This window comes from Ixodes scapularis, unplaced genomic scaffold (assembly GCF_016920785.2).
Source record: "Ixodes scapularis isolate PalLabHiFi unplaced genomic scaffold, ASM1692078v2 PGA_scaffold0__279_contigs__length_252992795, whole genome shotgun sequence".
Taxonomy (NCBI): Eukaryota; Metazoa; Arthropoda; class Arachnida; order Ixodida; family Ixodidae; genus Ixodes; species Ixodes scapularis.
In genome coordinates, this window is record NW_024609835.1 from 175,612,794 (window position 1) to 175,756,972 (window position 144,179).

Genomic DNA, 144,179 nt, shown 5'->3' on the forward strand with positions numbered 1-144,179 from the left:
TTTAGTACCACTTAGACGAGTTTTTAATTTTCTTAACAAAACTGGTTATCTACACAAGTTATAAAAATCTTCTCTAGTCTAGCATCTGTTTTGCTGAGTTTTAATAAACATTTTGTTTGGCGCATTATGGCCTCAGTTGCTGCTGCGCCATTAAAACCTTAATCTTACCTTCGACTGCTGGGCTGTGGGACGCCTTGTGAGCATGCGCTCTTGATCTGCTGTGCGGTATATCGGACGCTGAGCATTCATCCACAGCTCAGTGACTCAGCATTTTTCGCCCAGGTGAGAAGCGATGCAAAGGTCTATAAGTTCGTGTTTAGGGTTCTGTGTTTCGGAGTTTATTTTTGACCAAAATTGAGAGTGTTTTTTTTTTTTAATTAGTCGCTTATCTCAAATTCCGAGTTTTTAGAAGCTCATCTTTTCTTTTTAGTTTCATTTGCCGAGAACAGCAGTCAGCAAATTTATTGAAACGTAATTTGCGCAGACTACGCAATAATAGCGCAGTCTTATTCCACGATGTTAATGCCGAAAAGCGCACACAGTCAATACAATTCGCTCAGCTGCTTATAGAGACGAGTTCTTTTCAGCTGAATCTGCCCATTGGAATTCTGGTACCCAGGAAAGCGGACAGCGCTTTTTCTTTCTTTTAATATAGTCGCTGGCAGAGTGAGAACGGCAGGGCGCGCCTTTCGAACGCCCGTCCTTTGTCACGCGCATCATGCCTTCCGCCGTGCCTTGGCTGCGCGTGCACGCTCGAGGTGCACGCGACGCCTAAGCGTTGTCGAAGGTATAGGAACAAACCCTGGCAGTTGGACGACTGAGCCACAGAGTGCCCGGTCGCAGATTTGGAACGCGAAGATCTGGTAGCACAGAGCATTAAAGAGCCATTTGTCGGGGAACCGGGACGTCAGAGCACAGCGTTTGCAGCGGCGAGGACCCGAAACACACTTGTTCGCTCGGGAGAAGGGTATTTCGGGGTCTCGCCGCAGCGGGGCGCCAGTCACGTGGCTCTCCTTAAATGGTAAAACAAAATGGCTCGGTGGCGTAAGCTACCGCCCGATCCAAAGGGCTCAGCCGGATTCATCCATCCATCCTCTCATCCGTTGTCTGCCGCTCCACCTTTTCCATTTCGGCGGCCGCTTCTCGTGGCGATCTGCCAGGCCTTGTCAGTATATAGAAGGCTATGCTAGGAAGCACGCGCTAGAGGTCCGGGACCAGGGGCGGATTTAGAGGAGGGGGTCCGGATGTCCTGACCCCCCTTTTGATCTCTGCTTGTGTGAATTTTAGGGTGTAAAACGAAGGAGAGGGGGCGGGGGTTCCTAAACATGTGGTATGTTGACCAACACCTGACCCCCCCCTCTAAAGAGCTGTTTTTCGACAATCCTTTAATGTCTCAAAATTACGATTACATTTAAATGTTAGTTAATAATTGATCTTTTAATAGACCGCAGTCTCTAATGTTGAAAAAATTATTTCTCGAGTTATAACGTCCCATTGTCCACGATAATTTACGTGAGAGTTTGGTTGCATGTAATAAATTAAAAAAGTAAGCAACGAGTTGTACAGATAGTGTATATTTTAAAATAAAAAATAAAGTTTAAAATGGCATCATTTTAAGGCGCTATAAAAACGGAATCACGCTAACTAATCAAAATAACGAGACACTAAATTATGAAGCATCCTTCAATATTACATTTTCCAGAACTTCCATATTGACATATTGCACGTTAAAATGTTATAAGACTCCAAACCTTTCCTATTCAGTTACGGCAAATTGTAGTTTCTTAATATAAAGTACAGATGGCGACACGTGTTCAAGAACAGCTTGATGTGCATCTTCCGTCGTGTGCCGCTTGGAACGCCACGTGAAAGACAGAAAAATCGCCAGATGTCACGGTGTCAGATGCCTGGATGCCCGCAGTGAGCGAGCCAGAGATGTCAGAAACACAAGCGCGAGGCTGCGGGTGCACCACAGCTACTTTTGCGCGCGTTCTATTGTGCGTCGGTACGCATTCCCGACGCGATCCAAATGAAATGGGAGCCATGAAATGCATTCTGCCATTTCAGATTCCGCCACGTATGCAAAAATATTTTAATGTTTTTATCACATGGAAACACCATTTTCGCAATCAAACTATGCTTGTCGGAGTGGTTTGACTATATTTTGTTTCAAAAACCACCTCGGTGGCTCTTAAGTGGCAATGATATTAAAACAACACACAAAACATTAAATCGTCTCAGTGTCTCTGAGCCAACGCACTGGCCCATAAATCTATATTTGTTGGGTTTAAATATCGGCCGAGGTTACCGCAATCCGACGGAGGACAATTTGAGATTTCGGTTGCACGTAAAAAAATCTCCAATTAGTCAAAATAAACCCGCATTTTTTTTTTTTTGTTTATTGGGGTGTGTTAAGTGATTTTTGTCGGTTTGTCTTGTGAAACCCTAAGATCTGAATATTTGCTTTGCTTTACCTTAGTTCGGAACGCAGCCAACGCTATGGGCTGATAAAGCCACTGAAGCAGCGCCAAGAGCGCAAGGTCAAGCTGTTTGTTCTCTTTCTATGCCTATGCGGTCGGGCTAAGCTAGAACAACTAATTAAGTTACGCTTCATAGACATCTTGGTGCTTAAAATAATGGTTGCCAGTTATCTGAAGCTTTTGAAATCGCAGGAAACGCCTTTCCGTTCTCCACAAATGCTTAAACAGTTCGTGACAAAGCAAGCATTATTACGCGAGCTGCCTGACACCGAAACTTTTGAATCATGACGATCGTCAGTTGCGTTTGATTGGTTACTAACCACCAAGATGGCGGCACCCACAATAATTTTGGGGGAAAAAGTGCCGATACTCTAACCGCTCATTCACATTGGAAGCGGATCCGCGTTCGCAACCGCTTTGCGAACGCGGTTGCATAGACGCTTTACACACGCGCCAGAATACGGCCGCCATTGCTGACCTTTTTTTATTTTACCGAGATACCGAGGCACTGAAATTGGTGCGGACGAGCCTCCACAAAGGCCAATGCTGGGGAGAAAGACAGAATAATATCTAAGATGGCAATAACCTAGCCTGCTATGGTAATAATGAAGTGAAGTAAACGTAATAAGGGGAAACAAAAACTGAAGGTCAGTTATGGCGGTGCCCATGCACAGCTGCTGCAAAGCGTCTATAAAGACCCAGTGCAATTGCACGCGCACTCGATGACATCAAGTGCGCGTGCAATTGTACTGGATCTTTATACAACCGCGTTCGCAACCGCTTTGCGAACGCGGATCCGCTTCCAATGTGAATGAGCGGTAAGTATTAGCGGCGAGATGTTTTGGTGGCGCCCTCCTATGGTTCCCCCTTGTAACGTCAATACCTTGCGAACAACAAGTTCGATGGTGTTTGTAAATAGCATGGTGAAAGCCTGAAATCATTGCGCTCTCAAAGCAACACTGCCAACACCGTCAAAATTAAAGTTCTTTCATTCCTCTTATTTCCATCGATGGCATACCCTTTCCGACGTCATAGTCAGCTTTTGGGCCAATCGTGGAAGGCCGACCACAGCGACGCTTTCGGTCGCGCACGGGGCTAATAGCTCATTTGGTTTAGCTCACAGGCTAAACCAAGTGCGGCGGGGGACCGTTGGCCAAGTGTGGTGTGGCACCGCAGATCAGAGCACGTGGAGAAATGCTCGAGCGCGAGCTCCGTTCAAAGCACGGAGCTCACGCTTCGGAACCCAACGTTGGCGGAACGTGTAGGGACTAAATCTCCTCGATGTGTTTGCGTTGGCCTTTCAAATAACCTCAAAAGTGCCAGTGCACGAGGCCCCTGTCTCGAGCGGCCCTTGGAGGCAGATGGCGGCGCAGCACTAAAATGACTGGCCCTTGAAAGCGAATGGCGGCGGAGCACCGGTTCGTGGCACGTGTCTTGCGCGTTTCCCCAACAATGGTTGTCGGTACTTGTAAAAAACGCCTTTATCAAGGGGCCTTAGCATGAACCCTGGGTTCAGTCGCCCATCTGCATCCTACCTTCGTGCGATCGTGTACCACATATACTGCGTAATGCACGTTAAAGACCCCGAGCTAACAGTTGTACTGGATTTTTTATAACCTTCAACGGGTAACAATGTCGCCCTACGAAACTGCTGCTCTCTAAAAAACAAAAGACCAGTTTTGAATGTGCCGTTGCATTGCATTTTTAATGTGTGTTCGCTTGTTCGCGTTCTTTTTTTTTTTTTTTTTTTTTTGTCTACATCTTTGATTATTCGGCTCTTACTTATGATGAACCAGACTATAGGTGTCGGACTTCTGGAAAAATATTATATATCTAAAAAATGGCACGTAAACGCAACAGACAAAAAAAAACACACATAGGCGCATTTAATAAAAATAATTAAAATAATAGAATTGATTATAATTGTGTTTTTAAAGGTTTCAGCGTACCAAGAGCTATAAAAACGAACTCGATGCTTTGGATGGTGCGTTTGTTCACTGGAAGTATAGTTCAGGGCAGTATGCGCGCACTTGTATGTTCCGCTTCGCTCGCAAGTTAAAACCAAATAATTTACTGGTAATGTATTTAGTGAAACAAAGCTTATCTTGTTTATCATCATTTATTTTCGTTTCCCACTGCAATTCAGTTCGTGTTCTTTTGTGTGCTACATGCATTAGAGACCAAGGTAACCCAGGAGCATTCTATTTCGCGGATTGTAAAAAAGCCTATGCAACTTGCCACGTGTGCCACAATCAATACAAAATATTAAAAGCTTCACATATGCCCGCTTGCCTGAGTAAACATTGTTGTTTGTCAAGAACAATTGTGATTGTATGAAATCACGTGGGAAAAAACTCGTTCTAAGCACGCGACCATCGGCATGCAGTGAATACTCATAATAGGCGCCGAGATGACTGGTAGCTGTCAGCAGGTGGAGTTTTTCTATCAACCCAAGCTTAGAATGTTTCCTTTTTTTCTTGTAAGCAATGAGGAGAGGACTTACACCAAATCTGAGGGTAATAAAGTGCTATGAGCTTTCAAACATAATGGCCTGAGCCAGTGGCGTACGCAGGATTTCATTTCGCGGGGGGCCGGACCAACGAGTGTGAAAGGGGGCAAGATAAAAAGAAAAGAAAGTCCAAGAGAAAATAAAAGCATGTTCATTTTTTTTCTAATATCTATGCATTCTTCTATTAAGTAATTAAAATAAAGTTGTAATATTGGTTTTGGGATGATTATGATACATAAAATGATGCCCCGGAAATTCCCCACCAGGAAGGCATTTGCATTTTACTTTTTTTATTTTCAAGTCACGTCAAAAGAAGGCACCAGAGTAAGCAGAAAACAAGAATCATAAAAATAAATATTTTATGAAGCAGGACTCCAATGCACAAAGCCTCCAGTCATCGGGGCTGATAAAACAATGATGCATAAGTAGAAACGCGGAACATCTTGATGGATAGACGATAAGCACTGGAAAGCTGCTCCACCATAAAGTACTCCCTATCTTAACCTGATCTAACCAACAAAAATCTCTTGTAATTTGTTCGTTGGTGTCGATTTCTGAGGTTTCCGAAGTCCGCTCACAAAAGAAAGTCAAGGAAGTCACACAGCGCAACAAAGGGACGATGTAAAATGGTTTACACACTCACATATTGCACTTGGCTCTCGTCCTGAGGCAGCAGGTCGCACACTCGTGCCCCTATCTCGTGCGGTTCTCAAACTGCCGATGACAACTTCCGTACTCGAACCTTGAACCGCAAATCCCGCGCCTTTAGGCGCCTATATTCACTTTTCTAAGACTTTTCCCGCTATCCGAGGAGCCAATCAGATATCGCTCTTCTTAGACCAATGGGAGTCACCGGTACACAACAAACACATACAATACAAAATCCAATTAAGAAAGGACACGTGCATAGACCCCCGAAAACTCCTAAAAACCTTCGCCCTAACTGTCGACCGTCAGCCGGACACCGCTTCAAGGAAAAACCTCTCGTCAGGGTGCAAGAGCAGTACCAACGTTTCTTCTCAAAATAAAAAAAGGCTACAAAACATCGAGGGGCCCCGCTGTGCTCGAGCGAGGTACAGCGCATGGTACGGCCGCTCCGTGGCGACGACAAACCAGCCCTGGAGGCTCCGCGAGAGGGACATGGGGCACTCGCGAAACAATAAAAGTAGAAGTAAAGAAGGATATTCGTTAATTGATTATTTTCCTGTCATATTAGATAAAAGACGTTAAAACTACACGTTTCTTTAATTATTTTTACTATGTCATAAATGGCATATTGTATTCCCTTCCTTTTTTATTTCCTTTTTTTTACAACTTCTCCACGAAGTTTGATTTTGATAAACCCGAGAGTCACTAACCACACCGACTCCCCCCCCCCCCCCCCCCTCGGAAATTTCGGGGGGGGGGGAAGGGGGGGGGGGCGCGGTCCTTTCGGCCCCCCCCCCCCCCCCCTGTGTACGCCACTGGCCTGAGCAGTATATGTGTACAAGATTTAGCCTTTGATGCACCCTTAACTTTCGATACACTCAACGATAGTGCAAAATGTAGGGCTGTTTCATTCTTAAGTATCATGTGAGTGCTTACACTATATTTTATACAATGTCAAACTGTACCCGTTTGCATCTTTTTTTCATTTTTGCACACCACTACTTGCGCGCATAAATCACCAAATCACCAAATTAAGACTGGTACAGGATGCCACAAAACAAAATACAGTTTTTTTTTTACCTCAAAAATAAACTACGCATCGTTTAACGCTCATTTTCCGCCAAAAGATAGCGCTAGGTTACAACCAGATGCCAAAGTTTCATCCCGAACGGACACCTTATTCAAAAGTTAGTGATTTTCTGAAAATTTCAATGGGAAAATGAAGCCCATTTTTGCCCGTTTTCGGTTTTTGGTGCCATAGAGCCGCATGTATTCGAAAGCTCCGTCGGCCGCCATTTTCCCAATGAACATTTCAGAAAATAACTTAAATTTTGAATAAAGTATCGCATCGGGCTGAACTTTGACATCTGGGCGTGACCTCTAGCGCTGCCTTCGGGTGGAAAATGTGCGTTCGGCGATGCCTAGTTTATTCTTGCGGTAAAAAAAACAGACCCTGTAATTTTTTTTGCAACATCCTGTACTATGCTTAAACTGTGGAAAAGCTATCCACAGACCAAGAATCTTTGCCTGGCCAGTCATTGCATTTATCACTGAATTCGTTAATTATTATAATAACGAATTATTGATAATTACTTGTTATCATTTATTGCTGTGAGTTAATTTTTAACCTCAGCATTTTTTTTATTATGACTCCCGCACCAGCCCTACATTGGGTTTACCAAACTCAACATCTAAACCTGAGTGTCATTCTTTTGTGTTTTCCAGTCTCGTGGTTTTGGTCAAAATTAACACCCAACTACCTAAATGAGGCACTTAACCACCCAAAAATAGTTTTTTATTTTTTTTTTATTTTTTAGGCGGTTAATTCCTTAGGCTAGAATTTTGGACACCCAAGTCTATTCCGTCAGCTCGTTTTCCTGGAAATCCACAAAGAGCCAAACTCATGCACGACAAAAGCGCCAACCCGTCATATTGCCGCCCGCCAAGCCGAGAAAGCAACGCTCAGCCACGGACTTCTAGAAGATTTGCGTTCATTCTTTCACCAGGCGTACCTTTCGCACTGTTTTCTTGTTCTCGAAAGTGCCAGTTCATCCTCGTCCCGAGCGCGCGACGCTGGAACCTTCTTTGCCAAACTTTCGAGATGGTGACGCACTGTAGATAAGCAGCTGCCGGCGACCTCGTCGAGCCACTCTCGCTCTCGCTCTCTGTCACGCTGCCGAATCGCCGCCTGCCTTTCTGCTACCTCGACGCTCTTTCCTTACTTTTTCTTTTTTTCTTTTTGGCACAAGTTCGCCGATTAAGCCTTTATTTTTCAGTTCACTATTCGTCCTCTTGTCACCTTCATTCGTGTCAGCATAAATCTGATCATATTGAAATATGTGTAATTGGCATCTGAAATCTCCGGTAACGGCGCACATGCAATTTTATATATTTCAACGCGTCGGCGGTTTTGTCGCGCATGTGTCTCGCCATTTGGCTCAGGACGATTTTCGCGTTTTGTTCTGCCCACATTTGCTAGAGACGTGAGCTGCGTGAGCTAGGAGCGTAGGCAACTGGCCCCCTTGCACGAGAACTGGCGCAGCTGTGCGCGTTCCAGAGAAAGCTCGTGCAGAGAAAAACAAGCAAGGGACCAGGGATGTCAAGTTCAGGATATAGAAAAATACCCCACTGTATCGAAACCCCACCACACACGATTTCTCGGATTGATGAACAGGCTTGGAAGGCGAACCCACCGCCATCTGTTGGCTCAGAATCACACTAACCAAGGGTGGGGTTGCACCTTAAGGGGTTTCACCCCTAAAATTCAGAAAGAGACAAAAAAAAACGAGTTGTTTTACGACCAGCAGTGAGCAGAGGTCGGCATTTTAGGTCGCCTTCACTCACCCTCACCCTCACAGCCACACTCACCTAAGCCCCCCACTCACCCTCACCCTCACAGCTACACTCACCTTCAGCCCCTCACTCACCTTCACCCTCACCCTCAAAGTCACACTCACCTTCAGCCCTTCACTCACCCTCACTGAACCTCACGGCCCTCACGCACTCACCGCCCTCACGGCCCTCTCGCCCCTCACGGCCCTCACACCCTCACCGCCCTCACGGCCCTCACGCCCCTCACTCACTCATGGCCCTCACGACACTCACCGCCCTCACGCCACTCACCGCCCTCATGGCCCTCACCGCCCTCACCGCCCTCACGGCCCTCACGGCCCTCACGCACTCATAGCCCTCACGCCACTCACCGCCCTCACGGCCCTCACCGCCCTCACGGCCCTTACGGCCCTCACCGCCCTCACCGCCCTCACGGCCCTCACGCACTTAAAGCCCTCACGCCACTCACCGCCCTCACGCCACTCACCGACCTCACGGCCCTCACCGCCCTCACCGCACTTCACGGCCCTCACGGCCCTCACCGCCCTCACGGCCCTCATCGCCCTCACGGCCCTCACGGCCCTCACGCCACTCACCGCCCTCACGCCACTCACCGCCCTCACGCCACTCACCGCCCTCACGCCCCTCACCGCCCATGCGGCCCTCGCACCCCTCACGCCCCTCACGCACTCATGGCCCTCACGCCACTCAGGCCAGCTTCAGATGGGGCAATTTCGCCCAGAAACTTTACGTCGCAACACCAGCAACACGGGCCGCCCGCGATCACACGCAGCAACCAATTGCTGCAATTTGTCATCGTCATCATAACATTTTATTTTTCTTGCACTATTTAGACACAATTACGCGTTATAAACGTGTTTTTATGCATTTAAACCTCGTTAAGAATACTAATGCACCTTTCTGAAACAGTTTATTTCCAAAAAACGATCGATTTCAAACCAGAACCATGCAAGTCATTCGGTGTCATCATCACCGGCACGAGGTATCACGTGAAAATTTTGCGTCCCTGATTGGATGCAGCCGCTTGAAACGTATTCGAATTGCTCCGAGTTGCTTGCTTATTTCGAGCCGGACCCGATCTCAGCAATTCGTGTCGATCTAGGGAAAGCTAGAGAACAACCCGCCATTAACACCAAAATTGCTGAGTAAGATGCTCGATCTGAAGGGGGCCTCACGCACTCACCGCCCTCTCGGAATCATGGCCCTCACACACCTCATGCACTCACCGCCCTCACGGCCCTCACGGCCCTCACGCCTCTCATGCCACTCACGCACTCATGGCCCTCACACCCCTCACGCATTCACCGCCCTCACACCGCTCACGCACTCATGGCCCTCACGCCACTCACCACCCTCACGCCCCTCACGCACTCATGGCCCTCACCGCCCTCACGGCCCTCACGGCCCTCACGGCCCTCACCGCCCTCACGGCCCTTACCGCCCTCACAGCCCTCACTCACCCTCACACTCATGAATTTTCCTGGTTCAGAAACTCACTCACCCTCACCTCACCTGTGAAGATGAGGGTGAGTGAGGGTGAGTGAGGGCCTTCATGAGTGAGGTTTGCCGAGGTATGGCAGTGAGTAAACTCTGATCTCTTCAGATAAGTCCGAATTGGCAATATTTTTTACTAGTGTTTTTTTTTTTATTGCAGTTTCTCGAAAAAGCAGAATTGTTCTATTGAACCAGCAACGGTCAAAGAAGGACGGAACGAAATGCATTTCAGTGAGAAAAATGCTGGTATTAACATCATCAAAGTCGGGAGCTCTCAAGGCAATTTAATTTCGAATAAATTGCTTTACTTTCTGAAAGTAATGCGTAAATCTAACTAGTTATTTTTTTGCACTAATAATTCTGTTCTAACTGCTCTATAACTAATAACTGTTCTAACTGTGCACTAACTAAGTATCTTAAAGGCCGACGACCAGTTCGCGCTTTCCACTTTTCCCTCTCTTCCCCCTCTCCCCCTTCTACCCTGTCCACAGTTGCCTGTTTCCTCCTCCCCCATGGAGAGGAGGATCTTCTGCCTTGCAGAATCTCGAGTCTGGTCGTCGGCCTTTAAGTTAAATTAGATTTCCGAAGTAATTTACCCAAGATGATGCATTACACGCGCAGCACAGATAGTAATGTCTACATCAAAACAAACGTCGTGTTTCTTGAAATCATAAAAGCTTTACATATTAATTATTTTCAATAAGCTTCGATTTCTCATTTATTTGTAAAGCCATATCAACTGCAGAGTACCACATAAAATATTTACGCACCGCCATTTTCAAAATGCTGCCGAACTTTTTTCAAGAGGGAGTCATATTTTAACGGGACACGTGGTCATTGCCGGGGACAAAAAGAATAGTCCAGACTCCCTCTGGTCGCAAAGTGTAGGCTGACTCATTTCCGCCTTCTCGTCCGTCTGTCTCTAGGAAATTAGACGCCTTGTTGCGGTCGGCGCTGCCAGGGAATGAGCGCGTGAATGACAGACGAACAGCCGACCGCACTCTTGTCGACTACGAAACGGCAGGTGGCGTACAGTGGTGAGGCAGCACAGAGCCTCATATATATATAGGGGCGAGTGTTGTCAGCTGGTGTGGCCTCGTTGACCGCTCGTCAACTGCATCACTGACACGCCACGCGAACACCATGGTAACGCCCATTTTGCCCTCTTCGAGCTTAACCGACGCCACTGGGACCTATGTCCATATGCTTGGCTCTCGGTTTCCTCCAACATGGGTTCACTCCAACGTATAACTGTTTTATTGCGTTTTAAGCCATCCACTAGCAGTATCTGGTTGTGTCGTGTTTATTCAAGAGCCATATCAAGTTAGCTCCCGGTTACCTTGTCCATCCTCCCTCCAGCCCTTTCATACGTTTCGCGGACGTTTGGCACGTCGCACAAATTACGCTCGAGTAAATTTCGTAATTTTCAGCTCTAGTTGACGCGCCTCTTGTTATTTTAGCAGTGCGCAATGATAACAAATTTCAACTCGCAGCTGAGAGGCTCTTCGTAGAGTGTTGTGACAAGCGAGCGTATACGAGAATGCCATCGTTGGCCACGCTTTCGAAGAAAATTATCTGTTAGATTGTAAAGTGAGCTAAAGTCCTTCGCCCGAGAGTTTACCAGAGTTTCGTTTCTTCCTAACTGCATCTCCTCTTGACTATGCGTCAGCGCGTCAAACGAGATGGCTCGATTGAAGCGATCGCTACTCCTGATATGAGATGGCCACGCCGTGCATGCTTACCGCGTGCCTCCACCAAACTCTCAGCAATGAAACAGCGATCTTGTTCGCCGAACATCTAGAAAGCGGGAAGGTTACAAGGAAAGGAATACAATAAATGAAGGTTGTGCAAGTTTGCTGGCATTAAAAACGGCGCCGGCACTAACGTTTGCCGTAACGTTAGAGACATTTATTTCACACGCAAGGTTGTGAAATAAACACTGGGCGACTCAGCTTTAGGCGGCTCTTCGCGAATAATAAGCTTTATCGTTTTTAACTCAACTGATTGGCCGTTCCCGACAGCGCTGAGGTCCCAGCATCCATCCTTTTGTCACTACATGAAAATTATAGGAATATAAGCGAGACAACAAACTAGCTCTTTCATACAAAAAAAAAAACAAAAACATATATTAGAATGCATTAAATATTAAATTCACTCATTTCGCGGTTTACAGAAGGCAGGGGGAATCGCTTCACAGATTGGACGTCTGTTTCTCAGGCTGCAATTATTCACACTACACATTACATGCGAGCTTTGTGTAGCAATAGTTCGCTAGTTTTCGTCGCTACTGCGACGAAAATTCCATGTTATAAAAAGTTTCAAGATGAAACAAGCACTCTTACCTCATTAATAAAGCTTGGACTTGGGTTTGGGCTAGTTGGTTGTACATTGATAGACGTGCTGCGCTGCGAAGTTCTACAGAACAAACGCGTGACTAAAAATTGAAAGGAAAATGATGAGTTTACATTGAGATTTTTAGTCACGCGTTTGTTCTGTAGAACTTCGCAGCGCAGCACGTCTACCAATCTATCAACTCTTACCTCACAAAGAAGGAGCCTCCCGTGGCCGTCCACGATTGTCGTGCTTTATTTTATTCAACCATATTTTGCGACCTTTTCTTTCTCACTCTTTCTCTCTCTTTTACAATCATAAAGAAAAAAAAAAAAACGAAAACCGTTACGGCTACGAAAATGAAAGTGGTAAGCAAATTTTGCGAAGCGAAGAAATAATACTTTTGGTTCTAAATTTCTAGGCTAGGTGGCGCAATCTACCGCCCGTTATAAAGGGTACAGCCGTTAGCATTTTTTCCATTTAACCATTCATACTGCCGTGATGGGAACATCCAACAGCACAACAACCGACCATTTTCTCACCAGAAAAAGTGAAAGCCGTTTACAACTCCCTGTAACGCCGAAGTAGAGCGCAGCTCTTGAGGAGGAGGGGGGAAGGGTAGTGAGGGTCAAGTGTTCTTGGGGGGGAAGGGGGGGGGGGGGGGGTCGCGTGACCTGGGCGCCCGTTTCAGGCTTGAGCGGCGTCGCCGTCGGCGTAACCGCGCGGTGCATTATGGGTAAATTTCCCCGCTAAATTTAGCGGAAAAATAACGGGGAAATTTTTCCGCCAGATTAAGCGGGAAAAATTTTTCCGCTAGATTTAGTGGGTAATTTTTTCCGTTAAATTTAGCGGGGAAATTTTTCTGCTAAATTTATCGGGGAAATTTACCCATAATGCACCGCGCGGTTACGCCAACGGCGACGCCGCTCAAGCCGGAAACGGGCGCCTAAGAGCTGCGCTCTAAAACTAAAAATAAATTTCCGTACGCAGGATACCATGCGGCCCTGCACGCGCGGCGAGTTGGCCTGGGATCTGTAATGGTGCACAGGCCCGTCCGTTCCCCCGGCGTTTTCCGTTGCTAGGTCTGACGTCAGTTCTATGGGAAAAGTCTGGGAAGAGCGAAGGTACGGCGAGAGGTCACCGAGGACAATAAATGTCCAGGCTCTTCCCCTGTATATGGCTCTGAGTGGGTAGTGTCCTGGTACAAGTGTATCGCGACAATATTTTAGATATATATTGGCATTTATATTTCTATATCCCAATACAAATTTTCAATCAGTATCTGTATTTCAATACCGTAATATATTTCCCGTGTATTCCTCGTATCTCGATACAATCACGAGCAAATGTATCTCGTTACAATTTTCAAAGAATCAAGAAATTTCTGCAAGAAATCAAGCGAATGATCTCTTCTTTTTTTTTGTGCTTTAGCGAGGTGAAGGGTATAGTGAACGGTATCTTGTGGCTTTGCTGCCAGGCAGACCATGGTTTGTTTCGTGCATTGTGTACCTGAGGCGGGTGAGCCCCTTCCTTATTGTGCAAAGATATCATATGGTTTCTTGGGTGAATCAGTTGGTAGACTATTCCATAGATCCAAAACGTCAAAGGCTCTGTAAGCACGATCTTCACAAGAGTAATTGCACTTACTGTCCAATTTACTTTGATGAGGGTGAAAATCCTGCCATTCGGTCATCAGATAAAAGACAACAGCAGTTTATTCCAAGGCGACGTCCTACAATGACTGGGGAAGAATGCGCCGGGATTGCGAGGATGCTGACTTGTTGGCGTACATGATTTGGCTAGAACTAAAACATATTAGACGTTCATGTGATTTTGCTTCAAAGGTGTGCAAGATGTCTAAAGAAGAACTGCGCTCCGTTGTTGACAGAAAGTCCAATTTATAGTGAAGACCTGCTTGGTTCCCAATTCTAAGAGCAAAATGCCAATTCTATGCCCAAAATTATTTCGGCCTCGCGCCGTGGCCATCACCAGCTCGTTCGCACCCTAACCTTCTGTTCACTACAATCGCATGTTCATTTTTTTTTTATTGCTGCCATATAAAAATTTAAAATTAGAAGCAGAAGGGCACTTCATTGGTGTTTTATAAGGAATAGCTTCATCCGGTACACTTTAAAAAAAGGGGACATCACCTTACACCCTTTTGTCCCATATAATACACCCCAAAACTTCATTTCGACGTACAGCACCCTATAGTCGAACAGACGGCCCCAAATTTTACGAGGGGCTTGATAGCCGTGTGGTACAACTTATTAAAATAGCTAATGCACCTATCAACGACCACATAAAGAAATCACTGAGCTTTTACAGTAGGACCAAGAAAACCCCGATAATTTTTTTTGTAGTAAGAAACACGTACATTAACTATTTTAATAAGTTGTACCACACGGCTATCAAGCCCCTCGTAAAATTTGGGGCCGTCTGTTCGACTATAGGGCACTGTACGTCGAATCGAAGTTTTGGGGTGTATTATATGGGACAAAGGGTGTAACAATACACCCTTTTTTTTTTTAGAGTGTAATACGAGAGTTATACTCTCAGCTTTTAAAACATTGTTTCTGCACCGGCAAAATGTACTGCTGCATTTAAGTTTTGGCGTTTTTAGAGGGACGAAAGGAGCCGATTGAACAAAGTTTTGGCGTTTTTTAAAGGGACGAAAGGAGCCGATTGAACAAATCGTTGACGGTGACATAGTTATTACAGACAATATAGAAATGGCAGGGCACTTTAATCGTTTTTTCCAGTCAGTTTTTTCAGCGCATGAGTCACATGTCCTGCGTGAAGCCTTAAGCGACGATATTGAAATAAGCACACCGGGCGTGGTGATAGCCCAATCAGGAATATTCGCGAAGTTGTTATCTCTTGATACGAAGAAATCAACGGGACCGGATAAAATACCGAATGAATTTCTCAAAAGATATGCTGAGGGGCTATCCCATTATCTTAAAATTATTTTCGACACATCATTACACACGCACACTCTTCCACAAGACTGGTTATCTGCCTGTGTTGTACCAGTATTTGAGGACGGAAGCCGTCTTAGGGTAGATAATTACAGGCCCATTTCTTTGAGAAGTGTTTGTTGTAAAGTAATGGAACATATTATTTCAAAACACATATTCACTTTCCTAGAGGACCGAGGCATGTTCTATCCCCACCAGCACGGTTTTAGATGTGGCCTGTCAACGGTAACCCAACTTGTAGAAACGTTTCATGATTTTTCTTTTGCCGTTAATAATAAGCACCAGGTAGATGCTATTTGCGTCGATTCTTTAAAGGCGTTTGACCGTATACCACATGAAAAACTGATATGGAAATTAAAAGAACTAGGTCTAGGTTCTATTATTATTAATTGGATTGAAGCCTATCTATCAAATCGAAGTCAAAGAGTTGAAATTAATGGAAGTCTATCTGCGCCATTACCTGTGTCCTCAGGAGTCCCTCAGGGCTCAGTCCTGGGTCCATTGTTGTTTTTGATCTATATAAATGATATCGCTACTTATATTCAAGCTCCAACTAAACTGAAGCTCTTTGCAGATGACTGCTTACTTTATGCTCCCGCAAAAATTCCGTCGATCAATTGAACTTAAACAGGAATTTGGAAATATTAAGGCAGTGGTGTAATGATTGGAAAATGCAGATAAATTTTCGTAAGTCGGCATACATGCACATAACAAACAAGAGGAACGTTTTAAAATTTTCCTACAATATGGGGGATGTGAATTTGAATAATGTTGACAGTTTCAAGTATCTTGGTGTCACGATCTCAAATGACCTACAGTGGCGGGCCCATATTGAAAATGTTTGCTCTTCGCCTATCGGAGCCTTGGTTTTATACGACGGAAATTAAAAGATGCTACTAGAGACGCAAAGTTGACTGCCTATAAAACGATGGTACGTCCTATTTTGGAGTATGCCAGTGTGGTATGGAGTCCCAACAAAAAAGTTGACAAAGAAAAATTAGAAAAGATTCAAAGGTTTGCTGTACGTTTTATTCTATCTAGGTGTAAAAGAACAGACTCCGTAACTAGAATGTTGCATGAGTGCGGCTTGACGGAAGACCGCAAGGTTGAAGTTGTTTTTTCCCTCTATAACGGACAATTAAAAATTGACCCAGCATTGTATCTGAAAGAAGTGCATAAGCGATCGAGAAGACTAAATCATACGAAAACGGTCCAACTTTATTGCAGTAGAATAGACGTCTTTAAATACTCTTTTTTCGCGCAAACAATTGAAGAATGGAATAGTCTCCCGGAGTGTGTCATAGATTTAACAGACGCGTCTCATTTTGAGTCTTCCTTGGAAGAGCTGTTTTCAAGTTAAAAGAGTATGTGGTTGATTGTTGTTATCTGAAAAGGTAATAGTATTTTGTGTGTCCTTATTGCTGTTAAACGTTAATATTATATGTTTTTCCCTTTTATCTCTCCCTCTCTTGTAATAGCCTTCGAGAGAAGGCTGACAGTATTGATAAATAAATAAAAATAAATAAAATAAAATACTTTCCTATTTTTCACATGTATTTCTGGTGCATATCGCGTGTACATTTACAAATGTATTTCAGTATCAGCATTTTAGCAGTTTTATGCCATGTATCCCAATATTTGGATTCGCGGATACATTTTAGAGTATCTCTGCCCAACCCTGCTGCAAGCAGGGTTGGGCGTCTTTCGGGGGTGGGGGGTCTTAGTCTTATCAACTCCCCCCCCCCGCCCCCCGCCTACGGCGCCATCATTGCTTCCCTTCAGCACCACTCCTCTCGAAGCGGCATCGCGTGGTGCCGCTTTTGAATTTTGAGCAAGAGCCCCGCGGGTGCGGAAGCCTCCCAGATGAACCAGACACTTCCTCCAGGTTTGGGCTACCTGACCACGACCGTGGATCCTTCTCATTCGGCCTCGGTGAGCCTGGAGAGGACGCTGTCGGTGCCCGAGAACGACAGCGTGTACAACGCGTGCTGCCTGCGGTTCCGCTTCCGCAAGGGCCCGTACCTGGACGGCGCCGGCGGGTCATCGACGCTGCACGTGCGTCTCACGGTGCTCAACACCAACACCGTAAAGACGAGCAGCCTCACCAGGCACTACGCGCACTGGACGCCATACAGCATCACGCTGACACGACCAACCTCCGTCCAGGTATACTCATACGATCGCCAAAAGAGGCAACTTTACCACGAGAGTGGCATTATGCGCGTCTAATTTGTGTTGGATAGTCTGCTTACAGTACGACATTATACCCTAGTGGTGGGCTTCCGAGACATTGTGCCACCCCATGGGCTGCAGAGCGATGAAAAGATGTTTCAAACTAGCCACGACCTGCGTTTCTAAAGTTGTCGGTGACTATAGGGGAATACTGGACACGTTCCTCGTTTGCGGAAGACGACTAGAGTAGAGAGACGCCAAACCGAGATAGCTTCAGCAACGAAAATCTGGCGCGTGAAAAGACCTTCTTTTCGGCCGATGTTTGCGGCAATGTCAACGGTCTGCCCCGTACTTGGCATCAGAGGACATGAAACATTGAATAGAGGATACTTTTCTGAAACATAAAAGCTCCCTACTCTGTTGCAGGTTAAAAAATCTCGTATTTTTCGCCCACAATGTGCGAAAAAAAGAAAGCCATAGCTGTAACACAATCGCGCAATGCGGGTGGAATGGTGTCGTCAAGTACCTGAGGACGGAGGTGCGACGTGTTTAATTCTCATAGCCGTCGTGGTAGACGCCGTGGGCGTCACTGAAGGCCGCTACCAGTGCTCGGCGATCAGTGAAGTCGGTAAGCGCGGTGGAAGTTTCTAAAATTATCCAACATTACGCGTAGCAACTGGATACTGCCAAAGTGGGATTTTAACGCGAGTTATGCTCGAAAACAAGTCTTTCAAGCAGACGACACGGAAAACTCTCTTTTTTTGTCGCGCCGTTACTGGCGGGATGCTGGGGTTCCCCATCTCCGTGCTGCGCGGCCGACGTGTGAACACGGCTGATTTCCCTGGCCTCGCGCCACGAACGCAGAGAAGAGTTCTTCCGTAGCGACGACAACGGACCAGATCAAAATCTCTGAAGTGTGCAGGAGTGGAGGGCTTTGCGGGAGGGCATTGTGCTGCATTTCTCAAAGGCAGGGCCGTACCCAGAAAAACATTTCGGGGGGGGGGGGGGGGGGGGGTTCGGGGATAACGGCGGCCATTTTGAAAATGTCTATTGTCTTATTTTCGCCAATGAATCATGTGCATCGGTGGCATATAACGGAGAGTTATAGCAAACCAGAGAACCGGTCCCGGTTTGGTACCCGGTAGCCGACCGGCGCTACTGCGCGTGCGCAGAGGTGGAGATTAAAATCGGCTGGCTGCAAGTGCACCAACCAGGGCCGTACGCAGAAAAAAATTTCGGGGGGGGGGGGGGGGGGGGGTCAGAATCCCCTAACCCCCCCCCCCCCCCCTGGTTACGGCCCTGCTCAAAGGCCGACGTAAACTTCGCCCTTTCCACTTTTTCCCACCTCCTCCTTTCCTCTATCCTCTCCACTTTTTACCTTGCCTCAACCATGGCTCCCTTCACAGCTTAGGATAGGGGAGCGCTAAGGGGGCTATCTTCCCTGAAAAATATCGAGGTTGTACGTCGGCCTTGAACCTGCAACAAGTAAAGTATTGGGTTTGAGGAAGTGAGCTCGGTGTACGACACTCCGCCCTTGCAGCTGCTTCATCCGGAGCAGACAACGTATCGGTTGTGATTTCTTCGTTCGTTGGAACGCGTCTCGTACTTGCTAGAAGGCAAAAACACCCCCCTTCGAGGTATTTTTTCTCACATTTCTACTGGGTGTATCAAGGAGTGGCCAGGCTCTTTAAATCGACCGCAAAATTCGGTTTCTTCACCTATCGCGCTACTACTCTGTACCGCGTTGCCCATAGATGGTGCTTTTTTTTGTGTGTGTAAAATTTGCAAAGAGCGAATTTACTTAAGGAAGAAGTAAAGAAAGAAAAAGGCTTAGCTCCTATGGAAATGCGGCGAAGCCAGAGGCCTTCAAACAATACGGCGCCGTTTTGCACGGGAGACAAAAGATGGCGCAAGCGGTCGCGATGCCAACTGCGCCAACGAACGAGCATACGGCGCCGAGAGCCGGCGTCTTTAGCAGACAATCTTTTCAACTCAAAAGCGGCGCGAGCTTTCTGATATCAGTTGCTAATGCATTATTTTATCATGCTTACTGATAAAACATATTGAATGGACACATAATCGATTGGAAAAATGGTTTGTCGGGATATTTTGACTTTTATTTTTTCGGGGTACCGATGTCTTCTGTTTTGCAGCGAAGTTGTCGCACGTGCAGAAAGACCAAAGTTCCCTCGATGCTTTGCGGCACCGGTGGCGTAGTCAAACTGGCTGGTGAGATCGGTCTATTTGCCTCCCACAAGTCGCATAGACAACAGCACCAGTTGATCCTCTACCATGCATTATAACTACTCTATGAACATACCTTGAGAAAACAGTCGTCAGAGGGGTGGGGACACAAACCTTAAATCTTTATTTTTAAATAAAGGTGTTATTTATACGTATACTACATACTAAACAAACACACCAAATTCCACACTAAAAGTGTCATGGTTATTAAGAAAATACTTATTTACAGTTTCGGTATGTTTCATCTCCAGGCACAGAAAAGCCAAACAGAATTGACATACCCTCCAACAACCCACCACGCACATTCTGCTCGCCTTCTTTTTTTTTTTTTTTTGCTTTAAAAAGGCTAATCTGATTTTAGTTTGTTATTGCTTGGCAAACAAACTTTCTTCCACTTCTCACTTCCTTGTGCGGATGAAGTGAGGAGGCGCAAAATTCAACAGAACGTTAAAATAAGTGAAGGGGACGAGAGGGGAAGGAGAAAAGTAACTTGATTTTTGTTACGCTTAGAAGTACCAACTCATTTTGTACAAAAGATTCTAAACCTCCTAGTTGCCGTAAAAAATGAACGAAATACAAAAGCCCTTTTCGTATCTTTCATATTGAATAGAATACTTCAATTTGTTAAACTTTACTCGTTGATGCCACACATATGACTTTATTCAAGTTACATTTTTGTCCAATGCTTTTTTTACTTCATCTGACGTTCAGTCCGGCATTGCATGTTTACGTCCTCGTCACTAAAATCCTCTGGAAGATAACCGCTTCACTGTTACACGCTCTTCATGAGTTCGTGTGTTCTTGGGTCAGAATGTGTTCTCCTCCGTCTGGTACTTCTCCATGACAAAACATCTGCAATCTTCAGACGTTGAAGACTCACATCTTGTTGCCTGCAAACGTTTGCTTAAGTCTTGCTGCGGTCGTCGCCCCTTCCAATGCATCTTCCTCTGTCTTGAAACGTACACGTAAACGTCGGTTAAAAGCAGGGAGTCGAACTGGTCATTCAATTTTCGTTTGGTTCGGGTTCAGTAGCATCGAGTTTTGTTCCAGTTCAGTTCTGGTTCAGTGATGTGTTGGAAATAACGCTTCGGTTACCGATTCCATCAAGAGCAAACCAGTTTAAAAAGCAAAACCCAAAAACTTTGTCATTAAAAAGAAAAGATTACTTAATGTCCTTTGCATTAAAAAAAATGGTCATCAGAACTTGTTTTGCGAAAACGAGGACAGCAAAGCAAATACATGCTTAATATCGTTCTGTGATCTTAAATTTTTAATGCGAACACCGTTCAATAAAAATCATGTGGTTATACAGGCACTTGGAAACAGTAACAAAGTACAGTCGTCACATGTGAAGTCTGTCAGTCAGCACGCATAGTGACAGCATGACGGTAGCACGCCATCGCACTTGCAAACTGCCCACAAAAAACGAATTAGTCCTTAGTTGTTTAGACAGCAGGAGTTTAGTCTGCAAGGGAGTGGTGACATCGTTACCAACTATAGATGAGAAATTTATGCAGTGCAGTACAACTGCTAGCGTGGAGTCTTTAACAGTTTTCACGCAGTACTCAAACACAACTGCACGCCGGTACAATGCTCATCCAGATCGAAATGGCAAACTACCCACACCGCAGGCCCGAATAACTTGCTCGAACGACGGGGTTGAAGAGTGTAGGATTCGCCGTTTCCTACGTGATCCGTCAACAACCCGAGTCCAGCCTGGTTCTTTCACGGGAGCGGGATTCCGCTCCCAGTTTAATGGTACAACAAAACAACGCTACAAAACACTCAATCTAACCTACAAATACAAGCTACATTACACAAATATTTACAAGAGCACGTTAAGCCAAAAGCTAAACACAAAGAAGGCCCCCAGGCCTCGTGTCCCGCGATGTCCTAGATCCGGACGCCACCCACCTGCCTGCGTCTCGGTCTCCACCGAAGTTCTAAGGGGCCTCTCGCCCCCTGCCCCACCGAGTATATATCAATCGATGGGCGAGGAGGTTTCTCCTCGCCCGCCACGGGGGCGCCTGCAGCGCCCTCCAATGGCTAGGAGAGAAAGCGGCGCATCGGGAGCCGAGTTCAAGATCCCGATCGACCCCGCGGCGACACGACCATGTGATCGTGTCTGAGGCGAGACAGCTACGTAGCTGCCTGGCGGCCAAGATTGGCAGAATGGTTTGATGGGCGCCCTCGTGAATGCACGGCGCGCCAGAAGAGGACAGCGAAGGCCCATCGAAAGACAATTAAAACAAGAAAAGGACAAAAATACAACGGGCGATTTGCTGTCTCTAGAAAACGGACGCACGCACACACACACACACACAGACAAAATTACATAGAGCAGCGTCCAGGGCTCCGGGCGACTGGCGTCAGTGTCGCTCTCGTCGCGGCTTCGCATCCTTTGTGCCTACAGATTTCGCCACCCACCGGGAAACAAACGCGCCGACAGCCGTCAACGTTCTTAGAGCGCAGCTCTTAGGGGCCCGTTCCCGGCTTGAGCGGCGTCAGTGTCGGCGTAACCAAGGTCATCCCAAGGTCACGTGACCCCTCCCCAAGGGTCACGTGACTCCCCAAGGTCACCCCAAAGTCACGTGGCTCCCCAAGTCACGTGACCCCCGGGGTCACGTGACCCCCGACGACGTCATCAGTGACGTCACTGATGACGTCACCAGCATCCGCATCGTCATCATCACTGATGACGTCATCAGTGACGTCACTGATGATGTCACCGGCATCCGCATCGTCATCATCACTGATGACGTCACCGGCATCCGCATCGTCATCATGACGTCACTGATGACGTCACCGGCATCCGCATCGTCATCATCGCTGATGATGTCATCAGTGACGTCACTGATGACGTCACCGGCATCGGCATCATCATTGTCATCATCACTGATGACGTCATCGGCATCGTCACGTGGCCCCCACCCAAGGTCACTTGACCCCCCCCAGTACCCTTCCCTCCTCCTCCTCAAGAGCTGCGCTCTAATTCGGCGTTACAGGGAGTTGTAAACGGCTTTCACTTTTTTTAATGCAAAAGTATTAACTGTCTCATGGATCAAACCGGAGTTATCAGGTCTTGAAGCCGCGCCGAACGGCACATAAACTCCCCTGTCCCAATGGAGCCAAGTCTGTCGTCCATAGTAGCACTCTGATGGATAGGCTCCCATTGGCTGGAGCACGTCATAGTTCCAAGGAACGAGGCTCCCATTTGCTACCGCACGGCGTAGTTCCAAGCACCGCCACCAGAGAAGCCATCACCATGGCGGCGTGGCGGCACGGCTGTTGGTAAGAGGAAGCCGCTGGCCGCGGAGCCAGCAGAGCCTGCCCGGGCAAACTCCGGAAAGGCTGCACACAGTGTTGCCAACTCAAAAATTGAAAACCCGCAGTCAAAATCCTGAAAACTGCTAAATCGAAAACACAGCAGAAAATGACTTTTTAAACATTTTTGTTGCTTTGTTTCTTGCCCAAAGGTGCAATAACAGTATAGATCACATCAGTGTCATCTGAAACCTTTTGCTTTGACTAGAAATCTGTCACGCCACGCCACAGTTCACCCAGGTGATCCGAAGCCAAAATTGCAGAGTGAGCGCATACGAACATGGCAAGGGACCCTTCAGCAGTGGGTGACTGGTCAGACTTCCGTTAGCGGCCGAAACATGCCTCTTCGTTGCAGCGTGCGTGACCAAATCCACGTGCTTCGCAGATAGTTCCATTCTACAATAGTGGCATCTGGCTCGTCTGCTATCACAAAGAGCCTCCTTGCAAAAGCAAAGACGACTGTGGCTGATTATGAATATGACAGGTGCATAGTCCACAGTAAATCGATATAAAACTTCTATATCTCTAAAAAAAAAACCACCAAGATAACAATGACGAAAATAATCCCTGGAGAAGGGGAACAAGAGCAGCATGGCCGCCCGATGGTAACTTTCGGCTTGAGGCTTGAATTGGGATCTGCGGCTTTTCTATTTGTTACTAAATCTGGTAGCTCTAACTGGATCTAGCCTAATGTCGCGCCCTTAACCCAGTCCAATCCAAGGCTTGGACTGGATTTGTAAGGCGTTCCCTTTGCATCGGGTAGCACACTCTAGATTGGGTGAACAAAGCCCGTGCTCCGCTCTAAGCAGAATTTATTGCCCACTTTTCTGCCCCCAAGTCTGCAAATCTTTGCTCAGGGCACTCGATGGCGTTTCTGGGTCCTTTTCCCTGACTGGGCTTGCTTTTTGACAATATCCCCAATTTTTTCCGCCAATTAACATTTCCCTAATGATTCTCCGTTTCCGCAGTCGCTAGACACCCTGCTCTGAAGACAAAACTAATTGGTCTGCATGACTCTTATTTACAGCTAACACTGGTCTTCAAAGTTCCTGCCAACAGTGCCCAGCAGTACTTGGATTTAACAGACTTCTTGCTGACAAGAGGGTACTGCTGAGGAACTGCTTCCATGCTGCTGTCTCCCACTGCTACAAACCCACAACAAATAATTCCTTATCATAAACTTGGTTCTCTCCAACTGTTTGTAGTCTCCACACCACACTTAGTTTCCTGTGCTGCAAGCGAAGGCAGTAACGGCAATGACACACAAGGCAGAAAAAAAAAAAAGCTGCTTTATTTTCAACATTGCAGTTGTGTTACAAGGTCACTCATGGTGACCCTCTTCACTTCGCAGTACCAAGTGTATTCCAGGAGTGACTCAACAGGCAACAAAATAATGCCTCTGCAAATTGACAGCCAAGATCATTACTGCTCTTGCATAGTCAATTATGCATTACTTCTGTACACTGTGTATTAATGTTCAACTACTGTTGCCGGTCAAGCAGTACTATTTCCACACGTGAAAAACCCATCAACACAATTGAGATGCTTTCACCGGTTGCACTCTGGCTGGTACTGCGTTCCAGCGGGTCGCAGGTCGTCTTAACGCACGTCAGGACCTAAGCTAGTACTAACTTTTTTTTTTCTTTATTGCTTTTTATGAACAAATTGCTGTGACCTTTCAGGCAAGGTTGTTGTACAATTAGTTAAGGGCTATACACTATTCGGTAGAAATTATTAGGCTCCATAAGACACTTGAAGTGGGTATATATGTATAAAAAGAATTGGGAAAGAGTTCATCACAGCTACAATGCCTGGTTTCACCTGCATCCATGGTAGCAATCAATAACTAAAACATACAAACATACAGCATGACGATTCCTCAATCTTCCGACGGCTGAGGATCAGTTAGTTTTGCCATTGAGGGTCAAAAGTGCAACTGGCGCATTAGTTGTCTTCCACTGCTATATTACAATGTGTCACACGAATTCTTACTTCTCAGCCGTGCTTGCTGCTAAATTAGCAATTCTCCAGTGCCCAACCTCTACACCAGCAACAGTGCCACTAGGAGGATGCTGCTCTTATCATCAATGAGCCACCTCCAAAAACTACACCTTTGAAAAACAAAACAAGAAGAAATCCCAGGCATTGCCATTGCATTGCACCCGATAAACACCAAAAACATAGGGCTCCCCCCCATTTCTTTTTTCTCCTGGTCTCAAGCCAGCTGGACTGGAAGGAAAACAACACGCAAGCAATTGCAGCAACAATCTAAAAGCCACGAAGAGGCAGCAGCAACAAAGAAGAAAAGGCCGGGGGCACAGCACGCTGGGCAGCTATCCTGATCTCGCCTCTGGGCTTGCTGCAGTGACCGTGGAGGTGCGTGGGTGACGTCGGACTCGTTGGAAGCTTGGGAAGCGGAGTCGACGGTTGTCCGGGGAGACACTGGGTCCTGGCCCCCTTCAGGTCTGCTTGCTCAGGGGATCCAGCGTCTCGACGGAAAAGTCATCCTTGCCGAAGGACAGGCCTCGACTGAAGCCATCCTGAAAGGGACGATAGAGATGATAAGCCATTTGGGAACTGCAATGGACCCCGGGCTCCACAAGTGCTGGCAGACATTGGGTAGGTCTAGAGAGGAAAGGCAAATGACATTTATTCATTTAATAATACTTTGAAGGCACTGAAGGCCATAGAACATTACACGAGAGATGGATGGCTGACAACTTCAATAGTACCATATTTACACAGATGTAGGTAGACCTATTTTAAAATGCTTAAAAACCTTAACTGGCGGGTGATTGAAACCAAAGCGTCCAACCGTTGACAAAGACTAAACAATCACGATATTGGGAGCATCTCTGCTTGTTATGAGTTCGGCCGGCTGTACCTGTAGCGTATCGCCATTCTGTGCACTCGTTTTAAAAGTTCTATTCTTTTTTTTTTATCTGCGCAAACAAGTGAGTATTATGTTAACTGTGATCACGATTTGCAAAATCAGCCCGAATGCACGGCAGCGGGGCGTGCCAGAGTTCCGGGAGTGGGTGCACTCGATGCGAGAGCCATGCCAGAACAACCGCTGGAACAGCCTCACTCTCCGCTGCTTGTGTTTGCGTAATGCACAGTCGCACATAGTTCGATTGAGCATTGAGATTGTGCGACTATGCTGGAGTACCGACTATGTTTCTTTTAATTGACAAGCGTGGTCTAGGCAGTTCAAGTTTGCAACACTCGCTAACAACCACTGTTCATTTGAAAGCAACCAACAACTGCGCTCCTGGTGGCAAGTTTGACCTGTCGGAGAAAGTGGTGAGCCAGTGGCATCTGCAAAGGCACAGAATCTTTTAAGCATGACGGAAAACGAAGAGGCTTCTGCGGGCTGCCAAACTTTGGATATGACCAAATGCTTTTCAGAGTTAGAGGTCCAGCTTGCAATCTATGATGCAGGAGTGCACGATCAACCCATACCCATGACGCGCGACGCGATCACCGAGCAAGCGCATAAGACGTGGTCATTTGTGAAGTGCAAGATTTTGTTGGGAAACGCCGACAATGTGTTTCTTGGGATGTAACAGTGATGAAGACGTGAATGACAACACCAGTATAGACGAAAGACAGTGAGAATGACGGGGAGGAGCTCGAGCTGTCACACCTCCAGTACGAGCTTTCTAACTTGGATAACGCTTCGGCATCTCGTGCACCTCTCATTTGGAACAAAAGTATGCGAGAACGTGTAGAGCGCATGCTGGAAGACAGGCGTTCGAAAGAGGTACCCTGCCGTTCTTCCATGTTTGCCGTACAATGCTCCCCTAAAGTACAATTTCTTTTTCGTCTTGCTGACATTTGTGAGGGGGTCGACATACAATCGAGCCTACTTACAATCGTGTAGAAAAAGTAATAAATACATTAAGGTTAATGGGTTCCATTAATGCTTTATATCTATCAGCTTATCCTTTCAATGTTTAAGGGTGGGGCAGTATGTGCGTAAATCAAGTCTTGCTCAACACTTGAGCCTTCCTGGTCATGATCGGCATTATAAAATCTGGGCTTGCATGTTATGTTCTGGGAGACTCTAGCCCAGCACCCAAAAGTCTCTCCAATGATCAGTGCATGTCCTCTGTGATGTATTGTGGAAGGTATAGGCTGTTAAGCTCCAGCCCATCCTTAATGTAAGTAAACTCATCAATCACTGTCCTCCACTGATAATAATAATTACCTGATAATTAATTGGAAAAGACTCAATAACGTTGCATTCTGTTTTAAGGCATAAAAGGCTTTTTAATGAAACCCCCCAACCTCAAAGTTTTGTCTGTGCATTTTTCGCTAAATTTGGCGGAGATATTGATGTCACATGACCTAACATCATATAGCCTACAATCAGTGGGGAAATTGAATTCATGAGACCTATACGTCCATTCAATTTCCCGACTAAAGTTAACGGCAAACCTCAAATCTTGTGACCTAAACAATCCAGTTTCCCCACTAAATTTAGCGGGAAAATTGACGTGACGTGACCTATACACCAATTTAGTTTCCCCGCTAAACATGGCAGTGAAATTGACGTCACATGACATAACAGCAATTCAGTTACCCTGCTAAATTTAGCAAAAAATAGACCTCATGCGACACCAATTTCCCTCTCCCCATTGCTTCCCCACTTTCTCTCCACATCCCCCCCCCCTCAAGGTGCTGTTTCCCATCTGCCTCCTTTAACCCTTGCTCCCAATCTCTCTCCTTCATTCCCATCTAGCCCAAACTCCCTCCCTGCTGCCTCCCTCTCTCTCCATCCTCCCCATCTGCCTCCCTTCCCCTCATTCCAACCTCCTTGGTCCTGTGACATACGAAATCAGTTTCCTTGACAAATTTAGCGGCGAAATATACGTAGGGTGACCAGACGCACCGTTTTGGCAGGGACAGTCACATTTTACAAATTCATTTCTGCTGTCCTTTTTTTGTCCAAAGGAGCTTAATGTCCAGTTTTTGTGTAAAGATGAATAGTAGTTGCAAAATCAGTACTAAGCAAATGGAAGAAAACTGAAAGAATGTTTGCTGGTCACGGACTTAATGTTACTATAATAAACATATTATGTGGCAACTGCTAATACTACATTTTGTTCACATAAACCTGGATGCGAGAGACTCTTCTACATTACTGAATTTGACGTGCTTTGGTTGGCAACATTTCTTCAGTGCTTGTGTTCTCAAGAAGGGACTTTGGGAAAATGTTTGTGTTTATGCACCCAATCTCCTGTATTCGGTCGGAGAGATGGCTTTCTCCCGACCTGCGTGCCTCGCGGCCGAGCTCGATTACGAACATAATGTAAAATGTGTTTTAAAGCATGTAATGTAGAAAAAAAAAAAACATTTGTGCAAACATGGTACTCCCTTTCACCTTGCAATGAATTGCAGCAGGTGCTACGAGCCATGCAGCCGATCCCGTGCCGTGAACGTACCACGTGACCACACACGGCATTGGATTGGCTTCGATAACTCGTAGTGTCGTCTGTGGTCAATGGTGAAGTGAAACGGAGCATAGGGAATGCAACGTGCATAGGACACCCCATTCCCAGACGGATCCTAGACTTTTCTTCCCCGTTTGTTCTCCCAAAAAGAAAAGGACGACAAGCACTCCCTTTGGAAGGTTGGGCTCACCCGCATTTCGTTGAGTTTCCGGTCAATGATGCCAATGGCGTTCTCCAACTCTTGGGCCCCCAGACTGTCCGAGGCAAATTCGCCCATGCCGAACGGGTCGGCCGTCTCCTTGCTCGGCGAGAACGGCTCCGCTCCAAACAGGTCCTTGGCGTAGGGCAGCTCGGAATTTCCTGAAGTAAGCCGAAATCTCAACTTGTACCACAATACTGAAGGGATCCGAGAAGGCATTTACTAGGGGGCGTGCGAATACTGGCAAAAATCATGCACAGTGCGAGAAAAAGCTACAATTTACCGGCTCCCTTTGCTAGTCATGGCACTGTGCCATTCGATTTGAATCCTTATTGGCAGACCCTGTAATACTGTATTTGCTCATGTATAATAGTCATCAAAATTTGTATAAAATCAGAGGAGGAAAAGTAGGCGGCGCGTTATACACAAATTATGGCGGGCAATGTGACTTTGCAGCGATGCATGCAAAGTCCTAGAAATTGATTCCCCAGAGAACCTCTTCTGTGATCTCTCCTAGGGATTTTTTTCTCCCCACCTTCTTTCGTCGTGCCCGAGGGTGACCAAAACAGCTGTTGGAGCCAAGTCAGCTCTCCTTTTCGTCTAATAGTGTCTCTTGGTTTTAGTTATTGTGGGAGTGTGTCCCTCCCTACTTGTGGCTTCATCTCTGGTGGCTTCATGTCACCTCCAGAAGCTTCCGGCGTGACTGCACTCTTTCCTGACAAGACGGTGCGGAACAGTTTCAAAAACTGCTGCATCAGCAATCGCTTTGACGGCACAGATTACGACGCTACCTGCGACAATGACGGCACCTCGGATAGCTACAGTGACTGCAGTGACCGGTGTATTCAAAATAAAGGTAAGAGTTTTAACAATATCTTTACATTGGTTTGCGCGGTTAGTGTGGGCAATATGAGAGGTATTTAAAATATTTTTTTCCTCCGAGAGGAGTAAGTTAGGGCTACGGGTTATACGTGCAAAAATACGGTATTTATTTACGCTTGCCGAGATGCTTACCAACACAATCTGTGGCAGGTCAATTACTCGGAAAACATATTTGCATCTGAAAACCCGTTTTCTCTTTTTCTCCACAAAAATTACTGCTAGAGAATCAGGTCTTCAAAACTCCCCTTGCTCCGTTCCCTGGTCAGATACGGTGACGATCTGGAACGCAAAACATTTTCAAAACACCCTTCACTATCTAACGCACATATTCAAAATTAAAAGTAATGCAATCCAAGATAACGTCACTTTGATGACTGTTGGAGCACCAAGACGTGTGTTGATTTATGAAGCTGAGAGCACAGCTAAGGGGAATCAGTTCCAGCGAATTTGCGAGGGGTGACTCTATATAAACCCCGTGCACCCTTATGTCACAGCCCCTGTGCTCCTTCTCTGGTTTCAGTTTGACTTTGTTTTTCGCAAATGCACAACTTTGAAATGCACAAAATTATTGGTAGTTTCTTCGTACCATAATCTACAGCTTCCTGCAAAAAAAAACATTATAGGGGTGTCAGCTTCCTGTTGAAAAAAGATGCTCCTCGGGACAATATTTTTTTTTTTTAAATATTGAACCTAGAACCTTTTAAATATTGGATCTAATTTGCACAGTTAGTGCACAGTCGTGCTGCACTGGCAACATTGCTCATCTACAATGTAAACCAGTGTCGCCCCTACTGGCAGACCAACCTTACGCTGTATAAATCATTAAAACGTCCAATATGACTTAACTTTGCACATTGAGGTCCTCTTGCCATATTTGCAATCGGTTTTCTGATAACTACCTTGGTGAAATAGCTATGCCTTTATCATGCACATAAAATGCCGAAAATGAACCTGGAGAAGGGGAACAAAGGGACAAAGGACAGACATAAATCTCCAAACACAGCTAGGTGTCTGTCCTTTGTCCCTTTGTTCCCCTTCTCCAGGGTTCATTTTCGTCATTCTTGTCCAGCTCGCTTGCCCCTTTGCATTTAATTGCATTATAATTATAACATAAAATGCCTTTTTTTTGTGCACACAATTTCTTCTAAAACTTATACAAGACTGCAACTTACAACAGCCACGTTGGTTCCTTATAAACTGTAGAACGTACAAATCTAATTCGAAAAAAAAAAAAGCTTGCGTTTTAAAAAAGAAAAACAATTATAAATGTTTGAGTAATTGTATTTCATGTTTCATTTTATATCTTTTATAAAAATTCAAAGATACCAATTGCACAACTCGCAAGATTTGCCCACTATGACCCATCAGGAGCATCTGTGCAAAATTTTGTTGTAATACAGTAACTCCAAGCGGCAAAAATTGTGCACAAACTATGAAAACAAACGAAAATACCAATTAGAAAAAACTGATTAGAAAGTTTATTTTTATGTGATATACGTAAATTCTCACTCAGATAACAAAACTTTGTTGCAATGTAGTTCCAAATGTCACTGTCTGAACCTCCAAACTAGAATTCCCCAGCTATGTAGGTTGCACCTTTGCGGCTGGAGTCCTCGGCACGGGCACGCTTCGCCTGGCTGCGTTTGTGTGACCTAACCTCAGCTGTTGGCTTACTGGTCGCCTTTCCGACCCTCCTCTGGTCGCGCACGTTGCTCAGCCTGACTAGCTGCTTTGAAGGGAGGACACCCAACTCCTACAGCACTTGCTCGAAGCTGGAGTGGCACCAGCTGTACAACAGCACAACGATGGCGGTGGCTGCCTTCACTGCAGTCCGTGATGCAAACAGAGTCTTTGAGCAGAGCATCTACATCTTACTGTTCAAAGACTCTGCAGCGTTTTGGGTCTTTCCCCGCAGGCAGCGAGCAAGGAGCTTGGCATCTGTAAGGCGTTTGTAGATAGCCAGCACTGCTTTCCCTTGAGCCTTAGTCACGAGTGGGGTGTAGTCCGGTGTTGGCTCTTGCAAAGCCTGGGCTTTCCTGTGTTTACACCATGACTCTTCCCCGTCGGGGCAGAACTTGTGACTGTTAGCATCGTTGGTTGAGCATCAATGCAAGTAAGAACCCCATATCACTCGGTACATTCCATGGATGCTTTCTCTGTTGCTGGTAATGGCCACCTGATAATAGTTCTGCAGCTTCTGAATGACCTTGTCACCCAGCTTTTCCCAACGTGGTAGTGGCACCTTGAGCTTCCACAGCGCAGTACCAAGACGCTTTGTGATACGATTGGTGCAATTCTCCTTCGTCACCATGGTGGATCCACACACCTCTGCTTCAGAAAGTGCAGTGTATGCTTTACTGTTGCCGTCACTAAGAGATGTGGTGTAGTGCAGCTGCCTGTCACAATTGCGTCCTTTTCCAGATCCGTAGTGCTGCCTCAGTTTCCAAGGCATGGGACGAGCAGTTCACATTCTTTTCTGAACCGAGGAATGCTTGCCACACTTCCTCATCTTGTTCGTCGAGAATTCGATATCTGCTACAACCGTGACAGTAGTTGGACGGCACCTTAAAGGGATTGTCCGGTCGAAACCGGAAGTACTTAAGTTCTTGCGCTCGTTACGCCGAGGGAGCCTTCATATAGACAAAGGTCATTTTTATTTTGATATATGATCTCCCGTTATTAATTAAACCTTTCATGATCCTATGTACGAAACTGCACCCCGAATTTCGCCAGTGTCAATGGCTGACATCCGTAGGTGCTGCGTGACGTCACAAAACGCAAAGGTTTGTCGGATGGTCGGGATGACAAGCGTTGGTCGATGGATGTCTTGTATTTTGTTTCGAATTATATAGTCTCCTAGGCTGTACCCTACTGAAATACGGTTCTTTTAATGCAGTTCCCAAGCACGTGCAAAAAAAAGTCACACCTTTTAGCGGGATATTACTTGCAGACAGCCAGAAAGCTTCGAGCAAATGCATGCTGTTTCGCGCAAACACAACCGCGACCAAACCGCGACGGACGCCGATCGAACTAGGGGCGCTTGCAAAGCAAAGGATGCAGATTTCGCCTCTGAAGCGGCACTTAGGTACACGAAGCGGCATCTGGGTACACATTTTGGTGGATCCACTGGATCGGTGATGAGGCTGCGGGTCATTCCCTCAGAGGTGACGTCCGCGGGTCAAAGGCAAACGGCGAACCGTTCAAATGCATGCCGTCACTTGACTTGTACGAGCTTGGTGAATCGTAGCTACGCTCCATTTTCACACGCGGGCCAAACAGATATCGGGCTGCACGCGTGCTAAATACAAATTCGAGATGGCCAAGCTGTTGGTTTCGGTTTCGCTTTATAATCAAGGTCTGTTCGATTCGGCCAGGAAGTTCTGAACTATAGTTGGTTACAAGTCAAGAAGGTAGCGGCAAATGCCCCTCATAGGAAATCTTTGCATTTCGACGATAGGTTTGCGGCATCAGGATGATTTTGCGTCGGGAGTCACTGGCGGCAGTGCGCGGTCGGTATACCGGTCACCTCGAAGACGAAAGTCTGACGATAGCGTCTTGGACAAGACAGTTATCGACCCTAACTTTGGCGTCAAGTTGAAGCGAGGATCGGCAAAAAATGACGATTCTCGGCGTTTTTCCCAAGCCCGTTAGTGGGCGTCTATAGATACCAGCGGGGACATGCGAGTGCCAACGCACTAAATCCCAGACCTCCGCAATGTATCGGAGTCGTCAATATGCATCCAAGAGTAACTGAAGGCGGGGACTATCAAGAGGGCAATACCTTTCCCGTGCCTAGGCACGGGAAAGGTATTGCCCTCTTGATAGTCCCCGCCTTCATGTAAATTGTTTCTTTTTGATGCTATGTGGGGGGTCCACAGTGTTGATATTCTTACTTACAGCTGTAAGTAAGAATATCAACACTGTGGACCCCCCACATAGCATCAAAAAGAAACAATTTACATGAGCCAATATTTCAACACTCACCACAGGGAGCCACACCTACGCGAGCAGGTGCCTAAAACGCTTTTAGAATATCATAATCAAGCAAATTCCTACCCTCGGTTATGATCTCAATTCCGCGTCCACCGCGGGTACGTTATTATCATAAATGAAAGGAAATGCAACCTCCGTATCGGTGTTATTGTAAACATCGACGACATTTGAGCAAGCGCTGCGAAAAATGGCACCGCGAGACGGACGAGGAGTTTGCTATCGCCGTCTGCTTCTGCACGGACGCTGAACCGAGTCCGGAGCCGGTGCAAGATTTTGAGTAACTGGGTCTGAACTCTTTCAGAACTGGGATGAATCGAACGCGCCAGTGCAGCGGTCGTGCAACTTCCGGTTGAATCGAATGCACCAGTTCCTGCACTGCCGAACTAGCCGAGCCAGTTCAGGCGAATCGAACAGACCTACATTGACTCATCCGATTTGGGCGAGGAGTGGGTGGACGTAGTTTAATATCCTTGGCACAGCATCGGACCTCAGCTTACAAGCCTTCTGTCCGCTTAGAGCTCAGCTCGTAGCTCTCTTCTGTGAGATGATTGCTGCATAAGCGGGATCTCAATCTTGACGGGAACCCAGTCCCTACGCACGGCGACGATCCACTTTGCTCGTCACTGCACGTCTCGCGGAAAAGTGCGGAACGTCATGTCTTGGCTCGCATGTGCTGCCCGGTGGTTCTGGCGCCCAACCGCGCAACAAAAATCTCACCCATCCACGAAACAAGTCGAGCACAACAACAAAAACGAAGCACGCTGAGGCGTTCACTTGCAGGCAAACGACGAGACAAAAATGCTCGCTTTGTGTTTTGTGACGTCAGAGCTTCGATGTTGCCAACGAAAGCAGCGTTTCCGCCAGAATGCGATTGGAGCAGTATAAATTCAATTACCCACGCAGAGGGGCATATAAAATTCAGATATTGCATGTACGATGTGTCTCGAGGCAATAACGATGATATTCAATTGTTTTCTCGAGTACAAAATTTGACCGGACAATCCCTTTAAAGTCCCTGTGTCGATAGAAATGGCAGTGCCCACTCTGTTGTGAGTCTTGTGTCCATGCTTTTGCCAAGTGCCATTGAACAGCAGTGACGTTGGTTTGACCCTTGCAGTTTCTACAAGGTTGTCCGAAAGTGCTTCAGTAGTGGCAGCGACATGCACTTTCTTTAATATGCCGTGGAAGGTCTTGTGATGAAGTGCTTTGGGCAACCCAAGAACGGCACAGAACCTTAAGGGGGGACATGGGCCTAAATTTTAAATTTCTTTGAAAAAATTCATTTTTTAATTTTGAGGTTTTCAGTTTTAGAAACTAATTATACACCCTTACACCAAATTTGATAACCATACGCCAAATAGTTACGTTGATATAAAATATTTTCAACACATTGTGAGGCAGTAACAAAGTAAAGGTGTTCAATGTTAGAATGCATTTTTCTCAGTTCCACTTTTTGCTGCAAATTTCATACGAAGGAATCTTTTGTTCGAAGGTGAAAGTATTCTGATACCACAATCAAGATGTTTCTGAACTGAAATTTACTCAGGAATCGGGCTATCTACTTTATTTTGTTTTAGGTTGAAGTCCTCAGTGATAAAAAAACTAAGTTTTCAAAAATTGACGGAGGACAGATATGCATCTCATAGTTTCAGGTAATAACTCTTCCTGAAATATTTACATTTAAGTTATTAAAACTAGATAGCCCGAGGTCCCATATCCCCCACTTTATATTCAAGCAGTCAAAATGATGCTTAATAGCTTAATTTGCATATCATAGATTTCTTAGTGAAAAGTGACACATCGTCTTATGCAGGTATGTAAATTTGTCTTAGAGGGCTGAAAGCTTGCACAGTGCACCTACATCTGAAGCTAAATCTCCCCTGCAAATTTCATTCCGATCACTTGAGTAGTTCGAAAGTTTGACCTCTAGCCAGTGTCCCCCCTTAAGAGTTGGTCATGTTCGACGCCAATCGTGTGAGCAGAAAGCACAACTATGATGTTAATAGCGAAACTGTCGCGGGCACTTCTCGTGTTGACAAGGGCCACAATATTTGCGGCTGGCGGCGGCAGTGGCACAATGTGATGAATATGCAGCAGAAACAACGTCGGCGGGACATCCATCGTTCATGTACTTCAGCTCAAGAAGGAAAGCGAGACCCTTGCGCTTGTCCACAGCCTCCACAACAGCGAGTTCGCAAGTCCCACACACCCCGTACACCGCGCCGCTCATGAGTTGCGTAAGAATTCCAACTTCGCAGATTACAGCGCTTGTGCCGCGCCCACTCCTCGCTGTAACATCACCTTGAAATGTTAGCAGCTTCTTTTCCGATGCATTCACAAAGTTAGAAGCATCAACGACGAAATCAGACAAGTTTGACAGGCCGGTGCTTGCGATGCTCAAAAGCGCATCGCCATTCTGTTGGCGCAATGGGGCGGCAGTGCTTTTTGTGCTCTTTCGCTTCTGTTTATGTTTCCCCTTGAATGTGCGTATAGTCTCACTCTTGCAGCAACGAAAGTCGCGCTTTTCAACATCACTCATAATGGAAACCCTTGAACAGCGAACAGAAGAGATGGTTCTTGTTCGAGACAATGACAATGCGACGCGACACCAAACGATACGCGGGCTTTACTGCACGACAGGTACGGGCGGCAGTGAACGGCGGCTCCGCATTTGCATCACGGGGCTTTTTGAAAGCCAACTAGAAACGTCATGAGCATGTAGGAATAATCTTTTTTTTCATTGTTTCTAGCTTGATTACAAAACTAAAGGAGGAGTCACCAGAAAGAAGAAGACTTGATTAGGTATTTTTATCAAAGCGACTGCAAAGGCGGCCACTGCCAATGTTTGGAGGGGTCGGTGGCCGAGTGGTCTAGCACACACCAACTCGGAGCACGTGGAGCAAAAGCTCGCGCTGCAGAACCCAGGGATCATGGGTTCGAGCCCCACCCCTGCCCGTTTCGATCTGGATGAGCATCGTACCGGCGTGCGGTCGTGTATCACTACTGCGTGATGCACGTTAAAGACCCCAGGCTAGCGGCTGTACCGCACTGGCTAAATTTCTCATCTACACCTGGGAGACTCGTCGCCCCTGTGAGGCAGACCAAGTTCTAGGCTGTATAAACAAACACACACACAACCCAAATTTTTTTTTTTGGAGGGGCGCTGGTTTGAAAATTACTAGCATGTGCCAACATGTGTGATTTGTTTTGACGTGGCAGGGCGTTCAAATAGATTTTTTTGTAACTTTTAGATCGAATTTCTGAATAATTTTTTTTTGTATATGAAACTAAAAGGTATGCGGAACTAATAAAATCGAAAAATTAAAATTTCAGCACAAACAAAATTTTTTTGACCCGCATCTCCCCTTAACAGGAGTACCCCGCCACAATTAACACTTCGAAAAATATGAATAGTGCAGTCCTTCTCGAAGCAAACATCGAATAGTGTATTATCCGAAAATACTATTTGAAATTTCCAATATTCACAGAACCCTACTCACTTTGTCTCCGATGTATGTTGGAGCCAAACTTGCAATCCCATGGCATTGAATTATGAGGTCATAAACTATAGTGCAGTGCTTCTCAAATGGGGGTCTGCGAAGGCATTCTAGCAATCCGCGAAGCCCAGCCTCATCAGTCAAGCCCGGCATAAATTTTCTTTTCTCAGATTGAGAAGAAACGTTCCAATTTTTGGCCGCATTTCTAGCGTATATGTCAATAAGAGAAGCCTACTTCACTTTAGTCTTTAGTTATTACCATTTATTAAATCACTATCATAATTAACCTATACCTTTCCCTTCCTTTGACCACGAATGGGGTCCTCCATCATTTCCGCCGATCCACAAGGGGTCTGCGAAACATCAACGGTTGAGAACCACTGCTACAGCAAATACATAACAATTTTTGTGTTACCAAGATATATAATTACGACCACAAATCACCCCAAAAATGTCGATCGAGGGAAAGATTCAATGTTGGAAAAGTAAGATTTACATGAATGTTTTTATAATGCAGACAGTGGCCCGTACGTACCGTTGGTGCAGTACCCGTTGGACTTTGGTGGTGCTTCCAGCTCAGCGCGGGGATTGAAGTCTTCTAGATCATCCACTGCCAGGTTCTCCAATTTGGTACCCACTGTGGGCAGCGTCAGGCCCAGCAAATCCTGGCGGAGATAAAGTGCATCATCTTACATCAGAAAGCGGCACACCAAAATATCAATTGGGCCTGCTTCAGACACATCAATTTTCTCCAGCATCTTGACACCGCAACATCACCCACATGGGGCTCTTGTAATCATGCACAGCAACCGCTAAAACTCGAGATGCTACATTTTGTCACCGTCACCACTCAAATTGTATTTTTCCTGTCCTATCTAGGCACGAGTTATGTATTAATACAGTGTAGACCACTTACAACGTAACCGCTTATACTGCAGGACCGGTTATAACACGGCTTTTTTTTAAACCACTGGATTGCCTCCCGTAGAACTCCATGTAATTAAATACCGCTTAAAATGCAGCATGCAAAGGGAAATACCGGTTATAGTGCGGTTTCTGGAACAGCCCGCCGACTGCGCCGACTGACCGGCGCAGCGAGCACGCTTCCCTGTGCGACACAAGATAACGGCGCGAGCCACAAGCGGCCCTCGCGGGGCAAGGAGGTTGCTCAAAGAAGCAGGGAGAAGCGAAGAGAGAGGCTTCAGTTGGCCATAGCGACGGAGGGACACACGCACGTGTCGTTCACGTGCGTGCGTTCCTCCGCTGCGTTGGAAACAACCGCAACGACAGACCAATCGCAGGTCGAGGAGAAGTGTTCGCGTGCGTTGCATGCCGGTCGCGGGCCGGCTGCTTCTATCCGCAAACATGGCGTTGGTTGTGATCGTCGACGTAGACGGCGTGGTGGAAGCTCATCGTTCCGCGTAAAAGCGCTATCCTTGACTGCAAATTTTCGTTGTGTGTCGCTATGATAATCCAGCACGTACTAGAAGGGAAGATCCACCTACTTGTGCAGCGATGTTGTGGCGGCACTCTCAAGACGGCAGAAACGCCCGTGTCGTCGTGTTTGTTTACTTCGTCTACAGTGGCGCTTTCTAAGCATTTGTGTTTTCGAACATCGCCCGGATTTCTTATTTGGAGCACTTCATGCCTGTGCTCAAGTTGAAGGTATTACTGGCGCGTACCGTAGAAGGGATGCGAATTTTCACGCGTTTTCATCGCTGGAGAAAAGTTATTAGGGTTAGCAATCCTGAACGCTCGCAACATCCGTCCGCAACCCCCGATGCCGTTAAAAGGCTGTGCCAGGCAAAAGTCTCTCATTTCTTTCAAAATGTGTGACACACTTCAGAGAGAAGTGTACTAGCAGTACTAGTCTGGTGAAATAAAGACTTTCCTCAAACTAAGCTTTATTTTTTATCTAACATAAAATAAATTCTTTTACAAAGGTAAGTTGTATGATGGCATGTATTTTGGCCTGAAAAATTGATGTTTCGGTTATAGCACGGTACCACTTACAGTGCGGATTTCCGCAACTCCCGCAACATACATTATATGCGGTCTACACGTAGCACACTTTTATGCTACCTTTAAATGGTTTTTGTGAATACTAGCTGATCTCCTTGAAACAACTTAGTTGCAAGAACTATCCATTGCAAATTAATTTACACGCACAATGAACACACTTTTTTCCCAGAAAAATTTACACATATTTGGCATTACTAGGGGTAAAATTTTGGCATTTACACACTTCGCGCAAATGTCATTTTAGGTGCCAATATGAAACGACAGGGACAGCACATCCGTCCCCACCGACGAATGCGCACCCAGGGCTGGTTGTGGGCACACCACAGTAACCATGCTCTTTAAATAGCAAACCTTTCTAAGGGCACTTTCAGCGTGCCTTGTGCAGAAAGAAAAGCACCCTACGAAGCTCATACAGCACGGAGAGGAACCAGACCGTTCTTAGGCCTAACCACTTCCACGATTTCTGTCTGAAAGCGGACCACAAACGAAGACATGTTTTTTGACATCAATGTATCTGATGGACAAAGCATGTCCAGCGCTGGGAAATTCCTCGCTCTCTGCTTAGTTAGGCGTGCGTGCCGCTCCGTTCCACGGTTCACGACTTCCATGACTACGCACTTGCAACCATTACGAGACCGGATCGGCTTGACTTGACTTGGCCTGGCCGCTTCGCAGCAAATGAAAATTGGCTTTGTGGGCTTGGTGGCTACCTAAAATGCAGCAGTTCGAGACTCCTGGAGCCAAAAACGGGAGGTGCATTCATTACACGAGGGAAAACAAAAGTCAAAAGATTGATGCCCATTGTGGGGGGTGCATTTATTATGCGAGTAAATATGGTAGGACAAAGTTAAACCCCCATATTCCGTTATCCACAGGAATCACGTTGGCTGCAGCCGCTTAAAACGTCTCAGTTGCTGGAGTGGCTCGCCCATTTCAAGCAGAACCCAATCGCAGGAGATTGTGTCGAAGCACAAGGATCTAAATAAAAAATCGCCAGCAACCCGAAATTACTAAAAAAAAACCGCAGTGTTTGAAGCAGGTTCTGGGCATGCTGCAGAGCAGGTCAAATTCGTTACAACACTGGGTTTGGGCAAGCTGTAGGGATTGTGAATGCCATGGTACGAACTACCGTAAAATACTGAGCATGAGCATGCTCTATTGACCCCCAAAACTTGAATTCTAATTAGGCACGTTTCTGTTGCCTCACGAGAAGGCAAATTTGGGAGTTCCTTTTGTTTGTTTCGTAAAATGTTTGTAATTACACTATATTCTGTTGCCACGAAAAAATTTACATTTCGGTGAAAATTTGTTATTGAAAATAAGATGCATATCGTAATTTAGCTTTCTTACAAACTCTCTGGCTCCAGCGGTGTAGAGACAGTGCAACTTCAAATTCAAACAAAGGTGCATAAAGGCGGTACATGTGCCCGCATCATGGAAACCAGAAAACCGTTGCGACAAGACATTCATTGCCGAGGTTTAGGCCGCTATCCCAGAAGGAAACTATGGAAAACGCTCTTTCCAGGGACACCCTAGGAAAAAAACCTTGGCCAAGGGTAGAGGCATAGCAAATGCATTCGACGGGTTCGACGTCGTCACCTTTGTCTCCAAAGACAACGATAAGACGCCAATCGAACGCCTGGAACTTGTTTTCAGGTTGTATTCCGAGGATTTGCTCTGTGCCTTTGACCACAATTAAGAAATGTTAGCTAGAACAGCGCTCACCAGACTGCATATTTGCCTTGGCCACCATTTCTTTTGTGGCTGCCATTTTGAATTTCGGCCCCTACCCAATGAAGTGCCCCCTCCCCCCCATATTTTGAGTGACCTATCTCACATTTTGGAGGGGCAAATGCTCAGTATTTTATGAAAGCACCTTACCGAAAGGTATACATTGCAGATGAATGTCGAAATGTGTTCGGTTGGGTTGGTTATCTCTGTGGTCAGACAAAGATTCTATTCAGTGCAATCCAGCGGTAAGACAGAATGCATTGTGTCTTACCGCTGCTTTGTGGCGGTGTTGCACAGATGAACTTGGTATCCATCTTGTGCCTCAACGGCATGAACATTGTCGTGCATGCTGTCTCAGAAACAACGCCCTGCCAGAGCACTCCAGTAGGAGTGGAATGCAAAATTAGTATCTTCTGTGGTCGCACACTCCATCTGTGACCCTGTTACTTCCGAAACACCTGGTTTCCTTCGAAGAACGTGCTATCTCCCGTCACATGTGTGAGCTCGCTCAGTCGCTACCAGATAACAAAGGGCTTAGAGCTGGATTTTCTATAGCGTCTCAGCATTGGACAGAGGACTGGACAGAGGACAGAGTGCTGAGTCTGCGTTCGGTTGGGCCTTGTCTTCTATCAGTGAGAACACAAGCTTCATTGCAGCACACGTGTGACACTCTTCGCTATGGGAGAGCGTTACTGGGGAGTGGCGAGCAGCAAGCCATATCACACGTCCTCTGTTAAAGAAAAGGGGGTTGTGTGTCTGTGGTGCTTCGCCTGCAGACTCTTCTCTGTTCTTTAAAAAGAAAAGGCCATATTCTGCCGATTAAATTGAGCCGAACCCAATAGCATAACTGAGCATCAGATGTCCCCACACCTCAATTCAATAGATACACTTTGTTTCTTTAATTGCTGGAGATGCAGTGCAGTCATGGCGACGGCGTGCGCCATGCCTCGTTTGAAGGCCAAGTGCTGCTCTATTTTCTTTCGTCTCGGCGGCACGACGAACGCCCTGTGTAGCCACTAAGGACGAGAGGAGGCTTGATAGAGGAGGGCAGGACAAGTAGAGCAAAGCAGGCCAAATCGTTTCGTGCAACAAACAATTTTCCGGTGGGGGTGATGCCCAAAGAAGAAATGTTGTTGCATTTAAAATTTCACGTGCACCAATATTACGGTTCATAACCCAAAATACGGTGTGCAGGGATGCCTGCATTTCAAAACGTGAAATGGGCAGTCACCTGCGAATGCAGCGCGTGCTCTGCCCCACGGGGCGGGACTGGAGGTGGCAGGGGCTCCGGGAGCTTGGTCGTAGACGGGGCTGTGCCGCTGCCGTTACTGGACACCACAATGGGACCTGGACTCTGCACGCAGAAAAAGAAAGGGCACTTGGAACATCTGCTTCGCTCATAAACTGGGCAGCGAATATTACCCTCTAATTTACAATTCCCTCTGTTTTGGTTTAAAATTTGATAAAGCAACTGTCAACCTCAAGCGATTATTCATTTAAACTCTGAATTACGCCGACATGTAATGGACACTCGAATGAAGCCCTTTATTGTAATTAGGTACCTCTTGGTAAACCAAGTTTAGTGTTCTAAACCAGTTCAAACAATGCCACCAGTGACAACTGTATTTCCACAAACTCAACATTTCACAAATTTCGAGAAAGGTGAATGTCGGGAATGCTCTGCAGGCTCAAAATTTTGCGATTGGATGTGATATGCTATGTATTTGTTACCATGGGTAATATATTTGCACAATCCATTTTTTTGCAATCATTTTCAAGTCGCAAAGTTTGCGAAAATTAGGTCATCACCATTAAGTCATCGACAGTATTTGAAACTAGAGGTAAGAGAAGAAAAATGTTGCTTGGCTTAGGTACAGTAAAACCTCTATGATACATTCTGGAAAAACTGCGAGAAAGAAAACATTACCCGGGAAAACGTATGATCCGAACTTTCCATTTTTAAGCACACACACACACACACACACACACACAAAAAAAAAAAAGCAATACCCAGTCCAAGAACAGGCAAAAACAAGCAGTTCTCCAATGGCGTCGCGAAAGCGATGCCATCGCAGAATGAAACGAGCTTACAGGGCACAGGAACAATGCTGAAATGGTGGCGAAACAAAGAAATGCCAGATTCTTTCACTTACTACTACCGCTAGTACTCCCTTGTGTGTCCTAGTCTGGAGTTACCCTTCTGCACTCTAGCAATTGGTTCTTTCAACCCTCCGTACAATGCCTCAGAGTGCTTGCTGGAGTTACCGAGAGTGACCCATAATCCTGTGTCTACTTTGGAAATGCATAAAAAGTCATAAGCAAACATACTGCTCTGGTGTTGACAACTGAAGTGAACATGTGTCCGCACGGGCGAAGCTCAATCGGTAGACAGCCATATTTGGGTTTCGATTTTTGTGCTGCTGCTTCCGTTACTCGTCATGACAGCATTTGCGCCACTTTCGCCAGCAGTAGCACTTGACGAGAAGAAAACGAATGGCAGCATCAGATGGAGTACGCCGACTAAGGGGTGCGGACGCTAACTGCCAACGGCCGAGAACGCCGCCGGTGAAGAGTGTAGAGGTTCTCGCCCAAGCCGCCGGAGTTGCAATAGAGATGCGCAAAGTATGTACTCTGAATCCTTTGTTATTATTTCACGAGAAGGATCTTTTGACTAATCGAATAATGAGCTAAGACAGTAAAACCACTCTGTGTGTTCTGCAATTCCAATCAAAACGTCTTCATGCACCTGGACGGCTCTCGGAAGTTGCGGAGAAAAATAGACGCAGCGGCAGCGTTATCAGCGGGCAGACTGCTCTGCATGCACGCGCCGTGTCGTATACCCCTGAAAACGTCTGCTCAGCACTCGTTCGTTGAGACCGGCTGTTCGGAGCTCTGAATACGCTAGTGCAGTGTTCATTGCGAAGAAACGTATAATCCGATCGACATTTGGCAAAATGTTGAGCATACTTTCCGGGAAATCGTGTTGTCTAGGAACGTATGAACCGGAAAAGAAACAGAGCAACTCTGTAGGACGCTTCTTGTGCCCTCACTTGTGAATGTGTGAACCAGAAAATCGTATGAACTGGGAATGTATCAACAAGGCTCTACTGCATTTTGCCAACTGAAATGAAGGTTCAATAGCACCCGATAGGGTTGGTCCACTTGTGTTGGTTGCACCATAGGAGGAAGGGGGAGTGTAAATGGTGTACAAACACTCATCTCTACCACCCTCCCTTCCATCACCTTTCCTTTCTATTGTGCAACAAACACGAGCAAGCAAGGTCCACGGATGGTTCCCATTTAAAGCTATCATTATGGAAGGGACAGCACCCAACATGACATGTTGTGTATTGTCCCCTTTTTTCGTCTGTCATTCCCGGTTTCAAACATCTGACCAGCCTGCCCGCTTGCTTGCTTGCTTGCTTGCTTACTTACTTTGTCTTTGACAGTCTACTGTGTTGCGACCGGCCCTTTTAATGGAAAGGGTTAAAATCAAGTAGAATGGATTCCCCTAGCATGTCTATATAAAATAACCACCAATGTTTCTTTTCTTTTTTTTAAATTTTAATATTCTATTTTTAATTTACCCAACCTTTTTTTTTTTTTTTTTAAATACTGTTGAAAGATATTTTTCTCAGCCATACTTTTATGTTTACATTACCCAATCCTGTGGTATTAAAGCCAGACATCAGGTGCTAAGTACAAAACAAAGCAACATCTTTCATAAGTTAGTAATTAGTAAACAAAAAAGTAGTAATACACAAGCAACAAGCTTTTTTTGCTCCCACTGCACACTAGTTCCTCTACAGTAAAGTTGGCTTACAAAAATATATATCTTAATCACTGTATTAGTTTCCAATATTTGTGCCACATTCTTTGCCATAACTTAAGGTAGCCAGAAGAGACAAAAGTCCCCTACTCTTTTGGCTTGGTCACAAGTTTGTTGCTTCAAGTTGATTCAAAATTTTAAGTGAGAAACATTATCCTCTAGTGACAAGTCCATTGTAAGACAGACATACAGCAGAGAAAGGGGCATCCACTCAGGAACCCCCCCCCCCCCCCCCCCCCCCAATGAGGTTCTGTTATATCAAAATGACTGTTCTAAAAAAGAGCCCTATATAAAAACCATACCTAAAGATTTCCCATTTTAATTCACCATCTACTGCCATCTAGTGCCATACTAGTTTAGCCTAGTACTACAACCTGCAAGGTCTGCAGTATTTCTTAAACTGAATAACTGGGCAAATAAAACAGCTAACCATCACCTTGGTCTTGGTCCTGTGGTTGTGTGTCTGAGGTCCCCCCACGATGTAATCTAAGTCCTTTAGGCGCTTGCGCAGCTGCATGTTTTCTTCTTCCAGGTCTTGAACCTGAGAGGTCAATGGTACAACACAAATCTCTCTGAGAAAAACGAAAAGGACGGTCTCCAGACTGGTGGAATGTCGCTGACTTGGTACATGCACAGAACGGGCTGTTGCAAGAAAAAGTATAGAAAGTGACCTTACCCGCTTCTGCATCATCATGAACTGCTTCCTCATCTCCATGTCTCTGCCTGATGTTTCGAGAAACTTGCGATACGCCAAGTCAAAAGCTTGACCAATGGTCAGTGTAATCTCCTCAGCCTGCAAGAAACAGGAACCATTAGTACATGCAGTAGATTTACATTTTCCATAATACTCATGGTGGTCAGTATAGCGGCTTTCCTCTGATGACATGACTACAAATGCATGTGAGAGGTTGTTCAAACTATAAATTCTGTTAATGCTACTACACATCGACATATTAGAGACAGTAAAGTGAACTATAAATTCACCCAAAACATAAATACATAGTCCTCTTTAGACATTTCATAGAAACCTGTAATATGGGTAGAGCGATTTTAGTATCGAGACAAGAGGGGGCAAAACCAAAACAAAATAATTAGCTAACCATGTTTTAAAATATATATGCACATACTGAATAAACTCTTAAAATTCATGCCTTCTTTTTTGTTCATGACACTTAAACTGAATCATGCTACGATAAAATAGAAGTTACAACTGTATACAATGATTTGATCCAGTGTTGTGGCAAATCAATACAGAGTGATTGAAACTGGTGGGACCTTCTCACACTCTTAAAAATATGTGCATCCCCCATTTAAACCAACAAACCTTACTTCAATATATGAAAGGCACAGGTGCCTTTAGTTAAAAGCAGTTTATTACCACCGCAACTATTCGAGTGTAGATATGTGAATGACTGTACAACACTCAAGTGCTAAGCTCTGACAATCCATGAATGCCCAGTGGGAATAAGTGAAAAGCCACAAATTGAATCAATTCAAAACAGTCCCACATCTTCCAGACCCTATAAGCATGTCACGCACACACAATTGTAAAGGGTTAGAGCAATATTAAAACACAAACCCTCAATTCAAAGGAAGTTTTTGATGACCATAGTTAGTCTCACTTTACACGCGAGCGTAGCCGAAGATATGAGCATGAATATGTTGCCCTAACGATGCTTACACAAAACAAGTGCACATGCTCGGCAAGGATGATGAAAGCCTGGGGCTCACTCTTTTAGCTTCTGCTATGCTTGCACTTAAAGAGGAGCATAGTAACATTACAGTGGCAGTTTTGAAAAAATAAACCCACAAAGTGTCTAGCTCAGACACCAGCTGTCCCATGTGATCTACAATGGTTGCAATGCAGCATGTACACATGCCAGAGCCGGTGCGAAGAGAGACACTGACCAACTTTTCACTGGAAAACACGAAGCAGGAGTGCCTCTCCCCGTCAGATTCCTTGGCAATGAAGCTGAAGGACTTCTTGTCAGACTTGTCGTCCGCACAGTATGAAATTCGATGGAGGGGATGCTGATGAAATATCCTCTGCACAGAGCACAAATAGACCACCGGGAAAGCATTAAAAACTAGTCTATACTCAGTTTCACCCAACAATAAATTGCAGCAGATGCTACACACCATCGGAGCCAACAATGACAATATCCATGAACGCCATCACGGTAGTTCATGAAAAGCCTTAAATTATGCTATTACAGTGACTAAACAGAAAATAAAGACAATTTCAAAAATTATATGAAAATGCCTTTTTTACATTCTGGAGGCTTCGTACTCAATTTCAGGATTTTCAAATATTTTTCCAGAAAATTTAACATGCAAAGACTTGTGGAAACTATCAAAAATTCTACTGAGAATAAAGATGACGACACCCCAAATCTTGAATGCTAAACCTGACAAATGACTCATTCAGGTGTTTGCCTTCTTTTTCATTACTAAATGGGGCAGCACCAGCCATGCCACTGTATTCCTGCACCATGAATCACCCATACTACCGTATTTGCATGAATATGCGACCACAAATACAATGCGAGAGCAAGTTTTGATGTCCTCAAAAAGTTTAAAAAAAATATTACTGTTATAACGTGAGCAGAGGCATTATAAATTTACCGCATTTCACAAGGCAGCATAAATTTACCGCATCTCATTCAGGGACATAGCAGAAGTGAAAAGGCAATGAAAATTGAAGAAATATCAGTTTATGTTTTGACTGCACTCATCCTCACTGCTCAGGTTCTTCCTTTTGCAACCCACTTGGCGACTTTGCAAATATGCACCAGCAAGGGGTTGCTTGCCTGGTAGTTTCTTTTTCTTCAGTGTGAGCCCCTCAGTAGCCCACAAGGAAAGCAAGGCAGGAAGCGGAAACACAAAAAACCAGACCACTCTGGAGAAGGAACTAAAAATGCCCAAGTAGAAAAAAAGACTGCTGACCCGATACAGGGTCACACTTATTCTTCTGATCTTAGTTCAATTTGAGCGCGTTGGTGAAGTTAAACAAAAACAGAAAGAATGAACATAGGGACAGACAGAACAGCACCTCTTTCGTAAGAGACCCTATGTTTACTCTCAGTTTTTATTCTTCCGGTCTCTCCGCATAAACAAACACCTCGTGTTGCACCATTGCATAAACACGGTAGGTGGTCTTGGCTTGTGTTGACTTGACTAAGCCTGACTTGACTTGAATTGGCCAGTGTCCGCATTCCTGCGTGGCGCGCTGCACTTCTGCTTTTCCTCGGAATGCTTGTACAAACACAAAAGCAATAAAAATGCTTTTGATTAGGGCTGGGTGTGGATTAATATTTTTAACCCAATTAATTGCCACTCTTTAATCGATTAATTAATCGGTCCCATTGATTTACACGCAAAATATGTTAAAAAAGTAAAAATTACTTTTTGTTTCTTTTGCTGAATTGTGATAAATGGCACAATACAGAATTTTGATCTATCAGCCTCGACGTATAGTTGAGAACAGTTCAAAGGTATTCACAGTCGCAGATTATTACTTCAATTGAGGAGGCAAAGAGGTTTGTTGATATTCTCCGGCAAGAGCAACCTCCTTTGATTGATCGCAACAGTCACTGCTGAACTAAACGAACACTCGCACAGCATTGGTGTGGCTGGGACACATGTAACCATGTAACCTTCTGCACTAATCTGAAGTTCTGAATCTAGCCCTTACAGTTTATTTTAGGTTGAAATTCATACAGATGTACTCCTCCATGTCTGCGTGGCGAAAGCATTTAATTTTTACCGTCTTTTGGTTCATAAAAATTTTACCGATTAACCGGTTAAAATAATTAATTGTGATTAAAACCATAAATTGATTAATTGGGAAGTTCATTGATCGGTTGCCCAGCCCTACTTTTTATGTTTTTTATTCCCTCCTTCACGTGGCCCAATAGCTAATAAATTCCCTTCCATCCCATCCCATTCCCCCCTTCTTTTCCTACCCGATCTCCTGTATTGAGCCAAAAGAATGGCTTTCTCCAGACTTGCGTGCCTCGTGGCTGAACTCAATTCTGAATATAAGGCAAAGTGCGTTTTGGAGCTCGCAATTTTGAGGAAGAAAAAAAAAGTGTTATAATTGTGCAAATACGGTAATTAATGGTGCAGCAATACAACAAGTAGACTGAGTATAAACTGATTCATGAAGTATCTAATTGATTTGTGGGGCGAGGAATCGCCTTCTTGAAGGTATCCCAAGCAGTCTGCACAGCCTGGCATACCACCTTTACCATAGCCCATTACAACATGAAAACTGCGGGAAAAGCTCTGCAACCCAGAATTCCCGGAGGAAAATTAACATAGCCCTAATGCCCCATTTTTCCGATGTCGAAGGGAGAACCACCCCAGTGTTACTACAACCCAGAAAAACAAAGTACTGCCTAATGTCCATGTGCCTCAGAACATGGGGTATTGAGCAGATTGTTTTTTGTAGGCAGAGCCTCTCACGCAGTTCTTATTTTGCAACAGACAATCGTGGCAATCACGGCAATGCAAAATAGCATATACAGTTGCCAGCCACATGAGCTCCCCCAGTCGAACGCCAACCCGATCAGCGAAAATCCCGCACGCGGCGCATCGAGCGTTGCCACGTTTTGGGAGCCGGCTATTGGGACTAAACCATTCCGTTATCAAAGAGGTGGACGCATAGCTTTTATCGGGATTCCAGCTTTTAGAAGAGTGAATCACAAAAACATGACCGATTAGAATTGCCGTCTTCGCGTCTTCGCCCCAAGTGTTCGGAGATGATGCGATAACTGCCGATAACCTAGAGCTTGCTTTAGGCGTAGATAAAACAGCAGTGTTCGATCAATGCTTGCAAATGTAAAAACCCCATGTTTGGTAGGATATTAGGCATGACAACAATGATCCCTCGGCAAGCGAGAAGTGGCCGACCAGGATGCAGACTTGGGAAGTAATCAGTTACTTTTTTAAGTAATTTTGTAATTGCCATGTTACTTTTTTTTGAAGTTATTTGTAATGTAATTGTGTTACAAATTATTGGTAATGGATTACTTCAATTACTCGTTACTTCTTTTTTTTAAATATGAGCATAATGCAGTAATTGGAGCAATACGAGCAGAACATTCAACAGCATAAAGAGAGCAAGTTCAACAAAATAGAAAACTACTGGAAGGGGAGAATAGCCGAAAAGAAAACACAATATTTTGTATGACCGGTTACAACCACTAGAAAAACGGGCAAGGCATGAAGAAATATACGAATGGCAAAGACCAAGTAAGACAACGCCGAGTAGGTTCTCTGTCGCCTTCGATCATGTTTTTCATCTTTTCCCAGGAAAAAGAAAGCTCTTGGCATTTATGTGTTTCTGTCTTTTACACCGTTTCACCCTTTCCAACTTCTTCGACGTCTCACGCCACCTGCACAGACATCAAACGTGGGTCCGTACCCCTTCGATTCGCGGGTTCACAACTCGCGTAACAGACAATCTAGCCTCGCGAAAACGGGTCGAATTCTCTTTAGCGAGTTTTAGAATAGGGTGCCCCACAGCTTTGGCTGCTCCAAACAGCTTGTTCAGCTTGGCCCACTAGCAAGTTTTGCTCCTCTTGCGCCAATACGAGATGGTGGCCATGTCCCCACCAGCCACTACGTCAGTAAGATGCTCAGAGTAGATCTCTCAAACTGGTAGAGACAACCTTTCAGCAGCTAGGATGAAAACCAACTGTCAATTGAAGGGCCCACAAATATGGGTCACACCCTGCCACTTTCGAACTGTCAGTGACAAGAGCAATCGCACCATTAAGAAAAAGCGTGCGTTACGCGAGAGGAATTAGGCGAGGGTCAAGAACAAGGGTGCAGTTGCCCAGGGCGTACCTTGGACTTGGGATCCTGTACCGCCACACCGTCTACCGATATGGTCAGTTCCACCTTGGGCACTTTGGTGCCTTCCGATCGTTTCAGCTGCTGGTTGAACTGCAAAGTCAACAGAGGGAGAAGTGCTTGCGTTTGTCTCACAGGTAATGACAAATGCATCAATGCACGAGGCCTCTGCTTCGTACGGTTCTTGGAAGCAAATGGCGGTGCAGTATGGAAACGAGCGGCCCTTGGCAGCAAATGGCAATGAAGTACCCACTGATGGCACGCGCATTGTGCATTCACACAAGGGCTGTTGGGACTTGTAAGAACACTAAGCGCGAACTTTATCAAGGTGCTTTATCCCTGTTGAACTCTCTTGTTCACGTTTTGGACCACTCCCACACCAAACATTAAGTGGTGTCATCTGTTAGTATTTTATTTCTAGTTGCTGCAATTTCTGAAGGAAGGATAAAGGTTGTGCATGAAACCCCATGAAAATAAAAAAAAGTGCAACAGCCTGAAGTACAAAATAAAAGCAAACGTCATCCTATGCCTTCTGCCCCCCTGCCTGCCCTTGCCCCTGCCCCCCTGCCTGCCCTTGCCCCAGCCCCCCTGCCTGCCCTTGCCCCTGCCCCCCTGCCCCCGCCCGCCCGCCCGCCCGGGTATGCCTTACAAGCTGTCACGTCCCAAGCTGTTAAGCTGCTAATCCAGCCAGCTACAGAAAGCGATTGATTTGCTAAAACACTAACATCAGAACTAGAAGAGCAGAATGCCTTTTTTTGGGGTAGCATATTTATGCTTGGAGATGCAAGTGCTAACTTTGAATGTAATCAATGGTATGCATGCATAATTAATGTGCCCATGCAGATCGTGCCCCCTTAAAGTGAAAATATGCCCTGCACTCCTGCTCGCCCTATCAGACAATGGCGATGCAGCCATACACACCTTAAGCTTCCGGATGCCTTCCCGAACTACTTCAATGCCTTTTGGTTGGTCCACTTCTGTGAAGCCCAAAAACTAAAAGAAAAAAAAAAAGCTTCATTCTATGACCCATGGTGAGCAACTTCTTCAGCACTGCTAGAAACCTGCCTGCTTGATTAAAATGTGCATAAAACATAACTTGAAATTATATATCAGTTCAGGTGCAACAAGGGAATTTAAGAGCTTAATCATACGAGTAAGGAAATGAGAAAGTAATAAATTAGTATGTATATGTAATGCCAAAAGTAGTGGAGCAAAAACAGCAGCTGCAACAACTGGAAGATTTTCTTTGTACTGCTTTTGAATTATTAAGAAGTGTTGCAAGACTAGATTATAAAAACATATTTCCAAGTCAAAGGGTTTTATAAAGTACTTTGCACAAAAACTACCGTAAGCCCCTGCCAATATTTCCTTGTAAAACTTTCTTAATTTTCAACACAGCAACTACTGTTTCCATACTTGTACTTTCATTTTAAAAATATTGGCACAAAAAAAAAGTCATCTATCTAAGGTAAAATACTTGTGGCAAATAACTGAGACATTGCAATACTGATTTCAATAATTACAGAAAGCACCTGTTTAGCCCTTATAGATTTAAAAAAAAAATCAATGAAAGCTACATTTATGTGGTTTGTGCTGATCAGTGATACGGCCAAAGGGACACAAAAGAGGAGGACACAGTAAGTAGGTTAATTAGCTAAAATTTGTGAATTAACTTATTAATTGGTGAAAATAAACAAGGTTTATCACTGTGAAAAATATGGGCAAGTTCAGAAGTTGCCTACGTGACAGACCACCAATGCATGACATCTATCCTTATGGGCATGGATAGCTCAGAGATATTGGTCAGCCATTATGGCAAGTCAATGAAATCGTCTTATATAGTGTGTAAAATAAAAGACAGCTAGAAGACATCTCCATATAAAAGATAGTCTTTATAAGTCTTAAAATTTTTTTTATATAAACTTCATTTGCCTGCACAGATTTAATAAAGTATGCACAGATTTAATAAATAGCAATGCAAAGGCCTCATTCGTAGAACGTGCACAAATTCTGCTTTCTTGAGCCATAGGAATCTACACGATAATCTAATACCCAGACTGAATTATCATAACACATCAACATCTTTAGAGACATTATATGGAAGTTCACAAAGATGATGCCAAGACAACAGCAGTAGTAATTTAGCTTACCTTGACCAGGTATGCTACATGACCTTTCTGTAAAGCATCTGCTGGGTGGATCCATTTTCGGCCACCTGGAGAAAAAGAAGCTGTTAGGGTACACTGGCAAAAGTATGCCACACTGGTGAAGGACAAATTGTCCATGTGGAGTTGTGAATTATCCAAAATTGTGGACAATTTGAAGAACTCAAATGCTCACATGGACAAATTGTAACTGTGAACCTTTGAAAAGAACCTGCAGACATAACTTAGGAGGCGTGTAATAGGCGGGTTGGGGGGGAGGGGGGGGGGGGGGGGGGCATATTACAAAGCATAGAAGAAAGCTGAAGAATACACACCATCTGCAGTTATCAGCTGCACAATTAAAAGAGCAAACCACATGTGATAACCCTGGTAAAGGAGATGACTGACATTAGAGAGTTTAATAATAGCGTATGCAAAGGCTTTGAGTTCTGAATTTAGTGTGCATTTAACTTGTAGAAAATAAATAAACATAAAGTTGAAACTTCAAAACTTCCAACGCATTTGTCCTAGTTTCCCTTTTTGGCAGGAAATGTATGAGAAAATGTATCATCTGAGGTTTTGAACGTGTAAAGATTCAGGGGTATCATAGACAGAAATTTTTCAAAGAAACATATTAAAATACTCATAATCTAAAAAAAAAACTCACTTTTTTATAATGAAAGCTAAATATTTCAGAACACAAACATCTGAAAATTTTTGTTGTTTTTTGGTGTTATTGTATTTTTTAAAAATTTACATTTAAAAACACAGTTCGTAGACTGCATTTTATTTTTAAATACATTTTCTATTGAATCTTCTATTGCATTTTTTTCTGGAGCTTAATAGCATAGCTTGTTCTAGAATTGACCTATCAGGCTGAAACTCGTCATTCCTAATAGGCACTTTCCACCCTGAAAAATTGAATAAACTTGAGTGAAAGGTTCAAAAGTTGATCCTCCCAGGCCATTTCCCCCCTTTAGTCAATCTATTTTCGGAGAACCAACATTAATAAAACAAAACAAATTTGTGTTCTTAGAATGGAAGCTTGGGCAAGTTGGATATTCATATTGCAGGATATAGCGCAAAAGTAAACTTACTCACACTGAAAATACACGCACACCAGAAAAACAGTCACTCAAGTCACTTACAACTCAGTTTGTATTTTCGTCTTCTTTCTTTTTCTTTATCCCTATTAAAATTGTCATATCTCACTTCGTTGTCTTCTGTACAAAACAAATAGCGATATCCATCACACATTACCTTCAAAAGTCAAGATATAGCACTTCTTTTTCAGTAAGAGTTATGGATAGACTACTAACACAAGGGTCACTCCTTTTCATGATGTTAGCTGCCTCAATCATCTCGCGTGTCAATTGGTGATAGTTCTTTCCAACTACGGTGCTATTTCTGAAGTCCGCAGTGCACCCAGTCACGGCAGTGAATGCCCAAAAGTCCAGAGTTCGCTATTCGGGTGTTGTTTTGTTCCCTTAATCTCATTTATACATCTTCCAGTTTGTCCTAGGTACTGTTTGCCACATGAAAGGGGAAAGGAATAAATCACTCCTTCTGAGCAAGGTATGTATGGGGTTCTATGCTTTTTAGTGCAGCCAGTATTAGTTTCTGGTGTGGCATTAACTTTTTTTACATAGGCCTGAGAGTTTGACGGGGGCCGAAAAGACTACATCAATATTTGCACGATTCCCTATCTTCTTAAGGTTATGAGAAATGTTATGAATGTAGGGGATGACTACCGGTCTTTGGTTACTGTATCTGTCGCGCGACCTGCAGGATGTGATTTCACCTTTTTTGACCAGACTCGAGGTTCTGCAAGGCAGAATACCCTCCTCGCCATGGGGGGGGGGGGGGGAGGAAACCGGCAACGGTGAGCAGCGTAGAAGGGGGGAGAGGAGGAAGGGAGTGAATAGTGGAAAGCGCGAACTGGTCGTCGGTCTTTAAGGAGACTTTTGGCGACTGAAGTTAATAGATGCAAAGGATATCTCGCACTTAGTATTCTAGATATTTGTCCTGTGAAGCTTGTTAGACCTGAATGCGAGCACGACTTGAAAACAGTTTTTTAAGCACTGATTGACTCTTTACCGATTTAGAATGTGCCAAATTATCATTGAGGAGCGGTTTTTTCCTTCTCGGCTCATACGACCAAAAGACACGACGGGCTTAAGAGACAATCTTAGGTTCAGAATGTTTCCTTTTAAAATGCTCTGGCCATTTTTTTTTTTAACCTGTCATAAAAAGCCCATAAGACTATGATGAGGCATAAACAGAATGTCAAGCTGAACTTCATTTAAAACCTTTTTTCACTTTCACCATATTACTATCTCCAACTAATTATTGAAGGACAATCAAGCTATTCAATTTAATTACCTCCCTCACTACCTACTATGAAGAAAATTTATTATATATTTTAATTTGACTACATTCATAAACCTGCACTGCACACAATTTACCATGACTCGATAGCATCACAATCATGCCATGCAGTTTAGGTTACTACATTGCAGTATTATGATTACAATTGTCACATTGCTACAAAACACAATCTTTGATAAATGGCATAAGCAATCTATTTTTCTAAATATAAAAATGTTTGCTATATTAAGCACTCTACAAGTACCACTGTAATGAATATAATTTCACCATTAGCGACAACACAAAGCCTCCATCTTTAAAGCCAAAATCATACACAAATACTTTAACTGGGATTACTTGCAAGAAATGACTATCAACTTAATATATAAAAAAAAAGGGTTTGCATTGCTATCTGTGTGAGGGAGATTACGAGCAAGCAAAGCCATACCCATAAGGTCAGCATCTACCCTTCCATTCAAAAGCCAGGCAGTGTAACAGCCACGCAACCCAACGACGTGAGTGCAGCTGTCCTTGGCCCCAAATGCCAGACAGCATGCGCTCTAGCCAGAGACAATTGCCAGTCCCCCCCAGCCTCCTCCCCTACCGCGACAGCGGCAACACAATGCAGGTCCCAGGAGAGTTCCCACACCAGTGTTTTTGTTGTTAGGAGGGGGCGGACAAAAGAACCGCCCTTAATGCTGTTTGGAACGGCCAGAGGCGGCAGGATGCACGCCGCGGTCTCTTCCTGTCCCGCCGGAGCGGTCGCCGCTTCTCCAGAGCCGTTCCCCGCACCTTCTCCCGCAGACCGTTCTGGAAGGTCCTACAAAATGTCTCCCCTTTGAAGAGGAGCTCCTAAGGTCCCACCATTGTTGCTTAACTGCCCTAGTTTCTTCTTCGTGTATGCATAAAATATTTGGGAGAAAATGTGTCCGCATTGCCTGCCCCCTTCTCTGCCTTGTATGAATGTCAGTTTACGGGTAATGCAGATATGGGGTAAAAAAAATTTGGGTGAAAGAAGGTAAAAAAATGGCCTTGCTTAGATGTCCCATTGAAAGCCACAAAGGTGTGAGAGCACTTGATCAGGTTTTTAATGAGCAGCACTGTGAAATGACTTTGTCCCTACTAGATCATTCTACTTGTATGGGACTCCTACCCTCCTATGCAGCCCCATTCCTATGCAGCTGAGGGAGGAGGGAAGGCGAGTGCTAGTGCAACTTTACCCTCCCTCCCACTCCACATGGTGCAATGCCACTGGTAGCATGCACTACGTCATGAATGGATGGATGGATGAATAGATAGTAATAGCTATACCCTTTGTGATGGGTGGCAGCTTGCGCCACCTAGCCAAAAACTTTCATTATCCCTTTTTTAAAATTTGTATAAATTTTGTTCTAACACAACCCTCCCCCCCTTTAAAAGAGTTTTCATTGCCTATTTTTATCTGTATTTTCACCCCTCCCTATATCTTTTCCACCAATCTTCCAATCTCCTCTTAGTTACCCCAATTCTTTCCCTATCCATTCATCCATCCATGTCTGCAAATCTCAGTGCCCCTTCCAAATCCGTAGTCATCCCCCCCCCCCCCCCCCCCCCCTGCACCTTAAAATTACATGTTCTATAGTTTCCCTTTCGCGGTTGCATACATCGCATAGAGTGTCTATTTCCTGGAATTTAGCCCTATATGTTTTTGTTCTTAGAACCCCGCTCTAGCTTCAAAAAGCAATGAGCTCCCCAATGAATTATCATACAACCGGTCCTTCTTTATTAAGGCGAAAGCCTGCATGTCTCATCGTTCAGTCGACCTACGAAGTCCTTGAGCGAAAACATGTCTGCGACCCGAAAAGTATGAAAACACGTCGGCAACATGAAAGTTACCAAAACGAAAGGTACCACTGAAATGGCACCAAAAGTGCATCGTCAGAAAGCACACTGTCTTTGGAGGTTCGCTATCACCGGGACCACAGCCAACGTCACGATACGACTGAGCCAATAAAACTGTGCCAAAAATGCGTCGTCAGAGACAGCGCTGTCTTCGAAGGTTCGCTATCACCGGGACCACAGCCGATGCCACAATTTGAGTGAGCCAATGAAATGGCTCCAAAAATGTGTCAGATCAGCGCCTGGGCTCTCGCCTTCAACTTGTCTTAGGGATAACATAAGAGATCCTGTGAATTTTTCATTTTTTGTGCCCTGTATATTGTTAAAGCTACTTTCCCCTGCTCCCTTACCAGAATTTCCTCTCAGCTTCCTTTACTCCCTTTTCTACTCATATGGTCTGATCGGCCCCATCTCGTTGGATGCATTTCAATCTCAGCTTGCGGGTTCGGTTTGTCCACTTAGTGTTTAGACATTTTATACATAGATACTTGTACACGTTCCTTGCCTACCGTGTATCCTAAATATCAGCTAGTCTTTGTTCAAAGTTTACTTTACTGATCATTTTTCTACTCTCAAAAGATGCCCAACTCATACCCCCTATTTGGTGTATTCCCTGTGTCCCCCATGCCAACCTACCCACACTCCTTTGCTGCACTCTGTTGCCGACACTCTCTACAGCGGTCTTTGCAGGGTGCGATCAACATGAGCAGGCAACGTCTGTGCAAGGCTCTCATATAAAGTCACTGCATTAAAGGCCACACATTTATGTGAAAGTAGCTCAATTTCGAGTTGGGAAGAACTGATTGAAAGACCTAATCGAATTTCTTAATGCTGCGGCTACAGGAAACTGGCATGCTGTGCTTGCAGCGCGAGCCAGGGGTACTTACTGCTCTTGACGGTGTTCTTGTTGTTCTGGGCCCACTTGAGAAAGGAAGACTGCTTGATCATGGTGAACAGTGAAATATTTACATGGGTTAAAGATAGATGGAACGACAGATCCCTCGAGCGGCCCGGGCTGACCTGCGACAAGCAACAGTCGCACATATTTTTAGTGAAGCCGAACCAAGTGTTTGTTACACTTGTGCGAGGAACCGGTTTCGTCCCTCTGCACAGAGCAATCTGAAAGAAAACATGTTGTACAAACAATGCCTGAAGGCAAACTGGAAAAACCCTCGTAAATAGTAGCATGGGAGCAAGCAATTCTGGGAAAAGCAAAGGGGTAAACTAATGGGGATGTCCAGCCTAAACAAACGAGGAAGGAAAGGAGCTGGCGGCTATTAATTGTATCCGAGTATATGTTTCAAAACTAGCCGAGATGATTGCATTCTGAACAGACACCATTAGTGATAGTAGCCGTATAGTTAATGCGCTCCACAAGAGACCGAGTTCTTCATTCATACTCACCATAGTTTATAAAGCTTGCATATGAAAAATGAAAAGCTACATTTAAACAGACCTTTAAAAAATATGTGGACTTTTGAAACTCAGCTTAGAAAAACTTTTTGTTAATGATGTCTCACTTTGAAGAAAAATTATATATTTCATAAACAGCAAAATTTTATTTACACGGTAAACAAATTATTTCAAAGGGGCCAAATGTTTTGATAAGTGCACATATAAGATTGCATTGGGTGCACTGCCCTTGTTCTTTCCAGAAAAATGCATATGTACATGTTTAAAAAATTGTTTGAAATAGAAAATGCACTGCATAAAATTGAATCTGACCAGTGCACAAGAAATTATGCTCTAGGATAAAATTTTACCAATGAGAAAAGTGGTACTAAAAAAAGAGTAAACGTGGTGCTTTTGACATTCTCAAACTTTTTATATATTTGGAAAGGTTTTATATTTCATTGTTCCCTTTATAAGCTCCAACAAACCCACAGGTGCACAGCGGAACATTTAAAGTTGGTTTTTGCTCATTCATGTGGACAGGTGGAGGAAATGTTTTGTTCTTGCCTCCTTGCTACACGACACCACCATTAGAAGCCCTACGCGGGAAACTGCAATTTTTCGCCGATTTGTTTCACTTTTGCAGTCGGGACACCCTTGTTCTAAATAAAACCAAGGAAGGCTAAAATAAAACCAGCTCTAAAAAAAAAAAAAATAAATAAATAAGAAGGAACATGCATAGAAGTGATTTAAAATAAATCTAACCTATGGAATATGAAACACTAAAAGCAGAGTGACTTAAGTGCCAAGCAAACTTTGGAAAAGATACTTGGTCAGCTATTGTCATAACAAAATGTCAAATATATCACAACTTGTAGATGTGCACTTTTTTTATAACTTGTGCAATACCAAAGTTCTCACTAAACTGGAAAGAAAGGCTTATTCATGAAGCACGATGAGGAATTTTACAGTGAAAAATTAATCCAAAACCTAAGATTTCTGGTCCCTCCCACTTTATAGTCTGTTTTAAATAAAATTTTGCAATTCTTACTTTGGTGTGGATAAGAAAACTATTTTCACTGGTCCTAGTTTATTCTACAACAACCTAAAAATGTGCAAACTGTGACGGTTTGGTTAAACAATTGAATAATAAGCAAATATATATATTTTTAAACCTATTTTAGTTTTGTGCAGTAGGAATGCCAGCAAATATTCATCAAAAATGGAAGAAACAAAATTAGATAAAAATTGGAGTGGAATGTTGATTTGCTCAAGAGCTTTGCACAGATGAACTGAGCACAGCAAAAGTGCCTCCAGAAACCCACACGCACACAAAAAGACGATAGACCACACAAACCTCATTATGTTTTGCAATTATAGCTGCTCTTCATTAGTATATCTTTCTTGAATAATTATTTTCATAATGCATTGAATTGATATACTGTGAAAAACTTTTCTGAGCAAATTTACGTAAAGTCAAATACATACCAGACAAGACTAGGACATAGGATTTAAAAACAAACATATCTTTAGAACATTTTAATCACAAGTGTGATTCAACTTAAAGCACAGAAAAGGCGTAGTCTAGGTAATTGAATAATAGAGACATTAATTAAAGCAATGCCTAAAGAAATGTTTTACAATAGTGTTGCATTATATAGTCATTCAGTCTCAGAAAATTAGCAAAGGACAAGACACTAAATCCACGTCTTTGGCATGCGGCAAGTGCATCCAGAATTTCTCCATTGTCCAACATACAGTAATCTACCTTGATAAATAAGGGCAATACTAGGAGCCTATCCTAGATGCATGTTGCACCATAATTCACAGAATGACATCATTTGTCCCCAAAATCCATTCATGCATTTGTCACGCATAGAGACACTAATCTGAGTGAAGTGAGCCACATCAAGATAAGGTTGCTGCACACAGTTGGCGATTTTCCTAACTCAAACAAAAGGAAGATTTAAATGCAACAATTTACTATAGTGGAGATCAGTGATTTACTACAATACGCAACCATAAAGGTATTGCATTATCTATGGAATCCAGTTTATTGACTCTAAGGCAAAGCTGCACTCTGAAGCTCGTCAACAAAAAGGCATTGCTATCCATTCGTATTTATAAAGAAAAGTTAAATAAGCACCACTGCACACTTGCTCCTCCCCTGGAAAAACAAATGTGGAGGCAAGATGGTGGTACTGCAAGAACTGAGACTCAAGAATGAAGAAGAGTATGTTGTTGGGCTAGTTGGTTCATCTTAGTAAAACATAAAATAGCGCAACAGAAGGACAAGGACAAGAAGTATATAGGACAGGCGCTACCCTGTCCTGTATACTTCTTGTCCTTGTCTTTCTAGGCTAGGCACTAGGTTTCAAACCTTGTTTATGCTCCCTCACTAGCCTTGAGATAACTCAATCCTCTACATTCACTAGAAAAGGGTACTGTTCAGTTAGGATGGCAGACAAACTATAATCTGCATGGAGTTTGTGACATGACCCTAGGGTACTGTAGCCGATTTTTGGGACTGTGCTCTCCTTCCCTGGCCAATTTCTTTGCCCGACAATTTCCAAGAACCAAAAGATTATGGCAAACTGCCAGCGGGAAACCGCACTTGCGTCGTTCCTTGGCAAACCAACAAAACTATCCGTGCACGTCCTCATGAACAAATTTGAAACTGGAAGGATATCGTTCGACAACAAGCTACACGATACTCGTCGATGTTGGGCAACACGAAAGGAACAACGCAGCAGCCAAAGGATTCGGTATCGCTCGCCGTACTTACAGCTGCAGCGCAGGAGCAAATTAATGAAGTACCCGCGCTTGCCAAGTCTCGGTGCGATACCGCCCTCACACAATAACGACATACCTCGGCTCGGCTCCAAGTGAAAGATGAACGAAACGGTCCCGCTACCAGAACTGGGACTGTCGAAGGCCGTGCCAGCCTTCCATCAAAGATTGCCAAAGCACGACAGGTTTTTTTTTTTTTTTTTTTTTTTTTTCGTGTCGCAGGGAGAACGCGAGAAAGCGACAACACGAGAAAGCACGCGAGAAATCGACTTGCCAGTCAACTCAGACGAAGCCCCAAAATATGTTTCTTTTATTCGCTCTCTTCTCTTTCAAGGAGAAAAACAGCAGGTGAACTGATCGCAACCGTGTGGTTTGTGACGCAAATGGTCAGTTCAACTTCCGTGGTTGCTGCACACGCGCGCGCGCGCGGGCCATTGCCGAGCCGACTGGTGACACACTAGGACAGGCGGGGCTGGTACCGATAGGTACGGCGGAGGACAAACGCGGACAACTGCGCTCATGCGCGATCTATTCTCCACCCGACGACGGGCTGGGTCAAAGACATTCGCAGTCCTATTTCTCACGAAATGACGCCGCGCGCCGTCAGTAAACGCTTCAGCGCCCGGGTCATCGTTGAAAGACCAGGAAGCAAACAAAAACACGGACACCGCCGAGAAGTAAGTGGCACGCCCGCGCAGCCTCACAGGTCGAACGAGTGTCACTCGAGCCGCGACGACGCCCGAACTGCGTCGAACAATTGCATCACGAAGTTCTTCCAAGCAACAACTTTTGAAGGCCAAATCCGATTCACGCGGTGATACACCTGATACGACACCCGAACACTATCTGCGTGTTTACGTGCACTAGCACCTCGATGCGGAGCACGGACTTGGACCGATTCCGGGTTACCCGACGACGACCCAAGCCGCAGCCCAATTCACGAGACTGAATAAATGGTCTATTAGAGACTTTGACGGAACATGCACCCGCAATCATTAGGCTTACCTCTTGCGTTACAGAGAGGAAAGCACAGGTGAAAACTCGGGGAAAAGCCAGGAAGTGAAGACGGGACCGAAGGTGGCGAGAATGGCGAAAACGTTGGCACGCCGTGCCCCGAGAAAACAAACTTGGGGTTGCACACTTACTGGCGTTGCTCACTGGCAGAGTTCCGTCATGATATCGTCGTCGCGACGAGTTGGATCCACAACAAACTAGCGTAAACCAATGACGCCCACTCGGGACCGACCATACAACTACATCAGCTGCAGAGCGCTCCTGGACATCTTTTGTCGGACGCCTGGTGGGCGATGCAAGAACTAAACCACTGCTAAACAATCTGCGAACTTCGCGATTGCGCCGATCGGGTTACGCTTCGAAACGAAACACAAAAAATGGGGTTAATTTTTATTAGAAACTAGGGATTAAAAAATAAGGTTGCTTGAAATTCTAAACCAGGACAGCACTAAACTTAAAAAAAGAGTGTAAAGAAAACAATTTAAAACAAAACATACAGCTCGCCATTTTTAAAGGCACTGACGGGAGCCTGATGAGGTGGTCGAGTTCGCCGGCAGAATGGACGATCAACGTTGACATGGTTTTTGAAATAATACGGTTGCAGTCATTCATTATTCGTGAATGAATCGTGCCTGGAAATCGCGTTCAGGTGGTGACCAAGTCAACAAACAAAATGTCTACGGCGTTTTGCGAAGATGGGTCGGCGTTGGACAGCAACGGGTTCGAAGATTGTGAATCCCTGGATCAACGCGTTCAGGTAAGCTTCATTCATAGATTCGGACGAAATGATTTTGTTTCGTATTGCGAAGACTGTACCTCAATTCCTTTACACATGTTGTCCGTGGTTTGTATTCCAGTTTGAGCTGGAGCGTCTGAACACGGCCACCGATCTCATAAACAAGCTGGAAATTGAACTGGATGTGAGTGTGCTAATCTTGCATAAGCAGGTGGTATTTATCGTTCTGTTTCTTTTTGTAGACAGATTGAGGAAATTAGCTTGTCTACTAATCATTTACCAGTATAGGTTTGGCGCCTGCGGGCTGCTCGCGAACCCCATGAGAGCAGCATGTCCATATATCGGCAGAATTTAATCGAGTCGAATTGGGAGCACGAACTGCAGTTCCGCTCAAATAATGTAAAAAAAAAAATATATATATATATTCCCGATTTATATTGACAGGAAATCTGCAGTGCCCCCTCTGCTCTCCCGGTTCCCAATTCGAACCAATAAAAAAAAAACTAAAAAAACATCCTTTAGCTTTTGAACGCTTCTGTTCTTCAGTCATCCTTTACCGTCCTGTTCCCTCTTTCTTCTTTCACCGTGACTTATCTTGAAGCATTCCATTTACCTTTTTTTTTTTTTTTCTGTGAAACATAAAAAATTGGTTCATCAATTCTGGATTATATGAAATGGGACCTCCCTGCTAACTATCAGGCTATAAATTAATGAGACTGTCCAACTAGACCCAGCCTGGGACCATTTCTCTAATCTAGCCCCAGCTGGACTGATTTTCACCTGGGCTTAGTCCCTTAACTCTCGTGGTCATTTTGTAGGAGGCACGGTCCAACTTTCGCCTGCTCCTCTCCGAGTCTTCCCAGAAGATCAACCAGCTTGCCAAGAAGCTGGGTAGCCATGTGGAGAAGGCCAGGCCATACTACGAGGCGCGCATGAGGGTAAAGGAGGTGTGTGATCACTTTATGCCAATATTGCAGCGAAACTACACATACAACATGAAATATATGTTATGGTAAAGTTAAGAGGTATCATTGAAGTTATGATTATGCTGCAGGTAGCGAGCAGTTCATTGGGAAAATAGGATGCCATAGGGACCTCCCGGTAATTATTCCATCGTCAGCAGATAAGAAGAGCTAGCAATTTTGCTCAGTGCATGTCTGTAAATGACTCGCAACCATCTTTGGCTGCAAAGGAAAATATCTTGAGGCATTTTGGGGTGGTTTTCTGTGTACTAAAATTTTGGAGAACTAGATGTCTATGCAGTTTAATTAACATCTGTCTCTGCCTGCATCTGGCTTGGCGCAGCTCTAACAATGATTCTATAGCATTAGAGACCTATTATTTGCTTCTCTTGGTTTAGTTATGTTTTTCTAAATAATGGGATCTGTATACAGTCAAGCCCGCTTATATCGAACAGCGTGAGAATCGTAAAATATTTTGATATAGTGAAAGATCAATGTGCAAAATGAAGCAAAAAAAATGCATGCAAGAGCAGCTGATGCAGTCGCGAGTTAACTCGCAGCTCTTACCAGCCTGCACTTCACCATTGATCAGAACACTTTCTTGAAATTATCATTCATTGGGGCGAAAAGAACTGTGTAAGTGTAGCCTGTTCTTTTGAACTTGTCTCATACCCGGTAATGGCCTGCTCCACGGTAACTGAACACTCAGCGAGCACAAGTCCTCTGCCTTCAATGGCACTGCAGTAGCGGCGTAACAGGGCCACGGCAGTGACGGCTTCGCTCGATCTCGGAAGTGGTACGGAGTCTTCGGCATCTGCTGGACTGAGCTTGCTGCTTGCAATAGGTCGGTCAGCTGTCAATCAGCTCCGCCATGGTTCCCGTTGGCGACGTCGAGGGAGCCATGGCGGAGCCGACTGACATTGAGAGAAGGACGTACATCGGTTTCTTCATGATGGCAGCCATCATGATCTGGAAGGGACCAGCAAAACAATACAAACGCAACGTTGCAATGTAGCCGCGGCCGAGCGGGGCAGCAGGTGTTGTGGACATCGGGATCGGCGACGCTGCAGTGCCCTATGTGGTGCTTCCAGTGCCAACGGCATGCTCCGGTTTATTGCAAGGAAGCCTGTCATGTGCCTCCGGAGCGCACAAAATCTGGCGCGAAAGAGTTCAATATATCCGTTACGAGCCTGGTCACGTTCAATGTAAATGGATTAAAATGCGTGTAATTTTTATCAGAATTCTAATTAAGAGGGTTCAATAGGCAGTAATTCAATATATCATACCCGTGTTCGATATAATTGGGCTTGACTGTGCAAAAGTTGAGGAGCCTCATCAGAAGCTTTGGAAAGAAAAATAACTTTGGACGTAGTTTTCCCGTAGAAAATATCTCCATTGTAGACAATGTTGTACACGAGAGAGTGTGCGTAGCAGTTTGTTATATTGGTTTGAGGCATACCTTCATCTCTATGGTCACTTTTACTGGATTCCCGTTTGTCACTTCAAAATACGAGGGTGTTGACAAACACTAATTGAGAGAAGAGATTAGCCCAAATGTTTAATTGCCATGCTAGCATGACTGCTTTAATCTTTACCACCTTCCTTCCTTCCTGCAAATGGAAAAAAATAGTTTTGTCTCTTTTATATTTATGGAGAATTTATTTTTAGGTATCCCTAATAAACATAAGCAGAATGTTTTTGTCTTAGCAATTTGCCATAACTTTACAAATCATCATGCAAACGAAAAAGAACCTTGTGGAAACCTCAGACTGCAATCAATAGTTAGCCCTGAAGAAGAAATCTCTCAGCAAAATGTCAGCTGCCATTTCGAGGCACAATTTCTCCTACCAGCCTAGACTATACCTTCGTAATTTATGCAGTGGCTATGGCAGTTACGTCATACAATAGACTTCATAACAAACTGGCGCAACTTGTATAAGACTGACCTACATCCCCAAGCAGATCCATGGCATACTCACACACATCACTTAGCTATTCTACAATGGGCCGGCATATGAGCAGGTGCATCCCTCTGACTAATTGCCATACTTCTGGTGCATGTCATTATCAGGGGTGCATTTGGATAGGGCGAATATATAGTTCGTGGCAACTCAAGAAGGTAGGGCGAGGGAAAGGCACTCCGGGGAGGAGGAAGCAGACAAAATACTAAAAAGAGGAGGAGGTTCCCCCTTTCTTTCTCCAGCGTTTCGTCAGCTTCCTCCTCCCTGGGACGCCTTTGCCCTACCTTCTTGAGTTGCAGCGGACTATAGTAACTTTACATCAGGTAGCTCCGTAAATGAGAAGTTCCCCCGAACTTGAAGGCCCGTATTGAGTGTGTCTGTCGTTGCTCGCAGTTGGAAGAGGCGGCACGCAAGGCGTCGTTGCGGCACGAGCGGGCCAGCCTGGCTCACGGGACGGCCAGGCAGATGGTGGCTCTGGCCGAGGAAGGTTTGCGCCACCGGGGCACGTCTTCCCTAGACCCAGTCTTTCAGGAGATGCTCAACCAGGCCACCATCAGGGTGGGCACACCTCTCTGCCATCTCATAGGTCGCTGATATGTACTATGGTGCCTGCAGCTTGTCTCCAACTGGAGTGTTTAGCGTTATATATCCTGTAATTTTGAAATGGCAACAAATGATGTCAGGAAAGCCGGAGTATTGTGCTCTCGGACGTCCCGATGCTGGCAGTTGGTGCAAGAAGTACCGGCGAAAAGTGTGAGCGAACTCGAGTGTCGCTGTTGCCATGGCGTACCAACCCCTGGCTACCGAAGCTTCCGTGTACTGTGAAGCTGGAGTGTGATCTGCCGCACCACAGGCGTTTGCCACATCCACCGCCACCACTGTGACAATGCCAGGTTTGCGGCTGGCGACAGCGTGATGTCATCGGGCGAAAATCGAGGGACCAGTTTTTTGGACGGGGTAGACACACCATTTGGAGACACCTTCCAGGCACCACACACTGACCCAACTGGGCACCAGGCGCTTCATTGATGTCTGGAAATGGCTAGAGGGAGCAATAGGTATTTCGAGTTATTCAAGACGCACAGAAGAGTTTTTCTAGAGGTCTAAAAGACATCTTGGCAAACATGGGCGTACCAACCAGGGGGGCGAGGCATGTGTTTTCCCCCCCCTGAAGCAGCCACCACTGGGCAGGGCAAACACTGGCTGGCGGCGCCCAAGGGATACCAAGGGCACCGCCCTCCTGGCCCTGGGGGGGGGGGGTCTGGCGTCTGGTTTGCCCCCCCACTCAAAACAAGTTGGTATGCCACTGTTGGCAAAACATTATGACGTAGCCAGACGTTTTTAAAGAGACACTGACACCCCCCAAAAAAAAGTTTTAGATTTTTTGCCAAGCGATTTAATATTGTGTCGGGAGGCTATTCAATCAATATTTTGCTACGGAGTCACTTATAAAATCCAAAAAACTCGAGTGCTCGAAACCGAAACATGAGCATGGAAGCTCATAGCTGCGAGATGTGTTTACCGAGGAGGAGGGAGAAATGTTGAGGAGGAGAGATATTCCGGAAGTCACGTGGCTATGCCCGACAGCACTTTTAATCTCTCCGCTTCTCCGGTGTGTGAAGCTGACAGCAACAAAGTTGTGTGCATCGTTAATCGCGTGATTGTTTCGGACTTATATCCCTTTTGCTTGAAGGTCGATCGGGCGGTACCCCAAATGACACCTCCTAAGTAGTGACCCGACCCCAGGTCCGTCGCAACGTTGGTCCGTCGTGTGCTGCCATTGCGTCATCCAGCCCGCAGTTTGTCGCCATAATAATAATTGGGGTTGTGTGGATATTTATACAGCGTGTAGTTGGTCAGCCATTTCAAAGTTGCAACGAGTCACTCGCTTTAGATGAACAATTTTGCCAGTGCAGCACAACCGCTACCCTGGGGTCTTTAACGTGCCCCACACTCCACCTCGCAGTGGTGATACACCATTGCAGGCCGGTACTATGCTCATCCAGATCGAAACGGGCAGGGGTGGCGATTGAACCCAGGATCCCTGGGTTCTGCAGCGCGAGCTTTGGCTCCACGTGCTCCGAGCTAATGCGCGCTAGCCCACTCGGCCACCGATCCCCCCTACGTTGCCATATTGAGAATGACGTGTGCATGCACATCCTGTGATCTGTGCGTAGGAGAGGAGAGAGAGAGGAGAATAAAATTTATGTACAAACTTTTTTTTTGTCATTGAACATATTTGCAGTTTTTTGGGGCCCACAAAATTAAGGTTCAAATTCTTTTTTATTTTTAATATTGAATGTGTACCTTAGGTGATCCAGAATTTTGAATATATTTGGTACGCCTTAGTTCGAATGCTACGTGACCATTGAAAAGATATCACAACTTAAACCGGTCAATTCTCGACCGGCTGTTTTAGGGTAAAAAGAGAAGACATTTCGAGCCACAAATTGTGTTCTGGGTACTTGGGCTCTTATAGGTCATGTTTAAATAAAAACCTTGGCGAGCATAAATACTTTGTTAGTGTCCCTTTAAGCATATGCTTACTTCTTGCTCAGCTAATGCACTGGTTTTCGGAAATCATGTCCGACTGATTTCGGCATAATTAAATCAGTAATTTATTACTACCGCAGAACATCGCGGAAGCACCCACCCCACTTTCAGTTAGAACTGGGTTATATAGACATGGGCGCTTGTCCGGTCAAATCGGGAGAACCACGATGGCAGCAAAGAGCTTTGAAGGCAGCGTGAACGGAATCAGAGAAAGCACATTTATTTTCACGCGTCATCGCCCCCGGCGGTCTCGTTGCCGTCGCAACGGGGTGAATATTTTCGGCTGAGGCCAGCGCTTTGGAGGGGTTGGGCACTTAACTTATACATAGGTTGCATGTGTCGCCATTGCTGAGTACTGACGATTATTTCTGCTTCCTGGTTTCTTCAAATTAAAACTTCTTTGTCGTGAAACTAACATGGCAAACCGAAAGCTCGCGACAAGGCATGTGCGAATAGTGTTTTTTTTTAGTTCGAAGCGAATTCGAAGCGAATAGTAATTTGCTTTGAATATTTTCGAAGTGAATAATTCGAATAGTTGTAGGAAAAAATTATTAGCAAAAGTTATGCAGTGGTCACTTCACAGACCATTTATTTTCACTGCAACGCAGCCACAAATCAAAACTTAAGCTCATGCACAAATCAAAACTTATTACAAGAAAAGTCAGTGATTTTCATGAAGGAACACGAGCTGCTGCGCATGATCAGGGAGGAGAAGCTCTCTTCTGCAGCTCACGATGCTTCCTGCGCTTGAGAAAAGCCTTTCACTCCTAGTCTGGGTTGCTGGTATCGAGAGATACCTACGGGCAACACGGACCAGGGATGGGTACAGATGTCTTCCCCTGCACCTCCACCATGCCAAGGGGCCTTCTGTGCACGCAAGGAGGGGTGTCTTCAGGTACTAACAGACTCGGTAGTGAATTTGCAGCCTGGCTTTTGGTGCGTGTCAGAACTAAGACTGGAGAATTAAGACATCCCACAGGGTGTTGTGACCGTGGGCGTCCGAGTGCGACCACATGGTCGCCAGGCAGAAGGAACACAACTAACCCGTGTGACAGCTCGTCAAAAAGTGCCTTTAATCGTAAATCAACAACCGGAAGAAGCTTCGCTTCCGGTAAGCCCGCAGCACGACACATGTGGTGCCATCTATTGCCAGATGTCCTCACTACATCTCCCCTTCCAGCTCGAGGGAGCTTTACCTCGTGCTTTCACAAGTTCAGTCTTTGAGGAGGCTTGACTTGCCGCCCCGAACGTGTGACGCGTATACCCGGTGGGGGAGACTGCCGTGTAGAACTGGACACCACCGCTGAATCGCCTGTTGGTCTTTCGGCTACAGAAACTGGCCCGTCTGAAGTTGCAGGCTGGGTACAAACTAAGTCGCTTGGCTGGCTGGGAGTACTGGGCGTAGACGGCACCAAGTGGCGACGGTTGCGTTGGACAACACCCCTTGGCGTCTCGACCACGTAGGAGCGCGGCCGCTTGGCCGGGCTCAACACCCTAGCAGCACATGGTATATCTTGTACCCACACCTCTTCCCCTGCTTCCAGAGGGCGCAGTGACTGGGCGGCGTGACGCCTGTTGAAGTCCTTGCGTTGATGGCTCTTCACGCTCTGGTCCCTGCTCTTGACGAGCTTTGGCGACGGCCACTTCGGCATCAGCGATGCAGGCGTAACCCTGGCAGCCTGGTCCGGAGACGACGACCCATGAGCAGCTCCGAAGGGCTGTAGCCGGTCACTCCGGGTGTGTCCCGGTACACCAGTAACGCCATGTGCGGATCCTCTGCTTTCACGAAGAGCTCCTTCAGTGTTCGAACCATGCGCTCTGCCTCGCCATTCGCTTGCGGGTACCTCGGACTGCTCGTACGGTGGGCGAACCCATACAAGGCTGCGAAAGAGGCGAATTCCGTTGACGAAAACTGCGGACCGTTATCAGAGACCACAGTCTCCGGAATCCCAAAGCGGGCAAAGGAACTCTTCATAGCCGCGATGACTGAGCTTGACGTTGTGGTCGCAAGACTGACCACCTCGGGGAAACGGGAATAGTAGTCAACCATGACCACATAGTTGCGTCCTTGCAGCTCAAAGAGGTCAACCCCGATACGTTGCCAGGGGCGATTGGGTGTAGGAGTCCCGAGAAGCGGCTCGCAGCGCTGAATTCTTGTTTCGGCACAACGTTCACACGTCCCCACCAGTTGCTCCAGCTCGCTGTTCAAGGTTGGCCACCACACCGAGTCGCGAGCCCTTGCCTTGCATCTTCCCACGCCTTGGTGGCCCTCGTGGAGTAATGTTAGCATCTCCTTCTGAAGAGTCTGAGGAACCACGATGCGACAGTCCTTCAGCAACAGGCCCTCGAAGGCTGTGATGTTGCCTCGCTCGTTCCAGAAAGCCCTAAGATGAACTGGAACGTTGGACACCTTCTTGGGCCACCCATCCTTGCAGAATCTGAGTAGGCCGGCACAGACTCCATCCTCTGCTTGGTGCTGGCGAAGGCGATCGAGGCGAGTGGATGCAAGACTTTCGATGTCCTTGAGCAGTGACCCAACGAAGAGCTCGACGGTGTCTACTTTGGTGTCGGCAGCCTGTACAGGAGCTCGGGAAAGGGTGTCTGCTGTCGCCAGGAGCTTCCCCGGTACATAGAGAACGTTGTACTGGTAGGCCATAAGCCGCATCCTCAGGCGCTGAATGCGAGGAGGCATAGTGTCCAGTTCCGCAGATCCCAACAGAGTGACGAGGGGTCGATGATCTGTTTCGACATCAAACCTGATGCCACGGACGAACTGGTCGAACCTTTCAACGGCCCATGTGACGGCCAGAGCCTCTTTCTCCGTCTGGCTATACCGGGTTTCTGTCGGTGTAAGAGATCGCGAAGCGTAGGCAACGGCACGACGCTCTCCCGATGGTTGGTCCTGTAGCAGAACGGCTCCCAATCCATACGAACTTGCATCAGCCGACACTGTGGTATGGTACGAAGGGTCGTACTTGGCCATGCAGACCTTGGAGCTCAACATGCCCTTAAGACTATCAAAGGCAGACTGCTGACTGGGCCCCCAACACCAGGCACTGTTCTTTTGGAGAAGAGCACGAATCGGCGTAGTCACGTCGGACAGGTGAGGAAGAAAACGGCCTATGTGATTAGCCATGCCGAGAAGTCTCCTGACACCACTGACGTCCGCTGGGGCCTCCAAGTTGACCAGAGCCTGGACCTTGTCTGGATCGGGGCTGATACCGTCTGCACTGACTGTGACTCCCAAGAACCTAACAGTGGACGCTGAAAAGACGCACTTGGCTCTGTTCAGTTTCACTCCGGCACTGCTGAGGCGACCCAATACTGTTGCAAGACGGCGGTCATGTTCCTCTTGGGTGCGTCCGAAAACCAAAATGTCGTCGATCATGTGGACGACTCCGTCGAGACCCTCCAGGATCCTCCCCATTTGACGTTGGAAATACTCCGGAGCGGAGCAAATTCCAAAAGGAAGGCGACAGAAGCAGTATCTGCCGAACGGGGTAATGAAGGTCGTGAGGAGCTGGCTTTCGGCAGATAGCTTGATCTGGTGAAAACTGGCTGTAGCGTCGAGCTTGGAAAAGATCCGTGCAGGACCCAGACGTCCCAGGATGTGCTCCACCGATGGGAGGACGTGACGCTCCTGCTGGACCACCTGGTTAAGGCGTGTGAGATCGACACAGATCCGGTAACCTCCAGAGGACTTGGGGACGACAACGATACCAGAACACCAGTCCGTCGGATCGTCAACTTTGCGGATCACACCGTCAGCTTCTAGCTTATCCAGTTCTTCGCGGACAATGTTATGAAGGGGAATCGGAATGCGGCGAGGAACGCTGAGGGAGAACGGCTGTGCTCCTGGCTGGAGTCGAATCACATACTCGTCCTTCAGCTCACCCAACCCTTCGAAGATGTCGCTGTGAAGAGGGCTCTGCTGGTTGAGAGTGGAGAGGGCGTCAACGAACTTCACCACACCCAGCTTCTGGATGGCAGGAAACCCCAAAAGAGGCGGGTCTTGCGACGGCAGGACGTAAACCCGCTCCACTACCGACTTGCCTTTCCAAGTCAATGTGGCTTGGAAGGTACCGAGAACTGTCAACGGGTGATTGCCCGGTCCAGTGAGCTGCCCTTCAGGCTCTTGGAGACTGCGAGGTGCTCCGGGAAACGTGCTTGGCACCACCGTGACTTCGGCTCCGGAGTCCACTTTGAAGTCGACGTCGTACCCGTTGACGGCGACCTTGACAAACTTCGCTCGGCCCGCGGTCGAAACGGCATGTAGATGAACAGTGCTCAAACTTCGTTTCCGCTTCTCGCAGACATCTTCGAAGTGACCCAGGCGTCGACAGTAGTGACACTTGGCTTGTCTAGCCGGGCACTCGTTACGGGGGTGCGCTTGACGGCCGCAGAATCTGCAGTTCTTGCTGCCTTCTCTCGGCGACGACGCCGAGTCTCGCTTGGGAGACGTCTTGGGGGCCGGTTTCCTTCCTTTCTTCACACGTGCTTCATCCAGCTTGAGCTGCTCCGGTGCGACGGCAGCTGTCTCGTCTCGAAAAACGGTCGCCCGCGCCTTGACGGCGTCTTCGTGGATGCGTGCTTGTAGCCGGGCCTCGGCCATGGTGAGGGTCGGACAGCGGCAGAGCTTGTCGGGGAGTCTCGAGTCGAGAAGTCCTACGACGAAGCGGTCTCTAACGAGCCTGTCCTCGACCTCTGTGGACGGATAGTTGCACTTGCGGACGAGTGCTCGAAGGGCCGTGTAAAAACTGTCGACGGTTTCCCCTCGTTCCTGGACCCGCCGGTGAAAAAGCACGCTCTCGTACACTTCGTTCGGTGGATGTACGAAGTGCGCCTTGAACTTGTCTGTTACCGCAGCGAAGGACCGCCATTCATCTGCGGTGAGGCCTAACGTCTCAAGAACACGCCGCGCCTCTTCGGATCCCATAGTGTACAGTAACGTCCGCACCTGAACTTCGTCCGACGCTTGGTAGAGGCCTGACGCAAAGCTGAAGTCTTCGAATTGTAGAAACCATTGCGGCCACTTGTCGGGGTTTGCGAAGTCGAATTTGGGCGGTGGAACCAAGCTCGGGAGTGAGACGACGGGGGCGGTGGCGGCGGCAGCTTCCGTTGTTCTGTCCTGCGACATGACGAGGAACGCAGCGACGGTGACGAGAAGACGGAAAGCGTAGCAGCGTGCGACGCAGAGACGACGAGAGGCAGGGCTAGCTGTGAGCATAGCAGCAGCGAGGAGGACATCAGACCGGGAGGCCGGCCACTTCTGACACCATGTTGTGACCGTGGGCGTCCGAGTGCGACCACATGGTCGCCAGGCAGAAGGAACACAACTACCCCGTGTGACAGCTCGTCAAAAAGTGCCTTTAATCGTAAATCAACAACCGGAAGAAGCTTCGCTTCCGGTAAGCCCGCAGCACGACACATGTGGTGCCATCTATTGCCAGATGTCCTCACTACACAGGGTGTCTCCCAACGAGTGTCCTCTGCCTCCGCTGGTTTCGGCGGCTGCATCACTAGTCCACTGATGCGCTCTCCTCGACGGCCTTCGTCAGGAATGTGCGTGCCCATTTTTTTTCTGCCTCTCCAGTGTAGCACCCGTCCTTGTACCTGGGGTCCACCAACATTGACAAGGCTAGAAGGCGACACATCTTCCCATCTGGAAATCGTGTCTTGATGCTTTGTATGAGGCTCGAGACAACTGATCCTGTTTCATTGGTAGAGTGTCGACTGAGAACAACCTTGGTACACTCTAATAAGGGAATCACTTGGGAGAGGGTCGGATAGCTGTCTCCAGACAGCTCAGCTGTGGCTTGCTCGAGAGGCTGCAAGCCCTGCACCACTGCAGCCATGAGCCTCCACTCACTTGCACCGAGAGGTTCCACTGTGTCACATTCCGACAGCTCGACACTGACGGGCACGCGAAGCTTCACAAGCTTCTTCATCATTGCGTGTTCACTGTTCCAACGTGTTGGAACGTCTTGCACAACTTCAAGTGGCTCAAGGTTCATGTTCTTTTGGATTTCCATAAGGCGCCTGCGGGCCTTTGCACTCCTTTTATATCGAGCCACAATGGTTCTAGCTTTCGCACATAACTGCGAGAAACCTGCCACTTCTTTTTTGGTGTTGCTGATACACAGCTGGAGTGTGTGTCCGAGGCACGGCACGCCAGACCACAGTGACCGTGCAAACGCTGAGGTGAAATTCCTTGTGTTGTCCGTGACTACATAAATCGGCGTGGTGCCTGGTGCTGGTAGTTCCCAGTCCTCGATAGCACTTTTGATGAACTGTTCCAGATTTTCGGCCGTGTGGGAGTCCGTCATGTCCGTACAAGCTAAAGCGTGCACGTGCTCTCCAAATTCTTTGTCCATCACGTGGCAAGTCACGGAGACGTAGCTATCGTTTGCGCGCGATGTCCAGCCATCCGTCGTGATGGAGTAACATTCTGTTCCGCTACTGAAAATGTCTTGCAGACTCTTTCTTAGTTCTTTCTTTTTGGACTCGTATAGATCCGGGATGACAACCCGCGAGAAGGTCGTCTGCGACGGCACGGTGTAGGCGGGCATGGCAAGCTCTATCATTTCAACGAAACCAATTTCGTCTACGATGCTGTACAAATGCATTCCGCTAGCAATGAAGTTCGCTATTATCGCCGTCATTTGTTTCGCTTTGGGTGCAGTCAGTTTTGGTTTGGGCTTGAAACTGTCGGCTACCGATGGTTGCTGATGATTCGGTTTACCCCGTTCTTGTGTTTGACGGCACTCCCGCGTGCTTGACGCTCACATTCGAAAGTCTTGTACGAATCAGGGTGCCTTTTCAGGTGCGTCGCGAGGGTCGTTGTCGTACCCGTTGGAGTTTTCAGCACTGCCTTGCATTTGAGGCACCGAGCTTCATTTCCCGGTGGCACTTTCAAGAAGTAGTTCCATATCGGATTTCGATACACACCGGCTTTACTTTCATCGTTCCCGGCTTCCATCGATGACCCGTCAGCCATGCGAACGAACACGCAGCACCTAGAGCGAGCACACTTCGGAATCCTTTGTGGAGCTGCGACGCACGATTTTCTGATCGGTTTAGCATGTCTTGGATTGGATATTTTTTATTTCTTGATGCCGATGCGGCTTTCGTGAGTAACAGCCGAAACCGAAACTACCAGATACAATCGGCCTTCCTTCCACTATTCGTTAGTGCCGAATACTTCAAACTTTTTTGAATATCGGAACTCGGATCGGAGCGAATACCAAATAATGTACTATTCGATCGAATGTTCAGAAAAATCGAATATTCGCACATGCCTACTCGCGACACATAAAATACTGGCATCGCTGCGAATGACGTCACATGCAAGCTATATATGTATAATTTGCAGAATTACCAAGTTTGAGAAATGTTGGTAGTGAGTGTTTTCGAGGTATTTTATGGTAATCAATAATCATAGTTAATCAGTGTCTGTCCTCGGGCGTTTTCTTCTGTTTGCTTTCGTTTCGACACGACCGTGTTGACCGTCGACGCAGGCAGTCCGAGGTCCTTGGCTATGTCAATTCTTTTCCGTTTAGGGTCCCGGTCGACAACTGCCAGGATGTTCAACTTCTCCCTCAAAATCAAAGGTTTCCGCTTGTGCGATGCCATCACCGGTTCTCGGGGGCACGGGTACGGAAAGAAGCAAGGCTGACGTGCACCACGGCACGGCAACAGAGAAATGGCGGAATGCCGACCTCGCGAAATGTCAAACAAAAAAGTTGTTGGGTTCGTTCATTTACTACCACCCATACATGGCTCAAGAGTTACTCTTAGGGAAGTGTTTATCATCCTCAGAGTTGCATAGCCAGTTAAATGGTGTCTTCAAGCATTTGGTGGAGTAACCGAGAGTGACTCTTAGTCACGTGTCTATCATGAAAACGACTAAAAAATGAAGAAGCGAACGTGAACACATCGACATCGAGAACGTTCGGCGTGCGGTGCGTGCGGCGAGAACCGTTCTGCCCGAAGATCAGGAGCTCATTGCCCAGAAAACGTATAATCCGATCGATGTTTGGCGAAACTTTGGACGTACTTTCCGGGAAATCGTATTGTCACGGGTGGTGACCAAAAGAAAACAGGAAATAAACAAGAAGAAATAAACGTTTAATGTGGCGAACTTGTGCCAAAAATAAAAGAGTACAAAAGATAATAATAGAGCGTCGCGGGCGTCGAAGTCGGCGTGGCAGCAGAGTCGAACGCTGGGGCGAGACTGACTCGACAAGGTCGCGGGCGACCTCTTATCTAGAGTGCGCCGCTATCTCGAAGATTTGGCGAAAGCGGTTCGAGCGTCGCGTGATCGGGGCGAGAATGAACACGCACTTTCTAGAAAACAAAAGCAGGGATAAATGATAGAAGTTATGTGCGGTACATGAATAAACGGGAACTTTCTGGAGGACCGTGACCGAGCGTTGCTTTCTCAGCCTTGCGCGCGGCATTACTCCCCCCTTTAAAAGTGCATCGCCCCGATGCAGTGTGAAACAAATCAAAATAAAAAAAGAACGATAAACTAAAGAGTCTTTTGGAGCACAAAAGGTCCACAGTCCTATCGAGCATAGTACGGCTTCAGGCGCACGACGTGGACGACCTCAGGTCGTGGTGGGCGGCGTGACGATGTTCGTGTTCCGTCGGGCATCACCTCGTAGTTCAGTTCGCCGAGGCGACGAAGTACCTTGTATGGTCCAAAGTACCGTTTCAGCAGTTTCTCACTGAGGCCGCGGCGACGGATGGGCGTCCATACCCACACCCTATCTCCGGGCTGGAAGTGGACGTCCCTGCGACGAAGGTTGTAGCGGCCGGCGTCGACGCGTTGCTCGTCTTGAATCAGGAGTCGGGCGAGCTGGCGAACTTCTTCGGCGCGTTGAGCAACCGCCTGGGCGTCGTCGCTCTCGTTGTCAGATGGCTCATGGGGCAGCATGGCGTCCAGCATGGTCGTTACCTTCCGACCATGTACCAGCTGGAAAGGGGTGAATCCAGTGGTCTCTTGAACCGCCGTATTGTAGGCGAACGTGACGTAGGGCAGCACCTCGTCCCACGTCTTGTGCTCTACGTCGACGTACATAGAGATCATATCGGCGATTGTCTTGTTGAGTCGCTCCGTCAGCCCGTTGGTCTGCGGGTGGTACGCTGTGGTGCGGCGATGGCTGGTGTGGCTGAGACGAAGGACTTCTTGCATCAGCTGGGCCATGAATGATGATCCACAGTCTGAGATCAGGACTTCGGGAGCGCCGTGCCGGAGGACGATGGATTCAATGAAAAACTTGGCAACTTCCACAGCAGTTCCGGAAGGAAGGGCTTTCGTTTCGGCATACCGCGTGAGATAATCTGTGGCGACGATGATCCAGCGATTTCCCGACGTCGACGGCGGAAAAGGGCCAAGTAGATCCATTCCGATCTGCTGGAAGGGTGCTGTTGGCGGAGGAATTGACTGCAAGAGTCCGGCCGGCCTCGTCGGAGGTTTCTTTCGTCGCTGGCATTCATGACATGATCGCGTGTACAGGTGGACGGTTTTGGGGAGCTTGGGCCAGTAATACTTTTCACGAATACGTGCCAGGGTCCGGCTGTAACCAAGGTGTCCGGACGTCGGGTCGTCGTGGCAGGCTTGAAAGATCTCCTCCCGAAGGTCGGTCGGGATTACCAGCAGCCATGGCGAGTTGTTGTTCCCGAAGTTCTCTTTGTAGAGTACACCTTGTCTAATGGCGAAGGTCGGCAGCGCTCGTGAAAAAACACGTGGCATCGCACTCCCGCGCCCTTCCAGGTGCTCTATTAGTGCGCGCAGCTCAGGATCGTCTCGTTGACACCGGGCCATGTCGTCGATGTTCACTGCGCCCAGAAAACACTCGTCGTCATCGTCGTCGCTGCTGCCGGAAGGTGTTGCGACGGGAGCTCTGGACAGGCAGTCGGCGTCGCTGTGCTTGCGGCCTGACTTGTAGACGACGGTCATGTTGAACTCTTGTAGTCGGAGACTCCACCGCGCGAGGCGTCCTGACGGGTCCTTGAGGTTCGCAAGCCAGCAGAGCGAGTGGTGGTCCGTGACTACCCGGAACGGGCTCCCGTATAAGTACGGACGAAACTTCGTGATTGCCCAGACGACCGCAAGGCATTCTTTCTCAGTCGTGGAGTAATTTCTCTCCGCCTTGGTCAATGTCCGACTTGCGTAGGCGATGACTCGCTCGGTGCCTTCTTGTACTTGAACCAAAACCGCGCCAAGCCCTGCGTTACTTGCGTCCGTGTGAATCTCGGTTTCCGCATCCTGGTCGAAATGTCCAAGAACAGGAGGAGTCTGTAGTCGTCGCTTCAGCTCGTCAAATGCCTGCTGCTGTTCATCGGCCCATTCGAACTTCTCGGCGTCCTTCGTGAGGTGTGTGAGCGGTGCGGAAATTCTTGCGAAATCTCGAACGAAGCGCCGATAGTAGGCACATAGCCCAAGGAACCTTCGGACGGCCTTCTTGTCTCTTGGCGCTGGAAATGCTGCGACGGCACGAGTCTTCTCGGGGTCTGGGCGGACACCTTCGTTACTAACCACGTGGCCGAGGAACTTCAGTTCGTCATAAGCGAACCGACACTTTGACGGCTTCAGGGTGAGTCCGGCGGTCCGTATGGCTTGGAGAACTGCTCGGAGTCGTCGCAAGTGCTCGTCGAAGTCGCTGGAAAACACGACGACGTCGTCGAGGTAGACGAGACAGCTCTGCCACTTTAGTCCTGCCAGTACGGTGTCCATGACACGTTGGAAAGTTGCTGGCGCCGTGCACAGTCCGAAGGGCATCACTTTGAACTCGTACAGTCCATCCGGCGTGACGAAGGCTGTCTTTTCTCGGTCCCTTTCGTCGACTTCGATCTGCCAGTAGCCGCTCTTCAGGTCCATCGATGAGAAATATCGAGAGTGGCGCAGCCGGTCTAGAGTGTCGTCGATGCGGGGGAGTGGGTAGACGTCTTTCTTCGTCACCGTGTTCAGCTGCTGGTAGTCTACACAGAACCTAAGCGTCCCGTCTTTCTTCTTAACCAGTACGACTGGAGAGGCCCAAGGACTGCTTGAAGGTTGAATTATGTCGTCGTTCAGCATTTCTTGAACTTGCTCCTGGATCGCCTGCCTTTCTTTAACGGAGACTCTGTATGGCGATCGATGCACCGGGCGCGCGTCGTCCTCGGTAACGATGCGGTGCTTCGCAACGGTGGTTTGGCGCACCTTCGACGACGTGGCAAAGCAGTCGCGGTATTCGGCGAGAAGGTTAATCAACTGTCGTCGTTTCGGGCCCGGGAGTTTAGGGTCAATGTCGAGCTGCGCTGGCGACGCACTGTCTTGCTGAGGTGGCGAGAATTCGTCAGTAATGGCGGCGACAGCGGCGGAGTTTTGGAGTTCCTCGACCTGGCCCACGGCTGCACCTTTTGTGAGGTGTTGCGCTTCATTTCGGAAGTTCGTGACGAGGACCACAGTGCGGCCATCCTGAAGTTCAGCAACTCCTCTTGCGACGCCTATTCCTCTTCCCAGAAGCAACTGGAGGCTTCCTTCGAGCAGAACTTCGCCGCAGAAATCTTCGGTGATCCCGACGGGTACGAAAACACTCGACCGCGGCGGTAAGTTCACGTGGCTGGCGAGGACTCGGACCGCAGATGACGTCGCTTTGGGTTCCTCCGGTGGTGAAACAGGCTTTCGCAGCGTCAACCGGTTTGCTCCGAGGTCGATGACGGCGCCATACTCGCAGAGGAAGTCCATTCCGAGGATAACGTCCCTCGAACAGTCTTGCAGAACGACGAACTTTACAGGGCACGTCTCACCGTGGATCTCGACGCGAGCGGTGCATCGCCCGACTGGTGTGATGAGGTGCCCACCGGCGGTTCGTATTTGAGGTCCATCCCACGGCGTCGTGACTTTTCGAAGGCGGCAGGAGAGCCTCCCACTCAAAACTGAGTAGTCTGCTCCGGTGTCCACGAGTGCCGATGCGTCGTGGCCGTCGATGATGACGTTTAGGTTGTTGGACACCGTTTCAGGAGCGTCGTTTTGGTCTCCGGTAGCGTTCGAGTGGGGGCCCTCCGACGTTCGTGGAGGATCTTGGCGTCGGTGGTCTTCGGCAACTCCACCTCCAGGGGTTGCCGCGCCTAGTTTCCCCGGCGTGGAGCGAGGGGTGACAGGCTTTCACGTCGGGGTCGGTGCATCGGCGAAGCTGGACGTCGTGGCGACGGCGACCGGAACTCTCGGCGTGACGCAGGCTCGGGGGACTGGGGTCGTCGCAGGTACTCGTCGATCTCCCGAGGGCGTTCACCATACCGGGGGCGCGGGTCGCTTGGATGGAATCCGCGCAGCCCGAGTCGTCGGTATGGGCATCGGCGGTACACATGGTCAGCTTCCCCGCAGTGGTAACACAGCGGGCGTCGGTCGGCCGTCCTCCAGACGTCTGTCTTCCTCGGCGCGGGTCGCTCTGGGGGAACGTGCGCCTGATCTTCCGGCCGTCGGGGGTACTGCGGCGTTGGGGCGTCTCTTCGTGGTGGCGCCGTGGCTTGGCGGGAAGCTTGCGGCGGTCGTCGGGCCATGGCGGCGTAGCTCAACGTCGGTTCCTCCGGTGCCACCCTGGTGACGGGAACCTCTGGTTGGAGCGCGCGATGCACTTCTTCTCGGACAGCCTCGGCGATGGAAATGGTTGGCGGACGGCTGGTGGTTGGCAGCAACCTTCGCAGTTCCTCCCGGACAACCTCCCGGATAATTTCGCGGATGTCCGTACCAGGCACGTTTTCACCGCTAAGCAGCGCGGTTGCAGTGACGCTTGGCTGCCGCTGGTAGTGGGAAGCGCGCGCTTGGAGGGCGCGCTCGATGTTTGTCGCCTCGCTGACGAAGGCGTCAACGGTTGCCGGCGGGTTGCGGACGAGGCCTCCGAAGATGTCGTCCTTCACGCCCCGCATCAAAATGCGCAGCTTCTTTCCCTCGGTGGCCTGAGGATCGGCGCGGGAGCTCAGGCGGAGCACGTCTTCCACAAAGCTCGTGACGCTTTCATTGGGGCCCTGGGTCCTGGTTCGCAGTGTAGGTCCTCGGCTCTCTCTCGGCGGTGGTGGTTGACGAACGTAGCCTTCAGGTCGGTCTTGAAGATGTCCCACGACGTCAAAGAGGACTCATGGTTCTCGTACCAGTGCTTGGCGGTTCCCTCAAGCGAGAAGTAAACATTGTGCAGGCGTTGCTCGTCGGTCCAGCCATTGTGGCGGGCAACGCGTTCATACTGGTCAATCCAGTCTTCGACGTCTTCGTAGAGTTCACCGTGGAAGGGGGCAGCCGTCCGCGGTGCGACGGGCATGTAGACGACGGGAGAAGCGGCGGGGGCTTGCGACTGGTTGGCCATCGTCGTCTTCTGCGGCTTGGGCTTGTCCAGGAGCAAACCGTACTCAGGATCCTCTCCCTTGGTGCGGTGGCTGGTCCGAATTTCAGGTTCTGCGGGAAGTGGTCTTCTCACCGAGCCGGGAATCGGACTTGCACTGCGGTCCCTTGGAGGAGAACGCTGCACGGGCATGCGGTACCCCGCACCTCCACCAAAATGTCACGGGTGGTGACCAAAAGAAAACAGGAAATAAACAAGAAGAAATAAACGTTTAATGTGGCGAACTTGTGCCAAAAATAAAAGAGTACAAAAGATAATAATAGAGCGTCACGGGCGTCGAAGTCGGCGTGGCAGCAGAGTCGAACGCTGGGGCGAGACTGACTCGACAAGGTCGCGGGCGGCCTCTTATCTAGAGTGCGCCGCTATCTCGAAGATTCGGCGAAAGCGGTTCGAGCGTCGCGTGATCGGGGCGAGAATGAACACGCACTTTCTAGAAAACAAAAGCAGGGATAAATGATAGAAGTTATGTGCGGTACATGAATAAACGGGAACTTTCTGGAGGACCGTGACCGAGCGTTGCTTTCTCAGCCTTGCGCGCGGCAGTATTATCCAGAAACGTATGAACCAGTCGTATATATGCCATATATGCCTACATACCCGATAACATTAATGGTCTAAAATATATTTCTTAATGGCCCCTTTTCCCTTAAAAAATATAAATGAATATTGGGCTTGAACGTTTAAAGCAAAAAAAAAGCAGCAAATGATGGCCGGTCTTGGATATAGACGGGCAACTGGCCTTTTATCCCAAAAACCGTCTTGTGTCTGTCAAAAACCAGGCAGGTGGAAACTGTAGCGTTTGGTTGCTTGAGCCTTTTTTTATACTGTAAACTTAGAAAGGGTAGCATTATCACGAAAATAATATGATGAGTGATTATTGACTTATACAAAAGATATATTAAAGGCAGGCAGCTGAATTGTTGGTGACAACTTTGGGGGGGGTGGGGGGGGGGGGGGGGGGGGGGGGAGCTCTTTGACTTATGACAATAATGGCCAAAATATGCTTCTTGGTGTTTTGATACCAAAAATATAAGACGTGACATTGCTGTGGAGAGTATTCACACCAGCTTTACTCAAATATAGGGCAACTTGTCCCTCGCCAAAGATGAAACAATATTTCAATATCCGTCAACGCTAATATTCTAGGTGGAGATAAAAGAAATCGATGGAAACATTTATATCACAGTGACCCTACTCGGCCAAGCTAAAATTGGCTTGTCGTCAGCACTGGCCATGCCATTGTCTGAACTTTCACGCAATGACATTGGCATCGTCATAGTGTCACAAATCTAAAAGTCACAAGAAAATTAACAAATTGGTTAGACGGCAGCTGCTGTAATAAGAGAGAGCGAGTGTCTCTTACTCCTGACAAGATCACCTAATTATTGTGTCATCTACATACTCAACACTGTGTCACTTGCACCTCTTGCATCAGTCTGCCCTGCTTCGCACTAGTGTGCATGTTTTGAGCCTCGCTGCTTTGCATTGGTGTGCCAGGAGCAGGGGGCTTCTGGGTTACCTCATTGGCTTGGGAATTATGCACACTACTATTGCACATCAACATTCTTCGGCTACAATTGTAGGTCAACCCCTAAGTTTAATGAGATTGGAATAATAAGGAAAAATATGGACCTCTTTTTTAATGAATATGGTCCGATTACATTTTGCAAGCTGCAGCCAAATCTAGCTCAGACAACATCAACTTCTCTGGAAACTTTTACTCTGGTTAAAGTTGTAATTGACTGTGACAGCCTTGTTAGGGTCTCTAAACTTTCAAATAGTATGTCTTTGAAAGGAAGCGTGCAATGATTTCCCCACTCTTTTTAAGTAGTACTCGGAATAAAACTTTACCACTTATTGAACGAACAATGCATATAAATTTTCATTTTTAAATCGGTGGTGGTGGGGACCAGGGGGGAAGGGGGGGAAGGAAGGAGGAAGGGGGGCCAGCCAATTAAAGTAAAGAAACTGCATATGAGAACCTCAACTTTCTACCAAAGACGAAAGCGTGTACATAGCGACAGGTATATGTTGCTAGGACACACAGAGGGATATGCGCAAATTGTAGCCTCTTGCATTTTTATTTCTCATTGCTTTATTCACATTTGTATGCACCTCATTCTAAGAATGAAAGAGAATTAGTAATCTGCCTGTTAAGTTGGGGAGTTAGGGACCGGTCTTTTTTTACAAAGAGCATTTGTAAAAAAGAAAAAACTACAGGAGTAGACTTAAGACTTCTTACATGTAGGAATGCGAAAGCATTATAGTCCCGTGCAGTCGCCTCACAGTCCATCGCACAAAGCACACAATGAGCACAGATCAAGTCCGAAGCGCACCTTTCGCACACGTTTCAAGGCTTCCGTGACGAAGCATTTGCGTTACTGTGCTTTCCTTTGTGTTTTATTTTTGAGGCCCGTCCGCTTTGACCTTGAGCAGCGGCGTTTCCGCCGGCTTTATGACTTCCGTGACGAAGCATCTGCGTTGGCACGCCTGCCTTGACCTTGAGTGGCACGTGCTTGATGACATTTTTATGGCCATCTTTTGAGCGCAACAAGCACAACGCTGAGTCTTATCGCGAAATGGGACATATAAGGCTTCCCCCTTAATAAAAGGCCACTGAAAAGAAAAAAAATGTTATTTTTTGACAGTCTAATTAGAACACGCTTCTCAAAAAAGATATTTTATGCGAAAAAAATTTTTTTAGAGCAATATTGCCAGCGCGACATGCAATTTAGTTGGTAGTCACCTCCTTTCCACTTGTTTTCTCTCGGCATTTCAGACGCATGAAGGAGAGAAGCTGTGGCAGTCACATTGAGGTGGAGGGAGTCTATGACCATCTTGTTGAGGTAGAAAGGATGTAAGACCATTCCGTGACATCATGGACTTTGCACGCATAATTCAGACGCAACTAAAATAAATCTTGCGCCGTTAATATTGGTCTAAAAAATGTTTTCCTTTCATAAAGTTAGTCTTTTTACATACAAGTCCCAACCAAACTCTATGAAATAATTTTTTTTTTTAACTTTTTAGTGGCCTTTTATGAGGAAAGATGTAATGAAACATTTTTTCAACCAGTGTTTACATATCTGCTTTAGGATGAGAGCAGCTCCACATTTGCATGTATCTCATTAAACAGCATAATTAAAGCCTTCTGGTGAGAAACCTTTTAGTTATGCACTCGCATCTCACTAATGTGCACCTCAAAGAGTGCCTTGTTGCAGCTTTGAAGTAAATATGTGATTATTATTCAACTGAATTTAGAAAAGTCTATTATATGAAATACATAAATAATGAGGTGTCTTGCTGCTGCGTAAACACTGTATAGATAACACTGGATATCTCGTAATGTTTGTACTTCCCTTCATTGTCATAAATAGCTTTACTTTCTTCTGTTTTTTTGTTTTCTTTTGTATTTTCACGGAACCACACAACAGGTAAACGGTAAACCATATCATGAAGGTGTACTACTTGGTTTCGATCCAGTGGATCTCTTGAAAGCTCGGTCTGGGGCCCACCGCAGGTGAACGAGGCGGAGCGTGAGCGTGTGCAGAGCGGCCTTGAGCAGGGCCGGCTTTGGCATGCCTGCCGGGGACAGCAGCAGGCTGTGCTCGACCTCCACCTAGCACTCAAGAAGTCCATCGTCAAGGCAAGGTAGGCACCCCAGTGTCGACTCTGGCCACAGGCAACTGACATAAACTAAATTGTGGGTGTTTACATAAGTCTGTTCCAAATCAGTGTGGGATATTGAACATACCTTAGTTGTGGTGGGTAGCTAGCTAGAAGAAGAGGTGGGACGATTGCGCAGGCGAGAGCAGGATCGAAATGGGGTGTATTGCAAGGTGGCGCTGCTTCCAGTCTACTGGAAGCAACACCACCTTGCACTCCGGGGCTAGAAAAGAAAATGATAACGAGAATGGGCAGATTGAGCATATATTTATTGTAATCTGTAGAGCCCATAAATTGGAAGACGGTCCCCCTATATTTTTCAGCATTTTTCTCGTGCTCCGTTTTATTCAGAACGAGTTAACTGGTCCTTGCCATTGTGGCACTGCTGTCAACTTACATATTGTATCATGGTAACAGGGACACATGAGGTGCAAAGTCAGCCACTGGAAGAAGCGAGTGGTCGCCACACCTCTCCTTCTAGCCCACTTCACCTTAGTGAAGGACTGCGGATTAATCTAAACATTCGGAGTATTTTACGCGCGGTTGAAATCATACTTCAATGTTAAATGGCGTTCGCACCTCGATAAGTCTTCTTCAGACTGCTGGTGCCCCGGTCTGTATTTGGAATCTGTTGGCCGGGGTTCTGTTTGCCGGAAATCTCATGACAACCACCGTTTTTTCCAAATGTTTTCACCCACCTTTTTAACTCTTTGCTCGCATAATCGTAGAGGCAAAAAAGCAACAAAGAAGGAAAAAGCCAAAGACACTATAGGCGCATGCACATAGTAGATTTTGACTTAGAAGTGAATCCAAAACGAATTGGCCGAATATTTTTGAATAAAATATTTTATGTTTTCGCCAAACATTTCACTAGTAAACGAAAACCCAGCTAAACTTACAAGGGTTGTTTGCAAGCTTTCACTTGGCATTTTTAAGCTATCTTAATTTTAATTTAATTATATTTATGAACTGTGACCTCAGGTGGCTCAATGCTTACATTCGGACAGCAAGGAAATGACACACTTGACATAAACATAAACCTACAGAGGTGCCAAATAAATCTTTGTTATATGAGAAAATTTTTTTCTTCAAACTCGAATTTTAGAGAAAAAAAAAGACAATCACGAATGATTAATGCAAGTTGTCGGGGCATCTCTACCTAACATGTAATCTTGCATAATAACCACAGTTTAATTTTGAAAATTTTACTGCATTGTAGATGTCAACATGTGCAGAGTTTCAGTTTCTTTTTAAATACACCAAGTGCGTGTGCGCACAATCCCGTTTTGAAAGTGCGCTTTCCTTCTAATCGCGTGACTGTGATATTTATATTTTTCGAAGTCTTGATTTCGGCGGGTTACAGCCCCATTGAGCGTGCTTCTTACCGAGCACCGGTGCACTGTGGAGAAGCAACACCCGCAAAAACGAGCTTCTCAACAGTGCATCAGTGCCTGGTAAGAAGCACGCTCAAATTGGGGCTACCAGCCGCCAGAGCCGTATATAGAGAGAGTTTGGTCAATGGGAGGATGGGCAGAGCCGAGGCATACACCAGATGCTGTTAGAGGGCTTGACATGCTCTGTTGTTCAACCAGAAGCCAAAAATATTCCGCTAGCAGTGGTAGCGAGAAACAGTTTTAAAAAGTGTGTCACAGTTAAATGTAGTAAATATTCATGGTTGAAGATATGGTGCACGTGACGTTTCAATTATGATCATGTAGGAAACGAATGTGCCGCTCAAACTGTTTTTCTTAGACAGTGTTTAACTGCTGGGACGGCAGATTCTCGGCGCATGGCATACGGGTTATGTCAATCATTCTGCTAGTCGCACACACTTTTTTATTTCTTCTATATATCTTTATATATCTTATGCAATGATTTTGCATGACTGTGATTGAAATATCATGTGCGCAATATCTTTAGTCACCTAGAGTTACTCTGACATACTTATTAATTTTTTTTCTCGTGATCACTGCCAAGGGGATCGCTGGGACGGCTTCTTGTTGGGCACATTCGAATTTGTGAATATGCCCTGGAACATGCCCAGCTTGCTTTCAGCCAATGACTTCTCCTCATTTGCCTCCTATACTTCTCAATGAATGGCCAAACTCTTGCCGTAATCAACACAGAAAAATTTGAATATCGCAATTCATCCTGAAATTAATATTGATTTGCATGTTATTCGAAATCACTGTTCGAAAATTCGAATATTTGTGCAATCCTACACATAACCCTAAGAGAGCTCAATAGGGCCAGCATTTTAGGAAAACACCCACAATGAAAATCTGTCAATAAGGTTCTACTGAATGCATGGGCATTTATTCATTTTTCACATATATCAACACAATTCAGTCCCCTCAATTTATTGTTTGGTTGAGTAGATACCAGAAGACCAGACTGCAGATCTGAGCACCTGCTGCCTGGAAGTATCAGCACAACAATTTGGAAAAAAGTAGTTTCAGAAAGCAAAAGAGTATGACAGAGCACTATATGTCGGAAAGGCGCTTATCCCTTATCTGTTGTATTTTACTCAATGTACAGTTTATTGTATTTGACTGTACATCACTTCTAGCATGAGCACAGTGTTGGCACTTTTTTTTCATTTTACTTTGGTTGCGCCCCAAATGAACACTTTCCATCACACCAGCAGTTTGGACGGCAGCTTTACGATTCCAAAAGAAAAACAGGGGAAAAAAATGGTAATTGTATCTTTGTGCTAGCAGTGTTGCATATATGTACTTGCTACTTGAAGTACATATATGCTGCCAGTCAGCATTGGGAAGAATTACTCTGAAAAGTATTTGGAAATACAAATACAGGGATACATAGTCTGTAAGTACTGATACTGAAATACATTTATTATAAAGTATTGTGATATGTATTAGGAATACATTTAAAGATAGAAATGTATTCGGAAATACAAATGCAAGAATACATTCTGTTGGGACAGAAATACAAATACTGAAACACCTTTTTAAATAGAATTGCTATTTGTGTTATTCATTTATAGAACTGGTTGTGCCAATGCACACTTAAAAAACATATATGATCCAAGTTACTCTGAAGAATTATACTAGACCCTTGAAACCAACAAGCGAGTTCTCACTGTAAGATTCAACCCAAATATCATCACTAACGATTTTGACCTCAAAATAGATTTCTCGCAGAATTAACATTTTGCATTTTGCTCAATGAGCAGAGAGCAAGTAGTTCTTTAATGGGCTGAAAAACTTATTTTATCAGGGCTAGGGTGCGATTTGTCTTGAGATCTCTCATCCTTCTCAAACAAAATCACAGGGAACTCTAAATAATTTTTGTGCACTCCCAAATGACCTCGAGGTCATCGTACCCTTATTCAAGCTAGGTGTCCTTTTCGGTGTGATTTTAAGAAGTCACGGTGGAATGAAACAGTGTTCTTTTAACTGATGGTTGGATGTACCGGCAGCGCCTAGAACTTTTGAACATTCAAGAATAATCGACGCAAAAGTCCAAGAAAACATTTGCTCTTTTTTTTTTTTTTTTAGAATAAAGAAGCTAGTGAGTTCAGTCAGAGACGAAACATTCTTTACAAACATTGGTCTCCACAATACAAAGCCTCAGCGTCTTTTTTACACAATCCTTCCTCCACTCAAGAAAAAAATGTCAGTTCGAACTTTTGATTAAAAGGAAACGATTCCTTAAAAAGTGTAACGTGGTACATCGGCTCCTAATAGTATCGTTATACCAGGAATACAGCCGAAAATTTATTTCAATCCAGAGATACAAAATGCACTTGAAAAATTGTATGGCAATACAGAAATATAAATACCAAATGTATTTCTGAAATACTGTGGCATCACATTTGTATCGCGATACTACCCAACCCTGCTGCCAGTTCGTTATGCTTGACTAAATTAGCATACTTTTTATATGTATATTTTTCCCGGCACTACTTCTTACTCTCTCTCGTTAATTCGACTTATTATTGATACAGTTTAGATTGACACGTCTGACTTCAAATCGCTTCCACCTCTAATTAGTTTGTCCTATTAATAACAGAATTTACATAATAAAAGTTCAACAAACATTTTGTTTTACTCTCGATTACTTCGAGGAATTGTTGGCAAAAATATGTTTGTAAAAGCTCATTTGATATTCTGATTACTTTTTGGTTATAGCTATTATTGATACAAACAACTTTATAGAAGCAAACATTTCGTCACTCAGTCGAGGAGTTTGAATTAATGTTGACAAAGGCAATATAAGTTTGATTAAGATTTGGATTACTCCGTGTTTCTAGTCACCCAGTTGACTTTGAATTAACTCAATTAACTTAGTAGTTACTTTTTTATCTTTCCCCAATATATTAGTCACACAACTGAGTTTATATCAGCATTATTGAAATGTTTGAGTAGCCACTGATCTATTTGACTTTATAATGGTCTAACTGACATAATCCTCACTCATTATTACTTAGTGCTTTTATAAACCCGAGTGATTTATTATCAGCTCAGTTCCCATTTTGATCACTCTTTTGATTACTTCAATTTACTATTGACCCAATGGAATTTGATCCGGCCTAATTGACATCATGATTACTCTGGGCATTACTTTGAGCAAATTATAGACTAACCGATTTATTATAAACATGTGTCACTTTATGATTACTATTTTGTATATTGCAAGTTACTAATGACTGAATGAACTTTAATTCACCCTAATTGACATCTTGGTGACTTGATTACATTGAGCTACCCAGTTGAAAATTCCCATTAGATTCCAATTGGAATTTCCAATTGGTACCAGCTAGCTTTTGGGACAACCAATCGGTCACTCACTGCAATGGGAACCAATTGGAACCTATTAAGATTCCAACTGGAAATTTTTTTCGAATTGGTGAGACCCATTGGGCCAGTGTGCTTCCAATTGGAACCCACTAAAACCACTGGTTCCAATTAAGCCCAGCTAGAATTCCATTTGGATCTAATGGGAATTTTCAGCTGGGTAATATTCAACCAATTGATTTGTGATTAGTAGTTTGATTACTTTGAGCTACTATTTACTCAAGAGACTTTATTTCAGCTAATTGGCATTGTTGTGCCTCTCTTGATATTACTTTGAGTTATTATGCAACCAGTTCATCTATTATTAGCTCAATTCCCAATATTGTTACTCTTTTGACTACTTATAGTTATGTTTGGCCCATTGATTTTAGTACAGCCTAATTGACATTACAATGACTCTTGATTGCTTTGAGGTAATATTCAGCCAAATGATTTATTATGAGCTCAATTGAGATTATGATTACTCTTTTTGATTACCATATTTTCCGGGCTATAGTCTGTGTTTGGTGTATAGTCTGCAGGGGCAAATTTGGGGTCAAAAGTAGAAGTTCTTACTTAGATGGACCACACCCGGTGCTAGTCTGCATGCCATACATAGTATGCACCAGGTGCTTAGTCAACACGAAAATCTCCTCATACACGGCACACTTTGACAAATGTGCTTTCTTAGCTCACAAAGAAGCTTGTATTATAAATAAATTATCATTAACATACTCCTTCATCCACAAAATTCGTTACTTCTCGTCATAAATAACAATCTTGAAAAACAAAATTCCTGTATAGTTCGCACAGCCTAAAATTCCAACTTTTGAACATGTATAGTCCGCAGACTATAGCGCGGAAAATACTGTACTTTGAGTTACTATTGACCCAATTAACTTTAAAGGGGTGGTGCAACGATTTTCTGACTGGCTAATTAACTGCAGAAATTCATCTGTGGCACCCATGGAACGAAGAACAGAAAACCGTATCTCCTCGTGAGCGCTAGTTTTTGTGTAAAAAAAATGAAACAAATCGAAGGTCAAAATGCCTCTCAACTCTCCACGTTGCCTTTCGAGTGGCATACTCTGGGGGATCACATGGTTTCCCCTTGGGTTTTTTCTTTAGAGACCCCAGCCGCTTTCTCCGCGATTATCGACTTTTAAAGGATTAGCATCGTCAAAGGTCGCGGTGTAGCGATTGACACACAAGACGGATTGCTACAGGGGTGACGGCGAGTATAGCTGTGGAGGAGGACAGATTTTGTTTACTTCCGCGTATCCCCCAGAGTATGTGACACCTATAGTTCCGTTAACTACCACAACCGGCTGCAGGTTGGCAAACATTTTGTTTTCTTCTTTGCGACTACGCACCGGAATAGAAATTTTTTGGGGCAAGGTGACGCGTTTTTGGTCATTTGTGCTTGGAGAAAGAATATAAAAATTCAAATTGCCAATTCTTTCAACACTGAATTCGTTGCACTACCCCTTTAATTTGGCCTAGATGACATTTTGGGAACTCTCTTGATTACTTCAGTTAGTATACCACCAGTTCACCTATTACAAGCTCAATTCACATTATTGTTACTCTTTTGATTACTTGGAGTTACTTTTGACCCAGTTGACTTTAATTTGGCCTAATTGACATTGTGATGACTGTTTTGATCACCAATTGATCTACTATGAGCCTAAATCACTTTAATATTACTCGTGATTACTTTGGGTTACTTCTGACCCAATTGACTTTAATGCGGCCTATGTTATATTGTGTTGACTCCTTTGATTAGTTTGTTCTTTCAACCAATTGATTTATTATGAGGCTAGTTGACATTATGATTACTGTTTTTATTATTTTGAGTTACTCTGGCCCAATATGTTTTAATTTGGCATAATTGACATTTTGGTGATTTTCTTGATTACTTCAAGTTATTATACCACCAATTGATCTATTATGAGCTCAAATCACATTCTTATTACTCTTTTGATTACTTCAAGTTACCATTGGCCTAATTGACACTGTAACACCTTTTCGATTACTTCGAGCTAATATTCAAACAATTGATGTATTATGATATATATTAGCTCAAAGTAATCAAGAGCCATTGAAATGTGAATTAGGCCCAATTATGGTTTAGTAGGTTAAAAATAACTCAAACTAATCAAAAGTGTAATAATAATGTGAACTGAGCTCAAAATAGATCGATTGGTGATATAACTTTAAGTAATGAGGTGTCACCAAAATGTCAATTATGCTCAATTGAAGTCCGTTGGGTCAATAATAACTCAAAGTAATAAAAAGAGTAATCATCATACTTATTGGGCTCATAGTGAATCAATTTCTTTAATATTAGCTCAAAGTAATGAAAGCAGTCATCGCAATGTCAATTAGGTCAAATTAGAATAAACTAGGTCAATTCTAACTCAAAGTAATAAAAAAAGTAATCAAAATGTCATCTAGGCTTATAATAAGTCAATTGGTTCAATATCAGCTCAAAGTAATCAAGAGTCATTGAAATGTCGTATAGGCAAAATTAAAGTCCATTTGGTCAAAAGTAACTCAAATTAATCACAAGAGTAATCATCATGTCTATTGGGCTCATAAATATTCAATTGGTTGAATATCAGCTGAAAGTAATCAAAACGGTCATCACAATGTCAAGTAGGGCAAATTAAAGTCAATTGTGTCTAGTAACTCAGAGTAATCAAAATAGTAATCATAATGACAACTACACTTATAATAAATCAATTAGTTGAATATTAGTTCAAAGTAATCAAAACAGCTGTCACAATGTCAATTAGGCCGAATTAAAGTCAATTCGGTCAAAGGTAGCTCAAAGTAGTCAAAAGAGTAATAATAATGTGGATTGAGCTTGTAATAGATGAACTGGTGGTATAGCAACTCGAAGTAATCAAGAAAATCCCCAAAATGTCAATTAGGTCAAATTAAAATTAATGCAATCAAGAGTCATCATAATGTCAATTAGGCTGTACTAAAATCTATGGGTCAAACATAACTATAAGTAGTCAAAAGAGTAACAGTATTGGGAATTGAGCTAATAATAGATGAACTATTTGCATAATAACTCAAAGTAATCACAGCAAAACCACAATGTTGATTGGCTAACATAAAGTCTATTGAGTAAATAGTAACTTGAAGTAATCAAACTACTAATTTTCACATCAATTAAGCTTATAACAAATCAATTGGTTGAATATTAGCTCAAATTAATCAAGTGATCAAGACTTCAATTAGGGCAAATTGAAGTCCATTGGTCGATAGTAGCTCAAAGTAATCAAAAGAGTAAATATAATGTGACACATGCTCATAATAAATTGGTCAGTTTATAATTTGCTCAAAGTAATGTCCAGAGTAATCATGATGTAAAATGGTCAATTAGGCCAAATCAAACTCCATTGGGTCAATAGTAAGTCAAAGTAATCAAAAAAGTGACCAAAATGGTAACTGGGTTGAGAATAAATCACTCGGTTGTATAAAAGCTCAAAGTAATAATGAGAATGAGGATTATGTCAGACCAATATAAAGTCAAAAAGATCAGTAGTTACTCAAAGATATCAATAATGCTGATATAAACTCAGTTCTGTGAAAGGATTGGAGAAAGGTAAAAAATATCCACTCAGTAATTGAGTTAATTTAAAGTCAATCAGGTGGCTAGTAACACACAGTAATCAAAGGAGTACTAATTTGAAATTTTAACCAAACTTTTATGTAGTTGCATTTGTCAGCTATATTTGAAAGTAATTGACTCAGTAATGAAAATTTTTCTTCTATAAAGTTATTTGTGTCAATGATACCTGTGTAACCAAAAAGTAATCAGAAGGTTCAAATGAATTCTACCAAGGTATATTTCGTTCCATAATTCCTCGAAGTAATCGAGGGAGTAATTCAAAAATGTTTGTGGAACTTTTATCTTGTAATTTGTGCTATTAATGGGATGAAGTAATTAGAATTGCAAGCCATACCTCCATTAAGCTTTTAAGTCAGAAGTGTCAACAATAGTTGACACTTCTGACAAAGTAATCACAAAGTGCAGTTACACTTTTATTATCTGAATTTTATCAATAATAAGTCTCCACTTACTGAGGCGCACCCATGGCTGGTCTTGGGCGTGCCACAGTAACCGTGCTCTATAAATTGCGAACCTTTTATAGGGCGCTGCGCTTTTGGAGTTCCCTTTGCCGAAGAGAAAGCTCCCTATGAAGCTCACTCAGCACAGAGAGCGACGCAACCGTTTTTAGGCTTAACCACATTCACAATACCACCGTCCGAAAGCGGATCACAGACGACGGCGGGTTTGTTGACATCAATGCATCCGATGGACGAAGCACGTCTGGGGCTGGGCGATTCCTCGACCCCAGCTTTGCTAGGCGTGCACGCTGCTCGGTTTCTCGGTTGATCACTTCCGCAACCATGCAATTGCAGCCATTACAAGAGCGGCTTGGCTTGACTTGGCCTGGCCGTTTGGCGTCAAAAACAAAATTGGCTTCAAGACTCACGGATTTGAAAATTAAATGTGCATTCGTTATGCGAGAAAAAGAAAAATTTTCATATATTGGTGCCCGTTGTGGGGGTGCGTTCATTATGCGAGTAAATACGGTAGTAGATACAAGGTGTTGGTCACTGTTACCAGTGGCCATTGCCGACTTGTTATGCCCGATTCACTTGGTCCGATTCTGTTTGCGATTTTCAGTATCAACGTCAAGCATCGCAGCTACCGTCCATGCTTTTGCAGCTCAAGCGACATCAAGACTGAAAATAGCCAGCTGAATCTCGATCCTCATGTCAATCAGGCTTTAGTGTTCATTATGCTGCATCCCTGCAGTTAATTGTTGCACGCTACATTATTCCCACGAAGTTGTGAGGTGTAACGAGCCCTGTTAGTTTCGCTCAGGGCTTTAAAATTGTAAGACATTGCTCGGACGACAAAAAATCAACAATCCCAACGCGAAAAAGAGCATGGTGACTTGCACAGATGCCGATAACATCACAGTCCAACGGTTTGTCAATGCGGGACATGGCGCTTCTAGGTCACACCCCATCACACATGCGCAGTGTTGGTGGCGTGCCACTAAAAGTGCTCTGGTTTGTTTGCGAACATGAGTTGGTGTATATACAGAGTTACATCCATTAATGGTATTATAGTATTTACCAGTTCAAACCATTCCAGGTTAACTGTACTTCTTGTTCTTGACCTTGCAGCATGAATTTATAGTTGAAAGCTTGCCAACAAACAGCATGCTCTCTTTCTTTGTGTGCATGTGCATTATGGTGAATTTTGATGAAATCCCCATACTTATTTCTGTGTATTGTAATGAATAAAGAAATAATACCCTTGCATGGTGAGACGGCGGGAACCCTACTGCTCATCTTAGTACGGAACCAGGACATTATAACTTCCCGAGGTCTAAAATGTTGATTGTGTATAGATGGCATTTTGTTACTTCTAATGAAGTTTGTAGTACTGTTTGTAATACTGTTCACTATGCGACACTCTTCTGACGGAAAAAAAAATCTGTTGTTGGTTATAAAAACAGCATCATACTACATATCCACAAACTTGAATTCTATACATGCTTATGGTTATTGCTATATTCTTATGTTTGATGCTGATTGCCTATATTCCTTTTATGTGACCTAAACTGTAAACATTTATGACTGAATGAAGCTAGCATCAATGGTGTGGTGTTTTTTCCCCCTAGTTTATCGGCACGCACAAGTATGCTGCAGCTTAACAATTTAGCAAACCAGCATGAGCTTCAGTTGCTGTGAGTATTCCTGTTTTGTTTTTGCCTGCTTTTGTTTATTGCCCCTTTGCTTTTATTTCTTTTTTGATCCCTAGGACAGCCTTTATCAAGGCCTCACATGCATGACTCCCCTTATAATTTATTTTCTTTTGCCTGCATCTACCAAATTACGTAAGAACAGTAGTATTACACTCTTTACATAAAGCCATTTCTTTTTGGAACTTAGTTATATCCAACAATAGCCAGTTTGTGCGCTGTTATTACAAGGGGCAGTTGTTCTGAATAGAGGGCTGTTCGTCTATCCGAGAAGCTGAATGAATGGGGCCTTTGCAGCTGACACAGAAGGATATATAAATGCCTAGATTACATCTTAAATATACTGTTTGTTTTAGAGAAAAGGGATACATGTAGATTCTATTCCTTGTGTAACCTTTCAGAAAATTTCTGTTCAAACATTTTATGCCTTGCACATAGGGGTTGTGAATCACTACATTTGAAAGGTATCTTGTGAAGCCCCTTGTGTCTGGAGATATATCCTATCTACAAAGTCAGCAAATACTATGAAATAATTGCATTAAGAAAGAATGTACCATAGCATACCGGGCAAGTGCCCACTAAAAAAATTGGAGATAATCACGAAAAAATGGGGATAAGCGCTTGTTAGGCTCAAGAGCAGAAAAGCAGAAGGGATACATCATAGGATTTAATCTAACAAAAGGGTATATGAGTAATATAGGTCTGACAGAACACCCTAATCTTTTAAGCAGCCACGCCACACTCATCCAGGTTACTTCAGACCGCCACTCTCGCGTCAAGCTTTACCACTTTGCACCAGTGCATGCGCATAAAGCTTTACCACTTCACACCAGTGCAAGCATGTGAAGCTTTACCACTTCGCACCGGTGCACATGCGTAAAGTTTTACCGCTTTGCACTGGTGCATGCGCATAAAGCTTCTTAGCTTTGTACCGGCGTCTTGGAGAAGTAGCCTACACGTAGGAACTCCTTGGCTAGCTGAGTGGGTCCAGAAGCTTACTGGGGTGGGTGCTTGATATGTTCTTTGCTTTTATTTAAAATAGTTTAAAAAAAGTAGGTGCTTATTGTGATATGAGCACATGCTCACTATTTTATGGTTGGTGGATTTTGGTTTGAAGGGACACTAAAGATGATTCTAATCTTTTGTAATTAACACCCTTTACAATTGCAAGAAAAAGATAAACACTTAGTTTTTGTTTTTTAAATTTAGAGACAAGCAATTTTTTTGTTGAAAGGTGCTTGCAATGGTCAGAATATAAAAAGAATAAAGCTAAATGTGTGCCTAGTTTTTTTTTCATCACTCATTAAGAGTGATTCAATGACAATCACTTAACTGTGTGGCACAGTTGAGTGATTGTTTCTAAGCATTCTTTGCCAGCAGAGAGGAGAAGCCAGCAAATGCTTCCACCAGCGATATCTACAGCCAGTTATCCTTATCTTTGTCTTCATATTTCAATTGTGTTACAATGGAAGTTTCCATTTACTTTTTATCGTTAGGAGTATCCCCACCTGTGACACACTCATGGGCTGGTTTATGGATTTCTATCATTGCAAAGCCTGTCTTGGGGAGATAGCTGAATCAGTAGCAGCAGGAAGGTACCATCAAGAAATATCCAAAATAAACTGCAGTTTATAATTAACTTTCATGGTTCTTAAAAAAATTAATGTTCTTAAGCATTAACATCACTTTTTTTTTTGTTTAAGTGTACCTGCATCTCTCTTTGCATGTCTATTTACAGTAGGTCATTTCAAAGAGTGTCTGCATATTATGTTAACTGAATGAAGGTGCAAAAGTTTTCGTAAGCTTGTACATACTACGTACTAGTTGCAAAAATCTGAGACAGGAGTATGATGGTTTTCTGTCCAAAGTTTTTTATTTACGAATGGTCATCAGCTAGCTTCTTTTTAAGTAGTGTCATTATATGTTTTCCAAGTAAAAAATGGGGTAATTGCTAGCCAAAAGATTTGAAAACTGGAGACGGTTTACCTTGTTTTTTACATTGTAGTTTTACTAATACCCTTGCATAGTTGGTTGGACAGTATCTAAAAAGCAAATTGCTTATACATATTTATGAGGATCTGTTGGTCAATTTTTTTATTTGGGTATTGTTGCAAATTGTGTTAGCTCTGACGAATAGTGAATACTAATTGTATATTTTAGGCATTTGTGAATAGTACATTTTGAGTTCGAAGCTAATTCAAAGCGAATACTAGTGGTTTCGGCTGAATATTTTCTAATTTATAATAGAAAAGTTTCTCCAAGCCTTTCATTACTGCAACATACTTAACAAAAATCTAGCTGAACTTGTAAAGGTTGTTTCCAAGCCTCCATTTGGAAAGACAATCACCAATGATGAATACAGGTTGTCAAGGCATTTCTGCTTAACATATGCTCTTGCATATGTTAAGCACAATTTAATTTTGAAAATTCTCTTGCAATGTAAACAGCATTCACAAAGTTTCCATTCGGCCTAAATACACCAGGTTTATGTGTGTATCACTTGCTTTGAAAGTTTGCTTTTCTTGTACACGACTACAATATTTGTACTCTTTAAAGTGTTGTTCAGAGTGGATTAGCTCCGTTGAGCGCTCTCCTTACAAAGCACTGATGCACTGCGAAGAAGCAACACCTGTGGAGATCGCTTCCGTGGGTGTTGCTTCTCCGCAGTGCTCCAGTGCTCGATAAGAAGCATGTTCAATGGGGCTAACTTGTCGCAATCGACACTTGAAAAAGATTTATATGCAGTTCATCTCGAAGAGAATATCGAATAGCATACTATTAGAAACTACTATTAGAAAATTCGAATATGCTCACAGTCCTAGTATTTATTCACATTACATAAATTTGTTTTTTCTTGATGGTGATGGTGAAACTTTGGTTTTTACTTTAATGTTCTAGAAAACACCAGGCCTTTCAGAGCTTAGTTATGAGGCAGTTCTTTGCACATGTTACTTGCTGTATTCATCAGCACCACTTGTTGCCCATTTTCACAAGATGGTGTCTCATTCTTCTTTATTGATTTTGGGGCCCTTTCTGTCTGGACTGTTTATCAAATGAAAGCCCTTGAATGACACACCCGGTTTGGTAGCAATTATATTTTGGTAACAATTATATTTTAGAAAGCAGGTTGCTGTAGTGGTCTGAGGGAAGGCAAGTTAGCTGTAAAATTGGAGTGGGCTGGCTCTCTGGTTTTGAAAAAAAGCTACAAAGTCTTAGCAAAATCAAAATCTGGATTAGCACCAGCTAAGTTAGGCCATCTTTTGGGGGGTAAGTTAGCCTGTGGGATATGCTAACAGCAGACATACAAGCTTCATGGTGTTTGGTGTTTATCATTATGAAAACTTCTAAAAGTTTTTTTGGATGCCTTCATGTTAGCATGTTTTGTACAGTATGTCTTTTTTACAGACCATACTTTGAAATGAAGGCACGGCTCAATGAAGCACTTGAGGTAGGTAGCATTTTATTTAATATTGTTACAACCTGTGATTAGTCAAGAAAAGGCTGATGTTACTGGGATTACTGTTGCAAAAACCTACTGTAGGCAACTTCATTTTTGCAGGCTGAATATTTCGTGAATAATACAAAGGGTCGGTTTTGTCAATATTTTGCGGACAAAAATGTTGCTATTGAGAGTGATATGCTGTGTGTTTGTTACCATAGGGCAATATATTCGTTTAACTTATTTTTCTTGGCAACAGTCACAAAATATGTGAATATTAAGTCCTTGCAAAAATTAAGTCTTTTACAGTATTTACCAAACTGTTGTGCAAAAAATACATTGGAAAATATGTGGTAATGGAACATTTTTATTGCTCCTTGCAGCTACTTGCAACTGCAGACAGTCTATTTGTTTAGCTGAGTGCTACAGTGTCTCTCTTGTGTCTACTTACAGACGGAGCGAAGTCGAAATTCCTAATGTGTCTTTTTATACTTGGCATCAACTTCTCTTCGTGACTTCCGTTCGTCCGTCTGTTCGTCCATGCATTTCCCACTAAATACAGCGGGGAAACTGAATTGGTGTTAAGGTCTAGTGACCTAACATCAGGTAACCTATACACTAATTCTGTTTCTCCGCTAAATTTATCAGCGAAATTGATGTCACATTACCTATGCACCAATTTACTTTCCCCACTGAATTTAGAGGGAAATTTAATGTCACATTACTGACACCTTGAGACCTATACATCAATTTAATTTCCCTACTTAATCTGTCAAAGAATTGCATAAAAAAAAGGTTCTTCGGTCTCCAAATTACAGTTTACACTCTTCTAAATAATTTTAAACAATCCAACCTTAAATGCTGCATTTCATGAATTACAGGACTATGAAGATAAGGGTTACTTCCAATTTTTGTTTGCTGTTTCTCTATCATTGAATGCTTTCTGTGTGCATTTGTTTTGTACTGAAATTAAATAATCATCAAGCAAGAAAAAATTTATGCCATGCTAGACATGAACAAAAAGCAGTGCTCTCCTGGACAAGTTGGGGCATTGAGCTGCCTATTTGCCTTCTACTCTATTGGTCAGTTATATAACATCCTATTGCAAGCAAATAAAGATGCAAAAGAAAGAAACGAAAACTAGAAAGGTAATGTCTCATTGCATCTCAAAATGTAAAAGAAAATCAAATAAAGATTGTAGCTAGCAAAAAATCAAGAGTTATTTGTTCTAGAATGGCGGTTTTACATCAATAAAAGTTGTTAATGAAACTGCACTTTAAATACACAGTACTGTAAAATCCCATATGGGATTTACAGTAAATCCCGTACGGGATTTTACGGCACTGTACTTCCGTGCGATTGCCCATCTCATTTTTCTGGCTCAATATCTAAAACATAAAAATTCGAGACGGGCCCATCACTGTTTGCGTCTTTGATGCTTTGAACTGCTGTCCCAAGCTATGGGCACTTTATAGATGTATTTAGAGCGGTATAGATGTATAATTCAAACTTGTGCACCAGTAGAAAAACAGGACATTGTGAGAAGTTCTAAACAAAAAAATTGAAAGGTGGCCACTGCGGACGTTGCCTTGGGCAAAAATGTCCACGTGTGGAGGTACATTTTAAAACGCTGTACTTTTGACGGAGACAAAACAATGAAACATGTTTTTCATGGAATATTATGAGGGTGTAAAGGAGAGTGATTCCTCCAAATTTGAAAAGGATTGATGATGTGTTTCTTTAATTGGACATTAAATTTTTGAAACTTTTCAAGTTTGGATTTGTTTAAAGCGTTGTAAATAATTTGAATTATAAACTAGAGCAGCAATTTATTTTTTTGATAAGAGACACTTTTATGAAGGACATACGAAAAAAGTTTCAGTTTAATATCCTTAACACATAACGAGATAATGAGTCACAAAAATGGCGTCAAAACGTTAAGGGGAGACGTGGGTCGAAACCTTGGACTATAACCTTTCATTTCTGAAAATATCAAGCTGAAAATCGCACAAGAAAATTTCTAAAAATGCGTCCAAGTGAGCAGTGGTGACGTGAGAACCGGGCAAAAGTCGCGAAAATTTGTGGTTTGCGTCCTTCTGCCGCGAAAGTAACGCGCCACCCGCCATTTCGCATGCGGCGGCAGCCGTCTCCTCTGCTCAATAGTAAAATATGGCTGCTGTGCCCGAAAACCAAGTTCGCCTCCAGGACTACTGTGGAGACGGCCACAGCGATTGCTGTACTTTGGTACAACAAAGGCCATACAGGCTTTGAAAGAGTGCTGGAAGAGATTGGAGTACTTCCTTCTGAACATTTGGTCATGCATGGTGACCATTGCGATCAAATGCGCATCAAGAAAATGAACACCAAGCAAACAGTGGAAGCCATGGCACATTTACGCAGCACAGTGAAGAGGGCCCGGAGCGAGGAAACAACCCGCAAGAGCCAGGAGGGACAAATTTATTGTGCTGGAGGGTTTTAGAAACTTGTCAGTGCATTTTGCCATTGTGGCCAGATTTTATGCAAATAGAGTGGCATTTCAATGAATAGAAACTTCACAAACTTTCAAACTTGGTTTTTCTCATTTTTACGTTTTTTGAAAATTTCACGTTTTCCGGGCAGCCTTTTGTGAACTTATAGTTAACCTATAGTAACGAAATTTGGTACACATGTTCTTCAAGACATGTAGAGGGCTGATATCTAATTGAAACTGAATTTTGTATCAGCATTAGTTATGAAACTTCTTATTGTTTCAAGGTAGACTGAAAATAATTAGGTACAGAGCACAAACTTTTTTTGCATAGTTCTAGTATTTTTGTGCAAAGTGTGGCTAGATATCAGCACTCTGCAATCTCTGAAGGGTCAAATAAGATACAGCACGATACTTTTCTTGTAAATTTAGTATATCAACCTTCCCGGAAAAAGTGCTCTTTTTTTGCATTGTGTATTTCATAACTCGATAACTATAGTAGCTAGGTGAAAACTAAATACATACTTGAAATCCGCATGAAAAACTATACGAAGGGCTGAATCTTTATGTCTCTAGTTAAAGAAATAAAAAAAAAGTTGTTTCGGGGAGCGTATCCCCTTAAAGCAGCCAGATTTATAAATTTTTTGTGTGCGATGTATAATTTTTAGAATTCTGTAAACATTCAAGAGTATGCTAACTATAATTCACTGCTTCTTGAAAAAATCTTATTTTAATACATGCAGTCAAACTTGACAGAACCGACAAAGCCCAAAAATGGCATTGTTGTCTCGGGGCAGTTATGTTTTTTGTCTTTAGAGATATCTGTTTCCTTTTAAAAAACATTTGTGATTTCGTTCCCTCCACGTATTGTCACGAACGACAATTGATGAGGCGACGAAAAATGAAGCAAACTAAACATTTAATGGGGCGAACTTGTGCCGAAAACAGAATAGAAAAAGGCTAGCGTCGCAGGCGTCGATGTCGGCGAAACAGCAGGATCGAACGCTGGGACGAGACTGACTCTGGCTCGCCACGTGGAGCACCTTTTCTACCCACGTGGTTTTCTGGAACATTCGGCGTAGAACGTTCCGTGCATAGAACAGCCGTAACTCAATCAGATGAGTAGGTTCTCAAACTTAACGAGAATGCCAATAGAAAGAATAAATAAAAGAACATTCCGATCTCTGGAATCGAACCTGGATCCTTCATACGACAGCCAAGCACGGTGACCATGCGGCCACGGATGCACTCACTCGGCAATGCATCTGGCAATTTTGGGGAGTAACATATAAAAATATGAAGAAAAACAAAAATGCGAACCAAACTCGCGTGTTCAATTTTATCTGAACACACCCCAAGTTTGTTCTTTACTGTTATTGCATTTGAATTTGAATTTTTTCATTGCACAATCATCGACCTAGATAGAGCTTTTATTACTACTAAGGTAGTATACATTTGTTTTAAATATAGGTTGATTATATTATTTTTATTCCCTGCTACAATTTTTGTGGTGAAATCAGCTGTGCCGGTATTTCTAAATGATAGATTTTTGATGGAATATTACGAGGATGTAAAGGAGAGCGATTCCTCCAAAAGGGGTCTATATGTTTTTTATCCTTGTGCCAAAAACTACACATATGTCATAAAACTGGCGGCTGCACAAAAAATAATTTTTGTGCCACTGACCGACCCGCAGTTGCACGAGAACAGGAAGCATGTAGGGCTGACTTGGCATCTTGGCCTTACCCACGCAGGAGCAAAAGAAGCGGGTGTTCCAGATGGAAGAGGATGTGATGCGCGTCAAGTTCTCCTATACGGAGGCCCTGCACAACCTGGAGGAGATCAGTGACCAGATGCACCAGAGTCGGCTGATGGGAAGCAGCAGCGGGAGCAGTGAGCTCAGCGGAGGGGAGCTCAGCAGCAACAGCGAGGCCGGTGGCAGCCACACTGGCTGCACCGTTGGTCCACATCGTCTAGTCAAGTCCTCCAGTCTCTCCAGCTCTGAGGTCAAGGGAAAGAGGAGTTTTTCGCCTTTTGTGTTTTGACCCAGAATGCGCTTCGACATCTTGGCAAAAGAATTGTGATAGAAAAGGTTCCACATTAAGTGCCTACCCCTCAATTTTATTACATTCAGAAAATACACAAAGAATATATTTTTACATCATGTTGACCTAAGGAGTGCCAATCTCCCAGTTTTACCTGATTATCCACAAATTTGGAGTGAATGTTTGCTCAGGATTTTATGGTGTACAGTCGAGCCCGGATATGTCACACTCGGATACTTCGGATTATTATTTATATGGAACAGTCCAAACATCCCTTTGAAAATCACATGTAATTGTATAGGAGCGTTTTTCTATAGACACTTCCATGGCGAGGACACTCGATATAGCGAACAAAGCAGGGCGGCCCCTCGCTTCTCCTGCGGTCGGATTGCGCCCGAGGCGAGCAAATAGCTTGCGGGGCTGGCAGACCGCCAAGTCAGCAGAGACGCTCATGCACACCTTGAGTACTGATCAGAATTACGTGTTTTCGACTAAAATCAATAATAAAGAATTTATTTCCATCTTACGTTGATGGTGGCAAATGACGATCAAGGAATAAAGCTGTATGGCACAGCTTGACAAGTCCTTGACAAGTCGGCAAAAAAAAACAAAAACATTTACATATTTGATTATCACAATTTAACAAAGCATGTTTCACACATAATATATTTTATCATCGGCTATAACAGGAAAGTGACCTATAACAGGAAAGTGACAGGAAAGTAGGGCAGCCTCGGTAGTTTAATGCTTAATAAAACCAAACTGTGAAGCAGTTATCGAGTTTTGCTTAGTTAAAAAATTAGAGAGTGTATGAAGTACCTTTTCAAGTGCTTTAGAAAATACTGGCAATACGGAAATCAATCTGTAATTACTAATTACCCATATCATTTACACTCCCCTTTTTGTGTAGTACTAACACTTTGGCTATTTGCATTCGTTCAGGAAAAACACCAGTAACCAAAGAAAGATTAAATATATGCGTTAGCACTGACGCTAAAAAATGAACAACATACTTAACAGGCCTTATTTGTAAACCATTCACGTCACAAGCTCCACTATACTGAAGTTGTAAAATCACATTAATGACCTCAGCTTGTACAACCAAATCTAAAAAAAATTGAGCTGCTGTTTCTGTCATCATCAGAAACACAAGACTTTACAGTATCAATGCCACCTCCAATATTCACAAAAGGCTCATTAAAAGCGTTCGCCAAAGACTATCCAGTTAGTTGAACACCGTTACGCACTATTTTATAAATTCAAATAGATGAACGGTTTCGATTTAAAAGAGAGTTTAACTCCTTCCACGTGACATCGTAAACAGCTCTGCCGCCTTGAACACCTTGAAGTAGTAGCGCTCCCTAACACGCCCTCAATTATCACAAATAAAAAAGTAACTGTGACTAGTTATTTCAGAAAGCATGCAATTTACAGGCTCTCTTGATCATCTCATTTATGCCAAGCGACTACATGTACATTAAGAAGCAGCCGCCTGTGTTCACGGCAAAGAATATCCAGGACGTCCTCCGCTTGAACTTCAATGTCACGGTGAACATTCAAAAGCGCTAGACCGAGAAGTCGCTCTATCGAACTGGACACTCTCAGGTATGTTTTCAACCGTTGAACGAAGAGGACAAGCGCTCACCTTCCGCCTTTGTTTTGGGCAGAGTCAGTCGCTCTCTAGGATCTTGAGGAGACGATGGACGTTTGGGAATAGGGCCTGTGGACAGAGGGCGACCGCCTGTAGAGCGCACGTGACGGGCGTTTCACGTTTCTCCCTCTTGCATTTGGCAGCCCATATGAGCAGCTCACATTGGAGTTCAGGAACTGAAACCAGACCTGAATAGAGCTCCAAAAACTCTTCAGCGGCGAAACCTGCCCCGCTTTCCAAGATCTTTGCAGGCAGAAGCGACAAAAGTAATTGCAACGTACGCTGGTTCTTTTTAAATTTCCCATCTAACTGTATACTAATCAGGTAATTCAAGAAAGGAGGGAACACGGAACGCTTAAAATGCTCTTCCGTGCTTCCAGAGGGAATGTTAGAGCGGTGACGTTGCCGACTTGTTACTCGCGGCATCTAAATTTCAACTTCCGCTGTATCGGCCATTTTAATGGTGGCTTGAAATATTGCCAAGTGTTTGTGCATAAATGCTTGCTCTAATTTTTTCATTTTTTTTTTCGTGTTGCTGTTTAATTTTTTTATGACAGTATAGCTATCCTTTTGTTTTGTCTGGCTGGCACGTGTTGGTAATGCAGTGATACTTCAAAAAGCGGGGGGAGTTCTGTGCTGTGAGGAAGCTTTTAAAGTTGGTGGGTTGCAACTACGACGACAGTAGAACAGTGAGCCATCACGCTTGTATTCCTGTAAATGAAGCCTGTTCCATTTTCAATCTGACTGTACAGCTTTACTTGTTTCATATTAACAGCGCCTCCCTAATCTTTGCATGAGCGTCCGTACCGCCGAATTCACCGCACTTCGTCAACGGGAGGGGGGGGGGAAGGAATAATAATGGCGGTGAGCCCCCCCCCCCCCAAATAAAATCCTGGCTACACCGCTGCTTGGGCCATTCATGGAAGACTGACCACAGTGAAACTCTAGTGATGTGTATAGCAAGTGCTCAAGAAATAGTACTTTTTTTTCAGTTGTAGTTGTTTTTAATTTATGGGTTTTGAATTTGTGAAAATTATGAATGCTTTCTCACAGAGCTCTGTGTAACAGTATGGCTTGTATTGGAGCTTAAAGTAATTGGTCGTGGGATTTAACACTTTGTGCACATTTCTTCCCACAAACTTTGTGCTTTGGTAATGCAAGTCTCAAGAAAGAACATTTACCTTTCAGATCTGCTGTGATTCCTTTCATAATTTTGTTGTTGCTGTCAATATTACAATTTCATATTGTAATGTTTAGCAGACCTGTAATGTCTAGCAGAATACTTTGAAGTTTTTTGTAAAAGGGATAAGTGAAATATTACATGTGATTTTCAAGAGTATGTTTGGGCTGTTCGATATAAACAATAATTCGGAACGAAATGAAATAAGAGGTCGTTTCCATGGTGATTTTTTTTCTAGCTATACTACAAAGATAATTGCGATATTTGGAGTATAAGAGGGGGGTCATTTTCAATAAACTATTTAAGCCGAGACAAGGCTTCGCAACATCTGCGGCATTTGAGTTCACCCTCACTTTTTGCCATGACTTCTAGCCTCAACCACCAGGATCGCGACATCCGACAACAAAACACTCCAGCTTCTTTGACATCATTTTATTAGCAAAAATGGAACAATGAACGCTTCGAATCTCACTCTGAATTATTGAGTTCTCCCTTAGGAATTTTGGTCTAAAAACATGTGGTTGCATATACTATTTACGGTAACCTTATTTCTTGCACAGGAAGCAAGGACCGAAACAATGTTATTGAAAACAAAAGCAGCTGTACAAACAAGCACAAACTTAACCATGCTTTGTTTCGCTTTCCACTTGTGCTCTTCATAACGAGAGGTGTTGGAGCTGTGTGCACACTTTTGGTCATTGCAGATGCTGAAAATTTATGAGGACATCTGCAATGATGAGATGTACCGGAAACTTCCCGAACCTCAACGGGTCATTCCAAGGCGGCCCCCGGGGATCCGGAGAGCGTTCTCAGAGGTGCGTTTGTCCAACTCTTGAATTGACTGAAACTTCACTGCCACACTTGCTCTGGTGCATCAACATTTTAACCATAATATTTATGTCGGCTTGTAAATACTTTTATTTAGAAATCTTCCTGCTCTGCGCACTCCTGATTCTCCTCGAACGACACAAACAAAAAGGTAAAAGAAAGAAAAAGAAGTGTTGTGAATAAAAAAAAAGCTAAGTTACTTGAGGGTGGAATATTGCCCCTTTTGTATAGACATAAGATACAAACTGGTTGCACGAATCAGGTTAATTTCTAAAAAAATGACATCTATGCTTGAAATTTATGCTTTTCATTGGTGTGCTGTGTCTACATTTACCCTGCATGCTAAAATGATGGCTTTTGGCATTACACAAAATTCTGTTTAAAGTTTAAAAGTAAAGAAACTTCATAATATAAAGGGACACTGACAGCCCCCCAAAATGTATTTTTATTTTTTCCTGGCAATTTAAAATACTGTCAGAAGACTATCCAATCAGTATTAGGGGCAAAGCTCCTTAGGGGCTAGCCATGTCCGTATGTCCATCCGCCATCAGGTCCACATGGTCCTGCTCGTGAGCTCACGTGCTCACAAGCACGTGAGCACGTGCTCCTGTGCTCGTGTAGGGAAAAAAAAAAAAAAAAAAAGAACCACATCTTTACGTGGTGAACGATGTTGGTTGGGGCGAAGCTCTGGTGGTCCTTCTCTGCGTAGACTGTGAGCCGCAGCATGCCGAGCCTTTTGTTCGTTTTCATTCATTCATGTCAGAAAGAGAATGTGTGGTATGGAACGTGCTTATATACGCATTTCAGTATTTGACCGCAGCGTGACATGGATGAAAACGAACGAAAGGCTCGGCATGCTGCGGTTCAGCGTCTACGCAGACAAGCACCACTAGAGCTTCGCCCCAATCAACATCATTCACCACATGGAGATGCGGTTGTTTTTTTTGCTACAGTGTCATATATCAATCAATCAATGAGTCTTTATTTTTGGCCTTATAGCCAACGGTGCCCCATACAAAAACCTGCCTTGACGTGGCCCCAGGTATATTTTTAATAGAGCCAAAAAACGCAACTGCTTAAAATCAAAACCGAAACTGGACTGGGGAGGAAGCAGAAATGTAGAGAGGAGAGTTTCCGCAACTCACATCACTAAACCCGACCACATTTTATTTTTTCTTTGATTCTTTGGGTGTGTGAAGCAGACTAAAAAGCGCACATCGCAGGAAAAACGCACACGTCAATCAAAAAGTGCTTGACTTTTCGCGTTTTTCTATCTCTTTCCAATTCATGATCGCAAGACAAGCAATGTCTTCAGCCATTAGAAGGGGCGATGACTCAATGATGTCTTTCTGTTAATCAGCTTGGAGGTCAGATGTGTCGTACACAGTAAATCCTAATTGTTTTGATCGCTAAAAATTTATCTTGTGAAGCTAGACAAATTCGCCTGAATCGCAAACAACAGCTCTGAAGTGGAGGTCCCACTTCGTTGTCCACAGCCATCGCTTAGTTCGCTTTGTCCAGCCCATGTACGACGCCATGTTGAGAATTGTGCAGAGAATGCACAAAGCACTTCCTGTAGTCTGTGCAACTTATTTTTTTCAAGCAACATATTATCAGCATTTTAGAAGCCACAAAAAAAATGGGCTTTATATATTTTTCTATTTTTAATATTGAGTGTGTGCCTTCAATGACCCACGAATTTGATTATATTTCGTGTGTGTGTTTAAACCATAGAAAATGGCACGTGACCACAGAGAAGAGAGTGAGCGCGACTCAAACTGGCCAGTTCTTGATCGGTAGTTGTTGGATGGAAAGAAAACGAATTTTGAGCCGCAAAATGTCTTGTGGGTAGTTGGGCGCTCAAATGTCATGTACAAATAAAAACCTTAGCAAGCATAAATACCCAGTCAGTGTCCCTGCAATTGCTTAATGATTTACGCATTTCTTAAACTAGAGCTGAATCTTTAAACACGGTGCTCTTCTAAAACTGTTTTGGTAGCTCCTGCCAATGGCTTGTTTCATCAATGCAGGAGGAACGTGGAACAGCAGCTTTATACCACCGCACCACGGAACCACTTCGGGGCCTGGTCTCCTCGTTGGTGGACCGGGTTTTCACTGCAAGGCAGGCCAAGGTTCCAGAACCGAAAGCATCCTCAACTCCTCTCGCAAATGACCGGGTGACCGCAGTGTCTGCAGTGCCTCCTCTGAAGCAGCTTGTAGCCAACGTCGTGGACCGCATGTTTCCAGAAGCTTCGAGCGACCACGACCCTTCTCGCGACAAACATCCCCAAACGGACGAGTCTGCCTTACCCTCGTACGAAACTCTCAATCTTTCCGTAACATGGACACGGGTTAAGTGAAATTAACTTTTCTTAGGGCCAACTTTTGCCGGTCATATTTTTTTTTTATTTTAAAGCTTGCGTAGAACTATGAGTTTTTGTGAGGCAGGGGATAATCTAGTTTCACCTTTCCTGGGCTGTGTAGGAAAAAAGAGAAGGAAATGAAGGACTAAGAAGGGGGATCGTGACTCTGCCTATTCTCTACTGAGAAGGGTGAGGAACAGAGAGGATGTGTGAGAAAGAGAAGTGAGAAAAGGGACAGCGTGTGTTATGCACTGGTCTTTAGGCCTTTTTGGTCATTCTTGCAAGTTACCTAAATCTCTAGAAAAGACATGGAAGTGTGTGTATAGCCCTGTAAAGTGCTTTTGAGTGAGCAGTGACACGAGTGCATTCAATTCTCTCCTGAAGAGAGCCTTTCAGAGCGCTGTGGAAAGGGTATAAAAGCTTTAGGAACTTCCCCAGTTTAACGTGTGGAGTAATGATTTTTTTTTCAAAACTCTGAACTAGCAAAACAATATGGAAGGGCTCTTAGGATCTGCTGGTTAGCACATACACATTTTGATAAAGTCTCTTACATTTGCTTTGGCTAAGATGCACAGTTTAGTAGAATTGATGCAGATGTGATTTGGCAGGATGGTGGTACTATTGTCATCTTGACAATGCTCTTTACTGCAGTTTGTTCTTGTTTAAATGGTTTAATTTTATTTGAATAGAGAATGCACAATGGAATGTTAATTTCCTATTTGATATTGAGCATCAATATAATCAATTAATTTATGTCATTTTACCTATACTCCGTCCTTCCCTAAGCTGACAGTGGAGTGGAAGCTGCATGTTTATTGTACCACTTGTACGTCTATCGTCCCATGATCACACTCCCGCCCATACCCACGTGCAGAGAGCAGGGTCAGAGTTGATGAGAGGCAGGTGATCAATTGTTCCAGCACACTGTCATCTTAGGACTGAACGGAGTATAGACAGTATCACAAAACCATGGCAGCTATAGAGGTAGAAATTGAAACGGAGGAGGAGATGAGAGCACACAAAGTCGTTAGAACACCAAGCTCCGGTCTGAACAATTAGTGGGTAAACGCGAAGCTAGCTTTGTCTCTGCTCACTGTTCGAAGGCGAACACCCGGCATCGGATGCTTGCATGTGGCATTTGAACATGGAGAACAGCGAGTAGGGACAAAGGCAGCTACATTCACATCTACCCACTAATCATTCCTACCAGAGTTTGGCGTTCTAACCTCCCTGTATGCTTTCATTTCCTCCTTTCCCTCAATTTGTTTTTGTATATATGGGACTTCCAGAACAAAAGCATCACCAGAGTTTATGCATTCGTGTTTAGGTAGCTGTCAGGACGAAGGATTTAATGTGGCAAGCAGGTCTTTACTCAAATGTTGTTCAGATCGTTGAAAACATGCGACAACGTTGTTGCAGAGCATCGAGTGTTCCACTGGCGACACTGGAAGATCTCTCCCCAATGGTGATGCTGGACATTGAGTCATCCTTGGCAAGAGCTACTCAGGGCCTGTGCCTGGACATGATCACTCCACGGCTGCAGCCCGTCGAAGAGGGCTCGGACACAGACAGTCTCCTGAGTACAGGGACCGGAGGCACGCTAGACGACCGGCAGATCGACTGTCTGCTTCTAGACCGTGTCCTTGAGGGCGACTACCAAGACGTTCTCAACTCCTTTAAAGAGTCCAACTTGTAGAAGCCCGCTCCCAGGAAACTATGTTTGCTTGTGCACAAAGCCTATGCATGTGTTAGACCAAATGCAGCTAAGATTGAGTTGTGTGGTAAGAGAGGATGGCAGTTGCAGTTGTACCATGATAAGTGTAACCTCTATAGTAAGTGATGGGTTATGAACCCAGTAAGTGCTCCGCCTAAAGTGCGAGCTCTCTGCCTTTGACAATACTTCATTGTACGCTCAGGCAAAGCCCGGTGGAAAGCAATGAGCATATGATGGAGGCAGAGCTTCTACTGTTTCCTTAACCTGTTACCAACTATAGTAGCTTCTCAGCCCCTTTAAAGGAGCGGTGCAACGATATTCAATTGGAATGTTTTTCACTTTACACAAGCTTACTGGCACTATTGGGACTCAAGGATGCTCGCACGCAACGCCACTGGCCAAGAAACTCCTTTGTTGCGGTGTAATTTCAAGGACAAAAGCGATCATTTTCATTCAATCTCTCCTTTGCAAAATTTGATGACGTAACGTGGGGATTGCAGTACACCCCAATGATGATATTTGAATGCGGTTCATAGATTGGACCCGAGAATTGCGTGAGCACTCGATTTGGGCTCGTGATAATTACTAGCTCGAGAAGCATTCGGGTCGTGGCCCGTGTCCAATCGCTGCAACGACGACTGTAGCCAAGCCATAACAATGTCGGGAACTCAGCGCGTGTCCTGTACTTTGCCAACCCCAGCACGTGGCTATGATCAACATTGGTGGCATATAATCGGCTCCAGATCACGTGGCCGCTTGTTCTGGCTGAGAGTTGAGGGGTTGAACGCTGCTCGGTTTTCTTTAATTTTTTTTCTGGGACTTCAATTGCGGGGTGAAAAACGAATTCGTGTTTCATAGGTCGTTAACGTAAGGGATCCATTCTGAGCGGTATTTGCGCAAAGTACAAAAATTGTTGCACTGCCCCTTTAAGCAGTTGATTGGATTGTATGAAATATTATTGTTTCGATTTCCTGACAAATGTTTTCCTAATGATGTAATATTTATATGTTTTGGGAAAATGGGACTATAGTCTTGCTGGAGATATTGTGAGACAGCAAAGTGAGACATGATGCATAGGTTTTGGTAATACTTTATAAAAGGTAGGTCTAGTCAGAAACCTGATATTTTATTTTCAATTGAATATTCCTTTCAGACCGGATTGAAACTTCCACAAAGTACCTTATTCCTCGCAAGTTTAGCTTGCTCATACTCTTTTTGTTTCAACACTTTTCCAGGTACTTTCCTGTTCATTTGTTGGTTGAAAGCATATTCATATCTGCTTAACATTTCTACACAATCAATTACATCAATGATTTTAACAACTGCTTCCTGAATAGTTCAAACTCTAATTGGTTTGCAAGATTTTTTGTGAGACTCATTTAGGGCAAATGCAATTTATGGCAAGTCTTCGGCCAAATCAGAATATGTAATTAAAAGTATGCTACATTCTACGATGAAAAGAATAAAAGATGTGCTATATAGTATTCAAAATTTACATATACTTTGAGAAACTTTTTAGTTGACATAAAAGATTGTTTATACTGTACAGTTCAATAATCTAGGCTTCTATTATTATTAGCATATGGTCTTTCTTCTAAGAGTGCCAATAATAACTTTTATTCGAAAATTAAAATGAAATCAGCAATTCTATATGAAAACAGGGCAAGTATTGTCATCTTGGAAAATACAGGAAACTAGCAGGGAATTGACCTATAACATGGCTATGAAGTTGGTATTTTTATGGCACACTTTCCTTGGTAGGCTGATTTAAGTCATTTGACCACAACTCTTGCAACAGACTGTTGTGTCTATCAGGTAAAAATCATTTAAATAGCATTCGGCACTAAGAAAAAATCCGAGGACACCTAAGTACTTCTTATGAGTTGTGAATGCGAAAGCGTGAATGTCGTTCTTCCGCTCCCTTAGTTCGTCTGCGGCGTACTGGCGTGGACGGCCACGTGTCGCCGGCGGACGACCGAGCGCGCCCTTTCGTGAAGTGGCCGCGCTGAGCTTGGCCGTGCGACCACTCTGGAATCTGCCCGGACGGGCTCTGGCTCTGCCGCCACCACTTAGCCACCGCTTCCTTCTTTTACTGGCGGTCGCGCCGCTGCGTGCGCTGCGCCGCCATAGAAAGGGCTTCTCTGGTGGCTTTTTTTTTTATTACGCCGCACGAGAGCCAATGGGAGCTCGTTCCTTGATGACGCGTGCCAGCCAATGGGAGCATAATCCACCAGAAATCGGCTTCACTTGGGAAAGGGGATTTTAGGTGCCGTTTGGCCAACGTTTGGCGTGGTTTCAGAGCTGACGAACTATACTTCAACTTGGCCAACCAGAAGTGGTGAGATCATAGTACAACATGAACTACTGGTTATAGACACCTTTATTTCATTAGATTAGGTAACTAACTTTGCTAAAAATCTCAGAGATGCACAAATGAAATTATGTAATATGTCCTGTCAAAGAATTGTGTAAAGTTGCTCATATCAATATCGCCGTGAGCAGCATACATACGTTTTTTTTTTCTTTTTCAAAATTTTGTTTGGAATTTTTGGAGGAATAGCGAAGACAATATTTTGCAATCAAAGGTGGAACATAAAATAAATAGAATAAATTTTTGCTGAAAAGAGAACATGTCAGCTCTACAAGTTCAGCAAGCTAACAATTTCTACATTGCGAGAAAAGCAGGTTTGTGATAATTTTAAGGAGCAGGCAGAACAATATGTCAGAATGTTGTCGATCGAATGCAAGACTGTCAATTTTAGACAACTTGTGGCAAGTATCATAGAAATGGTTGTAATCTTAAAAGGTTGTAAGGGTTAATATTCGTCATTTGTGCGAACACATTCGAACAGTGCCTATTCTTTAATCGGTACAGCGGTTCCTCCAGGAATTGAAATTAGGGGGGAGGGTGTCTAAATTTGTAGGGGGGGGGGGGGGGGGGGTGCATTGAGAATAGAGGAGTCGTGAATTATGGGGATGCCTTCGGAAAAACAAGGGGGAGGTTTACACCCTCGTAGGGTGGATGAAGGTAAATCACTGAATCGGTATACTGAAAACGAATTTCATATTGAAAAGGTGTTATCCACATATAAAACTTCGATCATCCTCACATCTCACCGTATCTTTTGTGAAATACATCTCCACGACATTCCAAATTTTTGTTTATTGTTGGTGCTTGTGAAACTTTAATTCCAGTTTAATGACTGAACTCACAACTTTTAATGGTACAGGGGTGATCAACTTGTTTATTTTACTTTTTTAATATTTGTTGGAACTCCCGTGCAGTTTCGTAAATCCCGCGCGCCCATCTTATTGTTTTTCCCCAGCGCACCCGTGCGAACGGGAAAGCCCATCTGCCAGGCAGCTATCGTTTTTATATCCGAAGCTATTTTAAAGGGAGCGTGAAAAGAAAGCTGTCGGTGGGAGAGCGGATGGCCCTACTCTCTCTCATATGCCTATCTTATTGAAACATCGTGACTTTCGGTAGTGTGTAGAGGTCCGAAGTAGCTATCTGTTGCCGGGATTGTTCATATTCGTCTTTGTTTTTAGTTTGCTATATATTTCGATTTCAGTCCCATCGTGTTCCAGCTCCTGCCAGCCCGAATAGGCGGGTCATCTGCCGACAAGGACTATTTCCTATTTCTCCTCAAGGACGTGACACGCGTTTGTATAAATGCAAAATCGGTAGGCAAGGAAAAAAAAAAAAATATTACGAATGTTCTTTTTGCTGTTATATTTGCAAAAACCGCTGCGCGTAAACAGAAGCTGACGCCTGTTTCATAGGCTTTTGAACGCGAGTAGTTTATTCTGATCACCATACTCCGTTTCACCTAAAAAAAAAAAATATATATATATAGAGGAAGTTTTGCGCATTGTTCATACGCCGCGCGAGGTAGTACGCCGAGCGCAAATTCGTCTGCTACTTTTGCAGGGGGTTGTGGTGACGTCAGAACGTCGAGCTCTGATTGGCTCTGATTGAAGGATAGTGGGTAGACCAAGTTGCTTGGGGGTATACTCACTATCCTACAATCAGAACCAATCAGAGCTCGGCGTTCTGACGTCACCACAACCCCCTGCAAAAGTAGCAGACGAATTTGCGCTCTGCATAGGATTTGGTCGTCGCAGGAAGAAGCGATGCTTTTGCCGTCTAAACTTGTATGTCTTGATAAATCAACTATCCGATCTGCAATGCACCTACATATATCTTAATTCTTTACATAAAGAGGGAAATTAGTAACTCTCCGTGAAGAGCCGGACTTTCTTGTCTATAGGGTTTTTGAGGTGAAAGTATAGTTATCTATAAAATGAAAACAGCTTTGGTCAAAGCTAAACGTGTAGTGGAATGTGCTTATGGGGGTAGAGGGCAGCTACCCCCATACTCGGGGACAACTTGGCAATAAAGTCAAAGGTAAAGACACGCTTGCCCTTTTGAGTGCCGATTAAAGCTGTGCGCGCGCTCTCTCCTCGGAAAAGTAGAAGCTCCTGCCAGCGCGAGCTTTCTACGTGCTATAACACCGTGGTACAGTGTAACCGTGGCGCACGCACGACGCAAAGCAACGAACGCGTGCTGAAAGCGAAGCTTCTCCTGGAGATCCTGTGTTTCAACCATAGAGGTATTATAATGCACTCTAGAGGCTCAAGTGGAGCTAGTGTGCTGACGCTAATTGAAGCAGACAGCAACCAGTCGAACATTGACTTCCAGTAATGCATTTCTATGGGAAAAAGTGAGTGCATGTTCTCCCTGCGCTCGATCGTAAGAGCAAATATCCCAAATAATTCGTATGTACTAGGTAGCTTGGAACATTTCTCAGTCAGGCCGACGAAATAATTAGTCAGTTACGGCGTTTTTCTCTCGAATTCATCGTATTAAAAACTGGTAAAACGGCTTCTTATCTGTACTTATGTGCGCTGTCGGACACTTAGCGCGAACGCGGCGTCGGCGATTTCCAGCATGGGAAATATACATGCCAAACGCATCTGGAAAATCGAGAGCGGCGGCAAGAACTATACGCAGTAAAACTGGATCAGTAACTCGCAGTGCATGTACGATTAAAATAAATTGAAGGCCACGTAATCTATTTCGCTTTTAAATAAGTATAGCACCACTTTATTCTTTCTGCCCTGAGCGAAGCTACTTGTTCTACGTCCAAAATGTCACCCGCGCGCTCGATATCTTTGAGAACAAGTGCGCGATAAAAGCTGCCCGGCAGAGAAAACAATACGGAGAGGCCTTTCATTGCCCACGGAATGCGTTTTGAAGGTTTTTATCCGCTCAATGCACGAAGCGATCATTTTCATATAGTGACAGGACTGTCATATTATCAATATACAAGCGTCACCGGTATACTGGCGAGCCTTGAACACACTCTATATTCGTTTCGATTGTAATTTTGCTTTGAAGCGTCGCTTGTTTTTACGCACCTGCTGCGGAACACACATTTGGGACTGGAATGTAGCGAAGTTAAACATCGTTCACTGATGAAGAAAAATGTGCTAACTAAAGCAATTTCACTTTTACAGTGTTATTCAAGGTACATGCTATTCGGTACGACCCAAATAACCAAAGTGTTCCGTGTTACTTTCCGGCGAAGAGACAAAATGCACGTGCGTTTTCCCATAGGAATGCACAGGAGCACCGCAAAAGTAGATCGACTGGTTGCTGTCTGCTTCAATTTGCGTCACGGAAGTCGCATAGACACTAGCGCCAGTTGAACCTCTAGTGTAGATTATAATAACTCTATGATTTCAACAGGCGTTTACGGCGTGTAGCTCTCAACTTTGGCCAGCGCCTCTGGCGAGCGAAGTTCAATATTTATCGGTCGATCGCCTTATGGTTGTGACAGTGCCCTGGGTTGTGCGTCATTGCACTTTTTCGTTTTTTTCGCGGAAGATAAGCTGGCAGTATTTCATCGGTAGATAAACTTAAAAAAAAAAAAAAAAAAAAAAAAAAAAAACTATCTTTGTTTGTTTCTTCAAGCTTGTTTTGTTCTTTCAAATGCCCTGTTACCGCGCTTGAACATGCTGACGCACGCTTGCAAACGACTGTGGCTCGCGCATTATCGAACGCTGCAGTGGCGCTTTATGCTCGATCATAGCATCCTCTATTAGCGGCGAGATGTTTTGGTGGCGCCCTCCCATGGCTTCCTTTCGTGACGTCATTACCTCGCGAACAAGAAGTTCGATGGTGTTTGCATTGAGCATGGTGGAAACTTGAAGTCATTATGCTGTCAAAGCGACACTGTCAACACCATCAAAATTCAGGCTCTTACATTCCTCTTATTTTCATCGATGAGAAATCCTTTCCTGACGTCATAGTCAGCATTCGGCAAATCATGGTCGGCTGACCACAGCGACGCTTTCGATCGCACACGTCGTCAATTCTTACAAAGCCTGGAAGATCGCCACGAGACGGGGCCTACGCAGCCGCCGAAAGTGAAAAGGTAGAGCGGCAGACAACGGATGAGGAGAGAGCCATGTAACGGGCGCCCCGCTGCGCTGAGACGCCGAAACACACTTCTCCCAAGCGATGAAATGTCCGCTCGTGCTCCTCGTGTTCCTCGCGCTACCGCTTCTTTTCTCGTCGGGTTTGAAAACCATGCTTACGGGTGCTCGCCGCTGCAGAAGCTGTGCACTGAATACCAGGTTCCCCGAGAAATGCTCTCTGCTACCAGATCCTCGCGCTCCAAATCTGCGACCGGGCACTCGATCTATGGCTCCGTCGTCGAACTGCCAGGCTTTGTGAGTAGGAGGCTATGGCTCGATGCAAGCATTATATTACCGTGTGTTACAAATGCGCTCTCGCCCCCTGGCCGAGATATATTGTGTTCGAGGCTTTGCGTAAATTGCTAAAAATGCCCAATGTCGTGTTCGCGCTCTGTCGTGCAGGATTGCAAGGAAAGGGATGGTACAGGGGTGCTATGTTGCACTTTTTGGACTCCCAGGAGACTTGGAAGAAGGAAATGACGTCAACGACTAGAGCAAACGCAGATTGGATGTTGACAGAAGAAAACGAAATCAACGTCCAATCTGCATTTTCTGCGTTGTTAACGTCACTTCCTTCTTCCAAGTCTCCTGGGAGGCCAAAAAGCGCAACATAGCACCCCAGGAATTGCCAGCTGTACTCCATCTCGCCTTAGCCAGTACCGTAGTCGAGGCTGGACGCACAAGCTCGTAGCTTATGCAGTGCTGTTCATCCGCGGTGCTTCCTAAAGCAAAGAGCTCGTGCCTGTAGCCTACGCTGAGGGACATGCTAAGGTGAGCTGCTGCTTGTATGCAACACCCAATAAAAAATTAATTGTTTTGCTTCTTGCCTGCTTGTGTTTTGAATCTGGCGTAGAAGTCCGCATAATTCCGACATTGAACGAAGCTCAACTATTCAGTCTTGGTTTATGCCAACGTAACATGAATAACCAACGTTCTTTTTTAAGTGAAAGGGGGGGGGGGGGGGGGGGGGGGGAGGTGCTTTGGCTTTGGTTATGATTAAATTAAATGAACGGTTTTCGGGGGGGGGGGGGGGGGGGGGGCAATCGTGTCTAGAAAGAACAGGAAATGCAAATTCTATTGCCTGTAACCAGGGTGTTCGAACCGGAACTGAACCGACCCGAAAACCGGAACCGAACCGTTATTTTTTTGCTGAATCGTAACCGAACCGAAATGTTTGCCGCCATCTTAAAACTGAACCGGAACCAGTGGCGTTACAAGGGGGGTGCAAGGGGGGGGGGTGGGGGGGGGAAGGGCGGACCGCCCCGGGTCAACACCACCTAGAGCAAAGGCCGCAGCGCTCGGAGTTGTGACGTCACAGATTCACGACAAGTGGGCCGACCCATCTAGTAGGCATTGGCCGACCTGAGAGGAAAGCTTCTCCGCAACACATGCTCTCTTTTTCTTTTTTTTGACAAGCGGCGCATGCTCCGGCATTTTTTTGTTTTTGTTTTTAGCTTTCTCCGTGCCCAGGGCTTCAGGGTTCTCCCGGGGCAGTTGCGCAGTGACAATTTTTGCCTCTCTTGCGCACGGCGGCTTGCGCGTGCAAGCCTCGCGGCGGGAGTAGGCGAATTGCTCTAACCGTCTCTTTTGTCTTTTGCGTTTGGTGTGCTTGGCGGTTAACGCGTGGTGGTTGTGAAGTTACGGGCGGCTTTCGAGCTAGCCATGCCTCATAAATGCTGTGTCCCTGGGTGCCATGGGAACTATGAAACGTCGTCGAAGAAAGTGTCTGTGTTGTGTTTAGTTCCCGGAGGATGACGAACTGCGAAAAGTATGGGTGCGGGCGAATTTTCGAAAAAATCCTGGTTCTATCGACGCATACCAGGGTGAGAACTCTCATATCTTTTCACTTTTTTTTTTTTTCGAATTATTGAATTTATTTTGTTAAATTTTACACTGACGTGGCAGCGAAAGCGACAAGCACAAGCTAGCTCTCGATTTTAATTTTAGAAACGTATCTTTGCAGCGCAAGCTCCCGTTTTCAAAACCACGTTCAGGAGCCTGTAGCTTTCTCTTGTAGGAATTCGCGTACCGCCGCCGATTCGCCGTTTCCCACGTGGTCCGTCAACAACCCGAGTCCAGCCTGGTTCTTTCACGGGAGCGGGATTCCGCTCCCAGTTTATTGGTACAAAAACACACAACGCTACAAAACACTCAATCTAAAATACAAATACAAGTTACATTACACCAATATTTACAACCGCACGTTAAGCCCAACGCTAAACACAAAGTAGGCCTTAGGCCTCGCGTCCCGCGATATTCTAGATCCGGTCGCCACCCACTTGCCTGCCTGCGTCTCGGTCTCGTCCGGAGTTCTTAGAGGCCTCTCGCCCCCTGCCCCACCGAGTATATATCTCGATGGGCGAGGAGGTTTCTCCTCGCCTGCCACGGGGGCGCCTGCAGCGCCCTCCAGTGGCTAGGAGAGAAAGCGGCGCGTCGGGAGCCGAATTCGAGATCCCGATCGACCCCGCGGCAACACGACCATGTGATCGTGTCGCGGCCAAGATTGGCCGAATGGTTTGATGGGCGCCCTCGTGAATTCACGGTGCGCCATACTCCCCTCTCCTAAAAATCGAAGTACGCCGGAATTCAGACGTACGGCTAGGCTGCTGGGAACACCGTCGCTTGGTTTGGCCTGGAGACCCCCCCACACGCACACACACACCGCTGGTCCCATGGGTCGTCCTCACTGAGGTCCATCAGTTCGCCCGAGAATCCATGGGGTGCGCGGCCACCGCACACCTCACAGTAGACTTTGTCGACTTCGGCTTGGCGGCAACCTCCGGGGCAACTGGGTCCTTGAGCAGTGTGCCTGGCCACCATGAGACTGGCCCCCCCATGGAGTGGTGCACTGGAGAGGGAATGTGGTTGCGACCCAGCTGCGACCGCCCTCCCGGAACGATGCGGGGCTGGAAGTCCAGTGTCAATGAGAACTGCACACCGGCGTCCTGCGTGGCGTCGCGGACGTCCCACAAGGCTCCCCAAGCTGTGGTTCCTGCCGGGGAATACACTGCCAGAAGACGAGGAGTTCAGCCCAAGCTGGTGTGCGTCCAAACGGCGACTCATCCTCTCATCGTCTCCCAGGAGAGCATCACACCGAGCCGCGTCTCGAGGCAGCAGCCGCAGGGCCGATGACGCATAAGCTGGGAGAAGTCCAAGGCGCGCGCCCAGCGAGGGAGCAGTACCCCAACACCAACAGCAACGCCGCACAAACAAAAAAAAAAAAAAAAGAAAAACATTCCACAGCAAAAACAAGAAACAAAAACTAACACTGAGGGTTCCGAGACATCCCTCCCCCACCCACAAAGAAAAACAAAAACACAATGCCGGGAACGCCGATTTCGGATCGTTCCCCCCTCTTCTTCCCTTTCCCGGGCCACGCACTCTACGAGGTTCCGATCCCATCGGGTTGCCTCCGGCTACGCGTGTTGTAGCTGTGCCGCGGTGGTCCCAGGAACTCCTGAGATCGTTGGTGCCCGCGAATGCACCTTTGCGGCCGCTTGACCGGCTCATCCCCTTCTCTGGGGAAAAAGGGTTTCAGTTCGCCGATGTGAACTGTCCCGCGGACGAGATCAGAATTCTGGTCCCTCAGCGTGTATGTCAGTCGAGACTTCTTGGAATCGATGACAAAGGGGCCAACCCACTTGGGGGCCAACGCCGCCGAGAAGAACTTAGTCGCATCGCTCTGCACGTGACTTCGCCGCAGAACGGTGTCGCCCACCTCGAACTGCGCATCGCGGTGCGCTTTGTCATAGGTGTTCTTCTGCTCCGCCCGCGCGCGAGCCCTGTTTCCGCGGGCGGCGTCCAGCGCCCGCGACAGTCGCTCTCTTGTGCGCGTCGCGAAATCCTCGTGCGAGGGCACCGCTCTGGCTGCGCTCTGTCGCGGGCGAAGAACCGCATCGGTCGGCGTAGAGAGTTCTCTGCCGAAGTTCAAAAGCGCAGGCGTGAACCCAGTGCTGCGGTTGAGATTGGACCGCAATGCAAACGAAATCGAATCCAAGTGCAGATCCCAGTCCCGCTGCTTACGAGCATACGCCCCGAGCAGCGGCTTGATGTCGCGGTTCCGCCGCTCGGTCACATTTGCTTGGGGATGGTAACACGAAGTCTTACAATGCTTAATCCCGAGGGCCTGGCAGGTTGCCGCGAAGACTTTCGAGCAAAATATCGAGGCGTTGTCACTCACCAGTCTCTCGGGGAACCCGTAGCGACACCAGACCTCGGACAGCCTGCTCAGGACTCCCTTGGCTGTCACCTTCCGCATTGGAAACATCTCGACGAATCCGGTGAAGTGGCAGGTCACTACCAACACATGTTGATAGCCTCCGCTGGACCGCGGCAGGGGCCCCATCAAGTCGCAGGCCGCGATCTCCCATGGCCGCGTACTCACGATGGGCTCGAGCAGGCCGGGTGGTCTGCCCCCCCTGGGCTTGCGCTCTTGGCACACTGCGCAGCTCCGGACATACCGGCACAGCTGCCCCTTCATACCCGGCCAGGTAGCGAAACGGCGCAGCTTATGCCACGACTTCGGTGCACTGCCGTGACCGTCCGCATCGTGGTAGTGACGCAGCGCTGCTACTCTGAGATCGCGGGGAATCACGGTCTTGAACGACTCACTTGAATCGCTCTCTTCCGGGAAGTAGCGCAGCAGGACGCCGTCCCCATCGATGAGGTAATGCTCCAGCTCACCTGCTTCAATGTCTGACTCCTGGGCGGTGGCACTTGGCCCTCTCGGTGTTCCGGAGTGCCGCAGCGTCTTTCCGCCTGTCTGGTCAGGATCCATCTCTTGCCTGAGCCGGTCGAAGATAGCGCGACAAAAAGAATCGCGCTGCTGCGCTTCGAACAGTTCCGTTCGGTTGAACGCCGGTCCCAGTGAGGTAATCGCCTTAGCCAGCTGCGCGACGCCGCCACAGCGGCGAGCGGAGCTCGAGGCGGGATTTCCCGTCTCCCGGGGGATGGCCCCGCCTCCGCAGTCTGCTGTCTCGCGCGGTGGGGGATCCACGGGTGCGCGGGAGAGCGCGTCGGCCACCACATTTGTCGTGCCCTTCCGGTACCGAATTCGGTACTCGTACTTCTGCAGTGTCAAGGCCCAGCGCGCCAGTCTTCCGGCGGGTTCCTTGATTCGGGAGAGCCACGCGAGGGCCATATGGTCCGTCTCGATCGTGAATTCCGTCCCCTCGACATAATGATCGAACTTCTTAAGGGCAAAAATGATGGCGAGGAATTCGCGCTCACTCACCGTGTAGTTCTTCTCTGCCGGGTTCAGCGCCCGGCTGGCAAATGCCACCGGGCGGATCTCTCCCTCGGTCTCCTGCAAGAGCACCGCGCCGAGTCCCTGGTCGCTGGCGTCCGTCTGGATCGTGAAGGGCCTATTCAGGTCTGGCAGTTTGAGGGATGCTGTACGCGCCAAGGCCTCGGTCAGCTGGAGGAATGCCTCCTCCTGCGGCGCCTCCCAGCTCCAGGGAGCCGCTTTCCTCAGCAATTGCGTGAGGGGTGCCTGCATGGCTGCGCAGTTCGGGATGTAGGCTCGGTAGTATCCTATCATGCCGAGAAAACGGCGCACTCCCCCGACATCGGTAGGGACTGGGAACTCCAAGATCGCCCGCAACTTGTCCGCGTCGGGGGAAACTTTTCCTCTCTCGATCCGGAATCCCAACAAGCTGATCTCAGAAGCTCCAATTTGGGCTTTAGTCGGGTTAAGTGTGAGGCCGGCGATCCGCAGTTTGCGCAACACGTCCTCGAGGTGACGAAGGTGGTCCTCGAAAGTTTCCGAGTACACAATGATGTCGTCCAGGTACGCGAGCGCGTGCTGCCACTTGGCATCTCCGAGCACCCCGTCGATCAACCGCTGAAATGTCATCGGTGCACCTGTTAATCCGAACGGCATCCGAGTGAACTCGAACAAGCCTCGGTGACACACGAATGCAGTTTTGCTTTCGTCGCCCGGGCTCATCTCCACTTGGAGGTAGCCTTTGCTTGCGTCGAGGGTAGTGAAATACTTCGCCTTCCCCAGATTCGAGATGATTTCTTCGATGCTCGGAAATGGATACGCATCTTTTACGGTCACCGCGTTCAAGCGCCGATAATCGACGCAGAGTCTCGATGTTCCGTTCTTCTTGGGCACCAAAACCACCGGGAATCCCCAGGGGCCTGATGACCGGCGAATGATTCCCGACTTCAGGAGCTCATCGACTGCGGCATCTATCGCTTTTCGCTTCGCCAGGCTCACAGGACGCGGATTGGACTTCCAAGGGCGTGCGTCCCCAGTTTCAATGCGATGTTGCACCTGCTTAGTGCAGCCCGGCTGTTCGGTGAACATTTCGTCAAAGTTGTGCAGCAAAGCCGCCAACCTCTCTCGCTCTGGTCGAGACAGTCCATCGGCATTGGCCAACGGGTGGCCCATTCCGTCGCAGTGCTCGGCGGAGCTCGGAGTTGGGTGACTCATGGCGTCGTCGCGGTCGGTTCTTTCCTGTTCTGTCGCTTTTCCCAGCGCTGCCGCCATGGCCCCCATGGAGTGCTCTCGGAAACTTGAAAGGGGTGCATGTGCCCCCTCTCGGTACCCGCCACTTGCCACGTCAATGATGATGCCGGTGTGGGCCAGGAAATCCCGTCCCAGAATGATGGGCACTGTCAGCCCGGCCAAATGGACGAACCGCTGTCTCTGCGCCCGTTGATTCCAACGTACCACGAGACGCACTGCTCCCCTCGAGGTCGTCGACCCACAAGCCAACTGGAAAGTGGTCTCCCCATGCCTCACCCGAACGGACTTCTGTTGGAGATGCCTGAGGACCTCGTCCCCAATTAGCGACGCACTAGCCCCGCTATCCAGAAGAGCTGCGAACTCCTTTCCCGCCACCGTCAGGGAAATAAATGGGGCCGCGGTGCTTGTCACTGTTCCGACTCGATACGCCGTCGGCACGCACACAGTCGATGGGGTGTCGGGGACCCGCTCGTTGGTCTGTTTCGCCGCCGATAACTTTATCGGCGGCCTCCTCCGTTTCCCGGTATCTCCCTTGTGCAGTCGCGCCTATAGTGCCCGATTTCGTGGCACCGAAAGCAGCGGCCTCGCCAACCTGGGATAGGACTCTCCCCAGTGGGACGTGCGATGCGCTCACCCCTTTGTGGCAGCGGGTCGGCGGCAGACTGCTCCTGGGCTGCGGCGATCCGTGGTGCGCCGGTCGGCCGGAATTCCGCCGCGTGGACGGCCGCGCTCCCTCCTCGGCGTGATCCTGGCTCCAAGGCGTCATCTGTGAGCTCCCAGGGATTCCCGCTCGGCTCCCCGCTGGCCGCCGCCATTGCGGCTTCCCCCCGTCGACACCCACGTGGCACCGGCCCGTGCCACGCGCATCGGGGTTCGAGCGTGTCGATTGGTGCTGGGGGAAGGTGGTACCTGCGCTCCGCCAGTATGTCGGCCTGAACCTTGCGTGCCTCCTGTGCGAGCTCACTCAGACTTCCGAATGGGCGCCCACGCAGATACCGCGAAAAGGTGGGATGCGCCTGCCTCACCACCCGCTCGACCTGCTCCTGGTTCGTAGCATTCGGATCGGCGATCTGCAGGAGTTCCTGCATTGCCCGCAGGTACTCAGCAAAGGGCTCAGCGGGAGCCTGCGTTCTTTCCTCCAGTTCCCTGCGCATTCTTGGCAGGTAGTCTGCCGGCAAGAACTCTTGCCGGAAGAGGGCCGTGAAGTCGTCGAGTGTTCCGGCTGACTCGCCCACAAGGCGATGCCACCTGGCTGCTGGGCCTACAAGAGCCACCGGCAGAACCCTGCCTAGCGTCTCCGTCTCCGTCAGGCCGGTAGCCTTCCGATATCGCTGGATTTCCAGCAAGAAGTCGGTCGCGCTCAGAGCTCGATCGCTGTGTCCGCTGTACTCCGGCACCGGAATGCGGATGAGGGTTTTTGGCGGTGGCGTTTGCCTCTGCATGCTCTGTAAGGCCTGAGCGAACGCCGCAACCAACGCCGTGGATTCACGGGACATCTCCGTGCTTTGCGGCATAGACACTACTGGCGATACCGTCGGCGTTTCCGGACTCCGCACTACGGTCATCTCCGCGGCGTTCCCCTCCGCCAACCCCGAGAGCCGTCGCTCTTTTTCCGCTTGTGTCGTCGCGACGTCAGCCAAAAACATTAAATCTGTTAGCGCGAAATTACCCGCGGCCATCCCGAACACTTGTTTGGACGTGCCTTTTCCAACTTCAAAGTGCCGCGGTATAGACCCGCCAACCAGGGGGACCGCCCCGCGTGAACTTTCACGCAGTGTCGTCGACGGACGTTGCGACCGTAATTACGGCTCGCCTGCCCCAACGTTGATGCGCCATTTGTAGGAATTCGCGTACCGCCGCCGATTCGCCGTTTCCCACGTGGTCCGTCAACAACCCGAGTCCAGCCTGGTTCTTTCACGGGAGCGGGATTCCGCTCCCAGTTTATTGGTACAAAAACACACAACGCTACAAAACACTCAATCTAAAATACAAATACAAGTTACATTACACCAATATTTACAACCGCACGTTAAGCCCAACGCTAAACACAAAGTAGGCCTTAGGCCTCGCGTCCCGCGATATTCTAGATCCGGTCGCCACCCACTTGCCTGCCTGCGTCTCGGTCTCGTCCGGAGTTCTTAGAGGCCTCTCGCCCCCTGCCCCACCGAGTATATATCTCGATGGGCGAGGAGGTTTCTCCTCGCCTGCCACGGATGGATGGATGGATGAATACGGCTGAGCCCTTTGGATCGGGCGGTAGCTTACGCCACCTAGCCATTTTGTTTTACCATTTAAGCTTAGAATATTTAAATGTGAAATCTATATTCACTCCGCAGAGCAAAGAAAGTGAGGCTATGAAACCCCCTTGCCATCAGTGAATAAGAAAATACCTAGTTTTCTCTCGATTTCTGCCACCATTCACTTAATCTTTGCTTGGTAATCTCTACAGTCTTGAAATCCACTCTCCCTTCGCTGTCTCTAAAACCCAATGACTTTATTAAATCTATGTTGTCTTCGGTAGGCATAGGGTGAAGCCCTTTACAGTAGAGTATCAAGTGCTCAGGCGTCTCGTCCTCCTCTCCACAAGCAGTGCACACTGTATCAATTTCCTGGTACTTCACTCTGTATGTTCTGGTTCGCAGAACACCCGTTCTTGCCTCAAACAGCAATGAGCTTCCCCTAGAATTGTCATAAATGCTTTCTTTGGCAATAACTCTTTTGTTTAATCTATAGCTTTCCAGAGCAGTCTTTGTCTGCATTCCCTCTAGCCACCGATCTCTTTCTGTGGCCTTAACTTTCTTCTTAGCCACGGGGGGCGCCTGCAGCGCCCTCCAGTGGCTAGGAGAGAAAGCGGCGCGTCGGGAGCCGAATTCGAGATCCCGATCGACCCCGCGGCAACACGACCATGTGATCGTGTCGCGGCCAAGATTGGCCGAATGGTTTGATGGGCGCCCTCGTGAATTCACGGTGCGCCATACTCTCTATGCCCCCATCTTGTTCCTACATCTGTGGCGCATATTATTAAAGAAATCAATGAAATAGTCGAGGTCTCGAAATCTGAAGGAAAGTTTAACATGAACGCCGAACGAAGGAACACGACTCAGAGACGACTTTCAAGAACCAGCAACTTCTACAGAGGACGATTCCGATGTGCATTTTTTATGCAGTCTTTTTGACTGGCTGGACGCCTGGCTTGGCATATGGGAGAGCGAGAACCTTACCAGTGGCACGCTAACCAAGGAGACGCACGGAGCACTCCGTCAAACAACCCGCGCATTTGCAGAGATCGCCGAATACTGCTTCACTGAACTCTGGCTGAACTATGTCCTGCTGGGAAGGATGCAGACCGATAGCTTGGAAGACTGTTTTGGGAAGTACAGGCAGCTGGCTGGCTCGCAATATCACATATCTATAAGGCAGCTTTATGAAGGTGAAAATAAGCTGAGACTGCAGAGTACGTTGCCGACAATCCCGTGTGAAGGCGAACGATGGGAGGAGCTTGAAAAACAAGATAGACACGCCGCGGCCGAGCTGAAACATAGTATAGTTACAGAAGAGGTTGTGTCACAAGCGATAAATTAGACCCTCCCAGTTTTAGTCTACGTGGCAGGGTACGCAGTTTATGCCGCTTTGAAAAAGCCGAAATGTAAAAAATGCAGGGCGACGCTTACTAAAGAAGATAAGACGGCAACAGTTTTACTTGCGCACGAGAACTACTCCCTTCTCACGAAATTGGATCGAGGGGCTCTTTTATTCAACTATGTTCGCCGTTAATGCCGTGAGACACAATTACGTTGTTGCTCAAGAACTCTCCAAGCAGGCAGAGTTTCTGGAGATTCCGATCCAGCGTCAGTTCGTCACCGAGCTTAGAATGGAACTGCTGTCTACCAACGAGACTTCTGACTTCGACGCATGTGAAGAAGGGCACACAAGTGAGCTGGTGCTGAAGAACTTGTTCTGGTGCAGCACGAACATTGTGTTGAAAAACTATTGAGGAAGGGTGAACGAAAAGGTTATGAAGCTAGCTAATTCCAAGTAAAAAAAAAAAAAAAAAAAGAAAGAAAGAAAATGTAAAATATTAAAATATAAATAATTATTTTATATTCATTGCAACAGTTGTCATAGCATTATTATTGCGAAGCGGCATTAAAGTCTACATGCCGTACATGTGGTGTGTCTTAGTGTCTCGAAAGCTACAGAGCGGCATCTAAGTTGCTTGTGCTTGAATTGTGTCAAGATGGATACAAGAAGAAAGTATGGATACACGAGGATATACAATTTGAAGATTTCAAAGGTGAGAGAACTTATATTCACAGCATCTATTCGTAATGTGAATGAACGCGGGAAGATGTGTGCATGAAGCTCCTAGAGCTGCATGTGTCCCTTACTGAAAATTAGGCTTTAAGTTTGCTAAGTTTGCCTGCACTCGGTTCAATCAAAACTTGTGCACTTTGATCTAGGCCTCGTCTTTCCCTCTTTTTTGTCTTTTTGCGTTTAATTTTTCGCCTTCGTGTCTCAGTCTCGGATTACTTCCTTTATGATGAACATTCCCCAGTTCGTTTGCAGTTGTTTTTATTATCATATGTTTACTTCTGGTAAAAAGCACATTTCAACTCTTTGCATATTTTCGTGCTCCAAAAGTCCACATTTTTTTAATAATCTTCTTTTCATTAGCTTCACATAAGAATTCATTAACCACACATGTCATCACCAACTTGATTGTTGCTGTTATGCATTTTGGCGGGTCCCATCACTTACAATAACAATTCAGGGCATTTATTTTTTGTTTGCTTGTGTCTTTTCACTCCTAGAAATAATTAAAGCACCCAGGATTTGGATGCCTAAAACGAAAACCCATCTCTCTCAAAACGTCGTTAACCTTGTCCTTTCATATCATAACAATAATGGTACGTCCTAATAAGCTGCCCGTGTAACAAATTATGTTTCCCAGTCATATAGATAATTATAAATCCTGTTTGACCAATTAACGAACGTTCGGGTCAATAAAAAATGCCATCTACGTCGGTAAATCTATGCGCGACGCCTTGAGTGCAGCACTTTTCCGCGGCGCTCGTCAGCCGACTCGTGTGACGTCACCGAAGGAGCGCTGCGGCCTTCAGCTCTAGGTGGTGTTGCCCGGGTGCAGCACTTAAAGTCCCTCTATAGGGACCTTAGCAGCACTCAGGGGGGTGTAGCGGCGGACGACGAGAGGGGGCGGGGGGGGGGGGGGGGGGGGCGGGGGTCTTGGCAGGCCACCGCCCCGGGTACCGCTGACCCTAGTGACGCCACAGAACCGGAACCGAACCGAAAAATAATAAATAACGGTAACCGGTTCGAAAATCAGTTCAGCATATTTTTTAAAAAGAAAAGTAAGATATCTGCTGGCCTTAAAACGATTAAATGCCAAGTGAACTTGTATTAATTACTTCATATAATTGAATACGTTTAATATCTGCGCTTAGGGTGACCACCTTCTTGCTTGCGAAATGCGGGACACGCGGGGCAGGGGTAAAGGAAATTTATTTACACGTACACAACGAACCCAAGCTCTATTAACACATTTGTTAACCTGTACTGTTTATACACCTGCGAATCGTATTGCAGCAATTAAGCTCAAATAATTTCCACTCTCAGTGATATATTTTTTTTAAATGCCAAAGATGTTATTTTATGTGCCAAAGTTGAAAACATAAAAATCCACTGCAGCAGAACTCAATGCATCAAATGGAAATAAGCAACAGTAAATCTCTTTTGGGTTATGGTTTCCTGTCAACGCTTACTTTTATCAACATGGTCCTACTCAATTTTTAACATTACCTTCGTTTTCGACCGTCGCAAGTGTGGCTGTCTTGACTAAAAAAAAAAAAAAAAAATCCACAGCAACGCTTTCGCATTGATACAGCAATTTGAAAAAAATTACAATATTTTATATTTAAACTTTTGGCGAGAAATTTTTCTTACAATATTTTGCCACTAACGGGAGGGCACAATGGCACATGTGCGTCGGTTCTCCTGCAAGAACGACAGTCGCTTCCTGCAATGCTTGCATACACGATGGCGTACCATTTTGACTCACACGATTACCAGTGACCTCCGCGCTTCCCCCTGACCCACTGTTCGGCAGCACCACTAGTTGCGGAGTGGATTTTACGAGTGTGAAATGAGGGACATTTTGCTGATTTGAGAATTTCTTGCGGGACGCGGGACACGAGCCCTCAATGCGGGACAGTCCCGCGAGTCGCGGGTCGGGTGGTCACCCTATCTGCGCTGTCAATCACTTTAGAAATGTTTACATCAAGCGCACTAATGAAACCGATGACCTCCACCAAAGTGAAAAAAGCTCTGCTGTGTTGAGTAACTTTCACCGACAAGGGAATAGGATACAATACATAACCGGGGAGCTAAAAGGGAGACAACCGGTGTTACACGGTGAACCTTAGAGTGGACATGTCTCCTTTTATGTCCTCGGTTTTCTTTTTTCTTTTCTCCTTTTTTTCTTCCGTTTCTTTTTTTTTTTTTTTTAGTCAGTCTAAGCGGTGGTTTTCAACAATTGATGCTCGCGGAGCCCTTCTGGTTCGGGGGAGACATAGGCGTAGACTACGGGGGGGGGGGGGGGGGGGGGGGGGGGGGGCATCGGGGCTCGTGCCTTCCCTGGTGAGATCCAGGGGGGGGGGGGGGGGGGGGGACCCGGGTCATGATCCTTACCGAGACGCTGTTTACGTGTCATGTAACGAGCTTCTAGTAGTGGTATGTAAACAAAATAACGCACACAGCAACGGACACATGGCGATATACATACGCTGTAAAAGGTACACCCTAGAATAAGCTACTGATAATTGCCGGTGTAAAAACAATTGCGCGGAAAAGCAACCCCCCCCCCCCCCCCCCCCTCCCCCCCCCCCTCCCCGGAGAAACTTCTCAGCCTGTACCCCCACCCCGGGGAAAATGAAAAGTTACGCCGCTGGGCGGAGATGATGGAGGACCCTGCTCGTGGCGGGGGGAAGGGGGGAAGATAAAGGTTAATTATGATAATGATTTAATAAATGGATATAACTGAAAGGTAGATGAAGTAGACTTTTTTCATTAACATACACACGAGAAAACTTACACGAAAATTAAACGTTTCTTCTAAATCTAAAAAAAAGAAAAAAAAGAAAGACAACCTTTATTTCGGGTTTGACTGATCAGGCAGGGCATCGCGGACCCCTAGAATGCCTTCGCTGGCCAAAAGCGTCCGCGGACTCCCATTTGAAAACGACTGGCCCAAAGGGTAACGTATTGTCGACACCTCGCTTTTTTTTTCTCTTTTCTTTTTACATGACTTTTCCCAAACTTCTCAAGACTAAAGAATACAGTGCCCAGCAGAACCACTTATAGTCATCATATAAAAACGAAACTAAACGAAAAAATAGTGTCTAACGAGAGTGTATGTATGTGCGTGTGAATGTGTGTGTGTGTGAGAGAGAGAGAGTGCGAAACCTGCACAAACACACACCAACTCCACCACAAACGAGAGCGCGCGCCCAAGTTCATGTTGTTTTAACGAGAGCGTCTATATAGGAAATTTAGCTGAAAGAGTAGCGACACGATGCAGATAAACCTGCAGGTCAGAGTAGTAATTGAGCTGCTATAGTGGCGCCTGGCGGACTTTTTTTTAGGATGGCTCATTGCGTCTCTCAGCCTGTCCATTGAAACTCGATAAAAGCAGGTAAAAGTGGGTAAAAGTCGCAAGCGTGGTTGGCATACCGGCACGAGTATATCTAGTCGCGGAAACATTTCTCACCGCATGTTCAACACACGCGGGAAGACATGCTCACAATATAAACTTCGTGCTACTCGAGAAGCGAAGAAAGCAAATTAAATGATCTGTCGTCTGCTTCTTTCGCTTCTCGAGTAGAGCAGGCGGTGCTCTGAAATATCTGAACGTAATACAAAGGAAATCCGGGGCCGTGATTGAAATGTTTGGGGAAGTCTCGCTTTTTCGGAAACAGAAGACTACTGGCGTGATCCTTTGCGCTCGTTGTTGAAGGTAAGACGGCTCGTGGTGGCAAAATAAAAGAAAGCCGCGCAAGCTGCGTTTGAAGCACAGGAAAAGCGCGTGATGGAGCAGCGTACCATATCCATGACGAATAAACTGAGCGAATGTGGCAGCGCACTATGTGTACCACCTAAAACTAGCGACACGAGGGCAGGCGATATGGGTGATAAACAAGAGTTTTGAGCGGCAAAACCAATACCGCGTTTCTCCCAAAAGCGGCGGTCCCTTGACAATCAAGGAACGCCGAGACACACGCGAAGATGGCAGTTCGGATAGAGGCCCAAGGAAAACTACGAGCGGCTTTGGTGCAGTGTGTAGATATCTGGCGGCTGTTTACCTAAGCCTCAGTAGGGTCCAATCAAATTTGCTGTTAAAGTAAGAAGTAAATGCTAGAACAAGAAGGAGAGGGGAGGGGAAGACTGTTGTCATGCCCAATGCCCATATTTGAAAGCAGGACCGACGTTCATGATAAAAAAAAAAAGAGATTAAGTCGGGAGAGATCCTTGAAACAGTGTTGTTAATTGTTCTCTCTCTTACCTAACGTTGAACATTACAAAATAAGGAGATGCTGTTTCTCTTGGGGAAAGGAGGGATGTCCCAAATTATAGGACCGGGCATCTTCCCTCATGAAATGTGACTTTAAAAAAGGTGTGAACTTCGTAGATTGCACATTATCAGCAAGGAGCTCATATGTGACCAGTGTATGACATCTTTGCCATAGATTGTCCTCAAGTTCAGCAATCCGCATCTTTCAACCCGCCGAGCAGGTTAGCAAGTTGCAAATCATGTTCATCTGATTTCTTTAGGGTTGGGAGGAAATGCAACGGGCAAATGTTGTTTCGCGATGTTGCATGCCCCTTCCGTTATAGAGAGAATTCATTGGCGGCCATATCTGTGTGTGCGGCTGCTGAGCGCGTGCTGACGGCGAACTTTCGCAGTTCTCTTGCGACGTGCGTTCCGCACCATCAAGACTGCCGGTCTTAGCAGGCTAATAATGTCAGCTCGTTCTGAGCAGTGTTGTACGGAACGGCGTTCTACAGAACGGCGTTCTACAGAACGGCGTTCTACAGAACGGCGTTCTACAGAACGGCGTTCTTGGAACGGCGTTCCTTTTAGGAGGAAAGAAGGAACGCCGCCGTTCTATTTTACATCGGTAGAGCTGGAACGGGAACTCGTTACATTTGTACTGGTACGGAAAGAGTAACGGCGTTCCTTTTTTCGTTCAATGTGGTAATTTCTATTTTATTTCTACGAGGGAAATTTTGAAACCATAAAAACTACATCTTTACGAATATATTGTTTTTCGCTCGTTAAATTTTTGGTTACTTATCTTAGGACTTATATTGTGTGGTCCTCGCTTGGTAATAGTCGGGTGCAGGAGAGCTAGTGGACATCAATGATTCTTTTTTGAGTGCCCGAGACTGCGGTACAAAAAAAAAGTGAAGGCCGTTTATAAATCCCTGTAACGCCGAATTGGAGCGCAGCTCTTGAGGAGGAGGAGTGAAGGGTACTGAGGGGAGGGTAGACCCCTCCTCCTCCCCTCATTCTTTAATATGCTCCGGGGGGGCGGTCACGTGACCTCGGGGGGGGGGGGGGGGGGGGGTGTCACGTGACTTCGGGGAGGGGGGGTCACGTGACCTCGGGGGGTCACGTGACCTCAGAGGGGTCACGTGACCTGGGGGTCACGTGGGGGTCACCTTGGGGTCACGTGACCTTGAGATGACCTTGGGAGGGGTCACGTGACCTTGGGGAGGAGACCACGTGACCTCGGGGGTCACGTGACCTCAGAGGGGTCACGTGACTTGGGGGTCACGTGACCTTCAAAGGGTCACGTGGGGTCTTGGGGTCACGTGACCTTGAGATGACCTTGGGAGGGGTCACGTGACCTCGAGGGGTCACGCGACCTTGAGATGACCTTGGGAGGGGTCACGTGACCTTGGGGGTCACGTGACCTTGGGATGACCTTGGTTACGCCGACGGCGACGGCGACGGCGACGCCGCTCAAGCCGGGAACTTTTGATCCTCCTACCCGTCGTTTTTTTTTGTCGTCACCGCTTTTGCGAGTGTGATTCTCTTCAATTGAGGAGTTTCAGCGACGGTGTCACCGCCCTGGCGGTCGGTCGCCGAAAGAGAACGAGGGGGATAGGTTCGCTGGGCGTTGGCTTTGTGTGAATGCGTTGGCTGCGAACCTAGGCTTATAAACTTCGGCAGCAAGAATATTACGCGGTTCTATAGTCGGTTACAAGTCAAGAAGGTAGGAGAAGCTCCTCCCACAAGTGTGATGCGCCCGTTTCAAATCTCTCCGCAGTCGAAAGAAGAGTTCACTGGAAACGCTCCTTGTTTCGCTTCAGTGGATTCCCACTTGTCTCCGATCCCACCTTTGTATTCATCGGAGAGCAAACCGAGCCCCTGAAAGCAGCCTTTGTATCCATCGGGGGGGAAGCTAATCCCCGAAAGTCGTATTTCTTTCCGTCGGTGGGGGAGAACTCTAATCTCCCTCTCGTGGCTTCCACAATGCTAAGTCGAAGTCCAAAGATAAAGCAAATATGTACAGAAAGGCAAGACCCTCCTCGCGCGTTGGCCGCGACGTCACGGAAACGGTGGGACGCTATTGGATGCGGAGGTGGCGGAGGGATATCTGATTCCCTTTGAGGGGCATTTGCCGCTACCTTCTTAACCTGTAACTGACGAGCAACAGAGATGACACGAACTGCTACGACTAGCTACGACCACCCGCCGCAGCGATGCAGGCGTCGAAGGAGCGCAACCTGTGTACCACGCAGTCAGTCGCCGTCGCCCGACGCCGGTCGTTTGGCATTCAGGGCTTTCCGCCCCGGGTTCTTCGCTTGTACTTGGAACCGAGTATTATTTCCTGTGCTTGTGTATGTGCTCAGTGGCTGGATATGGACCTCATAGAGCAGAGTTCTTCAGACTCGACAGCGACTCAAAGTTGACGGCGGAGGGGCTTGCAGCAACGCTTTCGGTTGGTGCACGGGTGCGACGACTACACGGATAAATTTTAAGATTGCTGCTAGCAAGGTGGGCCATAGTCGCTTTATGTTGACACGATTTTGAGTGTAAGTACTCCGTGCAAAGGCGAATCTATCGCGTTTCTAATCCACCTTTGTTTTTGTTGTTTTTAGCACGCACGACCGATTGAAAATGCTTCTATACCGATCACGGAGTGAATGTCTTCGGCCTTACATTGCGGAACGCCCAATAAAAACTCATATTCGTTCAGCGAGAAAACTTCCCTTTCGAGTGACCTTCTTTGATTGATAATTTCGCCCGTACTTGAGTGCTTTAATCAACACGATCGATTAAGTTTGCTTCCCTAGTTAGGACATTTTTGTGCCACATGCGGCACTAATGCTTGGCACGATGTATGTTACTGATGGTATTGTGAATTGGTTTACTTCCAAAGCTACCAGTATGACAGGTGGGACCATTCAATTTGCTAAAAATGTGATGATATGGGAATGTCGTTGCATAACTAGCGTTTTACGTTTAAGATTGATAAGAAACATGCTCATGTGATGATGCATGTCTACAGCATAAGCTTTGCAGATCCAGAATGGATGTGCTATAGGCTACAGGCTCAAGACTTTTAATGGACACAATTGGAGATAACACGGCAATAAATATTGTGGTGGAAAACTGCCCATTGACTCGGTGAGTTTTGATCGTGACCATTGGTATGCTGTTGGCAAATTAGGTAATGGCACACCTTTTCCCTGACCATCTGGCTTCAAGGGACATTGCATCTAGATGTGCTTAAATATCTTTATTTCAAGGTTCAGTGGACCCCTCTGCATCATTACAGGAAGGCACTCTCAAGCCACAACAAACAACAGTGGATATACAATGCATAATAACAGGCACCAGTGTCCAGGCGTATAGTCCGCAGAAGCCAATTTGAGCCTAAAAATGTTTTTGTTTTGTTTAGATAGCTTGCATTTGGTGTATAATTCGCAGGGCCCGATTTCCGCGCCCAGTGCATAGTCCGCCAAGCTGGTGCGTTGCGTCTTCGTGCTTTTCTTCCTGGATGGCATTTTCTTCAGAAGTTCTTCGGCGAACGCTATTGAGCCTGAAGAACTCTTGAGGCCCATATCCAGCCACTGAGCACACACAAGCACAGAAAATAACGTTCGGTGCCAAGTACAAACGAAGCACCTGAGCGGAAAGCCGTGAGTGCCAAACGAGCAGCGTCCGGTGACGGCGACTGACTGCGTTGCGCCCCTTCGATGTCTGCATCGCTGCGGTGAGTGGTCGTAGCTAGTCATAGCGAGATGATCTTCACTTCAAGCAAGAAATCTTGCCAAACCATAGTCAAGATATGTGTGGAAGTGTTCGACGACGTGGGCTCTCTCACGTTGGTGCAGTTGTCATCAAGAAAGGTACATATCAACAATGTTGCGTGTTTGAGGCTGAAACTATGACGCATACTTATCTAAACCTAAATTTATCGGTCTGCGGCTACAAACATTTTCGTTGACGTTGCTTAGATCATGTAACCATTCAGGCCTCGAATTAAATGGTGTTGCGAACTCTTCGGTTGTGTATGAAACCCTATTTGCCCTAATAAAAGACATTTCGAAAAGGACATATGTCTTCTGCTGCTACATATGTTCCAATTTACAATGCAGAAGCAAACAGAAAATCAACTGCATACATCTACCACTTAGCATAAGCACCTTTTGCAATTTATTCTTGAGCACACTCAAATATCAGCTTAGGTTGCTCTTGTTTTAGAAGCTTTGCAAGCCCTGTTCTGTAAAAAGAAAACAGTTAAAAAAGCTTTACCTTCGTTCTCCTCCTCGCATTTAATACAGACTTGTTTGTCAGCAGATCACACACAGCAGATATCACCGTGGCACATACAACTCAAATAACCGATGAGACTATTGCTATTACAATAAAGCTTTCCACAAGAGCCAAAACGAGGCTTGTAGGGGTGCACAAGCACATCGAAATGAGATTGGCGCTTCCGGGACTTGTTTACATTATGCGTAAAAACAGGACGATCGGCGACCAGCTGGTCGCAATATAACACCAAGGATACCGGTGTTTCGATACATAGAAAGCAGGATAAAGGCCTCAATCGTCCCTTGTATGCTGTAGCTGTCATACTTTCCATCCAACCGCTTTTTAGCACAATTAACTAGAACAACCGAAGAGTTCGCCACACCTTTTAATGCGAGGCCTGAATGGTTACATTATCTAAGCAACGTCAACGAAAATGTTCGTAGCCGCAGACCGATAAGTTTAGTTTTAGTTAAAGTACGCGTCACAGTTTCAACGCGCGAACATTGTTGATATGTACCTTTCTTTGGACCCGCGTACATTCGGTTCAACTTGATGACAGCTGCACCAGCGTGAGAGCTCACGTCGAACACTTGCACACATATCTTGACTATGGCAAGATTTCTTGCCTTAGACTGGCTTGAACACTTCATCTGTAGCATCACGGTAGGTCTTGGTTGAAATGATGATCGTCTCGCACACGGCAACACACAGAGAACGACACGCTTTGTTTTATTTATACGCTACCGATCTACGGGCGTCGCAAATCTATCCCCCTCTTGTCCGCCATGTTGGATCGATCGGAGCGCCCCCTATATTCGCTGAAACTCCTCAATATTTTCTGCCTCAAGAACAGAAGATCGACCAGTAATTTACTCAGTCCACTGCACAAGTGACAAATGATGCGATGCATTCTGGACACGGTGATTCTGGATAACGTGATTTTCATCTGACCTCTCCATTGATGCAACGAGGTAGTTGAAACATTGACTGTGTGCGCAGCCCGCTGCCAACAAACAGGGCAGAGTCACGAGGGCTTGCCAGAATGTATGGGATGCATCTGGCATCTTCGTCATATTGTGATACATGTTTTCTCCCTTCGTTTCTTTCCGTTTTTACATACTTTCTGTAGTGTGTATATTCTGCACATTTATTTGTCTGTTTTGTTTTTTCATATGCGGTGGAGGGCTGGGAGCATACATGTACAAGCTACTAAAAAAAAGTAATCAAGTTACGTTACTGAGTATTAGCCTTAAAAGTAATTTGAGTAGAGTAGAAATTACTCCAATGGAAAGTAATTCAGTAAATTACTAATAACCGTAAAAAAGTAGCGAATTACTTTTGAAGTTACTTTTATTTTTTTTTTCTATGCTAACACGGAAGTACTTAGATAGGTTTTGATGCGTAAGCGAAATTCTGCGAGCCGAATATAAGGCGGATTGTGTTTTCACAGAAATGCTTTAATAGCTGGTTCTGTTTCTGCATGCCTAATTGTTGTGTACTTATTTTTGGTCAAGGATGTTCTGCGGATGTGTCATTTCACCTTTGAGGTTTAGCACCGCCTGAGCTTGATTTTGCAGACAGTGTTTGATTGCTTACAGTGTTGCGTAAAGTACGTCTAAAAACTACTTGGAAGTTCAAAGTACATGACAGGTTATGTACTTCAAGTAAAGTAGTAAGTACATCGGGTGCAATGTACTTTAAGGAACATACTATAAATACAATGAACTTCCAAAGTAAAGCAGAAGTACTTTTTAACACACTCTTTCAGAATGCCCTTTCATTCCCTATACAATATTTTTTTTTTCTGGACGGTTAGCACTGCTTTAGGGAAAATTGGTGATGCATCAGTTTTTTTCGGGAAGGGTGGCAAAATCAAAACTGCATCAGTTTTTTTTTTTTTTGTGGGGGGGGGGGGGGGGGGGAATGGTGGCGACTAATACGCCATAGAGTAATTGCTTTATTCTCGCTGACGAACCATTTAACGCAATCAACTTATAAGGCACTTATTTGTATCGGTCTTATAACCGGTATTTCTTCACTCAGAAAAATGACCAGATGACGTCTCGAAAGACAGCACAAGCTATACAGGAGCACCAGATTAACTTCAGAGCGGCTGCTGCACTTTGTTACCTTTTTTGAGCGAGGATGTAGTGTGTATACCTTTTGTAGTGGGCAAGAATTCCTACGTTGGGAAGAAGCGGGGACAAGCCCTTTCTTCAAATGCTTCAAGTCTCCTTGAGCTTCGGGATACAAAGGAACGCCAGTCTTCGGCGCTAATCCCACAGTTACTCGGCCTCTCTTGCGTCGTGTCTGTTCACTCCCCGCGCCTCATAGCAGTGTTGTTGTTGTGGGGGGCTCGTTAAAATTTTGGGGGGTTTTGGACTATCCGAATCACTTTCTTCCTCCCCCCCCCCCCCCCCCTTTTCTACGCCACATGCTTCCCCTTCTGGAAATATCACCTGATCTTCCAACATCTTTTCTCTGTTGATAGGCAAAGCAACCACTAAATTTAGAAAGTAATTCGTAATTTGAGTGGAAGTTATTCGGAAAAGTGGTTAAAGTAAACTACTAATTACCAGAATAGAAATGTAATTGAAAGTTACTAAACTACTTAGAAAAGTAGTTAAACTACAGTAACTTGAGTAAAGTAGTTGAGATACGTACAAGTCTGGCTGGCAGGCGCTCTGCGTAAGGGTTTTCACCTATCTGCCTAGCCCCGCACACCATCACGTGGGCCTAGAAAGGTGTAGTTTTACTTCAGAGGAGAAATCAGCATGTCCAAGATGGTAACATTGGAGGATAGGGGTCTGTTCCAGTCGCTGATGGCTTGAGGATTAAATGACCGATTGAAAGCGTTAGTAGAGCCAGAAATGCGTTTGATGGTGCAAATGTTGTTGAGGCGAGAAGATGTTCGGTTGGGGGGTAATAACAAAGTGGTTTTGAGGTGGGGAATGTGGTAGTAAAGTTCATGAATAAGGCACAGCTGAGAGACTTTCCTGCGAACCTGCAGAGAGGACATGATTAGTTGAGTTTTTAGCGCTGAGACACTGAAAGAAAAGTGTAAAGTGGATGAAATGAAGCGAGCAGCTCTGTTCTGAACTGCCTCTAGGGTATTGATGAGGTACACTTGATGGGGATTCCAGATGGTTGAAGCATATTCTAATTTTGGTCTGACGTACGTGTCAAAGGTTAGCTTACGGACGAAGGGTGGAGCGCTTCTTAGGTTACGTCTGATTAGTCCAAGAGTACTAGATGAATCGGCAGTAAAGGCTTCAATGTGGTTATTCCAGGAAAGGTCAGATGTTAGTCATACACCAAGGTATTTATACACAGTAGCGGTCTCAATCAGGTCGGACTCCAAGAAGTAACTGAATGACTGGGGGATTTTTTTCTTGGTGAAGTGAATTAGTTTGCATTTAGACTTGTTTAATGACATAATCCGCTCTTTGCACCAATTGTTAATTTTATCTAGATCTTTCTGAAGCTAGTTATTATTTTGCACACAAGTTACTTTGTTATAGACGACGCAGTCGTCGGCGAAAAAGCGTATTTTTGAAGAAATTCCAAAGGGAATGTCATTAATAAATATTAAAAAAGTAAGGGCCCAAGTACGAACCCCTGGGGAACACCAGAAGATACATTTATTAAGGAAGATTCATGATCATTAATGGACGTGAGCTGTACACGGGAAAAAAGAAAGTCACGAATCCATGCAAACGGTTATTGGTCGAGGCAAAGATTTGATAGTTTAGAAAGAAGGCGTTGATGGGGGACACGTTCAAACGCTCTGAAAAAAAAAAAAATCTGCGTCAGTCTGGACGTGACATTTAAGGTTAGTGTGCAGGTCATGAATGAAGTCGCAGAGCTGTGTTTTGCAGGAAAGTATCTTTCAAAAACCGTGCTGCTGTTAAAAAAAAAAAGGGATGATAGGTGCTTTATGATATTGGAGTAGAGGATATGCTCAAGTAGTTTGCAAGAAAGTGAAGTCAAAGAAACAGGACGATAATTAGATGCGGAAGAGCGGCTGCCCTGTTTAAGGAGTGGGATTACCCTTCCCGTTCCAGTCAGATGGAAGGCAGCTTTGAGATAAGGACTGGTTGAAGGTGAGTTTCAAATACTCACTAGAAATAACACCGGTGTTTTTTTTAAATTTTAGAATTGATGTTATCGGTTCCAGAGGACGAAGTAAGTTTTAGTCTATCAATCAATTTTTTAATACCGGCGGAGTTAACGTTAATAGATGATGCATGCGCTCGTAAAGCTGTTCAGGGAGAGTGGGGACGGAGTCCAAGCACTCGGTAGTAAACACTGATGAAAAGTATTCGTCAAACACAAAACTATCATGCTCGACGTTGCACATCCGACCATTCCTAACTCTCCCATCTTCCTAAACGTCCGTGTGTGTCCTAACACCAGAAACCGGAATTTTAGAGGTCAAAAATGGCACGTTGCGAAAATGAAACGCGCACTTTCACGCAAAGCTGATGTCAAGTGACTATAATCGAAAAAACATGTATATTTAGAATATTGTTATCTCTTCTGGTGAAGACTCAGCAACCGTTGCATTCGTTTTCGCGCACGAAACGGTGACTCCCAGAGAAAGTAAGAACGCAGTGATTGCCCTTATTTTAACAATGTAAACACACTTGCAGGCGTGCGCTGATGAAGCCTCAAAATCCAAACTGACGTAGCGTGATTCGTGACTGCGCCGGCTACGACCCAACCTCGTTGTCACGCCACTTTCTGCAAGCAAACTCTAAAATTGCCAGTAAACACGCAAAAGCGACATCGATACAATTATCTTGTAGAATATCACCTTATTTAGTCATAACTGTTTCAATAGGCACTACGTGTTGCATTTATTTTAAGAAGAAAAAACTTTTTTTTTTCGTGAGAAAAAAACAAAATATCAATGTTAAGTCTGGTAACATTGATTTTTTGCCGAATCATTGCGAAATTTTTAGAAAAGTTCGGTAAAAGTTGCGCCGAATTTTCGATTCGGCAAAAGGTCGGCCCGTTACTAGTAAAAATATGCGACCCAGGGGGAGGGGGCGGGGGGGGGGGGGGGGAGAGGGTAGAGGGTCTGGTTTGCCCCCCTACTCAAAAACAAGTTGGTACGCCACTGCCTCACCGGAGCAGACGGAGGTTTCGGCTACGGCGTACCGTCACGAAGATCTGCTGTGCGCCTACAATAGCTGTCTAAAGGCTGGTTCAAACTTCTGACACGAACCCGTTATTCACGACTGCGTCCGTTGTGACCGGAACGACCGCTCTGCGCCGCGCGTACACTCCTCCAACCACTGCAACAAGCGCAGCGGGTCGGCAGCACGGCGACCGCCTCTTCGCCGCCGTCAGCTGTTTCAGCGGTGCTTCTAAAAAGAAGGGGACGCGCTGCCACTCACTTGCGTAACAGAAAATAGACATACCGTCTTCTACATCTTGAAGTTTTATTTTTTTTTTCAGAATATGCTTGCAGGGTAGTGCATTCAAAAAAGAATAAGATGCAGTACGCCGTCTTGTACGATCGTAACTTTATTACACGACTTTGCCCACAGTACAAATCTCGCCACACGCCCTTTCTACGATTATAAAAGACGGTGTAATTTTAGCAGCGATATAGCAACGTGGAAATCAAATTTCGTGATCAGATAGACGTTGCGAGCGTTCAAGATTGCTAACACCGATCACCTTTCTCGCGTGATGAAAACGAGTGAAAATTCGCATCATTTATACGGTACGCACCAGTAATACCTTTAACTTGAGCACACGCAAGGAATGCCCCAAAAAAGAAATCCGGGCGATGTTCGAGGACACAAATGCTAAGAAGGCACCACGGTAGTCGAAGTAAACAAACACGACGGCACGGGCGTTTCTGCTGTCTTGAGAGTGCCGCCACTAGATCGCCGCCACGAGTAGGTGGATCTTCCCTTCTATACTCTGTTTCACCTTATAATGTACCGCAGGAAAGGCTACAAGCGCGAGCTCCTCGCTCAGGGCACATCTCGGCGGCACAAGCTCTCGTGCGTTAGGAGTAGCTCCCAACGCTGTGAGTTCGCGCTTCTAGCCTTGTCTGCGGTACAACATAAGGTGAAACGGAGTATAGGGAGTATTCACTGGCGGGCCATGGCTGTGTGCACGAATGCTGAGCGCGTGCTGACGGCGAGCTTCCGCAGTTCTTTAGCAACGTGCATTCCACACCATCAAGAGTGCCGGTCTTAGCAGCCTATTAATGTGAGCTCGTTCTGAGCATGCGCTCTAAACAACACCCATAAATATGGCGTCCAGTGAATACTCCCTATAGTACGTGCAGGGTTATCATAACGACACACGACGAAAATTCATAGTCAAGGATAGCGCTTTTACGGGGAACGATGAGCTGCCACCACGCCGTCCACGTCGACGATCACCACCGGCGCCATATTACAGATAGAAGGAGCCCGGCACGACCGGCAGGCAACGTGCGCGACGGAGCTCTCCTCGACCTGTGATTTGTCTGTCGTTGCGGTCGTTCCCGAACGTAACGAAAAAGTTCAGCCCGGCTCAATTCCTTGCGTTGCGAACGAACACGAACGAAACGACCGTTTGGCGCTTCGTTGCCATGCTAACTCGTCGTTCCAACCGGTTGCATTCGTTCGTAAGCGTAGTGGTCGCTCCGAACGCAACTGTGTGAACGGGCCTTTATTCCTCTTGTTTTCTTCTCCTGGGATAGTTCGTATGTTCCCATTTGATGGGATAGTTAAAAAA

At 45.7% G+C, this 144,179-nt stretch overlaps 3 protein-coding genes and 1 pseudogene across 7 annotated transcripts; 2 read left to right on the forward strand and 2 right to left on the reverse strand.

Moving 5' to 3' along the window:
• The first annotated feature begins 17,044 nt into the window (after window positions 1–17,044).
• Window positions 17,045–24,185, forward strand: LOC115320472. Its single transcript, XM_029980656.3, has 2 exons — window positions 17,045–17,462; window positions 24,064–24,185. Exons 1-2 carry the CDS (start codon window positions 17,160–17,162, stop codon window positions 24,148–24,150), a joined length of 390 nt encoding a protein of 129 aa, XP_029836516.1. The 5' UTR covers window positions 17,045–17,159; the 3' UTR covers window positions 24,151–24,185.
• A 125-nt stretch (window positions 24,186–24,310) lies between these two features.
• LOC8032111 (PTB domain-containing engulfment adapter protein 1) lies at window positions 24,311–62,467 on the reverse strand. Of its 4 annotated transcripts, none has more exons than XM_029980655.4 (12): window positions 62,221–62,467; window positions 57,781–57,913; window positions 52,655–52,719; window positions 51,426–51,497; window positions 50,499–50,597; window positions 46,554–46,691; window positions 45,322–45,438; window positions 45,082–45,186; window positions 42,048–42,170; window positions 37,599–37,728; window positions 28,683–28,852; window positions 24,311–25,576 (listed from the first exon to the last, which is right to left on the reverse strand). In XM_029980655.4, the coding sequence occupies exons 2-12, from the start codon at window positions 57,839–57,841 to the stop codon at window positions 25,496–25,498; spliced, it is 1,161 nt and encodes a 386-aa protein (XP_029836515.3). In that variant the 5' UTR covers window positions 57,842–57,913; window positions 62,221–62,467; the 3' UTR covers window positions 24,311–25,495. The 4 variants fall into 4 exon arrangements, with proteins under 4 accessions (XP_029836515.3, XP_029836513.3, XP_040359629.2 ...); XM_029980653.4 differs by having other exon boundaries at window positions 45,076–45,186; window positions 62,221–62,401; XM_040503695.2 differs by having other exon boundaries at window positions 62,081–62,392.
• LOC121047949 lies at window positions 31,006–32,082 on the reverse strand (annotated as a pseudogene).
• On the forward strand, window positions 62,399–113,130 carry LOC8032110 (SH3 domain-binding protein 5-like). 2 transcript variants are annotated; one of them, XM_029980657.4, is made up of 11 exons: window positions 62,399–62,846; window positions 62,947–63,009; window positions 63,644–63,772; window positions 66,142–66,306; window positions 85,204–85,334; window positions 95,866–95,931; window positions 99,352–99,394; window positions 103,607–103,858; window positions 107,433–107,543; window positions 109,587–109,870; window positions 111,339–113,130. In XM_029980657.4, exons 1-11 carry the CDS (start codon window positions 62,763–62,765, stop codon window positions 111,613–111,615), a joined length of 1,605 nt encoding a protein of 534 aa, XP_029836517.3. In that variant the 5' UTR covers window positions 62,399–62,762; the 3' UTR covers window positions 111,616–113,130. The 2 variants fall into 2 exon arrangements, with proteins under 2 accessions (XP_029836517.3, XP_042146398.1); XM_042290464.1 differs by lacking the exon at window positions 95,866–95,931 and having other exon boundaries at window positions 62,573–62,846.
• The last annotated feature ends 31,049 nt before the right edge of the window (window positions 113,131–144,179 follow it).

Bases quoted from the DNA above. Each gene is read 5' to 3' on its own strand.
- LOC8032110 (XM_029980657.4), top strand. From the start codon at position 62,763: ATGTCTACGGCGTTTTGCGAAGATGGGTCGGCGTTGGACAGCAACGGG. The intron at 66,307-85,203 runs GTGGGCACACCT...GGCCCACCGCAG, and splicing joins TCAACCAGGCCACCATCAGG to GTGAACGAGGCGGAGCGTGA. The intron at 103,859-107,432 runs GTCAAGGGAAAG...TGGTCATTGCAG, and splicing joins CCAGTCTCTCCAGCTCTGAG to ATGCTGAAAATTTATGAGGA.
- LOC8032111 (XM_029980653.4), bottom strand. From the start codon at position 57,841: ATGATCAAGCAGTCTTCCTTTCTCAAGTGGGCCCAGAACAACAAGAAC. The intron at 45,187-45,321 runs GTAAGGTCACTT...TTGACCTCTCAG, and splicing joins TCATGATGATGCAGAAGCGG to GTTCAAGACCTGGAAGAAGA. The intron at 37,729-42,047 runs GTGACTGCCCAT...TATCTCCGCCAG, and splicing joins AGCACGCGCTGCATTCGCAG to GATTTGCTGGGCCTGACGCT.
- LOC115320472 (XM_029980656.3), top strand. From the start codon at position 17,160: ATGAACCAGACACTTCCTCCAGGTTTGGGCTACCTGACCACGACCGTG. The intron at 17,463-24,063 runs GTATACTCATAC...TCTTATTTACAG, and splicing joins CACGACCAACCTCCGTCCAG to CTAACACTGGTCTTCAAAGT.